Source organism: Homo sapiens, chromosome 1 (genome assembly GCF_000001405.40).
Source record: "Homo sapiens chromosome 1, GRCh38.p14 Primary Assembly".
Lineage (NCBI taxonomy): Eukaryota > Metazoa > Chordata > Mammalia > Primates > Hominidae > Homo > Homo sapiens.
The window spans coordinates 55,754,449-55,898,627 of record NC_000001.11 but is presented as its reverse complement, the minus strand read 5'-3'; the positions used below and the strand labels follow the sequence as shown (position 1 = coordinate 55,898,627).

General features: G+C 39.7%; 1 long non-coding RNA gene across 1 annotated transcript, besides 6 other annotated features; it reads left to right on the top strand.

The window, feature by feature from the left end:
• Positions 32,143–32,312: an enhancer, noted in NCBI's record as "experimental_8598 CRE fragment used in MPRA reporter constructs". NCBI's record gives its function as "activates a minimal promoter by MPRAs in K562 erythroleukemia cells, with activity observed for both the introgressed and non-introgressed 1:56332074 variant alleles {active_cell/tissue: K562}" and the evidence as "EXISTENCE:reporter gene assay evidence [ECO:0000049][PMID:34662402]".
• On the top strand, positions 43,701–114,967 carry LOC105378740 (uncharacterized). The gene is made up of 3 exons (XR_947380.3): positions 43,701–43,914; positions 107,324–107,461; positions 114,418–114,967. It is a non-coding gene; the product is annotated as an uncharacterized LOC105378740 (long non-coding RNA).
• Positions 83,212–83,381: an enhancer, noted in NCBI's record as "experimental_8565 CRE fragment used in MPRA reporter constructs". NCBI's record gives its function as "activates a minimal promoter by MPRAs in K562 erythroleukemia cells, with activity observed for the non-introgressed 1:56281005 variant allele {active_cell/tissue: K562}" and the evidence as "EXISTENCE:reporter gene assay evidence [ECO:0000049][PMID:34662402]".
• Positions 93,018–93,187: an enhancer, noted in NCBI's record as "experimental_8557 CRE fragment used in MPRA reporter constructs". NCBI's record gives its function as "activates a minimal promoter by MPRAs in K562 erythroleukemia cells, with activity observed for the non-introgressed 1:56271199 variant allele {active_cell/tissue: K562}" and the evidence as "EXISTENCE:reporter gene assay evidence [ECO:0000049][PMID:34662402]".
• Positions 109,481–109,650: an enhancer, noted in NCBI's record as "experimental_8540 CRE fragment used in MPRA reporter constructs". NCBI's record gives its function as "activates a minimal promoter by MPRAs in K562 erythroleukemia cells, with activity observed for the non-introgressed 1:56254736 variant allele {active_cell/tissue: K562}" and the evidence as "EXISTENCE:reporter gene assay evidence [ECO:0000049][PMID:34662402]".
• Positions 121,866–124,197: an enhancer, noted in NCBI's record as "VISTA enhancer hs1622". NCBI's record gives its function as "enhancer in: limb[5/6] | branchial arch[5/6] | facial mesenchyme[5/6]" and the evidence as "EXISTENCE:transgenic organism evidence [ECO:0001131][PMID:17130149]".
• Positions 137,925–138,450: an enhancer, noted in NCBI's record as "H3K4me1 hESC enhancer chr1:56225851-56226376 (GRCh37/hg19 assembly coordinates)". NCBI's record gives its function as "activates a minimal SCP1, AML or CMV promoter by ChIP-STARR-seq in primed H9 embryonic stem cells {active_cell/tissue: H9 hESC(primed)}" and the evidence as "EXISTENCE:reporter gene assay evidence [ECO:0000049][PMID:30033119]".

Below are 144,179 nucleotides of genomic sequence, written 5' to 3'. Positions count from 1 at the left end.
CCAATAACATAAGATGGCTTTATAAATCCCCAAATATTTGGAAATCAAATAATACAATTTAAAAATAGCCCATGAACAAAAAAAATCAAAAGTGAAATTAAGAAATACTTTGAACTGCATATAAACTTTTAAAAAGCATCAGTTTTATGAGATCCAGCTAAAGCCCTGTGACAGGTCTAAGATTTAACCCTGTTACGAAAGCTAGTAAGTGAGTCAGCTATGGTTTGTAGATACTGACAGAAGCCTCATGATTCTTGGGTAAGAGATCAAGGACAGAAACAGTAGTAAACAGAATATCAACATTTTTCTTGTTCCAGTTCCCTGACTACCAATCCTCATAATGTGATACAAGTAAGAATTTAGTGACACACTTACACATAGTGGGGTGAAGTACAAAAGAGAAGCCCTGGCCTAGAGAACTTGCATCTTTTATAATGATCAGCAAGCACATCTGTCCTTTGCTTCAGAAGCAGACATTATCCCTAACTTTTAAGGCTGTAAACAAAGCCACCCTTTGCTTTGGAGGAAGATGCTTCCTCTATCTTGTAAGACTATTAGATAAACATACTTGAAAAGACAGTTTCAAAAAAAAAAAAGCCATCAATGCCATTTGCAAGAAATACAGAGATGTTAGAGATCTTGGGAGAATTGTCCCCTAACGTGCTTAGAGTGAAACTTTTAATTTAAATACTACATCACCAAAAATCTAAAATTAATCATCTGAGTTTCCATCTTATGAAGCTAAAACAAAAAGCAAATAAATCCTGAGTAAGTAGAAAGAAAAAAAAGTAGAAATCAATAGAATGGAAAATAAAGAATAGATAAAATTAATAAAACCTAAAGCTGTTTGTTTTAGATGGTCAATAAAATTGATAAGCCTCTAGCTACAGTGATCAAGAAAAAAAGAAGGAAGACACAAATAGTCAATATTAGGCATGAAAAAGGGGACAACACTATAGATCCTACAGACATGAAAAAGGACAAAAAGGGAATATTAGAAACAATCTAATAAATTAAACAACTTTGATGAAATGGCCAAATTCCTTGAAAAACACAAATTACCAAAATGGACTAAGAATGAATAGAAAATCTGGATATCTTGAAATCTATTAAATAATATACATTTATAGTTAATAATCTATCCACAAAGAATCTTGATGCCCAAATGGCTTCTCTGATAAACTCTATCAAATATTCAAGGAAAAAAATAATACTGATCCCATATAAAATTTTTCAGAAAATAAAGAAGAATTAAACACTTCTCAGTTCATTGTATGGGGCTAATATTACCCTTATGGAGAAACCAGACAAAAATAATTCAATAAAAGAAACTACATTGTGCTAAGTGAAAGAAGTTAGACATCATGGGTGCAAGCTGTATGATTTCATTCAAATGAAATTCTAGAGAAGTCAAAACTAACATATAGTGACAGAAATCAAATGAATGGTTTCCTGGAGCGAGGACTGAGAGGGAGCATTGATGTGAAAAGTTCATAGAAAATTTGCAGGGGTGGGGGCGATAAAATTGCTCCAAATTTGGATTGTGATGGTGTTGTTCATAGAAGTGGATACATTTGTCAAAACTCACCAAATTGTTTCCCTGAAATAAGTTCATTTTGTTATAAATTTTACTTCAAGTAAAAATTGATTTTTAAAAATTTAGTTGAGTTTTTAAAAATTTAATAAGTCTAAATATAAACGAACATATGAGCAATCAAATGTTCACATACTTCTGATTGTAATGTCAGTTGGTCTATTTATTTAAGAGTATTACTTGGTCATATCGAGTTGAAGATGAACATGTTCTTTGACTCAGCAACGTGCACACATGAACAAGAAATCATGTACAAGAAAGTTTATTGCATTATTGTTTAAAAAGTAAAATAGGAAGCAACCTAAATGCCCATTAAAAAGGAAATGGAAAATAAATTATGGCGTATTCTTCTAATTAAATGGTATTCTGTAGTTAAAAATCGTTGCCTAAAGTTACATATTTTAACAGGACAAATTTTAAAAACAATGTTAAAGGATAAAAGCGATTGACCAAATATGTGCAGTACAATACCATTTATGTAAAATTTGAAAGCATACAAAAAAGGCTATACGTTTTTATGAATGTATCCTTATATAGTATTTGTATGAAAGCATGGGAATAATACAAAATTCAGAAATAAAGAGGGATAACAGGACTTCAACTGTATATTTTTATTTTTTCGTGAATAAGAAAATGCTGATGCAATAATGAAATGAAAATGAAAGAATTTTCTAGAATCCAGAAAATAAGATAATTAATACATAGGCATTTATGTGATTTTTTCGATTGACTCTATTTTTGAAATTGTAATAATAAAAAGTACAATGTTTAAAAAATAAAGTTATCTTTGAATTAATGAAAAAAAAACCTCGACAAATTTTGACCATCATTTTAATTTCATTCATTCTTTTTTTTATACCTTTGATCCACAAGTAATTTCAAGCATCTACTAGATGTCAGCTACCAAGCTGAGCATTCGTAATACAAAAATATATGTATACAATGTGTTTTTTGCCCTTTAGTATCTCACAGTCTAGCCAGGTAAGTAAATATACCACCGAAATAGATATGGAAACTACTATAATTGAGCAAAAGTGTCATACTGATATAGATAAGAGAGTAATGCATTTTACACAGTAACTTTGAGTGAGCAATTGCAAGATGATTGGAGTTTAGCAACAAAGAACAGTATGTTTAGAGAAATTGAGGCATAACATGGTATGGCATTTCATTTACTGAGGCTAAGGGAGGATGTGAGGTAAAATGGTGATAAGGAATAAGGCTTGAAAATGTTAGGAATTGATTGAATAATGGATTGGAGAGCTTGGACTTCATATTTTTGTCTGCTGACAGTTACAGGAGGTGTATAAAGCAAAAAAGGGGCATGATTAGGCTTGTGTATCAGAAACATAACTTTGACCATCTGCTATATGGAAGATGAAGTGGGACTGGATTGAGGAAGGGGAAGAAGGTGGACATGGATATGGAGTGACTCATTACAAATCAACTGAAATAATCCAGGGTGGGGTCATGAGGGCCTGAATTGAGGTACCTAGAATTTAAGTGGTGAAGAATATCTTTTTTAAAAATCAGAAGTTATGTGTGTGAACCCATGCTCTTCCAATCACTCAGCATTTATCCTTGAGCAAGTTGCTTCACTGTTCTAGGCTTTAGGAAGATCTGTAAAATGGAAACCACCAATGATAAGAGCTTTTCAGGGAAAGTCAAGCTTGTGCCATCTTAGAACTTTGTGACCTGCTCCAAATATCTGTTCCCTCCGCTGGAAATCTCTTTACCTGCATCTTCACATGGTTGACTCCTGCTTGTGTTTCAGATATGGAAGCATTCTACCTCTTCAGTAATGGGGCTTTCTCTCACCTCCCAATCAAACAGCTTCCTTGGTCACTGTTTTTACTACATCACTTGAAAATTTGTTTCTCAATAGAAATTTATTAATAACCAAAATTTACTTAACTACTCTTTGCCTTTTCATTCATCTATATGCCACTAGAAGGAAAGCTTTGTGAAAAAAAGAGACTTTACCTGCCTTATATCCAACCATACTGCCAGTGTCTAAAACCATGCTCATTAAGTACATTCATTAAATATTAGTTGAGTGTTGAATATAATAAACCCATTTTTAATAAATGCCATGAGAGTTGCCTAAAATCACACAACTAATAAATAGTAGAAAAAAATGAAAATCCTTGTCTTCTGATTTCCTGGTTCACTGATCTTTCCATGCATAACATCTGATCTCTTACCTCATAGGACCACTGGGGGGATCGAATGAGAAGATAAGTTTTCCAAAAATACAAGGCTCATGATTTAGAAGTTGCCCAAAAAGGAAACAATGACTCAGTGCCTCTAGAGGCTGAGACCAATTCACAAAAGACTCTATATGGGCTGTGTCCAACCTAAGAAGTTTGGAAAAGGTCATTCTTTGTTTCTGCTGCTATGTTAAGGCTAGCATTAGGTGTTGTTGTGAACTAGATAGAGATGTGTGATATAGGAGGCAGGTAGATGGGGCAAAGGAAGTAGATACGGGTCTGTCTTACTAAAGGCAAGCAAAGTTTTGAGGTAGGCAGGATTCCCAATTGCTCACATATGATATATTTTTCTCTTTTGGTTTTGACTAAAAGGTTGTATATCCTTTTGGATTTCTTCCTCTTAAAGGACTAAAGAGATAAAATCTATTTGTGTCTGACAAAGAGAAAAGATACAGTTGTCAATGGATGACTAATAATTAAATTTGTTTGATGAAATATATCTATGCAACTATCACTTACTCATCCATTATTTATGGAATTATAAGTGAATTAATTAATGATTAAACACTGCCAAACACTATGCTTGTTTGCTAGGCAGGATGATAAAGAGGTAAACAAAATAGATATGGACTTTAGGGAACTTGAAGGTAAATGAGAAGCTATATTAAACAAATGCAAGTGTGATGAGTTTCTGTCTTGTTGAGTTGACCCTAGAAGAATCCCTTCTTCTCAATAAAACTCAGGGCTAAACAATAAAAGATAACTATGAAAGTTTTTTTTCTTGTTATGTTTGCATTAAACATGTAGGAATATTATTATAGGAAAATATCTGGCTGTGGTAGTTGTGGTGACTCAAGTCCAGGTGTTAATGGACTCTGCTGTTGAGATGCAGTTGATTTTCAAAAGTGACTTTTCTCAATCCAGTAAACTAAGTCAGCAGGACCCTTAGTAATGGCGTCTAAGTGACAATACTCAGTAGAATTCTTTTCTGGATATTTCCAGAGGGCTGAGGCTTTGTGCAGGGTCTTTATTTGTAGCTGATTTTGCTGGTTTTTTTTTTTTTAGCATTTGGTTTCATGGAGGGTATGTTATCAAAGCATTTTTTGGGGGAGTGGGGGCTGGAGGGGCAACTCCATCACCCAAGCTGGAGTGCAGTGGCATGATGGCATGATCATGGCTCACTGCAGCCTTGAACTCCTGGGCTAAAGCCATTCTCCCACCTCAGCCTCTTGAGTAGCTGGGACTACAGGCCAACTATCAACACACCCAGTTAAATTTTGTATTTTTTTGTAGAGATGGGTTTCCATATCTATATATCTATATATCTGGTCTCAAACTCCTGAGTGCCAGTGATCCACATGCCTTGGTCTCCCAAAGTGCTTGGATTACAGGCATGAACTAATGAACCTGGCCAACAAAGTATTTTTAATGTCGACTTTTTGGAGCATTATCCAGTAGGTGGCGTTTAAGCATAATGTTCCCTATGTAGGCTCTTGCTGAGTCACATAGCCTACCTACTGACCACTGTGCTTAAGAAGAGATTGAGGGCATAGTCTCAATATTCTTCAAGAAAAAAATTTCCAACCAAGAATTTAATATCCAGCCAAACTAAGCCTCATAAATGAAAGAGAAATAAGATCCTTTTCAGACAAGCAAATGCTGAGAGATTTTGTTACCACAAGACCTGCCTTACAAGAGCTCCTGCAATATGGAAAAGAAAGACCATTGCCAACCAATACAAAAACACACTTAAGTACACAGATCAGTGACACTGTAAAGCAACCACACAAGCAAGTTTGCATAACAACTAACAACAAGATGACAGGATCAGATCCACACATATTAACACTAACCTTGAATGTAAATGGGCTAAATGCCCCAATTAAAGGCATATATGAAAATCTGGATAAAGAAGCAAGACCCAATGGTATGCTGTCTTCAAGAGCCTTTATTGAACCTATGGGTGTCATTACATGCAATGGGAATAAATGGAAATAAAGGAATGGAGAAAAATCTACCAATCAAAAGGAAATCAGAAAATGCAGGGGTTGCAATCAGACAAAACATACTTTAAACCAACAAAGATAAAAAAAAAGACAGAGAAGGGCATTACATGATGGTAAAGGGTTCAATTCAATAAGAAGGCCTAACTATCCTAAATATATACATCCAACACAGGAGCACCCAGACCCATAAAGCAAATTCTTAGAGACCTATGAAGAGACTTAGAATCCTACACAATGAGAGTGGGAGATTTCAACACCCCACTGAAAAGTATTAGAGAAATCATCAAGGCAGAAAATTAACAAAGATATTTAGGACCTGAACTCAACACTTGACCAAATGTACCTAATAGACATCTACAGAACTCTCTATCCCAAAACAACAGAATGCACTCTTCTCAACACCACATGGCACATACTCTAAAATCAACCACACAATGATACATGAAACAATCTTCAGCAAATTCAAAAAAAATCAAAACTATACCAACCACACTCTTGAATCCCAGAGCAATAAAAATAGAATTTAACTGAAGAAAATTGCTCAAAACCATGCAATTACATGAAAATTAAACAACCCACTCCTGAGTGACTCTTGGGGAAATAATGAAATTAAGGCAGAAATCAAGAAGTTATTTGAAACTAATGAGAACAAAGATACAACATACCAGAATCTTTGGGACACAGCTACAGCACTGCTAAAAGGAAAATTTATAGCACTAAATGTCCACATCAAAAAGTTAGAAAGATCTGAAATCAACAACATAAAATTACAACTACAAGAACAAGACAAGCAAGAGCAAGTCAACACCATAGCAAGCAGAAGACAAAAAATAACCAAAATTAGAGCTGAACTAAAGGAGATTGAGACATGAAATAAAACATACAAAAGATCAACAAAACCAGGAGCTTGTTCTTTAAAAAAAATTAATAAGATAGATAGACCACTAGCTAGACTAATAAAGAAGAAAAGATCCAAATAATCACAATTAGAAATGACAATGGGAACATTACCACTGACCCCACAGAAATACAATAACCACCGGAGTCTACTATGAACACCTCTGTGAACACAAACTAGAAAGTCTAAAAGAAATGGATAAATCCCTGAACACATACACCCTCCCAAGACTGAATCATGAAGAAATTGAGACCAATAATTGACTCTGAAATTGAATTAGTAATAAATAGCCTGCCCACATAAAGAAAGCTTAGGACCAGACAGATTCACAGCCAAATTCTACTGGATGTACAAAGAAGAGCTAGTACCATTCCTACTGAAACTATTCCAAAAATAGTTTTGGAGGAGGGACTGAGGAGGAGGGACTCCTCCCAAACTCATCCTATGAGGCCAGCATCATCCTGAGACCAAAACCTGGCAGAGACACAACAAAAAAAGAAAATTGCAGTCCAATATTCTTGATGAACATAGATGTGAAAATCCTCAACAAAATACTAGCAAACTGAATCCAGCACCACATCAAAAAGCTAATCCACAATAATCAAGTAGGCTTTATGCCTGGGATGCAAGGTTCATTCAAGACATGCAAATCAATAAATGTGATTCATCACATAAAAAAAACTAAAGACAAAAACCAAGCGATTATCTCAATAGATGCAGAAAAGGACTTTTGATAAAATACAACATTCATTTATGTTAAAAACCGTCAATAAACTTGGCAATGAAGGAACATACTTCAAAATAATATGAGCCATCTATGACAAACCCACAGCCAACATCATACTGAATGGCCAAAAGCTAGAAGCATTCCACTTGAAAATTAGCACATGACAAGGAAATCCTCTCTTACCATTCCTATTCACAGTATTGGAAGTCCTGGTCAGAGCACTAAGGCAAGAAATAAAAGACTTCCCAAATGGGAAAAGCACAATGAGATACCATTTTCACACCAGTTAGAATGGTATTATTAAAAAGTAAAATATAATAGATACTGTTGAGGTTGTGGAGAAAAGGGAACACTTATACACTGCTGATGGGAGTGTAAATCAGTTCAACCATTGTGGAAAGCAGTGTGATGATTCCTCAAAGAACTAAAAACAGCATGACAATTTAACCCAGCAATCCTGTTACTGGGTATACACCAAAGGAATATAAGTTGTTCTGCCATAAAGACACATACACACACATACATTCATTGCAGCCCTATTCACAATAGCAAAGACATGAAATCAACCTAAATGCCCATCAGTGGTAGACTAGATAAAGAAAATATGGTACATATATACCAAGGAATACTATGCAGCCATAAAATGAATGAGCTCATGTCCTTTGTAGGAACATAGATGGAGCTGGAAAACATTATCCTTAGCAAACTAACACAGGAACAGAAAACCAAATACTGCATGTTCTCACTTATTAGTATGAGTTACATAATGAGAACCAATGGGCACAAAGAGGGGAACAATAGGCTCTGGGCCCTACTTGAGGGAGGACTGTGAATGGAGGGAGAGGATCAGGAAAACTACCTATTGAGTACTCTGCTTAGTACCTGGGTGATGAAATAATCTGTACTCCAAACTGCATGACATGAGTTTATCTTTATAATAAATGTGCACATGTACCCCTGAACCTAAAACAAAAGTTTTTTTTAAAAAAGGAAATATTGGCCAGGCCTCGGTGGCTCACGCCTGTAATCCCAACACTTTGGGAGGCTGAGGCGGGTGGATCACTAGGTCAGGAGTTCAAGACCAGCCTGGCAAAGATGGTGAAACCCCATCTCTACTAAAAATACAAAAATTAGCCAGATGTGGTGGTGGGCACCTATAATCCCAGCTACTCAGGAGGCTGAGGCAGAGAATTGCTTGAACCCAGGAGCCAGAGGTTGCAGTGAGCCAAGATCGTGCCATTGCACTCCAGCCTGGGAGACAGAGCGAATCTCTGTCTCAAAAAAAAAAAAAAAAAAAAGAAAAAAAAAAGAAATATTATTATAAAGAAATTTTATTTTAATACAAAAGTTTGAATTTTGGAACCAATCCTAAATTTGAGATGTACTTAGCTTTTATATGTATGTGTATACATATATGTTTGTGTGTATCATTTTTTGTTGGGAAGATCCAGTCCCTGAATGTGGACTGCTTCCAATTTAATTAGGTATTCTACTGGGTTCCTGTTCCTTAGCTTATCTAATCAGATAAAAGTGAGGATAAAAGTGATAAGAATGAGATATGCACTAGGTCTGCACTCTTATGGGGCCAGTTGGGATGGAGTAATAGAGGTCAGGTAGTGGCACTAAACTGCCAGAAACCAGGAGTTTGAGGTTACCATAATAATTGCTGCATTATTTCAGCCAAAGGGGCTTAAGCCATACAGGATTGTGGACATGATTAACAGAAAACTACATTGTTAGTGGCAAAATAGATAGTCAGTCAATGAATGTTCTGCTTAATAGATATAAGGCAATGATAGCAAAAATAGAGGAGCAAGAGGTTGGAGGAGTTTGTCCTAGTCCTTTTCCTACTTCTCATACTTGGCTCAATTCCCAAGAGGAAGGGTCCTGCCACACCACAACACATATATACTGTGATAGTTTCCAGGCCTTCCTCAAAGACAACTCTAGCCATTTACTTAGTTGACTGGGGAAAAGGGGAACTCTAAGAAATAGAGAGAGTTCTTACAGATCCCCTTTGACAGTGATAGCATATAAGGGCCCTGGAAATGGAATCCTGGCCAAAGGTTGGTTAATAAACCATCCCACATGGTTTTTATTTCCTCAGTCCCTGAATGCATAAATGGAATTGGCATACTTGGCAGTTAGAGTAACCACCACATTGGGTCTGTGAAGAAGGAGCTATTATAATGGTGAATCCAAGGAGAAGCTTCTGACATATGTGCCTCTCACCCTGACTAAGATAGTAAGTCAAAAACAATATCACATCTCCATGGGGGTTAGAAGATTAGTGTTACTCCCAGGGATCTCAAGGACATAGGGGTAGTGGATCATACCATATTGAATTCACCAATACGGCCCCTGCCGAAACCAACGGATCCTAGAGAAGGACTATAGACTGCTGCAAGCTCAGTCAGAAAGTAACCCTAATGCTGCTGCTGTGTTAGATATGGTGTCTTTGATTAAGATTAACAAGGTCTCAGGAGCTTTGATTTGGCAAGTGTGTCTTTTTATATATATTCCAATCAGAAAAGGCAATTTTGAAACTTTGGCCTTCAAATGAAAGAGACAAAATATTCATGTGCAATGTTGCCCCAAGCCCGTGTTAATTTGTGCATTGTCTATTATAATACAGCCCAAAGAGATCTACACCTCCTGGACATCCCATGGAACATCATATTGGAGCATTACATTGGTAACATCATAGGGATCTAGCAAAATGATCAAGAAGTATCCAGCACACTTGAGGCCATGGGAAGACAAAGGTGCTCCAGACGGTTGGAAATAAAACCTACAAAAATTCAGAGATCTGTCAGTGTAATTAAGTTCTTAAGAGTTCAGTGATCAGGGGCATGCTGGGACATCTCTTCCAAAAGACAAAGTGCCGGGTCTTATATCTGCTACCATACAGTAGGAAGCAAAACACTTGGTGGGATTCTTCGGGTTCTAAGGGCACACCTAGGAATAATGCTCTGGACATATACCAGGTGACTTGAGAGGCTGCTGGCTCGATGATGGAATGTCAAGTAACCAATGGATGTGGGCTTTACCTTAGGGGGGCTCAAAGGTAAGTGGAGAAGACAGGTACTAAATGAAAGCAAGTGTGATGAGCACAGGTCTCATTAGGGTAATAATGCTGGGGAAATCCCCTCTCTTTAATGAGACAGTGTTACCCATAAAAGATAACTATGAAAGAGGGCGTATGTCTAGGATTGCCCCCGAGTCATTAGACATGAGCAGCCCTGGGAAAGGTTTGACCTTGGGGAAGGTGGCTCTCTGCAGCTGACATAATCCCTGAGGGAGCTGACAGTGCCCCCAGCAGCTGGGACAACAAATCCTTTTTTGAAGGGGAGATATAGACAGCACAACTCCATACTTATAACATCCAGTATGGTATAATCACTTAGAGCCAGGACATAACAGTTGAATAGACTTAAAGTGGAAAACTGACTCCAGGACTTTCTAAATGTGTTAGTTCGGGAAAGTTGTTTAAGCTCTCAGTTTTATCATTTGTAAGGTGAGAATAATAATAATAATACTTAGATTACAGAGCCATTGTTACATATGAAGGGGGTAATAATATACTAAGAACTTAGCACCGTGCTGCACCCAGCTATGATTGTTATCATTAATTATTTGTAAACCAAGATTGAGCAGTCAAAATAATGCATGTGTCAGCTATAATCATGATTAATTATGCCCAGATTATTTCTCCTTTTGTTTCCTTCTAATTTTCTTCTGAATGTTTTCAAAGTCCCCATGTGGCTTTCTTTTAATAAATGTTTGGCACTGAGGAGAAAGGTAAGATTGGTGGAGGATTAAAAAGGGAAAATTCTTTATTGTGTTTGCTCACTGTATCAGTAGCCCTAGCAACTCAGATACAGATCAGCTCTGTGAACACCCCACTTCTATTTAGATTTATGCTGCACAGTTTACAGACATGTATCAGAGTGAATGCCCTAGTTTTCTTCCTGTTGTAACACTCTTCTAAGACACCTAAATATTCTCATTGACAGCTTCCACTTGCTGGAGAATATGACCAAATCTAATTTTTTCATGAATATGGGTGTGTTTTCATTTCTCCTTCCATAAAGGAAAAATAGAACAAGAAAATGGAGGAAAGCTAGCATATGTTATTTCTTTGCTGCCATCTGAAACAGCCAAGCTGAGAGCCAATTTATTCAGCTTAATTCATTCCAGATTTCTCAAGGAATAAACAGTATTTCTGAGAGTTCTCAGATGTATGGCCAATAGAGATCCAATTGCCCCGGAGAGCTAATGTCGAACATGCAGGTACCCCTCAGTCAGAGCACAAGGCACAAGGGACCGGGGGTGAAGCTAAGATACTTTCTGGGAAGCCCCTGAATCTCCAGGGCTGTGTGATGTGACAACAGCTTTGCAGACCTAAAGCCTTGACTTAGGAGAGCCCATTAGGGTCCCTGGAAGCAATATTATGTTTCATTGCTCAAACTCAAACAAATCTGCAGAGAGAAAGGGTTTCTCAGAGAAACAAAAGGAACGTTATTCATGCCCTTTCTCTATGAGTCTCACATATCCTTCAAGACTCCTGAAAAGCCCTACATTTTCTATAAAGCCTTCCTAGATGATTCTAGACTGTGCTGATAAAGGATTCCTATAGGAGTTGTCCCAAATTCCATTTTTCAGATGAGGAAATAGAGACTTTGCTGTTCTATGAACACCCATTGTACTGAGATCCTGCAACACCTAATGCTAAAGTATACAGAAGAAAGAGTATGTCCTCTGAAGGTATATGATTATGGGTTCCAATTTTGCTTCATTTGACTTGCTGTGTGAATTTGGGCAAGCCAGCTCTCTGTGCCTGTTTCTTCATTTTAAAAAATACAGAAAATAATTTCTAGGTCTCAGCTAACATGCATGAATGACAACTCATTATATTTATTTTTTCTTGCTTCACCAATATGAGCTTGGTTTCCTCCAGTACATTATAAGCTCCTTCAAGGAGTACTGGGCACCATAGTGAGCAGGCTAGTCTGTGTGCTGTTTGTACTCAGATCCATTCCTCACCCTTCTCCTGCTTTGCTTTGTATCACTGAGGATGACACTGGAAGACTGCATTTCCCAGGCTCCTGGTCAAAGAACTCCAGCTAGGTTCACGTTAGAGATGAAACAGAGAAGGAAAATGTCCAGTGCATCTATCCTGGCCCCTTTCTGACTCAGGTGGTATCTCTTGCTCTGGCTGTGTCTCCTCTCTGGTCACTAAACATGCTTTAATGGTTGTATTTTCCTCCAGGTGACTCTAAACCCTGGGCTCTGGCAATCTAAGTTTCTCTTTTGCCTCTGCGACTTAGTGAGTGATAGTGGTTTCCTACTATTGCTAATCTCTGGGTATCTCACTGCCCCCATGATTGGCTTCTTTGTTCTTCTTTCACCAGTGTAACCAGTTTCCTCTGTGCTTAATATTGAGTGCTTCCTGGTTGAACCCTGACTCGTAAACTGAGTATGGAGAAGGTACTCAATAAATAAGTGCTATGATTTTTTAAAGGCATTAAGGGGTCCTGCTAAATATAGATTGCTGGAAATCAGTGAATCCAAAGTATATATAAAGACCCAACATCTTCATGTTATAGATAAGGAAACTGAAGCCCAGAAAGGGGAAATGGCTTCTCCAAGGTAACACAACTAGGAAAACATGCAGCATGCATGCTCATGTGAAAGGCATTTCTATGAAAGCCATGAAGCAGATAATGTAGATTGTATGTTACTTGAGGACATGGATTCCTCTTGTATATTGACAGCTCTTAGCGTGTAACATGATATGGAGTAGATGCTCTGTAAAATGTTTGCCAAATGGAACTCACGAGCTGGCCATTGCAAACTTTTTGCAGTAACAAATAGAGAAGCAATAAAGACACTACTATATATTATAATACCCAGCTTATGTTTAAAATATTAGCATTAAAATTTGACATATACATATTCTGCCAATACTGTAGAAGATGAATGTTATAGATAGTTCAGAAAATAATTTCTCACATAAACCACAGAGCTGCTTTGTGGGGGTTGTAGGCAAAATCCATACATATTAGACTCGTTTTATAGTTGAGAGGTCTAAAGTTTTGGAACTTCAAGTGACTTGCTCAAAGCAAGGTCCCAATCTGAACTCAAATGGATGTTCTAATTTCAAAATGAATACTGTTTCAACTACACTACCCTGTGCTCCCTATCTAACATCTGAAGTAGATACAACATCTGGAAGTCATAATTTATTTAGCTGTTATGGCAGCATTAACCAGTTAGAAACATCCTTCTCAAACTGGGATACTTACAGTCACAGGGAGTACACGGGTTGTACTGAGGCTACTTGCGGCCAAAAAATAAGCCTGCTGGATCTTCCTGAACATGGAATTTGCTTGAAGATTTTGGTGAATATGTAAGTACTTTAAATCAATAATTATTTCACATTAAAACTAACATGCTAATGTATATAAAATTCTCACTTTATTATAAAACATGTATATTTATTATACAAATATATAGAAAATCGAATAGCATGTATTTTTTAGAGACAGAGTCTTGCTATGTTGCCCAGGCTGGTCTAGAACTCTTGGCCTCAAGCAATCCTCCTGTCTCAGCCTCCCAAAGCATTAGGATTACAGGAGTTAGCCACCGTGCCTGGCCATAAAAGCATTTTTGAGTTCATTGTTACAGCTTCAGGGCATTCCTACATTTCTGGGTATGTGTCTTCATTCTTCACTCCAGAGGTGTTTCATTAAGAGTTTAAGAAATATTACTATATCTGAAAAAAGTATCTTTTAAAAAATAACTCAAAGTAACACATGTACATAATTAACAAATCAAATAGTATTCAGGAATTATAATGAAACCCAACAGTTCTCTTCTTCATCCCCTTCCTATCCACCCTTATCTCCACTCCTACTCCCAGAAACAGTGATTTACTGTGTGCTTTTGTATTTTCCAATCTTTAAGTAATATATGTATTATTACTTCTTTATGAATCAACTTTAAATAATATCCATAAACTTTTGCCTATGAGAATGAGGATTTACCTTACTTAGACATCCCTAAAAATTTGACTTACCCTATGTGAACTTGCTTTTTCGTACTTTTAATGGTGGTTTTAGATGAATAATATATTGGTATTGTTGTGATCAGACTTGCCAGTCTATTTTTTGTTCCCTGCTTAAAAATACTCTTCCTACTTCAAAGTCATAAAGATATTTTTCTATATTATTTTTAAAAATTGTATTGCTTTCTATTTTTAATTTAGACCCACTAATCCACCTGGAATTTATTTCTAAATATAATATAGAGTAAGAAACAACTTTATATTTTCACAGAGTGAAAGACTATATTGACAGCATATATAAACCAACAAAGGCTCACTTTCATAATATATAACTAATAGCCACATATCAATAAGAAAAATGCTGAAAATCCAATAGAAGCATGCAAGGGTATAAAAAATGACTTCACTGAAAAGAATGTTCTAATTACCGATCAATATATGAAAAAGTACTTAATCTCATTTGTATACAGAAATAGAAACTAAAACCATAGTGAGAAACCATTTTCTATTATTGAATGACAAAAATTAAGTCTGACAACATTAATTGTTGTCAAGGATGTAGAACAATGGAGACTTTCTTGAACTGCTAGTGGTAGTATAAATTGCTAAAACCACTTCAGAAAACCATTTGACATATCTACTAAAGTTGAACCCACACAGAACCTATAAGGCAGCAATTCTATTTTTTTGGTATATACTCAACAGAAATGTGTGCATATAAGCACTGAGAGATGTGTACAAGAATTTTATAACAGTATTATCCATAATAGGCCCAGAATAAAAACAACCCAAAAGCTCGCAAACAGGAGAATTGGTTAATACATTATTTCAGCATATGTTTATATATGTTTTAGAACATGTTTATAGCAAAGAAATAGATAAATCTCACAAACGTAATCTTGAGCACAGGAAGCCAAACAGACACATGAGCACACACACACAAATGCGGTTTTGACCTACGCAGTTTGAAAAACACACAACATAAACTATAACGTTGGAGGAAAGTACAGAGGTTATCACTACTGTGTGGGGAGGAAACCACTATAATAAGTGTATTAATTTGCTAGGGCTGTCACAACAAAGTACCGCTTTGGGTGACTTAAACAACAGAAATGTGTTTTCTCACAATTCTGGAGGCTAGAAGTTTGAGGTCAAGGTTGTTGACCTGGTTGGTTTCTTTTGAGGCCTCTCTCCTTGGCTGGTAAATACCTGTGTTCTCCCTCTATATTCACATGCTCTTCCCTCTGTACATGTATGTGTCCTAATTTCATCTTCTTCTAAGAATATTAGGCATACTGGAGGAAAGCCCACCCTAATGAGCTCATTTTAACTGAATTGCCTCTTAAAGACCTTATCTCCAGATATGGTCACATTCTGAAGTACTGTGGGTTATGACTTCCACATATGAATTTGCGGGGACACAACTCAACTCATAGCTGTGAGGAAGGGGTCCGATCCTATTTCTGAGGGCTGGCAATATTTTGACTTCAGACCTGGATGCTGATGATCACATCACATAGGATTTAACCTAATGATAATGTATGGCAGGGAACATTTGTGTCCTTTTTTAGATATGTTATACTTCATGATACGAGGGTAAAAAACAGAGATACAATTAACACTATTAACTAGTCAGCTTTGAAAAAGCAAAAATCCCAAAGTCTCAGTAGTTTATAATAGAAAACATTTATTTCTCACTCACATTACTTCTTGGTGGCTTTGAATCTGCTGGGCCTAGACTGAAGAAACAGCCTTTATCTGGGACACGCCATCCTTATGAAAATTAATGAAAACAAAAGACTTGGTAGAAACACATGATGCCCATTAAAGCAAAACTTAAGTGTGAAATACATTAATTTGTAAAAACATTAGTGGCCAGGTGCGGTGGCTCACGCCTGTAATCCCAGCACTTTGGGAGGCTGAGGTGGGCGGATCAGGAAGTCAGGAGATCGAGACCATCCTGGTTAACACCGTGAAACCCTATCTCTACTAAAAATACAAAAAAATTAGCCAGGCATGGTGGTGGTTGCCTGTAGTCCCAGCTACTTGGGAGGCTGAGGCAGGAGAATGGTGTGAACCCGGGAGGCGGAGCTTGCAGTGGGCCGAGATCGTGCCCCTGCACTCCAGCCTGGGCGACAGAGCAAGACTCCGTTTCGGGGAAGAAAAAAAAAAATTAGTGATCATTTTTAAGCACACATCAATGGGGATGGGTATAGACTCCTTCCCTGGGTGAGAGGCACTGCAGTTCACTGGCAACACTTTAAGATGTAAAATCATCTTATAGAGACCAGGGGTCAAATAACTTGAGACAATAAAACAATCTACTACAAAAACTCAATAGAAAATTATAGATGTGGAAAACACTATTTGAGATGCAGACGCCAAATTTCTGATAGATCAGAATATTTAAATACTTTAAATACGAAACTGCAGGAAAAAACAAATTGGAGAATGTGTTTTAGAAAGTTGAACTAGGAAAAATCTAAGTTTGACTTAAAATTCTGAAGCCATAGATATGACTATATAAAAATAAAACACTTTGAGTTAGAAAAATCACAATACACAAAGTTAAAAGACAAATATTTGAAACTCAAATCATGGGCAAAGGGACAATTTTTCTGAGATGATGTGCTCTACAAGTTAATAGGAAAAGTTCTAACAACTTGGCATATTTTACCAAAAGAACATGAGAATATACCCATGTGTCATCTTTATTCCTAAGACCTGGACCATCCAGATGGATAGTTTCAAAAACAGAAATAAAAAAGTCTCAACCTCATGAAAAGGCCCCCAGCTGCATTTAGAATAAGTGCAAATTGAAACAACGATGAGACACCTTTTTTTACCTATCAGATGGGCAGAGATCACAAACATGCCAATCTGATAAGCAATGAACACTGTGAGCCCACAACTAGTCTTATATGTTGTTGAGAGGAGTATAAATTATTGCCCCAATCTCTATGGAAGGCAGTTTAGTAGTATCTCTAAAAATGTATTAAAGTATGTATCTTTTGAGTAAGCGGTTCCATTTCTAAATATGTATCCCACAGGTAACACATATACCAAAAAAAAATGTAGAAAGATATTTATTATAGCATTGTTTGTAAAAATTACAAAAGAGGAATAAAAACCTAAGTAGAATTCTATAAAGCACTGGAAAAATAAATTATAGTGCATCCATGCAACAGAATAACACACAACCATTAAAAGAATGGGACACTTCTGTGTTTACTGAAATGGTAATTCTCCAGCATATATGAGGTGAAAAAAGGGAAATGTAGAAAAATTTTCATAGAAGGCCACCTTGTGCGGAAAAGAAAATGAACAGACTGTCTGAAAACTATTAACTGGCTGATTGTGTCTAGGGAGAAAAGTTCAGTGAATGGGAGACAAGCAATGGAAGGAGTCTTTTTCTCTATTGTACCCTTTTAGTTTTGTATCATGTGCCTGAATTACCTAATTCTGAACAACAAACCAACCAGCAATCTAACAAACATGAATGGACAGCCCAGAAAAACTTAGAGGAGTATAAAGAACTGAAAAGATACCAGGATTTGTAATCAAATGGATCAGAGTTCAAACCTGACCTAGCTCTACCTGTGGGACCATTGTTTCTCTAAGTTCTGTAAAATGTGAATCTGTAAAATAAGTGTCATAATGCCTAACTAGCAGCATTGTTGAAAGAATTAGAAATAAGGAGCAGGAAGTCCTGGCTCAGTGACTAGTAGCCATCATTATTGAATTCCTTGAGTCATTTAACAATTGGGGAAATTAACACCCACAGAGAAAACGAAATTTATTTCAAGTCACATAGGAAGTTTAACACAATGTTCTTCCTCCAGGGGCCAATTCAAACTTTAAATTACTCTCTAGACTCTGCTGAAAATGAAGGCAACTCTCTTCAGGGCAGGGCAGAACTGGATCTGTTGGGTGGTTCCAAGTTTCAGGTGCTATAGATGAGGGGCAATGTGGGTCTTCTGGCCTTATTTTCCTCATTATCATCCCAAAAAACTCAACCAGCATTTGGCTAGGGGTAGGGAGGGGGCTTCCGTTTGGTCTGGGGCCCCATGAGTGGGATGCCTGGTTAAATTTGAATTTTATATAAACAACAGGTAAGTGCGCAATACAAGTATATCCCTAGTGGAACAGTAGAGGTTAAACAGGGCATAACTGTACGAAAAAGAAGTATTTGTTGATTATCTGAAATTCAAGTGTAATTGGATATTTCATTGTACTTTTATTTGCTAAATCTGGCAATCCTATCCATGAGTGGAGATGCCCACATGAGAATTCTTGCATTCACTTAGTAAAATAATGTCAAGCTTTTCAGAGCTACCATGTAAGAGCCACCCTTCCACGGACACTCTGCAGCATAAACCTGGAGGCAGGACTTGGGGCGAAGATTGAGAAAGGAGAGAGGAAGGCACAACTGTGCATAATTAACCCATCACCTAAAACTGCTGTCTCAGTTCCTCTCAGCTTTCCTTTTTCTTCCCTGATGAGGTGCGTGCCTTTGAAGTGAAAAGTGAGAAGAGGGATGAGAAGACAGGTGTCTTTGGCCCGTCCTGTGATGGCTCCATTTCCTGTGGCGCATGAACCAATGATGCTCGCCTTTAAAAGTGAAGCCTGGCCGAGCAGCGCTGGAGCCGGGGAAAGGGGCCGCTTTTTGCTTTCTCTTGGGTCAGCGCGTTTTACTAGTCTGTAGGCTGGCAGATTTGTAATAGGATGGTGCTGGGGGAGAAAGAGAAATGGGAAAGAAGTAAGATGGTATTTGAATTCTTTTTATTTCAGCGGAACTCTCATTCTCTAGTCCTTCCTCCAGGACATGGAAAACTGTCTTGTTAACTTTTGTTAAAATTAGTAAGATTCTGACTCTGACTTCTTCGAAAAAAAAAGAGTTGGGGGTGTTATATTCTCACTTCTTTAGGAGAATTGGTTCTTTACCTCATCTCTACCATAATTCCAAGTATGCAGTTCTGACAAGCACTAGGAGACTGCACAGATCTGAGATATTTCCTTCTTCATTTTTATCTGTACTTCTCCTAGCCTGCTTTAAGGGAGGTGGAAGCTTGCTTGCGAGAGCTCCTTCCCAGTTCTCTAAACGGGGTCCATCTCTCAGCTCTCACTCAGTCTTTACTATGAGAACCTATGCTGTCTATCATGGCAGCTGCTGATGATCCCTGTGATCAGAAGACAAAAAGAGAAGCTTCCCCCGGCTTACAAGAGGCTCGAGGTAGGGCTGAGCTGTTCCTTCACATAGGAAAGCTGCTTCTGACTACATGCATCTGTGTAATATCTCTGCTGTCTTATACCAGGGTTTCTCAAAGCAAACTCAAGGTCAGGGCTTGGGCACTTCTTTGGAGCATTCTATTCTTCTGGGTCAGGGTTTTTCATATATGGAGCAAACGAGAGCTCAAGTTGAACTGTGATTAAACCATATTACTTTGGGGTTTTACTACTCAAATGTGCTGAAGTCTTGGCTAGATAAAATGCTAGGCTGATGCTAACATTCACTCCAGTCCATTTGTACTCAATAGTAGTTAATGGCCAAGTACCAGCTGAATGGAAGGGAACAGATGAGGTTCACCTGACGACTTTCATGGATGGGGAAGAGAAATGGTTCGGCACCTCTGACAGGCAGTCTGCTATTCCTTAATTTCACTATGTCTTACAAATGAAGATACTGAGAGTTGGACGTGAAATAACTATCCAAATACCATGCAAAGTTTCCAAATTCAGGTTTAGTTTGGATAATCTAAGTTTAGCATAAGCCATGCTGCCTGAATAGAGACCCTTGACCAGCAAGTCACTCAATCATTAAATAAGCATTTGGTGTTAGGCATGTTAATCTGATAACCACGGATACAGGCTGCTTCCACCAATATGAAACAAATGTTAAGAGCAAACTTTTTTCAACTTTCCCATCATTTACCCTAAATCTCTGATTATGAAAGTTCAGGCACCTTAATTCCATCCCATATAATTAAGGACCTAAAGTACATGGCCTCTGAGGTTGTAACTCTTTCCAGCAGTCACTACCTCAGCTGACTAACAAGGGTGTTCCTTGTAAGGTGCTGCAGTTCCTTAAGCCACCCCCTCGGTGAGAGGGCTAAGTGAGTTTATCTCGAGCTGTGACTCCAGACAAGCACTCAAGCCTAACTGAAACATTGAGTCCAGCAGTCCATGATCTGTAGTCTTGTCAGGAACGTTTCTCTAATCCGCATGAAAAATGGTAGTTTATGAATTTAAAATCTTAAGGCAAATGAGCATAAGTCAAAGATAAAGCCTTCCAATAGTCTTAATATCTAGTGTCAGAAACCTCTTAGATAGAGGTCGTTTCCCTTTTTGACTCTGCCTCTCCACTTTGCACAGACTCAAGTTTCTATAGCCTGTGGCCATGAGTTCCTCCAGTGATTTATTTCTGCCACTCAGAGTTAGGGCAACCAGCTGGTAAAACTATTTAAGAAGGACTGAATTGCTTGTCATGACATGAGGTGTTGTAAGACTTATAACAAGTTTATGGACCTCTGTGGAAATCTGAGTCATTTTTCTTATCACCCATATAAAGGTTTTAGGGCAAGCAGATGAATTGCACGGAGGTGGTTATTTGGCAAATAAGGGACATCTGGGCTATAGTAACAACAAGTAAACCTCTTTGTCTGGGGAGAGGGGAGACTCTTGAATTACTTTCCCAAATTCAGTTTGGTCCTTAGTTTTACAAGGACTTTGGAAAACATTTGGGTTAACTTATCTCTTATAATACAGGCACAATAACTGAATATTCAAAGCTCAAATATTGCTACTTGATGACAGCACCTAGAAAGTCGCCTGAAGTTCTTAATCATCTTAGATATTTTAAATGCCCAGAGCTGAGTATTTCCCAGGGTGCTTCCCACAAACAAGTCCCTATTCCAAGAGAAAAGATCCTATGAACTGTGTACACATTAGCTCTTGATCATATGAAAAGAACTTGATAAAAAGTTGGGGTTAAAATGCCCTTGAAGAAGTAAGCTGTCAATTGGGTTTGCAGAGGCTGGGTAGAATTTACCTGGGCACAGACTAGGTGGAAAGTAAGAATAAACATGTGTAGGAAGGAGGCTTGAAGTGTGGGGTGCAATTTGGCACCCATTTTTAAAGCTCAGTGCTAAAAGCTATCTTCACCTTCTGGTAGAAAAATGCTTTCATCTGTTTTTAGAACCTTGAGTCAACTTTATTTTCATTGTAGTTGGCTCCAGCCTCAGAGCTAGTCATGTTGCCCTGAATACATGGTAGACTCTAAATCCTGTGCTTCAGGTCAGGCTATTATCCCTGCTTGTAAAGCTTTTTCTGCCTCTTCTCTCTGGTACTCTGCTTACAATTTGGTGTCTAGTTGCAAAGTGGTTGCTTGGCTTTTCTGTGGTCACTGAAGTGTATGAATATGATAAGCATGAGATTTGAAGTCATCTCAGTGCAAATCTAAGTGCTACTCTTGGTTAATCTCAAATTATTTTTCATCTATAAAACAAGAAAACCACCACTTTGGAGGTCATATTAGTCAGGATTCTCTAGAGAAAGAGAACCAACAGGATGTGTATAGAGAGATTCATCACAAGAAACTGGTTCATACAACTATAGAGGCTAGGAAGTCCCAAGATCTGCAGTTGGCAAGCTGGACTCCCAGGAGAGCTGATGGTCTAGTTCCAGTCCAAGTCTGCAGGCCTGAGAACCAGGAGATGCAATGGAGTAGTGCTTGTCTCAAGGCCAGCAGGCTTAAGATCCTGTAAGAGCTGAAGTTTCAGTTGGAGTAGAGGGCAGAAAAAGGGCTGACGTCCCACTTTGAAGGAAGTCAGGCAAGAGTCAGCCTTTTATTTTCTATTCAGACCCTCAACTGATTAGATGAGGTCCATCACATTGGAGAGGGCAATCTGTATCTTTCGGTCTACCACCACGCCCGGCTAATTTTTCATATTTTTAGTAGAGACAGGGTTTTCACCGTGTTAGCCAGGATGGTCTCGATCTTCTGACCTTGTGGTCCGCCCACCTCAGCACTCCAAAGAGCTGGGAGTACAGGCATAAGCCACTGCGCCCAGCCTACCAACTGAAGATTTAATCTCATCTGGAAACACCCCAGGCTTTATTTTGAACACCCAAGTACCCAGAATGTTTGACAAAATACCTGGGCAGCTCATGGTCCAGTTAAGGTGACACACAACATTATCACAGGGGTTGTCTTAAGTGTCTATAAAGCACCTATTTGTGCAGTACAATCTTATATGGCAGTGTCTACTAACCAAGCTAATCTGTCTGTTATGGAAGGGAACCCTTTGCCTTTTGCTGCCACTACCTTGCATCAGTAAACGCCCAAAACTGTCTATTCATCTCAGTGGCTTTGAAGTTCTAACGCCAAATTAGTTTGAAAGTAGCAGAGAAGGGTAAATGGTAATTACTTAAGGGCAGCCCCCAGAGTTTTTGTTGTAAATGCTGATGCCTGCAGACAGCATATGGGTTAAAACGGCCTGGAACAGATCTATAGAAGACAATGCAAGCCAGGTGTGGTGGCACATGCCTGAAGTCCCAGATACTCAGGAGTCTGAGGCTAGAGGATCCCTTAAGCCCAGGAGTTTGAGGCTGCAGTGAGCTATGACTGTGTCACTGCACTGCAGCCTGGGTAACAGCAAGACCCCATCTCTATAAAAGAACTTGATAACTACTTGTGTTACACTAATAGAAGGTTAAGGAATCTAGTAACTGCCTCAAGTTACAAAGACCATACAAAATGGACAAACTTCCCATGTTCCAGAACCTACAAGCAGCTATTGCCTACCTCTGTTCCTGCATACCTGTCAAAGCTTCCCTACCAAGCTGAACTTGGGAAAGCAATTAAAGAGCCCCTTTCTATTCAGCGAGAGTGGTGGAGTGGCAGACCTATTGAGATGTCAGGTACACAATCTGGTTTTAGCAGTTTCTCCAGCAGTGGCAAAGTCAAGATAGTAACATGAGGACATACCCTCAACATCCTCATGTGGCTTTGGGCCTCTTCTTTGAAATAATTCTAAAAAAAACATTCAATCCTCATGCAACGCCTCAGCTGACACCTGATATGGTGAGGCCATTCAAATGGCAGGAAACCACTAAGTGTCTAAACCTGAGGTCCAGGCCAAATGAGTGCCTGCTCCCCCTTTTCTTCCTCCCATTGGCCTAGCAGCTTCAGAGGCACAGCCTCACCATGCTGCTGTGCCTGACTCTCAGGAGAACCATTTCTCTACAGGTGACTAAACACAATTTACCTGCGCTAAGTCAAAAAGACATTGCCAATAACCATGCACAGGGAAAGCATTTGGCAACTTCTCATTGTCAAATGCCATGTAATGGTCGTGTTCCCCCTTGAGAAGCCATAATTACGGCCAGAGCTACTGGACTGTGATTTTTCTCACTGTTAGAATTTATAGTCTCTTGGGATATAGAGGAAAATATTTTTTCAAACCAAAAAGGATATCCTGTTCTGAGTAGGAAGGTGGCTGCCCCAAAACAGAGGTATGAGGTGAGCAGGATTTTTGTTGTTAAACCCATAATCCATTTCTTTCCAAGAACAAGGATAATTTTGTACTGGAAGGCTTTGTAATGCAACACATCTTAGTGAAAGGTGTTAAATAAGCTACCTATGACACATTCTGACTCTTGTGGATACGTCGTACCCTATCCTGGATGGAAGAGCTGCCTAAAAATGTGTGTGGTAGGAGGCTTCTGGTTTGGGGCCTAATGTCTGAAGAGCTTGTCACTCCTATCCCTGCAACTAGAAAAAGCTGAACACATTAAAAATCAATACTTCCTTGGCTGGGCGCGGTGGCTCATGCCTGTAATCCCAGCACTTTGGTAGGCCAGGGCGGGAGGATCATGAGGTCAGGAGATAGAGACCATCCTGGCTAACATGGTGAAACACCATCTCTACTAAAAATACAAAAAAAAAAAAAATTAGCCGGGTGCAGTGGCGGGCGCCTGTAGTCCCAGCTACTCAGGAGGCTGAGGCAGGAAAATGGCGTGACCCTGGGAGGCAGAGCTTGCAGTAAGCCGAGATCACGCCACTGCACTCCAGCCTGGGCGACAGAGTGAGACTCCGTCTCAAAAAAAAAAAAATCAGTACTTCCTGGAGCCATCAGAATTGAGGTCATGGGACAAGTTGCTCTCTCCAGAATTGGAGAGACAGAAAAGCAGATACAGAGGATAACTTACCAAGTCAGAAACCTACTAGCAGAAGCCTTTGCAGGACCAAGCACTGAGGTAGGAAACCTGTACTGTAACTGAATTGCTGGAGGTTTAGTGTGGGCAAGTTTGAGAGTTAAACTCTTTCTTGGGAAGTAGGGGGCACACTCTTGTGAGTTTTACTTCTAGGAGCCCTACCAACTTCTCATAGTGAAGATAAGGGGGAAAATCCCCTCCTGCTTCTGGTAGAGGAGGGGAAAAGTAACCATTTTAAAACACACCAGAGCATTCTATTCTTCTTCCTCAAAGAAGTTATTTTGCTACAACCTAAACTACTGGTGTTTTATCAGAGCCTAACTGACTAGGGGGAAAGGAAAAGCTCAGCTGCATCATGCTCCAGCTATCTTGTCTCAAGTTGGAGGAAAGGAAGAAAAAAAAAACTGAGAAGCATTTGTGAAGATCACAACCCAGGCAAATAGGCTCACCAAAAGACTGAGACCTCACAAAGACTGAGGACTCTAGGATACCTCCTCTCCCCTAACACTTCACTACCAAGTTAGTTCTCCTGTGCAGGGGCAGGGAAATGCAATAGAAAAAACTGCACATCTCAGGCCTCATTCAAGAAATCTCTAAACTCCAGAGACAATGAGCAACAGAAACCAATACCCTAAAGGGGAAAGCCTAGCCTCTGACACAGCTACGGCAAGCAGCAAACGAGCCAAACACAAAACCTATTTACATCAATTCATTTTACCCAGTATATAATGTCCACCTTCCAATAATTTTTTCCAAAATGTGCTAAAAGACAAAAATACAGTTTGAGAAGGTAGAGCAAATATCAGAACTAGACTTTCATGGCAAATACATTGGAACTAAGACTAGAAACTTAAAACCATGCCTGTAGAGAAAGAGAAGAATAATTACATTGGAGTTCAGAAATCATGCAAGCAAGAGTGGAGTGAGATATTAGTTTGCGGGGGGTTCAGGGGAACCACCAACCTGGAGAACTCTTATCCACTGACTTTCTCCCTCAAAAGTGGAGAAACACTGAGCCAAACATTAAGGGAATTTGTTGCCAGTAAACCTACCTTGCAAGAAATGCTAAACTCTTCAGAAGGAAAATGATACAGGTCAAACTCAGATCTACATAAAGAACATTAGCAGAGGAATAAGTTAAGGTAAAACCTATTTTCTTAATGGATCTGGCTTGTTCAAAATAGCAACAATACACTTGATTACAATTTATGGATAAAGGAAATGAAAGACAAATGTTAAGGTTCAGGAGGGAGGAATTAGGAGTATATTGTGATAAGGTAATTGCACTAAGAAGTGAGATGGTCTTATGTGAAAGAGAGCTTATATTAGCTGTAAATGTACACTGCAGTCTCAAAAGCAACCAGCAAAGTGTAATTGATATACTAAGAGGAGAAAAAAGGCAATTATACAGAATGCTCAGTTAAAACCAGAGAAAGCAGAGTAGAAGACAAAAAAGACCAAGGGCAACTAAAAGGAATCAATCCAACTATATCAATCTTAAACATTGATGGTCTAAATACACCAATTGTCAATGTCAAACAAGACCCGACTCTATGTTGTCTACAAAAAACATGTTAAATAGACTTGTATATATACATTATCTTTAGTCTATCAGCTGTGCGTATATATATCAGATATATACCTGATGGTTTAGCTCTGTGTCCCCACCCAAATCTCGAATTGTAATCCTCACATGTCAAGGGAGAGATCTGTAATCTCCATGTGTGGAGGGAGGGAGGTGATTGGATCATGTGGGCAGTTTCTCCCATGCTGTTCTCATGATAGTGAGTTCTGATGATATCTGATGGTTTTATAAGTGTCTGGCATTTCTCCTGCTTGCATTTCTCTCTCTTGGCACCATGAGAAGAAGGTTCTTGCTTCCCCTTTGCTTTTTGCCATGATTGTAAGTTTCCTGAGGCCTCCCTCCCCAGCCATGTGGAACTGAGTCAATAAAGGCTCTTTTATAAATTACCCAGCCTTGGTTATTTCATTATAGCAGTGTGAAAACTGACTAATACAATACCATTTTAATCTGGTTATGTTCAGGTTTGTTCCCAGCTGTTTTACTTGTATGTTAAATGAACTGTTGTCAGGCCTATTTGAGTTTATGAATTAACTTAGCAAGTCTGACAGAACTGAGTTTGTAATGGACAGTTCTAGACTCATGGGCACTTGGAGCTCTCTGGTCAAGCTCTGTCTCAGCAACATGACAGCAACTTCTTGAATACAATTCTCCATCATGAATAGCAAGGGCCTTGCTCTGTATTAGTCAGGGTTCTCTAGAAGGACAGAACTAATAGGATAGATGTATATATGAGGGGGAGTCTTAAGAAGTATTGACTCACAAGATCACAAGGTGAAGTCCCGTAATAGGCCATCTGGAAGCTGAGGAGCAAGGAAGCCAGTCTGAGTCCTAGTACCTCAAAAGTAGGGAAGCCAACAGTACAAACCTCAGTCTGTGGCCAAAGGCTCGAGAGCCCCTGGTGAACCACTGGTGTAAGTCCAAGTGTCCATAATCTGAAGAACTTGGAGTCTGACGTTCAGGGGCAGGAAGCATCCAGCACGGGAGAAAGATGAAGGCCAGAAGACTCAGCAAGTCTGTTGATCACTTTCTTCTGCCTGCTTTATTCTAGCCGTGTGGGTAGCTGATTAGATGGTACCCACCCAGACTGAGGGTGGGTCTGTCTCTCCCAGTCCACTGACTCAGATGGTAATCTCCTTTGGCAACACCTTCACAGACACATATGGGAACAATACTTTGCATCCTTCAATCAAGTTGACAATATTTACCATCACAAGCTCCAAACCCATTTTTGTTCTTCTTCTAACAAACATGGCAAACCATGTCATTAAACTAGCCATCTATTTATTTTGTCTTCATCTGATCATGTTTGGTTACTACTTGTTCAGTTTGTTTACAAAATAGGATTATCTTAGAAATTTTGCAGGTATTTACTAAAAGACGCAGGCTCCGTTGTGGGAGGAGGGGAATGGGAAAGCTTGTTGGATAGTCAGGTAAAAGTCAAGCCTTTATCAGCTCTATCCATACAGGGTAAAATGATTTAAGGTTTGCATAAGAGGTCATACTGCACAGCAGCGAAGACTAGTTCTTAAGTTTTAATTTTGGATTGTATTTGGTGAAGATTCCTCTTAGAGGCTACCATTTGACTTGACTTCCTCTTGGACAAATACCACTAACAAGCCCAAATTAGGGAAAGGCACTCTAGGAAGATGCATAAGTGATGCTGGGAGTATTAAATAGTCCATTAAGTCTGGAAAGCTGGAGAGACTTAAGTGTCAAGAGAATAGACTCTTATAATTCAAATTCTTACCTCTTGGAGCCAGGAGAGGGAAGACTTGCACGAAGTGTGGTAGAAAGAGTCTTAAAGATCGAATTCCACTTGCACCTTGAGTTTTTGGCTCACCAATGAAAGGAATGGAAAATATTACCCACTGTTTTCATGCTCAAAAGGCAGATTAATCTGGGATACCAAATTCTTTAAACTCCCAAAATGGAAATGGAAGGCCTCTGATAGGATATGAGGCATTGTCTGACATGCAGTTCATGTAAAAATGAACAGACAAGCTGACTAATCAGTTGTTCACATGCAAATTGTCCCCCAAGGACTGACAGTGATTGCAATTGGTGTTCTTAATAGTTCTGGGAAGCAGAAAACCAGGGACCTTGCTCTTCAAACATTTATACCACAATAGAAATACCAGTCAAATATTCCAAGTCATAAAAGATAATGTAAAACAGATGCCTTTACCTTTAGAAGTTTAACTTGGTTTTGATCAATAATGAGCTTATCTTAAACTTAGTGGAAGAGACATGGAAATGTTCAGGCTTTCCTTCATTAATACCAAGACTTGATTTTTAAAATAAAGAGCTAAAGTATTGTCTAGTCATAACAGTAATTGTTTCTTAGCAACATAGGACTTTTAGAAATAACCAAGCAAGCTTACAACCTTGAAAATAGGCTTAGAGCAATGAGCATATACCTGTGGATCTCCCTTTACCTAAATGCAGTTTTGGACTCTGTCAAGGGGTCTACAAATCTAGATTTTGATAAATGAATCCTCTTGTCAGAACTTGAGTTCCCTGTGGTATTAGTTATTGGACAACACTTATATTTTCCTAATATACAAGTTCCCTAACTTGGTAACAAAAGCTTAGAGAAGAATAACTTCATAGCATGTAACATTTGTGTTCTTTGTGCCAAGCACTATTAGGTGCTTTATACGGTATCTTGTAAACCCATGATACTTGCTATTAAAATATACCCCCTTGACAGATGAGTAATTTGAACAGGATAAGCAAATAACCTATTCTCACATTGCTGCGACTTAGGCCCATGAAATCTGAGTCTGAAGCCACTTCTTGACTAACCTATATTCTACATGTCAGAGGCATATCAGCCTCTGGAAGCTCATGAGTTATGTAGTTATTCCTTATGTATCTCAACCACAGGGTGGTAGTGAGGAACCTGCTAGTGTTGTCTGTCAACTCTGACTCTGGTATTTCAATCCCCTCTGAAGTTGTGGACCATGAGATCAGCTCTCAATGGTGATGGACAGTATAATGCAACAACTCCTAAGACAGAGTGTCACCACCCACCCAGGTTGCTTTAAAAACTCATGAGGGCAGTTTTAGTTGTCACAACTATTGCAGGCTGTCACCACTGGCAACCAGTGGGCAGGGCTCCAAAGCTCCGGAATGTTAAGTCTCTGACAGCCCAACACAGTGAATAACTTATGTGCAGATTAAAAAATAATTAAATCTGATCTTGGAACTTTTATACTGGTTAATAGTTTCCAAGAATGCATCACCTCAGAATAAGGCTGACTTTTGATAAAGTTCTGAAAACAAAGTATACCTATTTTGTAAAGGCATATTAAAGACAATGCCACTAGGTATTTATGGCCACTTCAGTGCACCTGGCTTGGTCCGTGTCTGTAGTCATCACCTGGTGTCTCTCCACACAAGGACAAGCATCTGACTCCTTCATTATGTCTCTTATTTAGTTTTGCCTGAGATACAATAAAGTGCATATTTAATTTCATCTAATTTTTATCAAAGATTAATCCTTTCCTGAAAACATTTTGGATAGGACACACTTGGATAGAAGGATTAGCTTATCCTAAATGGGGAAAAACAGCCTGTCTAAAACCTCAATTTCTTCAAATATTGCTAAAGTACCCATAAACATCTATATAACAATGCACCAAGGATTTCTATGACAATGCAGTTAAAACATCTATACACTAGCTTGTCCACTAATTTATGTTAAGCTTGTATAGTATCAGCAATATTGTACAGTACCAGACATAAAATTTTAACACTAGCAGAAGTAAACCAAGACCGATGAGGGGCTAAACACTCACAAAAGGTAGAGATGATGATACCTGTAATACAATGTTGATTAAATGTGAGCACAAGGTTTGAGTTTACTGGTAGAATAACTGACTTCTATGAAACTCGTGTTTATCTGAGTAAACTTTTTTTCAAAGAAAGCTTGAGTCATGAGTTAAAGTGAAGAATGACTATTCCTACAGTAAAAGCACTGGCTTTTATTTAGAACGTGGTTTAATTCCATTCCATTTCCTACTGAACGGACACACAAACTCCATTAGAAAAAAAACAAAAAAAAAAAACCCAGGGTGTTATTCCACTAGATAAATGGCTTTCAAATGACTGAATCTCAACTCAAAGAACTTGAAACCTGACACTTACTGGACCTGTGCTCTGGCAAGTCACTTCATCTCTTCAGATCTCCCTCAATAAAATGGAACACTGCCCTCTGAAGGTGTCTGAAAGCCAAATGGGAACATATGAAAACTGATACACAGCCTAGCACAAAATAGCTTCTCATATAGTTCATTTACCTACTGAAATGTGATTTGAAACTTCAGCCTCTAGTGAATTCAGCCTTATCTCTCAAGGGCAGGATTTCTACATTTGAAGACTCCAGCCATGACAAAAGCCATGACTTTGATGAAAACATACTACCCAAATGGCTTTACCTCATTTGGGACTTTAACCTCCTCCTTCTGGGGTTATACTAGACATACGCTATTGTAGTTGACGTGTACTATCTCAAGTCTTCTCAGTTGACCTTTCCTTCATATTATAAAAGTACCCTGCAAGGGACCCCTTTTTCCAAGAAAAACTTGGAATACCTTCTATTTATTCAGTTCCTCCAGTTGTAACTGAGTCATTTTAATTTGTCAGGAAGAAGTGTTCTTGTGAAAAGTATGACTTTGGCATTAGACTTGGGTTGATGTTAGCTAGTCTGTTTACTTAGCTGTATTAATCTGAGAACTTGCTTAATCCCTGGACCTTGACATCATCTGTAAAACTGGAATAACTTAAAGATTGAAAGGGATGCATGTATATTCCCTATGTAGTACCTGGCTTAGGACGAGTACTAGCTAGGCATTAACCTTGCTGATAAGTGTAAGAATCTAGCAATAAATTAACAGTAGCTTTCAAACACTTGACTGCAACCAGTATTTATAAGTAACTTATAGCATGACTTGGAACACATACACCTATGTTTATAACTGAAACAAGCTTTGTGAAACAGCTTACACTTAGTATGAAGGACACTAAAATTCTATCATGCTGTTAAATGCTGAGCATGACCTACTTGATTTCATTCAGCTATCATGAACCATGGCTAGCAGACTGAAATACCGGGGTGGAAAACCCAGTGAAGCATTACTGCTAGCTAGTCTCCATATATGAAGCATCTTCTAGTGGTACTAAGGAGGACTTGGGCAGCTCTACCTTATCTCTCATCTTGGAATCGATGACTGTAATTCAGGAGTCAGAAAGCTTTTGGTGCAACAGGGCAAGATGGTATATATATATATATATATATATATATATATATATATATATATAAATAAAACGCTTTGGGGTCACAAAAGTCTTCTCTTCTCCTCTTATTTTACAACCTCTTAAAAATCATTCTTAGCTTGCTGGGCTGTACAAAAACAGTCTTCAGGTCAGTTTTGACTCATAGGTCTTAGTTTGCTGGCCCTTGATCTAATCAAACAAGCTTCCAACTCGAAGGTCAAAGGGATTCTCTGAAAAGTTCCTTAAGGCTATTGCAGTAGCTTCCACTTTCTCAAAGAATGTAGACAGCCTCTCCACAGATCAGTGTTCGGCCAATAATATTTTATAGTAACTTATTTTAAATGTTTCACTCTTAAGAGCAGAAATAAAGCTTTAACTCAATGGATATATAAAACTCATTTGCAATAAATCAATATTCCTTTTGAATATAACTCTTCAGGGATTCCTTCTACTCTAGTCACACTGGCAATTGGCAGGTAGGAGCAGGAGGCTTAGAAGGATGATCCCTGTCTCTGTCTATCAGTGACAACGTATTAGCTAGTGCACTAGTTTGAGTCCTCCAAGAATCAGATGCCAAGATGCAATCAGATAAAAAATCTACTGGGGGAATTTCTTTAATTGGAAAAAATGAGGGGAAACAGTAGGTAGGGAGAGCCTCTGACCATGATGCAGATCTGACATTTGTAGAATGAGAGGAAAGGAGGGTTTGGGAGAAGACAGACTACGGCACAGTTCTGAGATTGTGTGTCTCTGCAGGGAAATTCCTTCCTTATCCTCCTTGTAGAATAACTGTCTGAGTCTCTAAACTAACAATCTCTAAAGCAAGCTAAGGTGAAGAGTTCCACATTTATAAAAATGAAGCTTAGGTTAACTTGTCAGAAGACTCCGGTATCATCCTAGTTAAGATGTTCCTTAAAGTAATACTTTCTCTCCTGTACTCAGCATTCCTTCAGACTGTCCCCTTAGGCCTATGTTTTTTTCTTTTTGAGATGAAGTCTCGCTCTGTTGCCCAGGCTGGAATGCAGTGGTGCAATCTCGGCTCACTGCAACCTCCGCCTCTCGGATTCAAGCGATTCTCATGCCTTAGACTCCCAAGTAGCTGGGATTACAGGCACATGCCACTGCATCTGGCTAATTTTTTTTATTTTTAGTAGAGACAGGGTTTCATCATGTTGGTCAGGCTGGTCTCGAATTCCTGATCTCAGGTAATCTGATCACCTCAACCTCCCAAAGTGCTGGTATTACAGGCATGAGCCACCACACCTGGCCAGCCTATTTTTTTTATGAATGACTTCAGATATGCCCTGGCTTGCCTCTTCTAGGGCCATCATATTTTTCTAGCAGGTTAAAGTACAGTCTCAGTGGTCTCATCTGTAGCACCAAAATGACACTTCCTAAATCACATGAGTTTGTCAGCCATATTTATTGCACTGAATAGGAAGAATTTGTGTTCTTCCTGACAGGTTCTTGGCTACAAAAGCATTGAAAAGGAGATCTCATCTTCATTTACTCTCTTCAAGTAATCAAATTTCCCTTGGTTCTCATTTGGAACTATAAAAGATTTCTACATCTCTTCTAGTGATTAGCTTGGTAAGACTGATCCAAACTCAAGTACTGGAGGATAACTTTCTCACAAATAGTTCTAGAATACAGCTGTACTAGTTCATTTTTATACTGCTATGAAGAACTGCCTAAGGCTGGGTAGTTTATACAGAAGAGAGGCTTAATTGAGTCACCATTCTTCATGGCTGGGGAGGCCTCAGGAAACTTAAAATCACGGCAGAAGGGGAAGAGGCATGTCTCACCCACGAAGGCAGGTGAGAGAACATGTGAAGAAGGAACTGTCAAACACTTGTAGAACCATCAGACCTTGTGAGAACACATTCACTATAATGAGAATAGCATGAAGAAAACCACCCCCATGATCTAATCACCTCCCACCAGGGCCCTCCCCCAACACATGAGGATTTTGGGGATTACAATTTGAGGTGAGATTTGGGTAAGAAGAACCAAACCATATCATTCTGCCTCTGGGCCCTCCCAAATCTCACATCCTTTTTACATTTCAAAACAAGTCATGGCTTCCCAACAATCCCCCAGAGTCTTAACTCATTTCAGCATTAACCCAAAAGTCCAAGTCCAAAGTCTTATCTGAGACAAAGCAAGTCCCTTGCGCCTAAGAGTCTGTAAGATCAAAAGCAAGTTAGTCACTTCCAAGATACAGTGGGGGTACAGGTATTGGATAAATGCTCCTGTTCCAAATGGAAGAAATTGGCCATGTTGAATGCTTTACAGAACGTTTTTAATGTACTTTGCCAGATCCGTCAGAGAAATTAATGGCAGCTATATCTTCACAAAATGCATCCCTCTAAGGCTTGAAAGTCAAAATTACTCATTGATCCATGGGCTGCAGAATGCATGTTGTGTTGCCAAGCAAGAAAAAAATACCTGCTTGTACATCTCCATCAGAGCACTTGGGTGACCAGGCACATTGTCAGTGAGCATTAATATTTTGAAAGGAATCTTTTTCTGAGCAGTGGGTCTCAACAGAGAGCTTAAAATATTAAGCAAATCATGCTGTAAACAGATGTGCTGTCATCCAGGCTTTATTCTATTGACAGAGCACAGGCGGAGGAGATTTAGCATAATTCTTAAGGACACCAAGATTTTTTAAATGGTAAATAAGCATTGGCTTCAACTTAATCACTAGATGCATTCACCTCTAACAAGAGTCGGCCTGTTCTTTGAAGCTTTGAAGCCAGGAATTGACTTCTAGCTATGAAAGTCCTAGATGACATCTTGTTTTAATAGAAGGCTGTTTCTACATTGAAAATCTGTTTAGTGTAGCCACCTTCACCAATTACCTTAGCTACATCTTCTGGATAACTTGCTGCTTTACCTTGCACTTTTATATTATGAAGACAGCGTCTTTCCTAAAACTCCGTGGACTCAACCTTTGCTACTTTCTAACTTTTCTGCAGTTTCCTCACCTCTCAGCCTTCGTAGATTTGAATAGTGTAAGTGCTTTGCTTTGACTCTGGCTTAAGGGAATGTCATAGCTGGTTTGATCTTCAACCCAGAAGGCTGAAATGTTCTCCCTATCAGCAATACAGCTATCTTGTTTCTTACCATTCATGTCTTCACAGGAGTAAAACTTCTTCAGTAACTTTGCCTTTACAACTTCACTGTTTGGTGCAAAAGGCCTAACTTCTGGCCTATATCAGCTTTTAACATGCTTTCCTTACTAAATCTAATCATTTCTAGCTTTGGCTTTAAAGTGAAAAACATACCAGTCTTTCACTTGAACACTTAGAGGTCATTGTTAGGGCTATTAAGTCAGCCTAATTTCAATATCGTCTCAGGGATTAGGGAGGCAGGAGGAGAAATATGAGGGAATAATCAGTCACTGGAACAGTCAGAACAAACTTATCAATTAAGTTTTTCTTATATGGGCACAGTTCATGGTACCCAAAAACAGTTACAATTATTACAAAGAATGCTAATCACTGTAACACTTATAACAATGAAAGTTTGAAATTTTGTGAGTATTATCAAAATGTGACATAGATATGAAATGAGCACATGCTGTTGTAAAAATCGTGCCATTTACTTGCCTGAAATAGGATTGTCACAAACTTAATTGGTAACCCCAGTGTCTATAATGCAACAAAGTGAGGTACGCCTGCATGTGCTCATATCATTCTGAAGACAACGCATGCCTCCATGTACTTCTAAAACTTCTTTAGATGCCCAAGAATGATGCCCACAAAGAGTGATACTATTTTTTAATTCCAACAGCTATACCTACACTAATGAGAACCATGTTCTAAGGCACACATAACAGTGCAATTGCATAGTTGATACCTACGTACCACTTTGACCTACTTCAAGAAGTGAGTTGGTTCATTGCAAACCTGCCTGGTCATTCTTGAGTATCTTTTTCTAAAGTTATACATTTGGTACTTTCTATTTCCTATCTCTTAATACCTGTAGTTCTGAGCCTGATTCTGCTTTTTTCTTTTCCCCCTGCTGTTTCTTATGGTGTTGTCTGTCCTGACTTTTTGAGATTCAAGATATGCTTCTCCAGATCATACCTGCATTTGCTTCTATTGGGCCTATGAGACAAATATAAAGGCAGAACCACTTTATTTTTGTGGTAGAAAATGAACTTTATGAAGCTTATTAAAGAACTAGAGACTTAGCATAATATGCAAGTCACAAAGATTAGGATCTCTTACTGAATATAATTAAGCATAAAATATAATATGGAGAAAAACTAACTTCTGTGGTTCTGTGGTATCACTTAACTGAAGGTGATGCTATGCAACTTGTCACAGCTGCAAACATGTAGAATTGGTACATGAGCGGGAGAGATACTAACATCAGAGTTTCTTTCTGGGAAGGGAGTGAAGGGAATGAGTTAGCATATTTGTGTCTAAAGCTTCGTTTGATTCTAAAAGTCAACCCTTCATTGTAAACATCACTTCAAAAGTTTACAAAATCTTGCTCTTAGATTTCAGCAAACTTTTTCTAGAATATGTGTAGGTGTTTCTCTTATCAATTCTACCTGGATAGCCCTTCCAAACAGGCCTTTCAAATGACTTTTCATTTCAGAGAAACCTTCTTAGTTTCACTCTCTTCCTTCAGGAATGCCTATCTGCATGTTTTCCCGTATCTCTCCTCAAGCCTTTGCATCTTCGTGTACTATTTTCTACTGCTGAAATCCTCAAATCTACCACAAGAAAGGCTTACTATATTTATCTTCATACAGTGGCTCCACACAGAATCCCTAGGATTTTTATTGGACTAGATAAAAAAATCCTTTCTTATCCCCAGATACTTCTCATACCAGAAAATGTACCCCTTCTTTCAAAGGTCTTAAGATTTATCTATATTCTTGTCTTGCCATTGGGTTTCACTGGTGTACAAGTGAGCTGTTTGGATCATGTTTAGTCTTTGCCTATACAGCTTCATTTCTGTTCCCTAGCTCTTGTGTTTATCCTTCTTATTGTCTCAGGGCTCCGCTGATTTTTCCTGGAATTACTTTCAAGCTTGGTGGTGGTCTCTTCCCCCATGTCCCTAAAGAGAAGGGGTTTTGAACACTTCATCTTGTTATTACTGGGAAAATTCTTGCCACTAGTTGTGATCACATTCGTAGTTAATCACTCAGACCCTAGACAATAGTAAAAGTGTCTAAATACAGATTTCTAACTCTAACACGCTACCAGTCATGTGAAACAGTCATTTATATAATCCTTTCTATTGACTTCATTTCTCCACTTTTCACAGATCTTAGCAGTGTGGGGCTGCCAACAATGTTGGAAGGATATTTAACTGTCTCAACTTAGATTTGGGATGATAATTCTGATGTCCTTGAGTCCGTTGGGCTAATTTTTTTAACCAGAAGTAGAGATCTCTTTAAAGTTTTTCCTCAACTAAATTGACTTGGGAAGAATGAATAAACTTAACCACTTACATCTTTGCCTTAACTATAGAGAGATTCACTGGTAATGGAATATGACCTAGTCTTAACAATAAATTAAGCTTTCACATTTGGTATCCCAACCGTATTCTAATATCCCACAAACTAGCTTTAAAATGTTCTGTGTTCAGGACCTTGCTCTCAGGATTTTAAGTAACTACTGGGGTTGGAGGAGTCTGCAGTAACCCTAAATCTGTTGGCTATGCTAGATTGGCCTTCAGAGGCCAGATGAGGACCGCCACCTCCTGGGCAGAAGCCAGAACGATGCCCACAAAAAGTGATACTAGCTTTAATTCCAACAGCATCTAACTCTTACGAACCTGCAGGTTTTGGTCCCACTTTGAGGATCCCACCAAGGAAGCAGGGCTGCAACACAAACAGGATATATTTATCTTTCAGATGGAAGTAGTAAGAAATGGAGTACAGAAGTTGGACCAGACTGGCTAGCGTGTGGGACTGAGGAAGCAGGACAATCTGTAGGTTCTATGCCTCTGGCAGGATCCCAAAAACAAATTGCATTGTTTTATCTATGTAATGTGAAATCACTTAGAAACTGGCCTCTGACCAAAGGCTACTCAAAGCACTGTAACAGCCTTCAGCAGGGTTTCTCCCTCTTGAGGAGCTGGGCAGAAAATACAAAGTCTTCAGATTATCTATATTCATGATACCATCACATTTGACCTGAGTCATATTCTAAAGTTACACTAACGCATGAAGGAGACCATAAAATTCCAGATAACTCAAACTGAAATGTAACTGTTTGTTCTTACTTTACCAGGGATCTTGAGAGGGATGAAGGATACAAGTAGGGTAGGAGTTACTTGCTGTGACCGGAAGCCCTCGTTATAGGGCAAGTTTCCTATTTTAGGCTTTCCTGTTGGGGCAGAAAGGCTTGGCATAGAGGTGATGGCTACTAGAGGATTCATTGTTTTCCACTCTGGAGTCCAAGTCAAATAGAAAGTTTCCTTAGGGCCACTGTCTTATTTTCTTCCCCTTTTCACTTTAAGCAAACAAAACTTGTTCTCTGGCCAATTTTCATAAGGAATTGTTTTATTCCAATTACAGTCAACAGGATCCTAGGGATTTGTAGACAAGCTTGACCAGTGGATCAATCTCACAACATAGGAATGTTAGCTACAATTTGACTAAAAACCTATCTTTAGGAGGATATGGCTTTCTCCTAGGGATGTTTTTGCTTCCTAGTAATCTGGTCAGCTTTGTGCAGTAGTTCTGGGTATGTGGTAGTTCTTGGCATGGGGGAGCCTTGACTGTAGGAAATATTCCATATGGCTAGTCTCAAAAGCTTGTCCTCCTCCAGATACCAATCTCAGGTGCATGTGGCTTAGCCACTTTTGCTATCAGGGCGTTTTGGCATAAAAAGTTAAAGGAAGATCTTACAACTGATTCTGAATCACAGAAAAGCAGATACAACAAGGAGAGAAAGCCACTACCCAAAATCTCCTGCTAGCTTCCTTGCTGTGAGGCAACAGCGTCTGGCAGTATCAGTAAGTGAAAAACCAAAGTTGCCTGTCTTGGGAAAGCTATATTTCAGTGAATGTTGTGAAAAACTTAAGGGTAGATGATTGCACTGGCTGAAAAGCATGTGGCCTGGCATCTGTATTCCTGTCACTCTACAACAGTCTGGATTCAGATAGTGAGAAAGGGCCAGGTAGACCTGCAAACAACATACATACTGGCTTTGGGTACTTCTGAGTACTTTGGATCAGTGAGTGGCAACTTTCCACCCAGGTATGTATCCATTGTCTTCAGACAGTTAAGCTTACTGGCATGGGGGCTGCCATCCAAATGCTGTTCCTTGTGGGGCTGGGTTGAACTTGAGTCTTTGGCTGAGAAGACAAATGTGCCCGTATTCCATCCTGCTTCCTGTTCCCTGCTCACATCTGCATCTTCCAGGTTATCAAGGACTTTCTTATTACTACTTTCCTTACTCTCTAAGCCAAATCTCTGCTTACATTCATCTTTTTAGATGCTATTTATCTTGTTCTCCTTTTCTACTCAAAGCTGTTATAAGAAAGTGCTTTTATAGGGGGCAGCTGTAATGTAAAGCCTTCTCCTACATTTTAAAGCTTAAATTAGTCTCTAAAACAGATCTCCCAAAAAGACAATTTCTCAACAAAAATGTTAATGCTGAAGCCTCTTGAATTTCCTCCCACATCAGCTGCCATGTGTATAACTTACTGTTTTTTTAATGGATTTTAACCCAATCACTGCATACAAATGAGTGCCAGCCACAAACTTGACCTTGAGTCCAGGTACTATCTAGATGAAACCAGGAACAGGTTTTCCAGAGAATTACTGATACAGTAAGAAGACCTGTTCCTTTCATGCCTATGGATAAAAATCCACAAATCTCTACTGAAGAAAGACGTGTCACATTTCATCACAGGCCTGAGCTCTGTATTGATAGAGACAATCTAACTTGTTGGGCACAAACTCCGCATACTAAAAATTGTTCATTTATTTTGCAAAGGCTCAGACTGCCTGACATATGTAGCTGGTTCTCCTTTTCTTTTAGATCTCAAAATTGCTGCTACTTATGCCTAATCTCTGCTTTATTACTCAGGTTTTAACATTTCTCATAATGTTTCTTTACATAAGTTTTCTCTCTGAAGGGGGACCGCTTTTAACTTATGGCTAGAAAGCAGCCTGACATTATTTTTGTCTTCTCTGGAAATGAACTAGGATCTCTGTGGCTGCCTTGAGAGCCAGCCCATCTGTCTCTGACCCCAAGGAAGCCAATCAAAGTCTCCTTCCCCACTGGGACCCATGCAGCCCTCTTGTCTAGTTATTCTTTGGTTCTCAGGCATCTTAATCCTTATCAGTGAGAAATGTCATGTAAGTCTTGAGGTAGAGCCTATATAATACCTACAGGCTTTAATAACAAAGATGTTCTGGGTATTAGTTAGAATGTAGGACAAGTTAGTCAGCGCAGAACTCCAGGCTTCCCTTCTTTGCTTACTGTCACCCATCTTCAGCATTATCAGCTCTTGAAAACTTCTATTCTGGTGGGTGTGTACTAGTATAGCATCATGAGTTTGTTTAGGTTTTTCTCTGCATTTTATGGTTAAGACATATAAAGTCTACCTAGCCAGCATTAGGTGTTAAGAGAAAATAACATACTTAGCTCAAGTAGGAGAAATATAAAAATGCTTTAGTGACATATGGTATTTAAAGAATTTTTAAAGGAACACTTTGACCATATGAAAGGTGAGCCTTTTAACCATATAGTTTTCTCTAACTCTTAGACCTAGATTTACAAGATAATGCGTAAGCAAGACTTCAACACACCTTTCAAAGCATGGCTCTATGACAAACTTATTCTGCAAATGCCATGCTTAGCTATGTCACTTGAATACAGACGATTAATTATTGATTTAAGTAAGTCTTTAAGACTTAGGACACTGTCAATAGGTAAGAGTAGTCGCAAACCATTCCATAGACTACATCTGTAGTATGATGATAAAGAATACTTACAGCCTTGTTTGCCTCATCCTGTTACGTTCTAAGGACACTGCTGAAACTGCGGTCAAGTTCCTTCAGCAGTCAGCCCATTGCCAGAGTAATACTAGCACAGAGACTGAAGTTTCCTTAGCAAGATGCACAAGGCTCCTTCTTAAGCTCTAACACCTGGTCTCTTTCTGTGACCATTGTTCTTAAGTGGTCTGAAGTCCTGGTTGGTTTCTGTTTATTTTAGGGAGTGGAGGGCAGGTTTTCTCTTAGAAATTTTTGCCTTTGGCAGAGTTGCAGGGTCATTAGCATAGTGTTCATGTCTCTGGGATAAGAATGGCCTCAACCATGCAGTCTGAGGACTTCTAGTAGTCTTGTCAATAAACTAATCAATTTTATCAATAGTGGCAGACTGAATGGTGCCTCTTAAAGAGCTACCAACAGTTACTATGATGTAAATGCAATCCTCTTTTTCAGTTGTTTCTTGCAGGTTTGCCTGCAAGTTGATTTTTACAGGCTTACTGGCATGACTTTCTCTGCCTTGCTAGAAGAACAATTGATATTTTTAATCTTCAAAATTTAGGTATCTAATGGTTTGCCATGTGTTTATAAAAACTTTCAGTTCTTACTAAAATTTTGGATCACTTATGCCCATGGTGTGAGATTAACATATGAGTTACTGGATCCTAAGCATAGGCTGGTGGGTATACATAGGTGTATTTATCCCACTGGAAGCCCCATACATGTCTTGAATATAAGACAAAATGCTGCAATTGCATTTACTTTGAATCATAATCGTATGATGTTACAATCATAAAGATTCTCTCATGCAGATGCTGAATACAATTCATAAATGTCCTCTGACCCCTTAACTACATCTTATGTTGCCAATATACCCTGACTGTGCTCACTGAAAATGAGTAGCCATCCTAAGACAATGACGTTTCTTAGTGTACAACTATTCTCCATTTATGCACATCTGCTTCATCTCAGTCCATTCTCTACCCTTCTGCCTTGCTCTGTTCCAGTAGGCTATGTTCTATAAACTATACTTCACAAATGTATAGTCTGCTATCCCTGCCTATATACTTATCAAGTAAAAATGAATAACTTAGAACTGAAATTAGCAATATTTTTCAGGTTAGATAAAATGCTTAGCTTTCCTAGGTAGATAAAATGCTTAGCTTTCCTAGGTAGCTAAATATAGAATGGGAAGACCTGGTAGGCACCTCTATTAATAAGCAAAACTGGCACCATGGAGGAATGAACTTCTGTCCTGGGGCACCTTGAAGCAGAGGTCACAATTCATCCCTATCTTTCTAGTTGAACCAGCTTTGGGACTTCTTACTATGCTTTCTCCCTGAAAGGCCTTCATGTGGCCTTTTCCTTAAATAGCTGGCTGAGTAGGCAGAGAATAGGCAGTTGTAAACATCTGTCAGAGTTCATCCCAGGTGGGCATACAAATAGGACTCCAACGTCTGACTGAAATAGGCACACAAAGCCTGCATATGTGGCTGGAAGCACTTCATGTGGGTCCTGTCTGTCTTGCTGGGACACCTGTATCCCTCAGTTCAATACTTTTCTTGATCTAAGTCTTCAGGGTCCTGCTGGCTAATTTGTCTTCCCCAACCCCTGCCAGAAGGAAGACAATGGCTTTAACCTAAGAAGCATAATATTTGGCAGTCAGTCACTCAGATCATAGAATCAGTGGCTGGCAAAGGATGTTAATCCAAGTCCTATGTAAGAACTTTAGGCACACTTGCTCTAAGAATCACTAATGAGAAGCCTTATGCTTCCTAAGTTTCAATTCAAAAAAATCACATGGCACAAGTATATATTGGCTTATGTGTTTGATTGCTACCTGAAAGATTCTTAAAGCTTGCACATAAGTTAATGGTAAAAAAAACTAATGGCTACCACTGCCCCTATGAATAGCACAATCTTGAACTTGCCACCAGAGAAAAGCAAATATCCAGGACATTACTTGCTAGTTAAGTGAGTCTGTCACAGGAGAGGGCCGTGCCCTGCAAGTGAAGGCATGGAGGCCTGGAATTTGCATCTATAGTGAGTTTTCCTGCATATATGTATGCTATTGTCTAAGGGCTATGTTCACTGTTATACCTTCAAAGTGTTGTCTAAAGGCAACTGGTACATCTGAACCCTTTGCAGAACAGCATATTGGTTATTTATACCAATGATATCATATAACTGGCCCAGATGAACAAGAAGTAGCAAGTATATCATAGGTACTCCAGAGGGGGAGAGTCAAAATCCACAGACTCATGGGCTGTCACTTTAGAAAAATTTTAGGAGTCCAAGAGTTGTGGGGCATACCAGGACATACACCAGAGTAAAGGACACATCCTTTACTCTGGAAGCATGACAGCTAATATGTCTCTTCAGGTTCCGGAGGCAGCATATGCCACCTTTGGGAGTAATGTTCTGACTTATGTACCAGATGACACGAGAGGCTGCCAGCTTTATACCCAGAGTTGGAAAGGGCCCTGCTACTTGGGCCATACGACCTAGCATATCCCATGGTGGTAGAAGTGCCTATGATGAAGGTGTCATGCACAGCTTATGCTGTATTCTAATTCCCAATATAGATCTGTGTTATAGCAAGGGCATGCCTTCTGTGACAGAATTATATACCTTAGAAAAAAATAGCTTCCAGTGGGTATTGGAACAAAAGACCTGGGAGATATCACTGTAGTAAGTAGCTGTAAGCCACTCTATGGATGACCCTCTTCTACAGTTTATTAGGAGATAAAATACACAGAAAATAAGTATAGACTTCAACCGCTCTGTGGCAATTCTTCGAAATTCCTGGTCTGAGGCAAACTGACCTCCTTCATTTTTGAAATGCACCTTCTACTTAACTCATCTAGTCTCTGAATAATTTTTCTCATTACTTAACAAATAGCAATTTCCATACAGTTGACTTGCTTATTTCTTAAATCCTGACTTAGCCACACATTCTTGTTCATCAGCCAATAAAGTAGAAACTACTAACATCTCCCACAAGATTAAATACCTCTTGCAGTGTCTTTTCTAGCTCTTGGCAACCTAGGAGTCCTTGAGACTGAAAACTGTCATCATAAAACAGCTAAGGGTTCCAGGTAAATATCAATTGTTTTTTGCAACATTTGGAGCCTGAACTACATGGTCAACATGGCAAGACTAAGCTTTTATATCTCTGAAAAGCAGCTCCTCTGAGTACAACAGCATTTTCAGGAATGCAAGCACAGCCTGCAGTCAAGCATGCCTTCAGAACTCAGACTCCTAGCTCATGGGATTAGGGAGAAGATCAGCTCATCCTGGCAACTGGCTGTTGCTCCCCTCCTAGGATGGCATGGCCACGCTGAACCCTAGCCCTATACAGGGTGAGTCTCACATTTTACTCCTGAGGACTTCAATGTTGCTTGTCCTAGGCCTTTCCTAGATGACTTATTCTTTTACCAGCGTCTTAAGCTGGTAACTTCTGTCTTGTCTGTTTTACCACCTTAAGTTGCTTCTGCCCCATGTTCATGGAACCTACTCTGCTGTGAAAGTGAGTGAGCTTGCAGAAGAAGTTGGAAGGAATAAGTCACTCACAGCAAAATACTTTGCTAAATTGCTACAAAAGAAGGTAACCTCTGATATCCCTCTTCTCTTGCCCTCCTAACTGGGACATTAGTCTACTTCTGACACTATCAGAATATCCTGCTTGTGGGAGAAGGGGATATCTATCTTCCATCCCTGGGACTAGGCGCTCTGTCTATCCACCATTGTCAGAGAACCCTCTTGCCAATGGTGCCCCTTTTCCACTGCAGCCTCCCTTCCCTCTGCATCTGAGTTGAGTAAACCCTTTAATTACTTGAGCATTGGCTCTTTTGGTGTGTTTTTGACCCTTAAGGAAAAGAGCTGCAGACTTGGCAGTGGACCAAGTTGAGCCACAGCATAGACCTTCTGACTGCCCTTTGGGGAGGGCACTTTGTAAGATCCTTAGAGATTCGTTCTTTAGCCATCCTTTTTGAGGGCCCTAATCTTCGCTTCTGAGCTGCTTGTCTCTGACCTCTGGCTTGGAGAACAATGAGAATGATTAAGTTTTAAGCCTTGAAAATCTGCATTTTTCTGTTGTAAAAAGTATTCATGGCTTTTTCCCCAATAAGAAGGGCTCGGTGGAGGTGTTACCTCTACAACTCCAAGAATGCTACATGTACAGGGTTGTATGTATCCTGGATTCCACTCCTGTGTGAGTCTGAGTTGTATGAAGCCTGGCACCTAAATTGTATATCAGGTTTACTTAATACCAAGATCTAGTCAAGCATGTGCTACAATAACAAGCTGGTCAAGTAGTTTAGAAATCATTGGTAAATGTCATGCTGAAAGACTTCTGAGAGGTTGATTCTATGTTTCAGTCTCTTACGTACTCAAGAACTACTCCTTTAACATTTTTATGGGTAGAAATACGGGATCAAACTAGTAAGGAAGTTATGCATGAGAAGGATCTGGAAAAAGAGCTGCAACAAGCCTAACTATCCCCCAGACAGTCCTGCTTTACAAACTATTAAATGATGGTTCTAAGTATATTTAAGTTTTTTTAATTGAGAAGGAATATTAGAAACTTTAATATCATAGTGCTGATTATAGAATAAAAGAACATCAAATGTTTACTAGTGCCTTTCAAAATAGTCATAACTCTATAACAGATTAAATACTGAAATTAAAATCCTTCTATATACAGAAACCAAACTGTCTGGATCTTGCCGTATCTCTGGTCAATTCTCAGCATCTTTAAGTGATATTTTTTTATCCAGTATGTATTTAACCCAAACCTGTTTCCCAGTGATACTGCTCTCTTGGCCTTACTACTAACTATACTAATAGAAAGACTGAGTCAAAAGAAGCATGGAAGAACATACAGGGGATTGAAAAATGCTTTAATGATAGTTACCTCTACACTACAGGGTAGCTGATGGCATTATCTGTGCCTGGCACTGTTAGAGAAAAAAAAATTCAAGCACCACACTCAAATTAAGATAATTCAATGACGATTTTCCTACAAATGGGCAAAATTGCAAACAATATAACAACCCAGAGCTAGTAGCAACAAAAGCATCATCACCCAAAACTCAAAGAGGAGAAAGCATTGCATGCTAGAATCTAGAAGGCAGGAGTAGGCTACCTTGTGAGAAAGTGACCCTCTGTTAATAGACAGAGCTCACTAGAGGAAGCAAAAGGAAGGGTTGCCCTGAAATTCCCTTCTCTACTGTCTTACTGAGACTCCCATTTGGCCCAATCCAGACATCTCAGTAGTCCTGTAACATCTCTTATGCATGTTTGCCTCCTGAGAACAGAAAGCAGAATACAAAGGAGAAAGGAGAAAATATCCAACTAGGTACACACTACTTTCTGATATTACAAGTCTCACAAAGTTAAGTAAAATTTTCAAGCATATATTTTGATCCTCTTCAAGATAACCGTATGAATGGACTGCAAATAATGCTTTAAAAAGCTCATCTGCTTTTTCTGCAACCTGCTTTTCCAATTGTCTTACCTTTAATATACATTGTATCTGATGTTTTTTATATCCCATGGAAATTAGTTTCAAAGAATCCTATAACCCACCTGCCTGAATGTTTGACATGCTCAAATTTTGACACTTCTCATCCCCAAGTGTTGTATTCAGCAAAAGCGAAGACTTGACTTTGATACCATGAAGTTCTCTCCTATGCTTTTGTTCTCCACTGTTTTCATCATATACAAAGGATTTTCTTATCTCTTCCCTCTATGGCTCTACTTTCCATGATGTCTTCTACATTGTTTGCCAAAGCCTGCTTCACACCTGACATGCCTGCTTTATCTCATAAAGACTTAGCACAATACATATCATGGTACATGTTGGCATGTGGTGGGTTGGAGATGGCTTTAGTACTGTAGGATCAGCCTGAGTCGGCATGTTCCCCCAGTATAGCTCATGCCAGTTAGTTAAGCACATGTAATAGGAGTCACATGGGAATCCTGAACCTCTGAAATCTACATTGGTGACTGTCTTTGCGCAGGGCAAGGCAAGAGTGGAGGAACAAAAACCAATCAACCCTAAAGCTGTCTGGCAGCAATTCTTATAACAAATGAAAAGGTGATATCATTTACATATAAACCACTACTTGAATTTTGAGGTACCTGGTAAAACTAAGAATGCTTTCCTCCCCAAGTTATGTTGTAAAATTAGATCACATGTTGCAAACTAAGATTTTGGTTCCTTCACCCTTTCTCCCTCAATACAGGACATCAACTAACAGTGACCCAAGCCTTGTGTTTTCAGAGTGGAGGTGGCTATGTCTTATTCTAGAATTCTATGGACCATTGAAAGAAAAATAACTTGCTGTAGGTAAATATTGCTCAGAATCAGCTAAGAGCTCTCACTTAGTCCTGTAGTTCTGATACCTTGATCTGTTAAGGTTAATAACTGGGAAATACCCAAAATCCAATCTAGAATCACTTCCAACTTATATATAACCACAATAAGTCCTGACAGAAGTTGAGACTGGCTATGCAGAACTGGAAAACAGCACACTTCTGTCAGAGGGAAGCTTCTTTTGCCTATGGTAGTTCAGAAGGGCTACTTTTATCCAGTCTCCTGTTCCTTGGGGCCTATCTTGAAATGACTCTTTTCAACCAGGTTTAAAGCTAGTATTGCCACATGACTCTGATTTTACTTTCTGTGGGAGCCAATACAACATTGGTTGGGTTAAAGCATCTTTCGGGTCTTCACTGGGGTTGATAAAGTTCAGAGGTAGAATGCTCAGTCGGGACCTCCAAGAAAACACATGAAGAAATTTGAAAATTCTTTCACCAGCTCTGAAGTTTGGTTTATAAATCTGCACTAGACCCTAGACGGAGTTAGTACAAAATGTTTCTTAGGTTAACAGCTATGAATGGTAAAGGCGGAAGGTGTAGGATTAGGCAGGGAAAGCATGTGGATGTCTATGTAGGTTTGGCACCTACTGAAGGAGCTGCAGGCAGCCCAACAAGAAGCTCCAGCAGAAAGATTGCTCACAGAAGAATATTTGAGTGGAAATGGCCAGGCCCTGATTTCCAGGCCGTGCTCAGTTATTGGATAGGAGCTTCTGGGAGGAGCATGGCCTCAGTTGGAACACTGCAGCAGATCAGAGCTTGCAGCTAGGGGTCAGCTCTGTCTTGAGGGGAGCTCTGAGGAGTGTACCACCGTGGCTGCCACATGAGCAGCCAACAGCTGAATTATGGAGGACATGCCACGATCATTCTGATGCTGGTTTGTTAATAACTGAGTGTGTTAAATTGAGCAAAGCAACCAGATGACATGATTTCTTCGCACAGGTCTAGAATGACCAAAGAAACTTCTAAACTGAATGTGGAGTTTATCCCCAACAAAGCCAACCTGAGGGAGGAGGACCAGTTAGTCAAAAATTCTGTTCATGTTATCCTTCATTGGATTGAAAGAGCCAAGCTTTTATAAAGTCCTTGGCTTAGGCTATAGAAGCAGGCTGATTCTGAAAGAGTTTGACCTCAGGTGGAACAGTTCTCTGAAGCTGAGTTGGACCCTAAAAGGAGCTGACAGCTGAAGTCTGTCTTCTACCCTCTCTAGCTGGAAGAAAGTTTCCTCGAGGGAGGGGATCTGGACAGTGCATTTTTGTGTCTGGTACAGCCAGTTTCTTATCTGTAGGTAAGACCGAGTTACTCTGTTCTTTGGGGCTGCTTAGAGAAAGATATCCTAGGCATCCTACCAATGGCCCAGAATAATACAACCTACATCCATCCCGAGCCTGATGGCATCCAGGGAAAGTCAGTGCTAAGGCCTTATAGTAGTTAGGCTTCAACTACACAAGAAGGCAGCCATAACTTGGCAAAAGTGTACCCTGTAGTATTGTGACTGACTAGTATAAGCGGTTGTCTACCGTGAGTAGTGATGTTAAAAGGAGAATGCCCAAAGCTGGAATATTATACCCAAAGCTGGGTATTAGAAATCGTTAGAGTATCAGCCCTCAAGTTTGGGTGCGTGGGATATAGACTCTTGGCGTGTATATAAAGGATGACTGAATATGTGGGTGTGTTTAGCTACAGATAATGAAGCTGCTCAGAGTATAGTTATTGGGGGGATATACTGAGGCTTCAGCCTCCTCAGGACTAAATGCTTTACTCTCCATTGAAAATGCCATTAGGAGCCAGTCAATTCATATGGTCTAACAATAATTGAATGTGACCGTCTGGAATACTTAGAATCTTTCAGAAATGTCACCTGCATAGACCTTTCCCAGGCTGCCTTCTGCCTTCTCATGTCTCTCAATTGTATGCTTGACCTACTTTTCATTCTAGAGTATCACTCAGTTAAAAACTAAAGTGACACTTGGCTATGATAAACCTCTTATAAGTCATGGCCACTGAAAAGTTTGCCTTGCAATCAATAGTTCTGATTTCAGTAAAAAGTTTGAGGTTGAACCATGATCCTCGTATTAGAAGGATGTGTGTGTTTAGAATTGCAAGTGGTAACAACCAGAAAAGATAAAATTTGTCATTAAGTCTCCTAATCCTCTTTGACAATTTGTAGATCAGTGAACAGGTACTAGCCAAGCCCTATACAGTATTCAAATATTTTCTGCCCATTATAGGCTCTTTTCTACATGCCATATTTTTTCTAATTGCCAGGTCCTGTTGTATAAGAAGAAGATAACCAACTAATGGGGCCTACTATACTTCAGACTCCATTGTAGGCTCTGGTGATACTTGATGAATGCAAGAGAAATATTCTTGCTATCAAGAAACTTATTCCAATGTAGCATGAATGTAAGCAAATTCACTAGTCTATGTGAAAACGATCATACTATAAAAAGGGACCAAAATAAAGGGGTCAGGTGTGCCCAGGGTACAAGGATATAATTCTTAGGGTAGTCAGGGTTGAAATCACCAAAAGTGAGTCAGTAAAAATTTAGAGGTTAAGGAGTAAGCAGATAGCTAACAGGAGGAGGCAGCCATGAGCCAGATTCTGCTGGGAACTTCCTCAGGGGCATGTGGAGCAACTCTACCAAATTCCCAAAAGATGAGAGGCAAGAGGACTTAGACATCAGTTTGTCTCCTATTAGCTGAGATTTGTCTCCACCTGTTAACTTTCAATGTAGTATATAAACAAAATTTTCAGGAGTTTGGAATTGGTTTTTCTGACTCAAGCTTTCAAATTTCTTTACTAGACAAATAAATGCCTGTCATCCTTCCATTTGAGAAATTTAGCCACCTTGAGGCTGGTGCCTAAAGGGAACATGCTGGTTGATTATTCCTTTGACTATTTACTCCTCAGTTAGATAATCCTTCAGATCTGACTTCTAAGGCAGACTAGCAAACAGATGCTTTTCTACTTCAACTTAAGTGTAATAAGCATGCAGAAAAGGATGCAAATACTCAGTTGACTGAATTATCAAGTGCTGCTTCTCTTTTCTGCAGCGACTTTTGGAGGCCTCTGATCTTTTGAGACAGAGACAAGCCTCCTACTTCCCCACTTTGACTCTGTACCTTTCCCTTCAGCTCATCCAGTCTGTTTTGCTTTACCTGGCTAGAGCAGCTGTCAGTACCTAAATTATGGCTTTCCATCATATCTCTGAACTAGAGAGATCCCCACACTCTGCACAAAAGTACTAGAGGAACTTCTTCCCTGTTCTGACTTGGTGATCTATGTCCATGCCAAGAATTAAGGGTTTGTGGGGATCACATCATCCTGGGTATTAGCACACTTTGATAGCTGACTGTGTGCTTCCCCACCCCCCCCACACCCCGTTCCATCCCTCACTTTAAGTCCAGGTATTTCCTTAAGACAGAAGCTTCTAAGTCTCAAGTTTCCATTTTACTACTTAAGTTTTACTCCTTGAGTTTATTGTCATTATGGCATAAGGTTGTATTCACTTTCTGATACCAGCCAATTAAGCAAGAACCAATTTTTAAATAAGAATCTTTCTACCCGAAACAGACAGAAGCCCACTGGGGCAGCCAGGCTTCACACTTGACATGACAGTGCTTCATTTGAGTATGAAAATGTGAGAAGAGCCATAGTTTCTCTGGGCCTGCTAGAGTCCAGCCTGAGTGTTGAACCTGCCTCAGCCCCTGCCTAGGGTGGAGTGAGGTGGGTCACACCAAGTCAGGCTGAGGACAAGCTGAGGCAGTTGGTGCTGAAATATGATGGCAGTGGTCAGTCTCTTTTTGAGCAGGGTACTGGAGGACACGGAAGGCAGGAGGTCTAAGAATCTGGGAGGCATGTGAATTCCTACCATATAATCACCAAAAGGGTTTTACATCAAGCTAATAAAGGTATCATATCCTCATATATTCCTGAAGTAGTATAGAAATTCATCTGATACACACAGGTTCCTTTTGGTCATAAACCTTATAATTAGTGAGTACTAAATTCTCTCTAATATTATAGAATCGAAGCTAAAAGTAATTCTAAGGGTCACGGCAATTCCAGGCTTTTAGTGTAAAACCTGAGCAGGGCATATACCAATGTTTGAAGAAACCTAGATTTGTGGGCCAACTGAACAGACACCAATGCTTACCTGCACAAAAGGTGACTGAGTCAAGACTTGGTGAATATGTATATCTTCACTCAAATCCAGATAGAGCATGAGATCAGCTAGGTGATCTTGGAATCATTTCTTGCTGGGTCTGGTAGAGAAAAAGACAAGCCCTCAAATGTGCTTTTCATTCTATAGTCGTACCTGGCAGGAACCTGGAAGAGAAACCTGCCTCCTGGAGGCCATCTCTCCTGTCTTCATCTGCAACTGCCAGCATAGAAGATTGTACTCTAGGAATCACCAGCATGGGCACCAAAGGACAAACTCCTACATATTTAACTCTGCTACTCTTAGCTTACCAATGTGTGTCAGTCTAGGTCTTTCTGAAAAGACACCAAAATAGAATTGGACATATTAGAAAATGGCCCTTAAATGATAAGGTAGTAGAAGGTGGGAGAGCCTTCAGAATGGTCATGAAGGTTTATACCTATTAGGAAGAGTGGGAGAAGGCAGAAGCATTGAGTAGAAAGAACCTCTAACTGAGCTACAGCTCAATCTCACACAGGCCACTGTGGAGCCCTACAGCAGAATTCTGTATGGGGCAGGCCTAAGACTTAGACTGGGAGCAACCTGGGAAGAATATGGCCTTGACATGAACATGGAAGTAGATCCTGAAGGTATGGAAGCTAGAGGCCATCTACACACCTCCATGGGTGACACAATCAGTATTGAAATGGATATGGCCAGGCGCGGTGGCTCATGCCTCTAATCCCAGCACTTTGGGAGGCTGAAGTGGGCTGATCACCTGAGGTCAGGAGTTCAAGACAACCCTGGCCAACATGGTGAAACCCTGTCTTTGCTAAAAATATAAAAATTAGCTGGGCATGATGGTGGCTGCCTGTAATCCCAGCTACTCGGGAGGCTGAGGTGGGAGAATCGCTTGAACCCAGGAGGCTGAGGTTGCAGTGAGCCGAGACTGTGCCACTGCACTCCAGCCTGGGTGACAGAGCAAGACTCTGTCTCCCAAAAAAAAAAAAAAAAGAATAGATAATTGTTTGCTTGGTTTTAAACCAAGAAAAAAACAAATAGGTTTCATTTCAGGGACCAATGGTAGATGCCACTTAGAACAACATTGGGATCTCAATATATTATTCTATGAATCAAGACTGTTGGGTTGAATTATCAACGCACATTCTCAGAGAAATTCAGGATCAGTGCTTTCCAAATCCATGATTTGCTTTGCCTGTTCTGGAGACTTTCTTTCTCAAGCTGTGTCCCTCAAATTAATGAAGAGAATTAGACTTGCAAAGCAGTTTCAACTCTTATCTAAACACTGTTATTAGGCAATCACTTAGATTTTATGTTGACTCTTTCTTGCCATATCTTAGAACTGGCTATACAAATTTCATGTAGAAACGTAAATTTTAACATTTTAACTGTATAGCACAGTAGCAGAATATACAAAGAATATTAGTACTCATGCTTAGTTTTCACTGAATTTTATACTGGCCAAATCTGATAATTTGAATGTGATGTTCTTTATCTTTTTTTTTTTTTTTTTTGAGATAGAGTCTCACTCTGTCACCCAGGCTGGAGTGCAGTGGCGCAATCTTGGCTCACTGTGTTCTTTATCTTAATGTATGTTATACTTACACATAATGTATGTTATGTATTCAAAAAATCCAAATTCTCTTTACAATAGACATTGTGTATGCATCTATTTAACATGGTTAGGTAATATGGTATACCTGATAAGTTATCTTCATTTAGGCCCATTCTAATTATAACATCTGACTGAATGGCACTTAATACCTATAAGCACATCAGTGTGACTGCTGGAAATTCATAGTATTAAGGATAATATCCACACTGATAAGGCCATTTATAGGTAATACATTCAATGTGTTAGCAATTTTTGAAGAATTTATCAATTACATGAACTCAATTTTTCCACTTCTGAAAATTTAGATTTGGCAGAATATAGGGTTGTCACTATACATGACATTGGAGAAGGGCCAAACCTTTCTAGAGTTAGCAGATACGTTTTATATTCTGGTCTCCCTGCAGATTATAAGCATCTATATTGAAGAAATGAAGTTGTTTTGACTCATTTCTGAGCATTCCAAAATATCCAGGGTGGCTTTAAGTAAAAGGAAGACCTTGACTTAGGCTCAAGTTCCATAGTTTCTTGTCTTGTCCCTTTAGCAGCAAAGTTCTATTCTGGATAGAGGGACATGTACTAGCTCCATTCAAATCCAGGCTGTTGGATAGCTGGAATTTTGGCAAGCTGCAATACACCCTAAGTAATTTAGACGTATAGGGTCTTAAGAGATCATGGAACCTTAGTGGTAGCAGACCACAATTCTAATACAGTCATATTAGCCTACGGAATAAAAGATTATAGTGAAGAAGACCAAATAGAATATTCCAAAGCTCACCCTCTAATGGTTAAGACAGAAAATAAAATATTTATGCCCTGAAAAGAAATGACATTACTGTCAAAATTAAATTCCACTATTTCATCACATCTCCACTAAATCAGTCTGACCACTACAAAAGTCAGGATCCTGGAAAGATCCAGGAGAAATGAAGTGGACACTATAATCTTGAAGTATATGAGGTATCTGCTATACAGGTTTATACAGCCTCAGGGATACATTAGCATACACGTATAGTCCCAGGGCGATCTCCACTACTATATCTGCAGTCAAAATGTTGTCTGAAGGGACCTGGTATACCTGGACACCGCAGAATATCACATTAGTTATCTATATCAATGATATCATATAATTGGCCCAGATAAACAAGCAGTAAATCTGTCATAGGAACTCCAAAGTGTGAGAATTAAAACCTATGAAGACACATGGGTCTGTCACTTCACTGAAGTTTTTAGCAGTCCAGGAATTGTGGGACATACCAGGACATCCCCCCAGAGTAAAGGACATCCTTACATTGAAGAAAGAATGAAGGCTGACATGTCTCTTCAGGATCTGAAGGCAGCATATGCTACCCTTGAGAGTAACTTTCTGACCTACATATTGGATGACACAAGAGGCTGCCAGCTTTGAATGACAGAATTGGAAAGGGCCCTGCTGCTTGGACCGTACAACCTAGAAGATCCTATGGCATTAGAAGTGTCAGTGATGGCAGAAAAATATCATGTAGAGTTTATGGCATGTTCTAATAAAAATCCAACATAGATCTGTGTTACAGCAAGGGTATGCCTTCCATAGCAGAGAACTGTATACTATTAAAAAATAGCTCCTGGCATGCTATTGGACCCGCTAAAGATGAAGCATCTTATATTGAATGCTGAGGGACCCCTAGAACTGCCCATCCCACATGGGTTTCTATCAGACTCACCAAGTAATAAGTTCAGGTAGGCCCAGCAGTAATCCATCAAAAAATGGAACACACAGTTGAACACAAGGAAACCATAGTACACAATTATTTGGCTCAGACCACCATGTCATTCACAAACATTCTACTGATAGCACTTACTCCACTCACACCTATGGACATGTAGAGGATTTCTTATGACCAATTGACAGAAGTAAAAAAAAAGCTTGTCTCCATATGGGTCATCCCATATGGAGGTATAAGCAAAAAAGGACTGCTACTATACTATAGCTCAACTCATAACTTGAGAGAGAAATCATCCCAATGGGCAGAACATTGAGTAGCACATGTAGACATACTTAGTGGGGAAAAATACGTAATTTACAACATACACAGAATCATGGACAGTAGTGACTTGGCTAGCTGGTGAGGGACCTAAAACAACAAGTATTGGAAGATAAGTGTGAAGAAGGTCTGGGGAAGAGGCACATGGACATACTTACAAGAGTGGACACCACGAAGACTTTCCTATGACATGTTAATATCCACTATAGAATGCTTTCCACAGAGAATATTTACAATAAAGTATACAGAACGGCTCTTTCACTTGACATCACTGCTTTCCTAATAAGTCCATGAGTAGAATAGCTAGTGACAGAAATTAAGTCTATGCATGGGCCCCAAACCATCGGCTCCCATTCACCAAAGCTATTCTAACAACTGGTACCACAAAATACACAAATTACAAGCAACTAAAACATTCTGAACCTCTGAATATGGCACCACCTGTAGAGACCTGCTGGTCATTTGGTAGTTTGTTTTATATGAATAGACACATACTCCAGGTAAAGGTTTGCCTTTCCTGCCAGAAGGGTCTTGACTATTACCACCTATCTAAGGCCCATAGAATGTTGGTCCAGTGACAAAATAATGGAACAAGGGATTCACATTACAGCAAACTAGGCTGGCCATGAGCACATGACCATGGGGCTTACTGGTACTATTCCATATGGAACACCCAGAGCTCCAGGCTAGATGAAATGATAGAATAGCCTGTTGTTAAAAGTACAGCCAAGATGACAGCTTAAAGATGATCATCCTGGGAGGATTCTTAATCATATAGTAGGATATAACCTAAATTGATAACCATATAATGATTCTATATCACCAATAGCAAAAATACATGGAGGCTAGGAATGGAAAAGAGTGGCTCTACTTCTATCATTTCCTGTGACCAACTTTGGTAACCTGTCTCCAGTCTGAAACCCTGTGGTCTTGGTTCAGAGGCTCTTGTTACTAGAAGGCCAATCTTTCATTAGGGGACACAGTAAGAATCTCACTGTATATCAAGCAACGGCTGTCATCTAGTAACTTCAGTGCCCTTGTGCTTTGAGTCCAATTTGGGACATGCCTTCAATGCTCTGCCAAGCAGTTTACAACTCTGCCTTAGCCATAGCTCCTGCTCATGCAGAGCCTCAAGGCTAGTTGGAAATTCAGACCTTTTTGGGTCCTCCTGAGAATGCATACAACTCTTAGCGTGTGCATAGTTCTGAACATGTGTGTCACCTTCTAGATTCTCAGGAATATGTTGGAGCTTTCTTAAACTCTTTATGAGCATGTCATTTCCCAACTCCTTAAGTTTGGCCAGCTGCTTGATTACCCCAACTGTTATCACTACTACAGATGTTAAATGATATTTTTGATAAATGCCCTAGGGAAAAAGCTGTTTGCAAAGATTAAGCTAAGTCAGGTTCAATAAAGACAATTCCTATGATTGAAGATTTCCAGGAAATTGCCAGATAGATCAAATAATTATAGTCTAGAAACTGGTCTCTTTGGGAAGAAGCCAATCCCATTTTGCCCCTTCAGTGCTAGGCTATTTTTTCTGGCAACCATGATTATGAAGTTCTTGGTTTACTACACTACCCTGGATCTTGGGGAAAGGAAATGGAAACAGGACATGTCAAAGCATGAGTCTGCTGTTCTTACAAGATTCAGCTGTTCACGCCTATAATCTCAGCACTTTGGGAGGCCGAGGTGGGCGGATCACGAGGTCGGGAGATCGAGACCATCCTGGCTAACACGGTGAAACCCCATCTCTACTAAAAATACAAAAAACTAGGCGTGGTGGTGGGCGCCCGTAGTCCCACCTACTAAGGAGGCTGAGGCAGGAGAATGGCGTGAACCCGGGAGGCAGAGCTTGCAGTGAGCCGAGATCATGCCACTGCACTCTGGCCTTTGTGACAGAGCGAGACTCTGTCTCAAAAAAAAAAAAAAAAAGAAAAGAAAAACAGCTGAATTAATTTGACTTAATACTTCTCAGATTCTTGCTGGTTTTCTTAAACACTCCTCAAATTGTTGCAGATTTTGATTTCCAGAGTTCTTAGAGTTGATTTTGACTTTTTTTTTTTTTTTTTTTTTGACGGAGTCTCACTCTGTTGCCCAGGCCGGAGGGCAGTGGTGCAATCTCGGCTCACTGCAAGGTTCGACTCCCAGGTTCACGCCATTCTCCTGCCTCAACCTCCCGAGTAGCTGGGACTACAGGCGCCCGCTACCACGCCCGGCTAATTTTTTGTATTTTTAGTAGAGACGGGGTTTCATCGTGTTAGCCAGGATGGTCTCGATCTCCCTACCTTGTGATGCGCCCGCCTCAGCCTCCCAAAGTGCTGGGATTACAGGAGTGAGCCACCGCGCCCAGCCGATCTTGACAATTTTTTGCGAGTGTTATTACTTTTGATAAGGTCTGGATTTTTCATAGGTCCTTACTCTGCCGTTCTGGAAGTGTTATGCCAATGAAATAAATTTTTAAAGACTTAAGCAAATGGAGAGAGAGACCATGCTCATTCATCGAAAGACTCAACATTAAGTTCTCAGTTCTCCCCAAAGTGACCTATGAATTCTATGCAATCTCAGTCATACTCCTCTAGGCTCTTTAAGTAAAAATAAATATGCTTATTTAAAAATGCACATGGAAATCCAAAGGACCTAAAATATCCAAAACAATCTTAAAACTTGGACTCAACTGAGTTCAAGTCTTACTATAAATCTGTTGTGATCAGGATAGTGTGGCACTGACATAAGAATAAACAGGTCAAAGTTAAGACATTCGTCCGTACTTAATGGTAACTTTATATCTTTGTCAAAAGTCATCTTTTTAGTAAGTGGTGCTGGAAATCATCAGACATCCACTTAGAAAAAATAAACCTCAACCCCCACCCCATGTCACATCGTACAGAAAACTTAGTTCCAGATGGATTATACAACTAAACTTAAAATTACAATGCATCTAGAAAACCTAAGATCTTTACACTTGGAGATAGGAAGGATTGTTTTTTTAAAAAAGGATAACAGAATGAAATCCTATAAAAATACAACACATCAAAATCGGACATTCTCACCAAAAAAGATCATTAAGAAAATAGTCATGGTATAAATCAGGAGAAAATATTTACCAAACGTATGTCTGACAAAGAACTCATATCCAGAACACCAAAATAAATTCCCAAATTTAACAATAAAAAGACAGCTCAAACTCAGCAAAATATTTGAATGGAGACTTCTCAAAGACAGCCACAGAAATAGCCAGTGAAGTGATCTCCACATGGCAGAAGAGAAGGTTTCCGACTTACTCCCCCACCAACAGATGCACCAAATAAACATCCATTCACAGATCCAGGCCCTCTGAAAAAAAGTCAGAAATGAGTTGAAGCTGGCCGGGCACACTGACTCACGCCTGTAATCCCAGCACTTCAGGAGGCAGAAGCAGAGGGATCACTTGAGGTCAGGAGTTCAAGACCAGCCTGGACAACATGGTGAAACCCTGTCTCTACTAAAAATACAAAAATTAGCTAGGCATGGTGGCATGTTCCTGTAATCCCACCTACTCGGGAGGCTGAGGCAGGAGAATCGCTGGAGCCTGGGAGGTGAAGTTTATGGTGAGCCAAGACTGCACCACTGTACTCCACCCTGGGCAACAGAGCAAGGCTCCATCTTAAAAAAATAAATAAATAAAAATAAAAATAAAAAATTGCAGCTTCTATGTACCAGTCAGCTGAGAAAGTGAGAAAGTATTCACATCAAATGAGTAGAAAATAAAGCACACTCAGGTATGGACCCTGTGCCAGGGAGTATGCCATGCAATCACAAGAGTTCCCAACACCCAGCTTCTCCCTTAGGAGGGTTTGGAACACATTTATAATGCTCTAAGGCTCCCCACAGTTTGCATCTTCTCTCACCAACTCAGAGTAAAGAGTATACATGAGTCTCTCTAGATCATAGAAAGTGGCAGTCTTATGCAGGTATGCAAGCACTTCCAGTGGCTTCATCCCTCGGGATAAGGGTAGAGAAGGGGCTAAAACTCAAAGGTCTGTTTCTCTGGAAGAAACTTGCCAGCATGCTCTGCCAACTGCTACTGTTGGCAGCTTAGTCTGTATCAGGGAGTTAATAGATTCGATAAATAGTAGGTTTCTGGCAGCCTGAGCTGCCTCAGTACTTCTTGAGCTATCTCCGCAAGTTCACCCACGTGATAACTCGAGGTTTACTAACTCCTCCTTGAAGGAGCTTGTCCACACATCAAGAAACCCAGCTTTTACAGCTTACACCCAAAGGACTATATCTTAAACCTCTAAGCTCTGGAAGTAGAGAAGACTGGGAATGTGCAAGTCTCCCCAGATCACAAAATGAAGGGGTGGTTTTAAATGGGTGCACAAGCACTCCCATGAGCAGTACAGAGAAGGGGCTAAAAAAGCAGTTTCATGCTTCTCCCCAGAAGGGATTGACAGTGCACTCTTCCAGTGGTGACTTGACTGCCTGGCTTCTCATTAACCTGCATTAGGGCACTAAATGTGCAGACAAAAAATAGACCTGGTGTCCTGAACAGGAGCTCAGCATTTGCTGAGCCTTCTCTAGCTTGTCCCAGTGATAAATCCAGGTCTTCTCATCCTTTCTAGAAAAAGCATATATGTGCACTGAGTGCCACAACTTCCGTAACTTTCACTAAAGGAGGGACTGCTTTAACAACCTAGCTGTGGAAACCGTTGGGGCTCTGTATTTCCAAGTCTTCCTAAACTGCAGAAAACAAAGGTGGACATAAAGTGAGCCCACTTCCAGTGGCTATCTCAAGATCAAAGGGAAAAGTCTGAATGTGAGTACAGGCTTTTGCCACCGATTCTCTCCTCAACTTAGTGCAGAGACAGTAGGAGGTAAATATCTGGTCCCAGCTTCACCATGAGTATAGAAGGAACTAGAACATCTAATACCCCAATCTTTTCAGCTACATCTAGAGGGTCTGGCTTCAAATTTAACTGTCTCTTCTGACAGGACATGGCACATCCTGATCTCCTGGGGGCCACAGAAAAAGTTTGGACAAACACTAAGATTTGAGAGGCAATTTAAAACCTCTGGCAAGGTTAATTAGTGAGATTCTTCTCAATAAGTCCACTCTGACAATATTGGGATAAGCAGTTATCTAAAAGAGAACATACGGTAAATGCTTCATGACATTGGTCTGGGCAGTGACTTCTTGGATGTGACCCCAAAAGCACAGGCAGCAAAAGCGAAAATAGAATATGGGATTGCAAAAAACTAAAGCTTCTACACAGAAAAAGACAATGAAGGAAAAACCCACTGATCAGAAGAAACTACTTGCAAATAATAGGATAAGGGGCTAATATCCAAAACACTAATCTGAAACTATGCAATAACAAAAATAACCCTTTTTAAAAATGGGCAAATAATCTGAATAGACACTTCTCAAAAGACATACAACTTGTCATATGTGAAAACATGCTCGACATCCTTAATCCAGGAAATGCAAATTAAAACCAGGAGATCACCTTATACCTGTTAGAATGGCTGTCATCAAAAAGATAAAGTGGCTAGGGTGCAGAAAAAGGAACCCTCATACACTGGAAATGTAAACTAATATAGCCATTTTAGAAAACAGTATGGCAGTTCCTGAAACTAAAAATAGAATTACCATATGATCTAGCAGTCCTGACTTGGTATATATCCAAAGGAATTGATCAGTATGTCGAAGATCTGCACTCCCACATCCGCTGCCACATGATTCACAATAGCCAATGTATGGAAACAGCCAAAGTGCCTATCAATGGGTAAATGGCCAAATAGTTGTATATATACACTACAATACCACTCAGTCTTTAAAAAGAGAATTGCCATTGACAACAGCTGGATAAACATAGAGGACATTGTGCTAAGTGAAAAAGCCAGGCACAGAAAGACAAATACCACATGATCTCACTTATTTCAAATCTGAAGGTCAAACTCGTAGAAGTACAGAGTATAGAATAGTGGTTGAGAGGGGCTGAGCAGGGGTGGTAGATGGAGAGATGGAAGATGATGGTGGTCAAAGGGTACAAAGTTGTTAGGAAGAAGTTCTGGTGATCTATTGCACAGCATAATGACTACAGTTACTAATATATCATATTTCAAAACTCTCATCAAAAAGAAATGTGTATAGTGATATAATTAGCCTGACTATAGGCTATTATAGCCTGATATTATATATTTAGCCCATAAATACAATTGTCAACTAAAAACATTCTTAAAAAGCTAATGAGCACACAAATGCTCAACTATTAGCCATGATAGAAATACAGATAACTGAGTTCTAGGTTATAGGAATATACCCCTTTCAAAACTCACATGGCAAGTTTTATTTCATGATGTATCTTAACTGATACTATACAAATGTGGAATTCTTTAACTTACATGGTTCAGAGGTAAAATGTCTGATTCTAAAACTAGGCAATGCATTTCTAAAATGTTGCATTAAGTGAACAAATACTTGTTGTAGAATTTAGGTTATAGACACAGTATTTGCTGTATCATTCACCTTTTCTGTATATTTATCAATTTCATAAAATGTTGGAAAAATAAGTAAAATACAAATAGAGGCTAGATTCGTTTGTGCAGGTTTCGATCATAATCCTGAAAGACAAAACTCCAAATGCCATAATGCCAAATGTTAGAATCTTGAAGGATCAAAATCCCACAAGTTACTAAAATTCAATTACATTATTTTAAAATGTTACCATTAATTTTTACAGCTTGCTATGCTATGTATATCATCTTTGCATCATTTCCAATACTGAAGGTATAAATTGTATAATTCTAGAGTTCTAACATATATTTTTGCAAGTTTGACTCCATGAAAGTTATCACATTAGCTGTGTAATTAGTATGTGTAAACACTGAAACTTAATAAATGAAGAGATGTCCTCTTTGTACATCTATATTTGTGAAAGATAAAATTTCTCCACCTCAGCTCTAAGAGTGACTGCATATGAAGTTGTGACCCATTGTGGGTTTTCATTGATCTCATCAGAAAACTTGAGTTATCTGCCATGGTATTTCAGATAACCAAAATTATAAACTCAGATGCACACAATTGTAAGTGATATGCACTTACATATTTCACTTTATGACCTATTTCTTTATGAACATGGTTCCTCTGCTCATAACTGTTATACCCAGGCAACTGTCACTAGTACACCTGAGTGTTCATGCTTGCGAAAAATGTTAGGTTATTGCCTATTTTGTGTAAAGTGACCTATGAAGTATTGTTGTGGTTTTGTTTCTCAAATCCTCCTTTATAAATGTAAATCTCCTTAAATTTCTCATTTTTCTTCCAGAATTTGATATTTTGATCTGTCAAGATTATTTAGACTTTAGGGAGTTTGAGCTTTCAAGATTTCAACATTCAGGATTATGGTGTTTGGGACTCGTGTTTTTACGGGGGAGAGGGGCGGGGGGCAGGATGTGGATTATGATTGGTTCATTTGTACAACTGTTTGTATAGCCACAACTGGTATTTGGCTTGTTTTCTACCCATTTCCTGTTATCCCCTGGAGATCAAGTACAACTTTGATTTATGTGCCACTTCAGATCAGCCCCCACCTGCCCTATGACCCCTGATTTTTGCCCCAGGCTGCTACAGCCACAGTGACAACTTCACCTATCTGAGTGAATGCCTGCTTTCTATCACAGTTGGCTGTCTCTCCGTCCCCCAGGCAAAGATTGACAGTCTGCAAGACCTCCATCTCCCTTCCTGTCTGGGGGTGATGAGAAGCTCCACTGCCTAGATCTAACTAGATTGCAACCACAGAGGATTTGGCTTCCCTAGTGTCCTAACAGCAGAGCCAGATTATCCAAAAGCGTGGAAGCATGGAAGCGTGGAAGCGTGGAAGAGCTCACACCCCCACGAGTCCCACTTTGAAGAGTTGTAGGAAAGAAATAGAAGCATTTCATCCTTCATCAAATTTAGGGGGTCCATGTGCCTTTCTCTAGGACTCACCTGTGACTAAGCAATTGGCTACAGAGCTTTTTTGAAGTCATGGCCAGCTCAGTAATACCCCACATTTTATGTGCTTTTCCTCCTTTCTTCCCCACTTCTACCCTTCATTCTTGCTTCCTTGGGATTGCATCTCCAATGTGTGAGCTTATGTTCCCTAGAAAATGGAGCCGGAGGCAGATCAAACACTATTTTGCTTGTTCTGCAGCTATGTTTTTGTTTACTTCTCCAGTGCTCTCTAAACTATACAGAGTAGTTCCACACAACTGTACTAGAGAATCTAAATAACCAACAACAGGGAAATTGTTAAGTTATGGCAAAAGTATGATACAATCATCCAACAAAAATATTTAACATTCAGAACATATAAAATTTTGACAGCATTTTTATTAAATATATTTGCATATTGAAAAGAGAAATTAGCTGTAAAATCAACAATGAAGAGACAAAAATAAGAATATTCATAGAAGCATATATATGATAGCCAATAGCTTGGAAACAATCCAAAAATTTAAAAGTAGACTCTTTCTTAAATTTTGTGTCATAAAATTAGGTTTGCCAGATGAAATAGAGGATGTTTATCTTAATTTTAGGTAAATATCTTTTAATGTAATTATGTTGCAAATAGCATAGGACATTAACACCAAAAGTTACCTAAAATTCAGGACACCAGGTTAAATTTGAATTATTTGCTATATCCGTTAACCCCATGTAACAGAATACCATACAACAATCAAAATGAACTATAGCTACATGGAGCAATGTGAATAAATTAAGCAATATTGAGCAAAGATGTGATTCTCCTTGCACAAAACTTGAACTCAGGCAAAACTAAACAATAGCTTAGAAATCTTCAGAATAATGGTTACAAGGTGAAGGAAGGAGAGGGTAGTGATCTATGGGGAGTATGATTACCTCCTAGGTAATGTCCTCTGAGCTATTCGGGAGATGTGGTTACACAAAGATTTTCACTTTGCTTTAATTCACTGAGCTGTAACTTAATGGATTTTATACTTTTCTACATACATGATAACTTAGTACAGTGTCTCAAGGTTAATAGTAGTTACTTGGACTGAGTTTTCTTTGCATTTTTCTATATTTTTAAACCTCGAATCTCAGACTTGGATTACTACTTATAATCAAAACATTGAAGCAATATTGTACGTAATGATGCAACTTAATCTATCTTTGGGTGGACAAAAAACATTCTGCCACAAAGTTTGGCCATGGACTCTCTCAATTGGAAGAACTCTTCAAATATTTTAAGATGAGTTTGTTTTTAATCAGCATATCCTTTTGTTTTCCTCCTGCCTCTTCACCATTCCTCAATTTGGAGTATTCAAGGGAAAGAAAATACAATGTCCTCCTAGTGGGCTGCAAAAGTTTTTGAGACATCAGGAATGCCTTTGAACTCTTGTCAAAAACAAATTTAGAAATATAAACAACCTGTCTCAACATAGGTTCAGCGCCTAGAAACTAGGCAAAACCAAGACTGAATCCAGACCTGACTAGTCATATTGGGCAAGACATTATAGCCCTCCAAACTTGAATTCTCTCACTTCAAAATCACTGAAGCTTCAATGTAAGGAGTAACACGCTTAGCCTAGTGCCTGGCACAGAGCAGGCCTTTAAGTATTGACATGATAACCCCACAATTGCTTTGAAGGTCTCCAATGGAGGGCTCTTCCTTCAGCCACAAACTTCCCATGGACCTGGGTTTGCCTTTCTTCCTCCTACTGGCAGCAGGCCTGAGATTGATTTACTCGCAATTTCTTCCTTCCTTGATGTTTAGCTATAAAATACTCCGTGAAAATGGGAGGCTGATGAAATTATGTAAGTTAAGATGTTTTCTTCCCAAGCCCTCTGATTCATTCCCAGAACAATCATCTGAGAAGAATACCTTGCCAGATAGACCAGCATCTTTGTAAATCTTGAGCAATGACTGTGAAACCACCTAAACTACAGGATGCTTATGTTTTAGTAAAGCAAAATATCTGCTCTGCCCGCACCTAATTAAAAGGGCTGATTTCACTATAACACTGTGTCACTTGGCTGCCCTCCATGGTCTGTCTTTATGAATATGCTGGGGAGAAAGGGATGAGAGATGTGCTTCATTTCATTTCTCAAACTCCCAGGAAACAGTAAAATGAGAGAAACAGCAGTCTGAGATGTTGGAGATAATTGCTGCTTAATTCTGGATTTGGTTAGTTAATGAGCACTGTACAGAAGGCATATGACAAGACCTCTTTTACAGCACAAACTGTCACTGTATATATTGGGTATGTGTCGTCTCTGTGTATTTTTGCAAATTACATTTTTCAGTGTAAGCAGTAATCCTGCCAAACAATTACAGTGTTTACAGAATCTGATGTAATCCATCTGTTGAAAAGGCTCTTCTGTGTTTAGGCTGATAAAATATAAAACAGTTGGTGAAGACTTAACAAAATCCATAGATCTTTATTCTGCAGGAATATGTTATGTTTTTGTATGCCATACAATGGCAATTCATGGTGAAAAGCTTCCAGAATCCTGTTGGACTCTGAGAAGTTCTGTGAGATAGAGTGGCCAGCACTCATGAGGCCTAACTGCCGTCCTGAATACATTACCTTCTCACTAGCAACTGAATACCAAGGCATGGTTAGGTGCACTTGAAATACAAAGTAGAGTTGACCCTTCGACAATATGGTCTTTAACTGTACAGGTCCACTTACATGCAGACTTCTTTTCAGCCAAGCAAAAATCAAAAATATAATATTCTCAATATTTAGAATCTGCATATATGGAAGGCTGACTTTTTGTGTACATGGGTTCTGCAAAGCCAACTGCAGGACTTGAGTATGCATGGGTTTTGGTGTATGTGGGGGTCCTGGAACCAATCCCTTGCGTATACTGGGGAATGACTGTGTCCAAGGTACGTATTCTCAGCTGGGTGCAGCACCACATGCCTATAGTCTAAGGAACTCAGGAGGCTGAGGAGGAAGGATCCCTTGAGGCCAGGAATCCAAGGCCACAGTGTGCTATGATTCTGCTTATGAATAGCCACTGCATTCTAGCCTGGGGAACATAGCAAGACCTCATGTCTCGAAGATATAGACATAATACATATCCTCTGCCCTCTTCTGGCATTCTTTTCTTCTAAATTTGGCATAACGTTAACAGGAAAAGCAACTCAAAGCATCTTAGTTGAATGTCCCCTCTCCCATGAAAGGTGTTTTGTTTTGGTTTTTTTTGTCTTTTTTATTACTTGTAGGGTAAGATGAAAAAATAAACTAGATGTTTTACAAATGTTAACTTTTTTGAGACTGTGTCTTAGTTTGTGTTCCCCAAGATGCAGACCGTGAGAGAAAGAAAGACTTGATTTTTGTTTCAAGTGGTTTATTAAGGAGGTGCAGAGAACACTGGCAGGGGATTCAAGAAGTGATGGAGAATACAGCCAACTACTATATTTAGCTACCACTATGGGTAACTAGGGCTTAATCTCAGAAATAGCATAGTACACACCTTTTCAGGATTATCCAAACTGAGAGGCAAGGGAGCTGGGGTATTTGTGCACCAACTCTCATCCATCACTGGTAGACTGCTGCTGAGCAGTGGTCATCCTTCAGCGTTTCCAGCCTCCCGCATGTGGCATCAAGGCAGCTTCTGAACATAGACATGTAGGTGCTGGAAGTTGGAAGTGGAGTGAAACACAATAAAACAGTAAATTCTAAGAGATAAAAGTGGGCACCAACAATGCCTGCTTTATTCTATTTCCATCTTCTGTTTTTGAGGAACTATTAATACTACCCATACTGACTCAATATTTCTATTCACGAGGGTTATGTGGGCAACAAAAATACAAAGGGGGATGGGATAGAGAAGACATGTCTTGATGCCCTCTTGGCATAGCAAGCAGCCTGTTTTTCATAGGTGGTACAAGTATTTGCTATAACCCATAGGGAGGAAGAGGGAAGAATCTGAGGATGTGGTAAGAGGTACAAGTTACCCCCTTGAATCTGTGGCTATATTCTTCCTGCCTTTTTCACATGGTGATTACAAAGGTTCTTTGAGTTGAGTTGCTTCCTTAAGACTGTACGACAAATGAGTAATGCCAGGATTCAAAAAGTCCATCTGATAGAAAAATTTGTGGATAATTATTGCTCACGAGATACCATACCTTAGAACAGTAGAGATGTACATGGCAATTTTGCTCCTCAAGGGACATAATGATGACTAGAGATACCTTTTGGTTGTCACACTTGGAGAGACATTACTGACTCTAGGGAACAGAGGCCAGAGATGCTGCTAAAAGTCTTAAAGTGCATGAGACAGCCCCCTACAATGAAGAATTATCTGGTCCAAAATGTCAATGGTATGAGGTTGACTTAAGAAGCCCAAAGCCAGTTTCCTCATCTGTCACAAAAAGGAAGAGCTATAAATTACCTACTTTCTAGCAAGTGACTCTCATATCTTAACTGTGCTTAAAATGCAACACTAAAGATCTGAGAATCAGAGCCCTAAAGATTCTAATTTAAGTAATTCTGGAAAAGAGCCCCAAAATCTGTTTCTAAAAAGTACTCCTAGTTATTTGAGGTGGGCCATACTTTGAGAAACTTCATTGTAGGTTACCATCCAGGATGCTAAAAGTGTTTATCATTTTAGTACTTAATGTGCTTGAAGTACCTCTCAAGTGTAAGCTGCTATCATCACTACTTGTGCTGACTTAATGGAAAAGCCCAAGCAGAGAAGTCAGAATCGTCCAGAATAATCAGATCAGGAAGCTGATAGAGGCAAACATCAGACAGGGCTATGAAAACATCTGGTGACTATAATATTTAATGCCCTGCCCTGATGATGGCTTTGTGACTGGTAGATTGTAGGACTTGAGTTGCTGTACAAAATCTTAGTTAATGCTGTCTATAAAATGCTAGAAATGGAGTGCTTATAAGAGCAAGATTGTTTGATTTATTTCTGTATCTCTAAAACATATCATGTCTGCCACAGTCAAGATTTAACAAATATGCTGTTGGCTAGATCAAGTGATAGTACAGTGAGGAAGTAGAGATATTCTAGTCTTACAACTGCCTAGATTTCCCAGATTTGGAGGTTGGAATGGGGCTCCTTCACGCTTAGTGACTGACAGTCACCCCAAGGTAATCCAAACCCTTCAAGATATGGTGACAAGATTTGGTAGAGTCAACTGTTAGACCTCACCCAGATCTTCTTTCCTGGGCTGGCATGAGTAGGGGCTGCTAATGGCTCAGATGCATACTTCTCCAGAAAACTGCCCTCAGCTGATGAAAGCCACTTCGTCTTGCTGTGCTGGCCCCAGAGTGGCTCAAGACCAAGCACTGCCTGGTTTCAAGATACAAAAGCACAGATCCCTTGCCTCAGGGTTGGACATTACTATAGTACCATTCATGTTACTGTGCCATGACTATGGTACCATTCAGAGATCAAGGGGTCACGTTCAAGTAAACTTCAGCTGAAACCATATCTTTGCTTACCCCTTCCTCTGCCCTAATTTCCCCCCTTACCTCCTGATACGGTTTGGATGTTTATGTCCTCCAAACCTCATGTTGAAATATGATCCACAATGTTGGGGTGTTTTGATCATGAGAGTGGATCTCTCATAAATGGCTTGGTGCCCTTCCCATGATAATAAGTGAGTTCTCACTCAGTTCATGCAAGAGCTGATAGTTTGAGTCTGGCATCTCTGTTGCTCCCTCTCTTGCATGCATTATACCTGCTCCCCCTTTGCCTTCCACCATGAGGGAAACCTTCCTGGGCTTCGTCAGAAGCCAAGCAGATGCTGGTTCCATGCTTGTACAAGTTGCAGAACCATGAGCCAAATAAACCTCTTTATAAATTACTCAGTCTTAGTTATTCCTTTATAGCAATGCAAATGGACTAACACAGCTCCTTACGGATTTCTCTTGAAAGCATTCCCTTAAATCACTTGCACAAGAATGGCTGGATTTGGGAAACCTGGCATAAGGCACTGAATTCCAGGAGTGAAGGTCAGATCCACATGAGCACATGTGCATAGAGCCAACTGACTCTACCATACAACATACCACCCAGAAGCTTGCTGACCTGATAGAGTAGTGAAGCAACCTCTTACAGGTACAGCTGAAGTGCCAGCTCAAGATGATACCTACCATACTATCCTTCTGGATACAGAATATACCCTGAACCCACAGTCACTATATGGTACTAGGTTCTTACTAGTAAAGCACATGAGTCCGGGAATCAAGAGGTAGAAATAGAAATGTCCCTCTCACCAACATTCCCAGTGATTTATTTGGGGACTTGTGATTCTCTGTAACTTCAGGATTTATGGATCAGGAGATCCTAGTTCTCATGTGGAATGTTTCCACTAAAGAACAGAGTCCCACTAATCTTAACACTATGACTGATGCCTGGTCACTTTGGGATCCCTGTGCCTGTACAAGGAGTTATCATGCTGTAAGCTAACTACTATCAGTCCTGCTCATCATGACGAGATAGAAACTGTAGCCTCACGATAAAGGCAGATGAAAAAGTTCAGCACCCAGATAATTGACTGTGGCATCTTTTGGTATTTCCATGGTCATTGTCGCTCTACGTGGTCAAGCACAGGAATAATGGCCTGATAAGGGTATAGTAACCAGGGTCCAAGATTCTTCAGAGAGTTCACATCACATCAGTTACACCCATCTAGACTAGTGGAATTGCATAGCCAAGTGGAAGCAGAATATAGTTAGGTGGTAGAAGAGAAAAATATGTATATTACTGGCTTTTGGCTCAGTCATAGCAGTGGAGGGTCTCATTCATCCCACCAATATTGCCCTTCTAAGTTTCCCCAGAAATTGTCACCAACCAGAATCCTAGAGAAACTGTGCCAGAATTGAGTAAACTTCATGTGAGCCGTAGAGCTGAGTGGTGGGCTACAATACATGATAATGGTGTCTTACCCAGATTTTTTATTTATTTATTTATTTATTTTTTATTTTTATTTTTTTGAGAGGGAGTCTTGCTCTGTCACCAGGCTGGAGTGCAGTGGTGCGATCTCAGCTCACTGCAACCTCCACCTCCCGGGTTCAAGCGATTCTCCTGCCTCAGCCTCCCAAGTAGCTGAGACTACAGGCATGTGCCACCATGCCCAGCTAACTTTTTGTATTTTTAGTGGAGACGGGGTTTCACCATGTTGGCCAGGATGGTCTCAATCTCTTGACCTCATGATCCACCCACCTCGGTCTCCCAAAGAGCTAGAATTACAGGCGTGAGCCACCATGCCCAGCCCCCAGATCTTTTTTACTGGTACAAGCATCTTCTAGCTGCTTTGTTTGCTTAGAGCTCATAACAGCCTCCTTCTCTAGGGAATTTCTACATCTTCCTGAAGTCCCTAGGAGATTACACTTGCCCTCTTTAGGGCAGTCTACAGCCTATACCAATAAAAGATAACACAATCCCCTTGCCCCAAGGTGGGACAACTCTGTAATACCACTTATACTCCAGTGCCCTTCATAGAAAGAAGGCTGAGATTTAACTTCAATTGACATCACATCTTTGAAGTTCTGCTCTATTCTTCGGGTATTTCATCACTAAGTCGCTTTTACAAGAATAGTCTTTCTGGCTCTGCTTCAAAGGAACACGGCCTAAGGCAAGGTACTTCAATCAAAACAACAGTCTTCTGCCTTCCTTTGAGATGCAGAAGTTAATCCAACACTTAATTTGCCGGATGATAAAACTGAGATCCTGAGAGGTTAACTGAATTACTCATTTAGTAAGATGCAAATCTGATCTTGAACCTGGATAAGATTCAAAGCCTTTTCCCTTTCCACAGCAGTATTTCTGCCGATTGCCCAGGCTATCTCTTACAGTAGTAGGACTCACACTGCTTTGTTGCCCTATCTCACCACCCTCTTTATCTGGCCTGGCTGGAGAAGGGTAGGCCTGGTCAGGAAGACGAGAATAAGATAACCATCAATGGAATCTTAGATGGTCACAGTAAACTAGAAATGGCACTCTGGAGGTGTCCATTCAGCTCCAGCTGTGTGCACAGCTCTAACCTAGCATTTCTATTGGAGCTAGGCACATCAATCTGATGTCTGGATATTTCTAGTTATCCCTCAATTCCAAAGATGGTACAAATTACATTTCATCAAATATTGACCATTCTATCAAAGTTCATTTGGGCCCATCTCAAACTCCCAGTCCCTTTTCTAGCCATGACTGGTGCTAGTGAAAGTGAGGTATTTGCATCTCTCAAAGTACCATGTTTACTTGGATTTACTCTGTTCTAGTCTTAAATGGACTTTGAGAGATGGAGAGTACTCAATGGACAGAACAAGGAGATGGAGCCCAGCACTGATGGGAAAGGTTATGACTCATTTGCAGGGAATGAACAATCGTGCAGTAAGCATGCATGTTGATGTCCATCTCATTCCACAAATCCAATTGCCAGGCAGGCTTTGTGCAACATATGATATGTCTCAAAGCCGGAAGGGGCTGGACTTCATATGCGTGGGCTGATCTGGGTCTGGGAGACCGTTTGGTAATTTGAGACAGGAGAAGGTATTTAAAAAATCACTCTGGGCCAGGAGCAGTGGCTCACATCTGTAATCTCAGCATTTGGGGAAGCTGAGGTTGGCAGATATCTTGACCCAGGAGTTTGAGACCATTTTGGGCAGCATGATGAGACCCCATCTCTACTAAAAACACAAAAAATTAGCTGGATGTGGTGGTGTGTGCCTGTAGTCCCAGCTACTCGGGAGGCTGAAGTGGGAGGATCACCTGAGCCCAGGAAGTTGAGGCTGCTGTGAGCCATGATTGTGCCACTGCACTCCAGCCTGGGTTACAGGAGTGAGACCCTTCTCAAAAACAAAAATGCTGGTAGCCAATGTGGGGAAATAACTAGAAAGATTTATGGATGTTCTTTGCTGTCCAGTCACAGCAGACTTGTATCAAACAAACTTTATGAACCTTCCCAGATTCTCTTGATTCCACCCACTCCCTGGACTCACAGCAGCTTGTTCTGCTCAGCTTGACTAACAACCCTAGGATCCACCTGAGGCCAACAAGTCACTTGCTCTAAGAATGCCAGAGTTGCCACACCATAGCCAGGCTGACCAGCTGCATGCCTGGAGTTTCTGGCTCCACTTGATATTTCTAGTCTAGGGTAAATCATCACAACTGAGCGCATGGGATCTGGCTGCCTAAGTAGCTGAAAGAGGATCCAGATGACACAACTTCTGTATGGCAAATTTTGACCAAGAGGAAACAGGACATGGGAGGTCACTGGGGAGATAAAATCTGTTCCATCATAAATTATTGTCAGGTGCAGTTTTTTTCTCATGGCTTCTCCGGAGAAGTCCCACATGCCATGCAACACGTGCCAAGCAATATGCTGTGTCTCTTCAGTTTATCATAAAGCAGTTGCCAGCATGACCATGTATCACTTCACATTGCTTCAATACTTCCTTGCCTCACATCCCTTCTGCCTCATCCTTGCTGCCCTAGTTTTGCACTCTTTAATTAAATCGTCACCATTTTAACTCTTGTTGCAGGCTCTGCTCTCTAGGGAACACTGGCTCACTTAGTTTTAGGCATCTTCTGCCTGCTCTTGGTTTGGTGAATTTCCCACCTATCCTTCATTAACACTTTTTTTTTTTTTGAGCCTTTTCCATGACAATGACTGCCCCCTTTCCGGCAAACTGAGTCAATTCCCTTTTTTATATGATTTTATAAGAATTTGGAACCTCATATCTCCTAGCACTTAACATTTATTGGCTTTGGTATCTAACAAAGTATGACATGTCTCATGCTCTGACTTCCCCTATTCACTTAATCAGGCCAATCCTTACTATGAGAAGCTCAAATACATTGTTTGTTTTACAAGCATCATCCACAATGGTTCTCCTAGGTCTGTTGCTCAGATATTTATAAAATAAGTATGGGGCAAGAATGAAGGAATCTAGTCAGTTACTCTAGTTGGCTAACTGGGTTTCCAGGAACCATCTTAAAAGGAGCTGGAGTAGTTTCATGTAATTAGGGCAGCTGGCTCAGGAGCAAGGAGGATCAAACAGATTTTAACATAGGAATAATTGAGTGGTTCAGAGCACCAGCCAAGGGCAGCTCTTATATAGGCATTGAGTATGGTTACATGTGAATAAATGCTGCCCCTTTAAGATGACAAAACAATGCTTCCCAGACAACCTTCCTCTGACCTTAGAGTGCTGTCTTGGCTGTTTGAGGTTAAAGAAGGGCTCTTAATATTTACAGTCCCAGAGGAAGGTGATGTTTTAATGGGCCATAATGAAATGAAAGCTGCTCAAGGGCAGGGGTTATTTGATTATCTCAATTCCCAAGACCCACATGCTAGGTGCTCAGTGACTGTTTCTTGAGTTAATGACTATCAGAAGACTCCACGGACCAAATTTTAAAATGGTTTCCAACAGGCTTATTTGTATAACCAATTTCTAGTATAGTGTTTAATTAAATTGCCTAGGAACCATTATATGCACAGTCAAAGCTCATTCTTTTTACTAAGGGAATTTACAATACTCTGGAATAGATGGACCTCTAAAACTGACAGGGAAAAAGTTAATGTAAATATTCACAGTCCCTTTGCTTCAGTCATACTCTCTCCCTCTGTCACATATCCTTTCCAGGAGAATTCAGTCTTTATCAGCTTAGTTCCTGAACCCTCTGTTTTGCAGAATTTGGTTAATTAGCATGGGAGAGAACTGAGGCACTGCATGACCAGGGTAATAATTTATATTGGAGAGGGCAAGCATTTAGTGGCAGAAGAGAAACTAACATCCAGAGAGTAAGTTAGATGTGAGCCACTGAAGGTCCAGGTTTGAAAATATGGAAAGTCTGGAACAAGGGAAGAGACTGCCAAACATCTCTGCATGTGAGAGAAATGGGGGGAATCTCTAGAACATGTGGCAACATATAGAACCTCTACCTTTTGCATTTTTGAAGTACTTCTAAAAATGTGAAATAATTACTGACTTTTTTTCTTAAATGTGACATTCTTCTAAGGCTGAACCACTAGGCAACTCAACTTTACTTGGATTATAATTAATCTTAATTCTACCAGAGAATTCAGAATCATGACTAGTTTTAAGGTGGTTTTTAACCAGTACCCACTATCTCAGAGAAAGTAACCTATTATGAGATACTGATATGTACATTAGACTGATATGCACATCAGATATCAATTTCTTCTAAAATGAGAGCTAAGATTTTTTATCACTATTTTTAAAGTGACAATACAATGAACGGGTTCTTCTTGTGGACCTAATTCTTTTAACAAGGTTAGTATTTTTGAGTGTGAATATTTCAACATGATTATTAAAATACAGAATACCTACCCTATGCTCAGTGTGATTTGTGATGTCCTTAGCCAAAAGCAATATAATTGGCTAGAGCTGACTTAGCAGAAACATTTGCTTAATCCTGTTAACATTCTCACTAATGAACTGTCCAGTGATCTAAAAAGGGGTCCAAGATATCCAGTTGCCTCCCATCACAGGGCTGATTGTTAATATTTTTCAGTGACTTTGGTCCCATATAACAACATAAGAACTGAATGGGAGATTCTACATATTGTCTTATTGGTCAATGACTTCTCTGACAAGCAATTTAAAATGGACAAAAAATGTTTTAAAATCCAATTAGACAAGGAGTTTCTTTTTTATTTTCATTATGAATTTAGAAGTTTTGAAAAGTCTTTTGGAAGATTTCCTGTTAGCTAGCATTTCTACCAAAAAATAAGCAAGTAAGTGTGACAAAGCAGACATTTCAGTAATTATAATCTGTTGACTGGACTTTGGAATTAAGCATTTGCAGAGCCTGGGATAGTGCACAGCACAAAGATAGAGGTAGGAGAGTAGCAACATTCTAAAGCTAGTTTGGAGGAGCATAAGTGTTGGAGGGTAAGAATAAAGAACTTGGCACAGGGCATTCCCTCCACCACTGCCCAGAAGCCAAATCCCCTCACTCTTTATCCGCTGGCAGGTCACCCATCTGCCTCCCACTTGCTTTGTCTACTTACTTCCCACATCTTTAAGATCTCTGCTTAGTTGTCACTTACTCTGGAACCTTCCGTCTCGGATCAAACATGTCTATGATATACTTTTTTATGGTACTGATTGTAGTCTTTGTCTTACATTTATTTATCATGTATGACTCATCTGCCAGTCTCTAAGCTCCATGACAACAAGAGTTCTTCTTCCACTATGTCACAGTGCCACACGCAGTAAGGACTCAGCTTGCCGAATGAAATTTATTCTCTAAGCCTACATTCCCCTACTTTTTAAAAGGAAGATTTTTAAGAAACTACTCAGCACTAATGTGATGACTACTTAGTTTTCAAGAAAGACATTCATCTGCTTTAGGGCGTACCAGCTTTCTACTTCTAAAAGATGCTCTGTGCCATTCAGAATTTACAGAGCAACACTAAAACAGGCCTGTTGCCTTGATTTCTCAGAGGGCTTCAAACACCGATATTGCTGGGGGTCAGAGGCTTGTTGCTAAAACCCATTTGGGGCTGTTTTGGAAATGTGGGCTCACTGAAGCCATATTGGCTTTAAAATATCACTCTGTGCAGGATGTTGCATGGATGCTGATAGAAATAGATCTAATATTTTTTAAACCCCAAACATGCTCAAATGAACCTTAGACTAGAATCTCAAACGGCTGTTTTCTTAGTTTCTTCCAACCTTTTTTTTTTTCTCTCTTGGCACGTCAGTGACTAATAAATTGCAGCAAAGCTTGAGTTTATACTAGCTCATAGGTGATTACACTGGACAAGTAGTTTTCCCAAACCCTAGGGCCCCTTGGAAAATGAAATAACCCACATATGGAAGGAATCAGCCAACAGAGGGGCCTCTACCTACCTGCATTCTCTAGCTGCTGAAACTGTGTTTTGATAAGATAAGAGGAAACAGGGCAAGAAGGAACTTAGAGTCCTAGAAACTGAACTATAGCTCTTGTTGCTGTAAAGCCCTCATCAAACAGGTCAGTTATGCCTAAGTGACTGTGTTGCAGTATTGCTGAGTTTCATCCGAACTTAATGTTTAGTCTCTATCCCATCCCTATCTACCTTTATTACCTTTTAGCTGCTACCATGACACTATTCCAGCAACCATATATTTCGAAGTCCCATGAGAATCTGTTTCAGTGGTTTGGTCCTGATATTTTCATGACTGTATGCATTTTCATTGGACCAGATATTTTGATATTTGCCTTCCATAACAAGATCCCTGGAATCGCACACAGGGTAGGAGCGCAACCCTAAAAGCTGATGGGGCAGTCAACAGAAAGGAGTAAAGCCACCCCAGTGTAACAGGGCAGCTAGTAGTACAGGCCTGGACCAACTTTTTAGATCTTTGGACCTTTCAAAATGCTGAATGCCCAAACTTCTGTGGGAAATATTCTAATTTTTTAAGTGTCTTTAATTTAACGTATGAGTATGCCAAGAAACAAACACAAAACTCCATTTGTCTATGGGCCTCATTGGGCCACAGCTTGCCAGATTGTTTCAGTCTTTTCCTAAAATCTCAAGGTTTTATCCCTGTTCATGCATCTCCCCCTGCACAAATACCATGTTATCAAATCTTATGACAACTTTGTGAGATAGCTCATCATGTCCTCATTTTTAATTTGAGGACACCAAGGCTCAGCTGTTGCCAATTCATCCCTGGTTATAAATTTCAGACTAGATTTAGGGTTTGAAAAGAATTATTTCAGATCCCCATGTCCCTGCCATTTGTCCTGTTATGCCATTATCTGAAATAAATCATGCCCCCTCTACATTTAAGACACTACAATGACCGCCCCTCAAATCTATAAAAAGTGAAAAAAGTCTTAATGTGGAGTTATTTACCTACAAGAATTGGGAGTCTAGGGTGAACAACAGTGAGAAGTAGACTCAAAAAGAGTAAGAAACGGTCAAATTCCTAGTGGCCAAATGGACACAAGACTGAAGAATAAGAATGTTTAAATACTTGAGTTGGTGTTGTGATTGCTACTGTTAAAAACTTTAGCCGAATTAGGAGTTTAATTGAACAAAGAACAATTTGTGAGTTGGGCAGCCTTCTGAGCCAGAGTAGGCTCAGAGATCCCAGTACAGCCCTGTGGTGGAAGATTATTTATGGTTCAGAAAAAGGAAAGTGACTTACAGAAATGGCTGGATTGGTTATAGCTCAGCATTTGCCTTATTTGAACAAGGTTTGAACAGTTGGCCACCTTTTAGAATGGCCAAAACTTGGTGACTGGCACAAAAGTAGGCTACAGTCTATTTACAACTATTTAGGTTACAGTTCATGATGTGCAGAGAAACATTCAGGCTGAAATTAAAATATGCAAGGAGGAAGCTTTAGGCTAAACTTGATTTGACACTAAAATTTGAGACCCTTCTATTTTCCAGTCATTTAGGAAAAGTCTGATGCTAGATAGCTGGTGTCAGTGGTATTTAGAAGAGTGAAGCATGGGGTGGTTTTCAGTGTAGGAGTGATGCAATGTGAAGAAAACGTGTGAGAGCCAGGCATTGATGAAATGGTCTAATTCATTAGAATCAGGAACCCATAGCCATTGTAACCAGAAAAAATATAAACCTCTTCAAAACCCTCCCATTCAAGATCTCAAGTTTAGAAAGGCAGTGAGTTTCTCATCTTAAGCTAAAAAATGTTGACTCTCAAAGAGCAGGATGACTCGTTGTGTCTGCATTATACCTGGAAATAAAAGGTTTCCATAACCACTCCCCACTCATGACAAGCAAAACGAATTGCTTTGGTGTGTGTTCCCATTGCACTTTGTTTTATATGCATTATATTGTAACTATATAATCCTGATAGAAGAGAATGAATCATTATCCCCATGTCTCTAGTACCTATCATGATAGGATACAAATGCTCAGTAATAACTTAGATGTTTTTAAAATCCTACCAATCTCCAAATTAGTAGCCGTTTATATTGTGTCTGATTCAATCCATTGTGTTTATACTTAATATCCTTTTGTAACTCTGAGTTTAATTTGCCAGAAGGTACTAATTTTATTGCTTCCAAAGTGGTCACTTTTTCTGTTTATATGACACTTAATGTTTCAATTTTCTCTCAGACCCCTTTGCAGACAACCAGTCAGAATACACACTTGGTAACATAAACCCAAATTAATTTGCACAGTTTTGCTTGACTGGGCTTTTTTCTCAAAGTCACGCTCCATGAAAAATTCTAACCAGGTGAGCCTTAGCAAAGCAGCTGTTTCTCCCACAGTATATAAGGGAGGAATCCTCAAGGCATGAGCCTAAGAGGAGGCAGGTGATTGCCTGGCCTACTTGGGGTCTTCGTCTAATATTGACTTTTAATTATGAAGGCCAAATGTTTGTTTTCTTATGGGATCCATTTCTGCCCCATGGTATTGACACAGTTGCAAAATGAAACCTGTTTACGTTTTTAAATGGGGTAGATGAGTAAGTTTATATTACAGTAATACATTCTGAGTGTCAGCTCTTGGAAACTCAGATCCTATGTCTGTCTTGTATGAGTTTCTAACTAAATGTCCCACATGTCTTCATCAATCTACTTAGATTTTTATTATACTTTACAAGCTTACTAAAAATATATTAAAGATATGCCATCTATTTTTGAAAACTCTTTAGAAATATATATATATAATACCTTCTGTGTGTTTATTCATTTAATATTAGGTCTGGCACAAAGAAGGGGTCCTTAATTTGTCAAGTACTAAGCATTCAATGAAGAACAAAAAGGCCTGGCTCCTACCTGAAGAACTTTCATCTTATGGATCACAGACAAAAATAGGCCATTACAAGAAAGGGTGTTAAGTGCTTACAGTAACAACAGTCGTGAGGTATTTGGACCCAGAAATCCTACTTCTAGAAATCTATCCTAAGGAAATACTGTGTAAATCATGTCTGCATTTCAGATATGATTTGTTCACTCAGCGAACATTATTGGCAGACCAAATTCATGCCAATATGGTTCACCCAGTGCTTTGCTTCACTGTGAAAAAATTGTGGAAAGAGTAGAAAAACTGTATTTAGCCAATTTGCTATAATAAAAATAATAGAAAACACAATGTAAGTGTTAGCAATTCTGTGCCAGGCAAAGATTAAAGCACTTAATCTGAATTAACATTCTCTCAAACTGCATGAGGATTATTACTATGATCCATTTTATATGTAAGAAAACTGACACCAGCTGGGAGCGGTGGCTCATGCCTATAATCCCAGCATTTGGGAGGCCGAGGCGGGTGGATCACCTGAGGTCAGGAGTTCATGACCAGCCTGACTAACATGGTGAATCCCCATCTCCACTAAATACAAAAAAATTAACTGGGAGTGATGACGCATGCCTGTAATCAGAGCTACTTGGAAGGCTGAGACAAGAGAATCACTTGTACCTGGGAGGCGGAGGTTGCAGTGAGCTGAGATAGCGCCATTGCACTCCAGCCTGGGCAGCAAGAGTGAAACTCCATCTCAAAAAAAAAAAAGACTGACATTAAAAAGTTAAATGATTTGTCCAAGGTTACTTAAGAAGTCATCTGACAGGCAGTGTGGCTTGAGAGTCTGCCTTATGTTACAGCCATTAGAAATGTTTATGTACTTTATACTGATACAGAAAGGCTTATGATATTCAGAGTTGGATACATACTACTTATCTTAGCCTGAGTTCTCCTAGAAAGCACAGACTCAGATAAGGGCTTGCTAGCATGCAATTTATTTGGGAAAGTTATTTCAAGAAAGAGAGGAGTTGTGGAGATAGAAACAGTAAGACAGAAAAAGAGGAAAGCCAATGCAAGGATGCACCATCCATTTCATCACTGAACAGCCAGGGCTCAATCCCACTGGGCCTCTGAGGAGCTGTATAGAATGTGCCTCAGAATTATCCACTTAGTAGGTGGAACTGGGGGGCAAGGGAGGATATAACCACTGACTCCATTCCTCATTGGTGAAGAGTTACTCATGGGTATCACCCCTCTCTATGTCCAGGTCAGCCTAAGCATGAGCATTGAGTGAGTACCCATCGACCTAACTCTGAGGTGCCAGGGAAGACCTAGGGCAGAAAGCAGGAAACAGGAGGTGTTGAGAGTTAATGGGTGAAATGAAAGGAAAGCCAAGAAGACAGGAGGCAGAGCAAGAAACATCTAATACCGTCCGTCCTTTCTACCAGTCATGCCCATCACTATTTCTACTCCATTTCAGCCTTTGAGGTTACTCACTGCAATCACCACAAGACTTAGTACAGGTGGATTAATCAAGATCCAGTCTCCTCTATTACAGGTAGTCCCCAGGTTGTAACTGACAGTCAACACCTCCCTCCACTCTACCCATCCTTGTTTCCCTCCTGTTCAGCTTGTGCCTGGGGAGGCCTGGGGTTCTTACTTAGTAGAGCAATCCAGATTCTCTTTATCTAAAGACCTAGGGCTATTTCAGAAGGGAATCTGGGGGCTGTGGGCTTTATCATGGGGGCAGATGACTATGTTACAGGAAAAGACCTTTCTTCCCATGGTAGGCACTAAACCTGGAGCCTTATGGACCTCTGATCTGTGGTTTATTCTTTGGGGATACCACAGAAGCACAGCAGATGCTATGTCCCTTCCACAATTCTTGAACCTTGTAGTACACCTCAGCAGACTCCTAGCTGCTGGCTCTGCATCCCTGAGCCCTCATCACTTTATTCTTATAAGGCTTTGGTTGCTGAACTTAGCCTTTTTGCAGCTATCATAGGCATGGAATTTCCCAGAGATATGCTGTTGGACTCCCACCTGTGCCCCACACAATGGGGATAGGTAATAGTTGAAGGGGTGTTACTGCTACCAAATTGTGCTCTTCATAGTTAAAAGGGAAATTTACACACATTTTGCCACAATAAAAAATACCTTAAAATGAGATGATACACTGTTCATATGCAATTTTAATTCCTTTTTTGCTTAACATTTATAGGATGCCTTCCTTTATGTGGACATGTATATAATACTATCAATGGCTATTTCTAAGTATTATACAAGTGATTTGTTTCTTCCTAATACTTTTATATATCTTCCAAACATTCTCTAGAGTTTCTACAATGAGAATAATTAGCTTTCATAGTTTTGAAATTTTCCCAAGGAAAACATTGGGTATTAAGAAATGGCACCTGACCTTCAGAACCTAAATGATGTTTATAATGTTCCAATCAACTCGTCCTTTCCATATTGACTTTTTGGTTAAAACATTTTGGGAATCATTCAAGGGTAAGAAGGAAAAACAGATCTGTGTCCCTCAATTGTGGGAGATTTAGATTATGGCCCCTACAGGGTCTGCCCTCACCCAGCTTTCTGACTAGCTCAGCTCTAGAGAGGGCTGGCATTATTGGCATGATCTTGGACCCCCATCTCTGCAGCTTCCAGTGTTGCTATTAACAGGTGCTTGCAGACACTACTAGGAGCAGAGTCGATTGCTCCTAATCCCTTGGGTCCCTCAAGGGTGTGCCTTGTCAGTGCCTACCTGAGGCCCATACCACCGCCCCTTGCCTTCTGCCCTGGGGTTTTCATATCACAGTTCAGATGAACTAACTTCCTCAGTTGAACAACCTAGAAGTGTCCAGTGGAGCCATATCTGTCCAGTGTGAGGTGGTGAACAAATTCTTGAAGAGACAGTCTGGAGACATAGCAGCTTCATAGGGTTTCTCTAAAGGTGCCCAGCAAGACTAGGTAATTGGCTTGTTGCCAAGCTGTGGTAACCCAGAATGCATGGTTACAATGATCTCCTCTCCCCTTCCCCCATTCCTTTTTCCTTGTCTCTTCCCTTGCCTCCAACTCCTGTTTCCTTGGAATTTTATTCCCCAGCAAAGTGTTAGCACAGAATCTTTAACCTCAGGCTAGAGGTCTAAAGTTTCTAGAAGAACTGGGTAAAAATTCTATCCACACATTTTTTTAGGCCCTGTGTGTGACTTTAAGCAAATCACTTAAACCTCTGAGTTACATCTTATGTAAAATGAAGCCAACAGAGCTTAAAGATTGAAGTGGTTGTACGTAGAAAGAGTTGAGTGTTTGTTTAATGTAAAAAGTGCCCAGCGTATTTCCTGACAAACTATACTCAACAAAAATGTATCTTTCTCATTTTGCCCTTGGCTATCGTATAGTTTTTACTGTGAGCCTGCTTGTGTGGCTGGTAACCTATAACATAAGTGGAAATTTAGGAAGGTGAATCAAAGGGAAAATTGTCAGTACAGAAGAGAATAGGGTGTTGGTGACTTCATGTGGTTCAGTTTCATGTGACCTAGGGAAACAACCACATAACCCACTACAAACTGCACTTGACCACATGAATCCAGGCTCTGTTAGGCAGAAGTCAGTCTGTGGGGTTTTCTGGGAGGTTAGCTGTGTCAGCATTTTGCTCAGTGTTTTCTTTATAGGGCCAAGACAAGAACAGGATTTCCTTTCTCATCAGCTTGTTTCCCACATGTTGAAGTTACCTCTGTTAACCTTCCCAATTCCAAACAAGCTTGCCCAATAGGGCTGTTTATCTTTTAAAGGGCCAGTTTTGTATGTATTTACATCTTAATGAGGTTTCGTGTTATAATGGAGAGAGCATAGGTTGTGGAGTCAGACAGAATCTGGGTCTGAGTTGGCTTACTGTTTAGCTACATGACCTGGACAAGCCACTGAGTCTCTCAAGTGAGAATGAGAAAGGCTAATACCTATAACATAAAAGCTGTTGAGAGATTGGTGACCTAATAGGAGTTTCCATTTAACATAATGCCCAATGTTTAGGGGATACTAAATCTTTAGAAAATATTCTCTGTTCTTATTTTGGACTGTTAAATGGTTGACACATCTATTAGCAACCAGAGTTTTAGTTGAATTAATTCTAACATACAGTTGCCATTTTCTTCTACCCAAGCTGCAACTGTGCAAAGCAGCTTCTGTTTGCCCTTTCGGATCCACTCCCCAGCCTTCCTGTTTTGCTCTCTGCCCGAGAGACTGGCTTATATGAACTACATCAGTGTGTTCCCCTGCTCTTTGACATCTGGCTGAGTTCAGCCAATGGGGGACCAGACAGGAGAAAAGGGGGAGTGACGTTCCGTGTACTTAATCTAACTCCTTCTCTACAATCTCTCCTTGAAGCTTCCAGGAACCACTGCCATTCCCTCATTCTTCAGCTGGCCCAAGCCCCAAGTTGGACTATGCCTTATGGTTCCTTTACTGCTACATCTCTAATATAGCCAACTGGAAAAACTGTCAAACTCATCCTAATCAATGTGTGTCATCTATTGTGACATTGAGCAGTACATAGAATCTACACGTCATAGAAATATAATTTCACCTATTCTTGTGTTGAATACATTTACTGTTTGTGGGGATTGTATTCCTGTTTAACTGAGGTGTTATAAGAGGTTTGATAACTTCCATGAGAACACCTGGGTAGTCAGTGGTGGTGATGAGACCTGATTAGCTGCACTAAGTCAAAGTCTCTTCTGCAGACACTCCTTACCAGCAGTGGTAGCAATAGCATAGGTTAATCTGTACATCTGTCACCCTGATGTGAAAGCATCTAGACAGAGCTAGCCAACAGGGATCAGGACTGGGAGCAGTCTTGCAGTCAACCTGAGAGACAAGCCCCTGGATGATTGCTATGTAAGGCAGGGAGAAGTGGGCTATAGATCTAGGCAGACAGAGTCCAGTGCCTGGAAGTTCAGGAGCAGCATGGGGAAAAAGGGGGATAATGCTTTGATTCTAGAACAGTGACTATTTTGCTCACTGGCCTGATCTATTTGCTCAGTGGCCTGATCTATTTGCTCAGTGGCCTGATCTTCTCTGACCAATATCATTTTACAAACACACATACCCACAACAAATAAGGAGACTGCAGAAATGTTTATCATTGTGGCAACTGTCCCAGGTGCCCCTTATTTTTCCCCATCGTATTTATGATCCCATTTGATATTTATAATCTTGAACATAATACATGGAATATAGATGCATTTGGGTTGATACCTCTGAAGATTTTGGTCCCCTAACCTATGTGAATCTTCTGTGCTTGCATATGAGGCCTTCCCTTGTTTACTAAGAATTAGCACCCATCCCTTTGCCAAATAAAGTGCTGTAAGAATTGCAGAGATTTTGTGACCTAACTGCACCTCTTCTATCCTCCTGGTGACCAAGCTTAGATTATGCTGTAACTAAGCCTAGTCATATCTGGAAACATGGATAGGAAGCCTTCTCCTAGCCAATATGTTACCAGAAAAGGATAGAATACACGGAGAACTGACTTCTGACATGGTTGATCAAAGAGGGCAAATAAAGAAAAGTTTATTTGGGCACAATCTCCTACAATGGCAGGACTTAACAGCCTGCCAAGGATCTCAGGAAATGGTATGAATCTGCTATTATGATGGCTTCTAGAAGCATGGACGTTGTAGCTCATACTCAGCGAAGCTTAAATGCAAAAAAAAAAATGCTGTGCTTAAGTGGCAAAAGAAGGTATTAAAAAGCTTAGAAACAGACTTGCTGAAGGGTATATAATGTATGACTGGAAGACCCAACAGATGTGTCCCATAGGAAGATGCTGAGGGCAATTTTATGAAGGCAGTAGAAAATGTGCCAGTGAGTAGAACACTAGTATCACTAAAACATGCAATGGCGGCTGTCCTGTTAGCCAGATGGAATGAGCAATATACATTCACTGTTATCCCCAGGCCTAAGTTAACTTTTCTGCCTTATCTCATAAGTTTAAAGTTATCTGGACCATCTGGATACCCTGTAGAACATTACAATGATCTATTACATCAATGAACTTCTGTTGATTGATCCAGATGAGTAAGTTAGCCCGCATACTGGCAGCCTTGGTAAGACACATATACTCCAGAATATTAAAAGGTTTGCCATATCCATAAAATATTTAGAGGTCCAATGGTCAAAGGTATTCTCAAATTTCCCCTAAAGTAAAAAAAACAAATCACTGCCACTTATATCTCCTGCCACAAAGGAGGAAGCACAATGCCTGATGGGCCTCAGGTTCTGGAGGAAGCTGATCCCACACACAGGGAAGCTGCTCTGGCTTATGTCCCAGGTGATGCGAAAGCCTGACAGCCTTGACCAGACCCAGAGCAGGAAAAAAAAAACCAAAAACAAACAGATGCTTGTCCAGGCCATGACGCAATCAGCCCTGTTGCTTGGGCCATATGATCTGGCAAACCCTATGATAGAAGTTTCCACTGGGGAAAAATGTGTGTGGAATTTATGGTAAGTCCTAGGATGACAATCACAACACGGGCCCCTGAAATGGACAATGTACATTCACTGTTATCCCCAGGCCTATGTTAGCTTTTTTGAGCAATGCCATATCATCTCTAATGGATAACTGTACAACTTTTTATTTTACCAATTTAAAACTTCCTTTTTAAAAGGAATTCATGTAGTAAGGTATTTAACATAGTAGTTCCTCATAGATAGTTCTTTCTTCTTTATTACTTCTCCACATGCTTAGTAATCTTTTCTAAAATTTACTAGGAGTTGACATTAAGCTCACTGACCTATAACTTTCAAAACTCTACCTTATCCTTTTACAAAAGTTGCATATTTTCAACTCTTGCAACCTATTCTTTCTCTGATTAACAGAAGTATCCTTATGTCAAACCTACAAGTTCTGAAAAATTACTTTCAGATGTGCTCTTCTGAGCCTAGAAAAAGTAGAGATAACTTTATAGTTTATAATTTAGTTGATCTTTTCCCTAACTTTGTTTATGCCCTCATAACTATTTCATAGCTTGAAAAATGTTTTCTTTGATAGAAGTAGAAACAGAAGAGAGACTGGGTATTTTTGTACTATCACCAGTTAGTCCTTCAAACTGCTCTCAACTACCACCACCAAATTGAATGTTATAATACCCCCACACTCCCCATCATGAGCTGAATCCTGCCAGACCCACCAAGTCATAAGGTCAGATGGGCCCAGCAACACTCCATCAAAAGATTGAAATGGTACATTAAAGATCAAACATGGGCGGAACTGGAAGTCTCAAACAAGCTAATAAACAGGTAGCTCAGACCCACCACTTATGCAGCAGCATGTTTCCCTTAGCTTATGCCTATGGCCCTGGGTTTGGCCATGTACGAGGTGGGAGACAATAAAGTGGAGATATTGAGTCTGTGGCTGTATGTGTGATTCTGGTGCTTGGGAGAAATTCGTCAGATACTCAAGTCTTACTCTTGACACTATTCTAAAGTGCTCCACAATTAACATTCTTAAGTTAACTTTTGTCCATAACTTGTTAACTTTTGTTACAACTCTTAGCCACCTTGGCATCTGGTGACCCTAATATCAGCCAAGTCCTTACTGCCTTGAGGTTTCATTTTTCAACTATGATGCAATGCCTCCTGACTTAGGATATGACCTGTAACCACTGACCCTTGACAACTGGCCTTGGTTTCACCTCCTTGGTCACTCCCTTTGCCCCCTAGGTAATATTTGCAGTCCATTTACCTCTTTTTTGACTCTTATCTCTGACTTGTCTTCAATATCCTGAAATTATGATGAACTGCTTGGTTCTCACAGAGTAACTCTGCAATGACTCAGAGTCACAGCCTCTTCCAAAGACTGGAAAAAAATGCTTATTTTTTTTTATTGAAACCAACAGTTTCAATAAGCAAAGAGTAATCAAAGAATCTCTTGAAACTTTATAGAATCATACATTTAACTTTTCCTAATGTTTGTGTACATAAAAAAGCATAGACAGTGCTTCTTTATTTTTGCCATTCACTGAGCAGTATTTTATAAACATCAGATACACTCAATATTGAAATAAAACATAGCAGTCAGAGAGAGCTATCTATAAAGCAAAGGGCAGAATCCAGAAGCAGGTGCCTCTGCCATTGGAAGTAAGGGAGGATAGACAATTGACAGGGATGCCCCATGAATTATTTGTGGGCAGGAGTAGAGGTGATGCATAAAAACCAAATGAAAGTCTTTTTTTTCTCATACATAAAGATTATTGGAGAGATTTGATAGGCATAGGAACCATAGTTGCTGGTCTGGTCAGGGTCCTTAGGCTGATGTGTCAGCCCCAGCACTTTAATTCAATTCCTATTCTTACAACGGGTTTACTCTTTGAAGCTAATTCTTGATATGGCTCCTCTGACCAATGCTCATAGCTTCTCTTATCTATACTCTATACTGATTTCCCTCCTTTGGGGTATATAACCAGCAGTAAGATTGCTAGATCACATGATAGTTAAACTTTTAGTTTTTTGAGGAGCCTCTAAACTGCTTTCCATAGTGGTTGTACTAACTTACATTCCACTAATAGTATACAAGGATTCCCTTTTCTACACATCCTCACCAGCATTTGTTACTGCCTTTCTTTTGGATATAAGCCATTGTAACTGGGGTGAGATGACATCTCATTATGGTTTTCATTTAAATTTCTCTAATCAATGATGTTGAGCACCTTTTTCTATGCCTGTTTGACATTTGTCTTTTGAGAAATGTCTAATTCAAATCTTTTGCCCATCTTCTGATCAGATTAGCTTTTTTTCTAGAGTTTGAATTCCTTATATATCTTGGTTATTAATCTCTTGTCAGAGTAGTAGTTTGCAACTATATTTTCTCATTCTGTGGGTTGTCTCTTTACTTTGATTGTATCATTTGCTATGCAGAAGCTTTTTAACTTAATGTGATCCCATTTGTCCATGTTTGCTTGGTTGTCTGTGCTTTGTGGGATAGTGCTCAAGAAGTCTTTGCCCTGACCAGTGTCCTGGAGATTTTCCCCAGTGTTTTCATAGTCTGTAGGAGTTTCATAGTCTGAGGTCTTAGATTTAAGTATGTAACCCATTTTGATTTGATTTTTGTATATGGTGAGAGATAGGGGTCTAGTTCCATTATTTTGCATATGGATATCCAGTTTTCCCAGCACCATTTATCGAAGAGACTGTCTTTTCCCCAGGATATATTCTTGGCACCTTTATCAAAAATGAGTTTACCATAGGTGTGTAGAATTGTTTCTGGGCTCTCTATTCCGATCCATTGGTCTATGTGTCTGTTTTTATGCCACTACCATGCTGTTTTGTTTACTAAACTCTGTGGTATAATTTTGAAGTCAAGTAATGCGGTTCCTCCAGTTTTGTCCTTTTTGCTTATGATAGCTTTGGCTATTCTGGGCCTTTTGTGATTCCACATAAATCTTAGGAATTTTTTTTCTTTTTTCATGAAGAATGTCATTGGTATTTTGATAGGGATTGAATTGAATCTGTAGATTGCTTTGGGAAGTATGGACATTTTAACTATTGATTCTTGAAATCCATGCACAGAGTATTTTGCCATTTTTTGTGTCCTCTTTAAATTTTCATCAGTGTTTCGTAGTTTTCATTATAGAGATTTTTCACTTATTTGGTTAACATAATTTCCAGGTATTTAATCTTATAAGTAGCTATAATAAATGCAATTGCTTTTTAAATTTTTTTTACATTGTTCACTGTTGGCATATAAAAATGCTACTGATTTTTGTATGTGGGTTTTTACATCTTGCAACTTTACTAGATTTATCAGTCATAATAGTTTTCTTGTGAAGTCTTTAGGTTTTTCATCAGCAAACAAGGATAATTTGACTTCTTCCTTTCCAATTTCGATGTCCTTTATGTCTTTCTCTTGTCTGATTGCTCTAGCTAGGACTTCTAGGAATATGTTGAATAACAGTGGTGACGGTGGACATCCTTGTTGTGTTCCAGATTTTAGAGAAAAGGCTTTCAGTTCTTCCCATTCAGTAGGATACTAGCTGTGGGTCTGTCATATGACTTTTATTATGTTGAGGTAGGTTCCTTCTATACCCAGTTTCTTTGGGGTTTTTATTATGAAGGGCTGTTAAATCTTATCAAATGCTTTTTCAGCATCAACTGGAATGGTTGTATGGTTTTTATCATTCTTTCTGTTGATATATATTTTATTTATTTTTGCATATCTTGAACCATCTTACATCCCAGAGATAAATCTCACATGGTCATGATGAATGGTCTTTCTAATGTATTGTTGAAATTGTTTGCTAATATATATTCTTAGGATTTTTGCATCAATATTCAACAGTTATTAGCCTGTAGTTTTCTTCTGTTGATGTGTATTTCTCTGGTTTTGGCACCACTAGCCTCATAGAATGAGTTTGGAAGTATTCTCCCCTCCTCTATTTCTTGGAATATGTTTGAGTAGAATTGATATTAGTTATTCTTTAAATGTTTGGTAGAATTCAGCAATAAGCCATCAGGTCCTGGGCTTTTCTTTACTGGAAGATGTTTTATTGCAGCTTTGATCTCGTTACTTGTTATTAGTCTGTTCAGGTTTTGAATTTCTTCCTGGTTCAATCTTGGTAGGTCATACATATCTAGGAATTCATCAACTTCTTCAGATTTTCCAATTTATTGGCAGATAGTTGCTCATGGCAGCCACTAATGATCCTTTGAATTTCTGTAGTATGAGTTGTAATGTCTCCTTTTTCATTTCTGATTTTATTTATTTAGATCTTCTTTTTTTCTTAGTCTGGCCAAAGGTTTGTTTTTATTTAACTTTTCAGAAAACCAACTTTTTATTTCATTGATCTTTTGTATTTTTTTCACTTATTTCTGCTCTAGTCTTTGTTTCTTCTAATTTTGGGTTTGGTTTGCTCTCGCTTTTCTCGTTCAGGATGTAACATTTAAAGTTTTTCCTCTTTTAGATGTAGGGACTTATAGCTATAAACTTCCCTCTGATTACTGCTTTTGCTGTATCCCACAGGTTTTGGCATGTTGTTTCCATTATCACTTGTTTTAGGAAGGTTTTCAGTTTCTTTAACTTCTTCATTGACCCACTTTTCATGAGAAACATTGTTTAATTTCTATGTATTTGTATAGTTTCCCAAATTCCTCTTGTTTTCAGTTTTATTTCATTGTGGTCAGATAAGATGCTTGATATTATTTCAATTTTCTGAATGTTTTGAGACTTGTTTTGTGACCTAACATATGGTCTATCCTTGAGAATGATCTGTGTGCTGAGGAAATGAATGTGTACTTTGCAGCTCTTGGATGAAATGTTTTGTAAATATCAGATCCATTTGGTCTATAATGCAGATTAAGTCTCTGATTTTCTGTCTGGAATATCTGTCTAATGCTGAAAGTACGGTGTTGAAGTCTCCCAGCTATTACTCTATTAAGGTCTATCTTTCTAGCTCTAATATTTCCCTTATATATCTAGGTACTCCCATTATTTTGAGTGCATATATATTTAAAATTGTTACATCCTTTTGCTGAATTGACCCCTTTATCATTATATAGTGACCTTCTTTGTCTCCTATAGTATTTGTCTTGAAATCTATTTTGTCTGATGTAAGGATAGTGACTCCTGGTTTTATTTTTGTTTTTGTCGGCATGAGATATTTTCTATCTTTTTAATTTCAAGCTATGTGTGTCTTTATAGGTGAAGTGGGTTTCTTGTAGGCAACAGATCAATGAGTCTTCTTTTTTCATCCATTTAGCCAGTCTGTCTCTTGACTGGAGAGTTTAGTTCACTTACATTCAATGTCATTATTGATAAAGACTCCTGTCATTTTGTTATTTTCTGGTTGTTCTATGGTATTTCTTTCCTTCCTGTCTCCCTCTAGTGAAGATGATTTTCTCTGATATAATTTAGTTTCTTCCTTATTTTTTTTTGTGTATCTGTTGCATGTTTTTTGGTTTGAGGTCGCCACAAGGCTGGCATAAACATGCAAGCAAAAAGAGAACTAAAAATGCATCTTAAGTTTGCCCCTCACTTTTGAACTTTTTGTTTTTGTTTGTACTTATTGTACTGTTTCTTGAAGTTGTTGTCATTATTATTTTTGATCAATTCATTAGTCTTTCTACTTAGGATAAGAGTAGTTTATACACAGTTAGTGTTTATAATATAGTGTTTTTCTGTGTACTTACTATTACCAGTAAGTTTTATACCTTCAGGTGATTATTTATTGTTCATTAATGTCTTTTTCTTTCTGACTGAAGTACTCCCTTTAGCATTTCTTTTTTTTTTTTTTTTTTTTTTTGAGACGGAGTCTCGCTCTGTCGCCCAGGCTGGAGTGCAGTGGCGGGATCTCAGCTCACTGCAAGCTCCGCCTCCCGGGTTCACGCCATTCTCCTGCCTCAGCCTCCCAAGTAGCTGGGACTACAGGCACCCGCCAATACGCCCGGCTAATTTTTTGTATTTTTAGTAGAGATGGGGTTTCACCGTTTTTAGCTGGGATGGTCTCGATCTCCTGACCTCGTGATCCGCCCGCCTCGGCCTCCCAAAGTGCTGGGATTACAGGCATGAGCCACCACGCCCGGCCTCCCTTTAGCATTTCTTATAGGATGGGTCTGGTATAGGATGATGAAATACCTTGGGTTTTATTAGTCTGGGAAAGTCTTTATTTCTCCATGTTTGAAGAATATTTTTGCGGATGTACTACTCTAGGGTAAAAGGTTTTTCCTTCAGCACTTTAGCTGGTGATTAATGCTGGCAGGACTGTTCTTTCCTTCAAGGCAGCTGGTTCTCTTCTGGCCCAGGGTGTGTCTCTAGAAATGTTGTCTGGGGGGCTAAGGCCTAGAAAAGGGGCCTCTTGACTCTGGTGCCCTATCATCCTTCTATGGCTGAGCTGGTATCCAAAGTACAAGATAAAGTCCTTCCCATTCTTCCTTCTCAAGTGGAAGGAAGGGGGTCTCTTTTGGAGCTGTGAGCTGTACAGCCTGGGATTAGGGAAGGGGTGATGCTAGCACTCCCTCTACTGCCCCAGCTGGTGTCTCAGTAGGTAGTGTACCCCCGAGAACACTGTCTCTGGACCTAGTTCAGCTCTAGGACTTGCCTAGAGGTTGCAGTCATTATGGCCTAGACTGCCTTTCAAGATTACTTGAAGACCAAGACCACTTAGGACCTTGGTGGTAAGGTTTGTGGGAATTCAAGTTCAGACTGCTGGGATCGGGGATTCTCCTCTGGCTAGGGGTGGTTTAAATGCTTCCTTCATGGGTGTGGATCAGCTGAGTTTTGTCCAGGTTTCCTTTCTGCTCTAACAGAACATCACTGAGTTCATTGCCTCACAATTACTGTGTTCTCCCTCCCTCAGCAATTTATTTTGCTGTGTTCTCCCTCCCTCAGCACTGACAATCCACATAGGTGTTGCTGGGGCTAGGGGAGAGGTGGTGATGGTGATTTAGGACTGTTTCTCCAACTCTTCAGTGCCTCTTTCAGCAATATGAAATAAAACCAGGTACTCAGAGGGCTCAGCTGACCCTTGGTTCTTTATAAAGATGTCTTTTTCTGTGTAGAGAGCTGTTAACTTGGTGTCCTTGTGGGGCAGGGGATGTTTGGTGAAACTTTCTTTTTATTTATTTTTTTGTTTTGTTTTGTTTTGTTTTGAGATGGAGTCTCACTCAGTCACCCAGGCTGCAGTGCAGTGGTGTGCTCTCTGCTCACTGCAAGCTCTGCCTCCCAGGTTCATGCCATTCTCCTGCCTCAGACTCCTGAGTAGCTGGGACTACAGGCACCTGCCACCACGCTCGCCTAATTTTTTGTATTTTTAGTAGAGATGGGGTTTCATCGTGTTAGCCAGGATGGTCTCGATCTCCTAACCTCATGATCTGCCCACCTCGGCCTCCCAAAATGCTGGGATTACAGGTGTGAGCCACCGTGCCCGGCCAGAACTTTCTATTTCACCATCTTGCACTGCTTCCACCTGTGTTCTTTTTCCCTCTGAAAATAGCCACTCTATTTCCTAAGCCATGAACCTTAGTCATATTAGACTTTTCCTCTCCCTTCTGCTACATTCAAGTTTTACTAATTCTACCTCTTCCACCATTGCTCCCCAACCTTCATCCAGGCTGTCAAAATCTCATGCCTCAATTACTAAAGATGCTCCACCATGGCTTCCTGCCTATTTCACTCATCTGGAGTTAATCCTGATGAGCAACATGGAGACTTGGAGACTTGGAAGAATGTTTAGAGGACCTCCTGAGTGAGGCAATCAAGGCCCCACACCCCTGCTACCTTTTCTAAACTCATCTTCCATCAGGTGCCCCTGGGAACACTGCTTTCTCTATCCTGTTACAATTATCCACTTTTATGTGTGGTGATCCTTTCCTTTGGGGTGCCCTCAACCACCTCTACCCCATTTTTTCTACCTTGAGTCTCCTTTAAAGTATCATCTCTTCTGAGACTTTTCTTTATTTCCTTAATTGACACCAATGCTTTCCCCCACACCTCCCTATTCCGTTATAGCATTTATCACAGAATACTCTGATAACTGGTTTACATATTTTAAAAGGTAAGGGCCCAAACATATTTACTCCCTGTATCCCTATTGGATTAGTTGATGTCCAATTAATATAAGATATAGGATGTAGCCGGAACTTAATAAAAACTGAATCAATGAGTCTAACCTAAGCACTCTTGCCCTGGCTTCTATTCATTGGCTTAAATCCCTGAAACCATGTGAAAAGTATGTATATATTGTTTAGGATGTTGGGACTCTTTTATTTTTATTGAAACACCAATGTGATAGTCTATCTTTCATGTCCTTTGTAATCCCACGTTTCAGATAACAGATACCAAAAGAAACTCAGAGAACCAGATCCAGGACTCTTGGGATCCAGGGCAGATCAAGAGAATAAGAAAGGATAAGAATGTAGAGAAAACAAAGGATGTACGAAGAGAGCAGTTACTGTCTTGGAGATTCTACCTCCATCCAAAAGAGTCAGGGGAGGGTTGTGGGGGATGCTAATTGCTTCACTTTCAGCCTAATGTCAAGGAAGCTTCCATCGTACCATTGAAAGATGTGGGGAGACATAAGACTAATGCAGGGCTTGCTCTTGGGAAAGCTGAAGCTACCTGTGGTACAGGGACAGAGACTACTCTAAGGTCAATCTGCACCCCCCAGACTCTGTTGAGACTAGAGATATGGAAGAGTTTCCTGGGGCCAGAAGTAGGAGGGAGACTGATGCTCAAAGGTGGTATGAAACCTGCTGTATTAGTCTGTTCTCACGCTGCTAACAAAGACACACCCAAGGCTGGGTAATTCATAAAGGAAAGAGGTTTAATAGACTCACAGTTCCACATAGCTGGGAAGGCCTCACGATCACGGTGGAAGGCAAAGGAGAAGCAAAGGCTCATCTTACATGGTGGCAGGCAAGAGTTTGTGCAAGGCAACTCCCACTTACAAAACCATCAGATCTCATGAGGCTTATTCACTACCATGAGAACAGTATGGGAGAAACAACCCCCATGATTCAATTATCTCCACCTGGCCCTGCCTTGATGTGTGGGCATTATTACCATTCAAAGTGAGATTTGGGTGGGGACACAGCCAAACCATATCACCTGCCCAAGAGCTTCTGCCACAGGTCTAGAAAATTTGAGAGCAAGGATCTAAAATCTAGACCTTAAGAGGCTCCCAGAAGCCATGTAAAGAGAATGTTCCTGGCCCACATCACAAATACTGTAGACTCAGGTGGTGCCCAGCAAGAAGCTCCAAAGCTCCAAGGACAAGGAAAGGAGTCTACTCCAAACATCTTCCACAACTAGAACATAAGGCCAGCTCCAGTAAGAACTTTCCTATCACCTTACTTCCCTCCTTCCCTTTTTGAGCCTTCCAAACAAGCAGGCCCAAACTGAGAAAGAACACACTATAAATAAAGTTTGGAGTTAAGGTTAATATCTTGGATATTCTGACTTCTAAATGAAACCTATGCTTTAACATAAAGTGACTACAGGCATAATATTCAGGTGTGAAGGAATCTGTTAGGACTTACATCCTGGGAAATAGAATCTGTTAGGATTTACATCTATGTACAGGGGGAAAATGTCCCCAGTGATTTATACTGTAAAGGAATAGTGAGATAAAAACGAAGTTTTAATGTGGCTAAGACATAAGTTGCACTTATTCACTTCCTGAGGATCCATGGCTTCTTTAGATTTCCAAAGGGATCTGCGATGAGAGAAAAGGTTAAGAACCAACTTGTGTTCTTCACAGAGCAGGGGAATGAGCTGAAACATGTTTATGTGTAAAGACCTGAATAAATGTCTCCTGCTCCCAGCCTAGGTCTCTGAGACCAAAGCCTTAAAAGTTTTAAACATTAACTGGACATACAATTCTGCATCTAAGAAAATCAAATTTTTATGTACTTTCACCTTTCTCTCCCTATGAGCAATCTCAGGGCTGCAGACCAATTGGAAACACAGGGAAAAGGGGAGAAAAAAGATAGGGTCTGGTTTTCTCCTAGCAAAGCACACAAGGATCATGTGTCTCCATAATGAGACTCCAGTACTTGCTAAGCCATAGCCCCACTCACTGCCAACCACATACGTCTGCACATTTGATAGACTGCAGGCTTCGTTTGTACAGGAGTCCCTAATTAACCTTGACAGGGCCAGAAATCCCAAGGCTTTCAGGCTCAAGGAGGCAGGGGTTTCCTGAAGGGCTGGTCAACCCAGGGGAGTTGTGTCCTGTGCTTTAATGGCCTGGCTCATGGCTGGGGGTGGAAGCAGTTTGTAGATGAATTTCTCCTTGTAAGGATACAGAAGAGAAGTTTGAGGTCTCTGATAACCACCCTGCTTCTGGTGGTAGAAGCAGGAAGGATTATACTGAAGTGGAATGGGGTACAAACCTGGCTCCATAGATGACCATTTCACTCATTAATTGGAAGAGGAAAGATAATTGGTGGCAGAAAGTATCACAATGATCTTCTTCAAATAAATGAAGACTTTACATCATGGTTGTTTGCAGCTTCTCATGCTTATCTGTGGCACATTTGCCCCCAATCCTCACACCAACTCTAGCCTTTTCTCTTTTTGGTTGAGCATTACTTGCTTGTCTCCTAGTGAATCTTAGAAGTAGATAATTTATGGGTATAAAAATATGGATAAGACAATTATGGTTTCTGGCTTGTGGGTATGTGTGATATAATTATTTGCTGAATGTCTTTTCTTTCCTGTGGATAAATAAGCACTAAATAAAAGACATTGTGTTATAGATACCAAGACTGAAATATAATCCCTAACTTCTAGAAGCTGCAGCCTCTGGGGAGTTCAGACAAGTAAACAGATGAGTATAAGGCATGATGTGAATATATGGTGACATGGAAGCATGGGCAAAGTGCACCCAACCAGACAGGGTGATCAGGACAGCTTCTATAAGAAGGTGAGGTATGAATTAATGCCTAAAGGAGGGGTGAACATGAGCTAGGCCAATTGCAGGAAGAAAGGGTCACCAATGAAAAAGCACAAGCTAGGATACATCCCAGGAAAGAGCCAGATGTTCAGTGAGACTAGAGCAAATAATGAGTGAGAGGAGAGGCTGAAGATGTTGGGGCCCAGTCATCAGGAAGGGGCAGCCAGGTAATATGGGGCTTTGGTTGCATTCAAGCACACATTTCTATCTTCTTCTCTCTGCCTTCCCCTTTATCATAGGGATTGAAAGCCTAGGAACTACACTTCCCAAATTCCCTTGCCCCCAGAGTTTTGCATCAATTAGACGCACTCATGTGAGAGTTGGAAGGCAGAAACAAGGCAAAGGTCATATTCTCCAGCAGTTATAACAGATACAAGGGTTTCAGCAAATGAAAAAAAGGTTTTTGTGACAGACCTTGGGTTCCCATGATAGGAAGTTACAATTCCTTCTAGAGACTGTGGAGGAGTTGTGAAGCTAGTCAAGCTGAGCTAGAGACAGGAAGACAGAGTGAGGAGGCTACTACAGTTAAAATGAGGAGAAGGAGACCCTGAAATAAACAATGACTGTTGTAATGAGGCATAAAGGGCAAACGGAAGGGTCAAGGGTGCTAACAGCATGGAAATGTTTACAAAAACTGAAAAATGCTATTCATAGAATAAAATTAGTATTACATTAGCAAGAGCAGCATTTGATTATGCTTAGCTTGGAATTATCTCTTGCATCTAAGTCAAAAGGAGATTCTGGAGAAGTCTTTTGGAGGAAGTGAAATATATTTCCTTGGTTCTTGAGGAATGAGAATGCTGTAGATGATTCCCTTTGTCCTCCTTCCACCTTTAGCATCTATTATGCTTCTTCTTAACTAGACACTGCTGGATTCTTTCACATACTGTGAAAGCTTCCCCATAACCTATGTAAGTAGGCATTTTCAGCCACTTACAAGAGACATAATAGCTCTCCCAAGGTTACCTAGTTAGAAGACAAATCAAAACGGGATCTCTGGACTCCAAGCCAAATATGTACACTTTCCAGTTTTTCCATCCCATCACAAAAATATCATAAGATCTATGCAAGTTTATACCAAGTAGATCTGCTGGGGTGGATTGGAGGGAGGTGGAAGAGGGCGAAGAGGGTGGGGGCAGGGAAGTCTGTGTGCCTGTGGAGAAATTGTACTGATCTTGCAGAGCAATCTATTCCTCTCCCACAGCACCTTTGCCCTATCATATCTGAAGTTCCACACATAGGAATTTACTTCCTTAGGCTATCTACTTATATAAAGAGCTTAAACATCAATATTACAAAGGCCAGTGACATAACTTAACATGTAAAAATCATGAACAGAGTTTCCACTGGCCAAGCTTACCCAGAGCTGGAAGATAGACTGATGTCATCCCTACTGATCAATTTTTGGGATATAAGGCAGACAAAAGCTAGGTGGAAAGTGGATTTGGAAGAATGAATGGATGATACCTAGCAGTTCATTTAATCCTGCAGATTTCTCTGAAGAGTCCCTTCCTTAAACTCCTTAACTACCACTCTATATGTGCTAAAACAGGACAAATACATATATAAACATTTTTCATAAAACTTTTACTTCATGAAATGTCCTGAATCTGCTTTTATTTTTAAACTTTTAAAACTTTAATTGTGGTGAAATATATATAATGCAAAAGTGGTTAAAATGTTAAGTTTTTAAAGTTTCAACTGTTATAGATTAAAGGGTACACATGACAACTTGTTACATGAGTAAATTGTGTGACACTGAGGCTTGTGGTTCTAATGATCCCATCACCGAGGCAGTAAGCATAGTTCCCAACAGGTGGTTCTTCAGCACAAAACCCCGTTTGCCTTCCCCAACTAGTGGTCCCCAGTGTCTATTGTTCCCATCTTTATGTTCATGTGTATTCAATGTTTAGCTCCCACTTATAAGTGAGAACATGTAGTATTTCATTTTCTGTTCTTACATTTGGTCAACTTAGGATAATGGCCTCCAGCTCCATCCATATTGCTGCAGAAGACATGATTTCATTTTTTATGGCTGCATAGTATTCCAATGTGTATATGTACCACATTTTATTTATCCAATCCACTGTGATGGGCAACTAAGTTTGATTCCATGTCTTTGCTATTGTAAACAGTGCTGCAGTGAACATACGGGTGTGTGTGTCTTTTTGATAGAATGAATTATTTTCCTTTGGATATATGCCCAGTAGCAGGATTGCTGGGTCCAATGGTAGTTCTATTTTAAGTTCTTAAAAGAAATATCCAAATTGTTTTCCACAGTGGCTGAACTAGTTTTCATTCCTACCAACAGTTTATAAGCACTCCCTTTTCTCTGCAGCCTTGCCAGTGTTTTTTTAATCGCCATTCTGACTAGTGTGAGATAGTATCTCATTGTGGTTTTGATTTGCATTTCTCTGATTAGTTATGTTAAACACTTTTGTACACGTTTGTTGGATTCTATGTCTTCTACATCGATATACAAAAATCAACATTTATACACACAACGTTCTAGCTGAGAAACAATCAAGAACACAATCTCATTTACAATAGCCACAAAGAAAATGAAATACCTAGGCATTCATCTAACCAAGTTGGTGAAAGATCTCTACAAGGAGAACTACAAAACACTGCTGAAAAAAATCAGATGACGTAAATAAATGGAAAAATATTTCATGCTCACAGATTAGAAGAATTAATAGTTAAAATGGCCATGCTGTCCAAAGCAACTTACAGATTCAACAAAATCCCTATCAAAATATCAATGACGGTTTCCAGAGAATTAGAAAAACCAATCCTAAAATTCCCCTGGACTCAAAAACAGCTCAAATAGCCAAAGCAATCCTAAGCAGAAAGAACAAAGCCAGAGGCATCACATTGCCCAACTTCACACTATACTATAAAACTACAGTAATCAAAACAGCATGGTTCTTGTACAAAAGACACATAAACCAGTTGACCAGAATAGAGAACCTAGAAATAAACCCACATACTTACTGCCACCTGGTATTTGACAAAATCAAAAACAATGCAGGAAAGGACTCCCTATTTGGTAAATGGTTCTGGGAAAACTGGCTAGCCATATGACAAAGAATGAAACTGGACCCCTACCTCTCACTGTATACAAAAATCAACTTAAGATGGATCAGAGATTTAACACAAGACCTCAAACTATAAATCCTGGGAGAAAACCTAGGAAATGCCCTTCTCAACATAGGCTTTGGCAAAGAATTTATGACTATGTCCCCAAAAGCAATTGCAACAAAACAAAAATTGGCAAGTGGGACCTAATTAAAGACCTTCTGCACAGCAAAAAAAAAAAAAAAAAAAAAAAAATTCGTCCAGGCACAGTGGCTCACACCTTTAATCCCAGCACTTTGGGAGGCCAAGACAGGTAGATTACAATGACAGGAGTTTGAGACCAGCCTGACCAACATGGTGAAACCCTGTGTCTACTAAAAATACAAAAATTAGCTGGGCATGGTGGTACACACCTGTAATCCCAGCTACTCAGGAGGCTGAGGCAGGAGAATCACTTGAACCCAGGAGGCAGAGGTTACAGTAAGCCAAGAGCACGCCACTGCACTCCAGCCTGGGTGACAGAGCGAGACTCGATCTCAAAAAAAAAAAAAAAAAAAAAAAAAAAGAGAGAAAAGAAATTACCAACAGAGTAAACAGCCTACAAAATAGGAGAAAATATTCAAACTATGCATTTGACAAAGGTCTAATATCCAGAATCTACAAGGAACTTAAACAACAAACATCTAGTCAAAAATATGAGCAAAGGACATGAACAGATGCTTCTCAAAAGAAAATTTTAAGTATAGTGTTCAGTGACACTAAGTACATTTGCATTGTTCTACCATTGCCACCATTCATCCCTGGAACATTTTTCATATTGAAAGACTGAAACTCTGTACCTATTAAATTATAGCTGCCAGTTCCCTCTCCCTCCAGCCCATAGCATCCATTCTACTTTCTGAGTTTAACTACTCTACCTCATAAGTAAAATCATACAATTTTTTATCCTTTTCTGACTGTCTTATTTCACTTATCTCCAAAATACATTCAGATTGTAGCAAGTATCAATTTCCTACTTTCTTAAGGCTGAATAATATTATATACATACTTTTTTATTTGTTTACCTATCAACAAATACTTGGGTTGCTTCCACCTTTTGGCTATTGTGAATATGTTGCCATGACCATGGGTACACAAATATCTCTTCAAGACCATGCTTTTAATTCTTTTGGGCATATACCCATGAGTGGAATTGCTAGATCATATTACCTTTCTATTTTTTGAATATCCATACTGTTTCTCATAGTGGCTGTACCATTGACATTCCTACTAATAGTGCACATGGTTCCAGTTTTTCTAAACTCTTACCACTTGTTAACACTTAACACTTACTATTTGTCATTTTTTCATAGTAGTAATTCTAGAGGATATGAAATGGCATCTCATTGTGATTGATTTGCATTTCCCAGATTATAAGTGATGTTGAGCATCTTTTCATGTGCTTATTGGCCATTCATGAATCTTTAAGGAAATGTTTATTCAAGTCTTTGCCCATTTTTGAATAGGGTACTGAGATGTAAGAGCTCTTTATATATTCTACATATTAGCCCTTTATCAGATATGATTTTCAAATGTCTTCCCATGCCATGAGTTGCCTTTTTATTCTGACGATTAAGTCCTTTGGTGCTCGCAAGTTTTTAATTCTGATACAGTCCAATCTATCTTTATATTTGTTGCCTGTGTTTTTGGTGTTATATCCAATAAAACGTTACCTAATCCAGTGTTATGAAGCTTTTACCCTATGTTTTACAACTTTAGTTTCTGTGTTTAGGTCTTTGAGCCATTTTGGGTTAATTCTTACATATAGTGTAAGTATCCAAACTCAATTCTTCTGCATGCTGATATTCAATGTTCCTTCCTTCTTCTAGTTTTATTCCTTTGTGATTGGAAAAGATACCTTATATGTAAGAGATTTGTCTCAAACTTATTGAAGACTTATTTTGTGGCCTAACTTACTGTCTATTCTGGAGAATTAGAAAGTTCTATGTGTACCTGAGAAAAACGTACAACTTGCTTTTGGGTAGAATGTATATGTTGGTTAGGTCCAATTGGCCTACATGTTGTCCAAGTTTTCTATTATCTTACTGGTCTTCTGTATGATAGTTCTATTATCAAAAGTGAGATATTGACATCTCCTACTATAATTGTAAAGCTATTACTCCCTTCAATTCTGTCAATGTTTGCTTCATATATTTAAGAACTCTGATGTTTGGTACATTTGTTTAGAATTATTCTATCTTAATGAACTTCCCCTTTTATCATTGTTTAATGTTTTTGTCTTTTAGCAGTTTTTGACCATCGTACATTTTGTCTGGTATTAACATAGCCAATCTTGCTCTCTTCTGGTTACTACTTGCGTGTAATAACTTTCTATCTTCTAATTTTCAACCTATACTTGTATATCCTAAAGTGAATTTCATTTACACGGCATTTACTTGGATCCTGTTTGTCTCTTTAAAATTAATTCTGCCAATTTCTATCCTTTGGAGAATTTAATCTATTTACATTTAAAGTAATTACTTATAGAGAAGGACTTACTATTACCATTTTGGCATTTTTCCTGTATGTCTTATAGCTTTTTATAACCCTAATTTCTTCCTTTACTACCTGCCTTTGTGTTTACCTGAGTTTTGTAATTTTTTTTTTTTTTTGAGATAGGTTCTCCCTCTGTCACCCAGACTGAGGTACAGTGGCATGATCAGAGCTCACTGTAGCTTTGACCTCCTGGGCCCAAGCAACCCTCCCTACCTTAGACTCCTGAGTAGCTTGGACTACAGGTGTGACACCACACACAGCTCATGTTTTCTTACATTTTGTAGAGATGAAGTCTTACTATGTTGCCCAGGCTGGTCTTGGACTCCTAGACTCAAGCAATCCTCTTCCCTCAACTTCTCAAAGTGCTGGGAGTCCAGGCATGAGACACTGCTCCTGACCTTGATTTCTTTCTCACTTTCTTCTATATTCTATATACAGTTATTGTGGAGATTATGGTATATCTAACATCCTAAAGTTATAACAACATATTTTAAACTCAAACCAACTTAATTTTAATCACATACAAAAACTCTACTCCTTTACAACTCCTCATGCCTGTACTTTGTTATTGATATCACAAATTACATCTTTATATATTATATACCCATTAACATAAGATTAATAATCATTTATATTAGCATCTATTAAATTTGATAAAAGAATTGAAAATTGAGCTACAAACCCAAATTTTAATAATACAGGTTTTTGTTTCTCCATGTATTTACTTTTACTGAAGAACTTTGTATTTTCACATGGCTTTGAGGTACTGGCTAGTAGTGTCTTTTCATTTCAACTTAACCCTTTATCATTTCTTACAGGGCAGATCTAATGGTAATTGAATTCCTTTAGGTGCTTAGTGATATCTTACAGTGCCCTTAGAGTTGGTTCATTTTTCTTTTTTCTTTTTGCTCCTCAGACTTGATAATCTCAAATGACCTGTCTTCAAATCTACTAGTTCTCCTGCCTGTCTACTATTGAACAACTCCATGAATTTTTCAATTCAGTTACTGTGTTTTTAAGTTCCAGGGTTTTTTTTGGGGGGGGGGGTGTTTTTTTGGCCATTTTTTGTAACTTTAACTTTTTTGTTGCCATTCTGTTTGTTTATACATAGTTTTGTTTCCTTTAGTTGTCTGTCTCCTGTTAGCTCTTTGAGCATATTTAAGACAGTTATCTTAGTCTTTGTCAAGTAAGTTTAAACACTGTTTCTTTAGAGTCAGTTTCTAAAGATTTTTTTCTTGAAAGGTCTGTTTTCCTGTTTCTTTATATCCATTGTAGTCTTTTTTTGAAAATTGGGTATTTAGAACAAAAATAGCTATCTTTTCAACCTTTTTCACACTGGCTCTCTGTAGGGGAAGACCTTCACTGGTCAGCCAGCCTAGGGTGATGACTAAGTGTCTTCTCAGGTCTTTCCAGGGAATTTAACTTTCTTGGATCCGTGCGTGTGCTTTTCCTTCCTAATTCCCCATATCAATGGCTACTTTTAAATGTCTTCATTTCTGTAAGAGTCTCCTCTCTGCTTCTTCTCAAGGCCTTGAAAGTTCTACTGTATTTCTCTGCCCATAACCTCTGTCCCCCAAGAACCTACAGGTCTGCAGTCTCTGCACCAATCAGGTGCCGTGGCACTGACCACTGCTTTCACCCTCCAACCTCATATTCAAACTGTGCAAACTGTTCCCATGGGAGTTCCAAGTCAAGTAAGACAAATGGTTTCTTGGATAGTAGCCCCCACCCCCCTGCCCCCACCACCCCACCTGACAATCCAGAATGTTAAAAATAGTTTAATCTTCCTCTGTCCCAAGGGAGAAACTGGGAATTGGGTGGCTTCCTCCTTCTGACTGCTCTACCAGACCATGGAGGAACTAGGGCAAAAGTGAGCAAAATTTAACAATTTTCTACCATTTCAGTATGACTTTTTCTTGGTTGGGCATCCACTTTGTTTCTACAGATTCTCACCTGGTTTCTAGAGCTCACACAAAGCTGTTTCAGCCAACCTATTGTGCATTTGATGTTTTCAGGGGGAATGAGAGCCTAGAGCTTCATAGTCCACCATTTTGCTGGTGTCACTCATATAAGTAACATTTTGTCATAAACTTTTCAGCTATATGCAATTACACTAATTTCTATGAATACATTTTCTTATGATCATATTGTTATGGGATCTCTGGGGTGTCAATTTTCTGGCTGGAAACCTCTGACTTCTGTGGCCATGGCACTTTTGCCCGTGTTCTTGTCCTGCATCCAGAAAGAATGAGGTACACAGACAAGTGAAGGGTGAACAAGATGAAGATGAGCTTTATTGAGTGTTAATAGCTCGGAGGAGACCTGGAATGGGTAGCTCCTCTCTGTAGGAAGGTCATCCATTGAGTGTTCAGTTCTCAGCAGAGAAGAGGCCCTAGAGAGGGTAGCTCTTCTCTGCAACTGGTCTTCCTGATGTCTGCAGCTCTCAGCAGAACGGGTAGTTCCTCTCTGTAACTGGTTGTTCCCTCATCTCTAGCTATCAGCAGAGAGGGTAGGTCCTCTCTGTAGCTGATTGGCAGGTAGTCTCTCTGCCCTCTTCATCCTCTGGGCATCCTCTGCCCTGCTCTGGCTAAGCCCAGGGCTTTTATGGACCTCAAAGGGGAGGGAGTGTGTACCAATTGGCCCATGGCTGCCCATGAACAGGTTGGAAAAGGCACCACAAGTTCCCACTCTGGTCCGAGTTCCCACTCTGGTCCATGGAACTGGCAGCCAGGCCCCCAGCCTTCAGGCCCTCCCTGTCCTGAAGGTGGGGCCTTACTGGGGACCTACCCCCACTTCCACCCAGGAATCAATCTGCCTCCCACTGCCATTCATGACCCCAGGCCCCAACCCATTCCAAGATTGGAGCAGGTGTGGGAGAGGAGAGAAGCCAGGCAGCAGAAGCAGACATCCCTGAGCCAGCAAGGATGTAGGGAGGAAGGTTGTGTGGACCTTCCCAGGCCCTGGAGGATGTATGCTGCAAAGATGCCCAGGTCCTGCACCTGCTGTACCTGGGGCGCTCCCACCTCACAACTCAGAAGGAGTGGGTTTCCTGCTTCTCCCTGGCTCCTGCCAGCTCAGCGGAATGGGAGGCCCAGGTCTGCAGCCACAGGCCTGCCAACTGCAGCTGCACCCAGGAGGGGACATCCTGCCTGCTCCTGGACCCCTCCAGGAGCACAAGGAGGCTCACACCCACAGTTGCAGTTTGGGTGGCTGTAGCTCTGCCCAGGAGGGCGGGGCTCCTGCCGATTCCGTAGAGCAGGAAACCGGGGTCTGCAACCATGGTTTGAGCAGGCTCCTGCCCCAACTCAGAAGGGGCAGAGCTCCCACCAGCTCCACAGAGTGTGCATCCCCAGCCGCGCTTCCCTGCTGCAGCTGCACCTTCCTGCCGCAGCTGGCGTGATGGCAGCAGCCACTGCCATCAATATAATATACATCATTTGTATAACCCGTATTACAAACTGATCTGCTATTATGATTTAGTGTGGAAGAGAGTGCACTTTCTTTGAAGCTGAATAGATCTAGACCATACACTGTTTAAGGAAAAATACTAATAACAGAGCTAATTCTTTATCATACATATTTGTTTTTCAAATGCAAACACTAATTTTTAGTGAAAAAGAAAGTTACCACTTAAGATACACCTATTATGGTAGAATTTTTAAAGCTGTATTATTCAGTATTATTGATTTGTGTTCACTATTCACAAATTAGAATTTTACTTGTATTATATATTCCATTTAGCATAGAAAGTAGACATTCTGATTGGACTTAAAAGAATACTGATTCTTAAGAAATATTGGACCTAGAAGATGTCTGGGGTTCTTGACTATGAAGAAATACATTTAGTGTGTAGCAATTAGTTTTTGATGTGTGCTACAAGTAATTTATTGTTTATATCACCTTTATACAAGCTATTCAATCTGTAATCCCCTTTGTTATAGTATAATTATTAAGAAAAATCAGACTAGCATCCAAAAATAAGAGGTAGCCTACATTTTCACTGCAGCCTCTTGAGCAATGCCAAGTGTTCCATTCACAGCATACAGCAAATTAACAACATAAATGTGTTCTCCAGTTAGTCAGCTCATCTACATACTCTTTCCCATGATCCAACACACATATATACACACCCAACCTGCAGCTGTACCCTGATCTTTTTTTTTTTCCAAAAGTCTTCTAAAACCTGCCTGTGACATCTTTTCTTTGTCCAAATCCCATTTTCACCTTCCTACTTACCTGTAACTTCTTATTCAATTTTCCCTGGGCCCAAACCCATGTAGGATGGAGTTAACCCATGTTCTTCCTGTCTACCACAATATCTTCACATTAAACATGAAAACATGTGAAAGGGTCTTGTAAATTGGAAAATGCTACAAAATTAATTTAGTATGTGTTAGATTTCAGAGTATTAGAATATACAAAGTTATTTACTCCAAGCTTTAAAAAACATGAGGAATCACGCCTGTAATCCCAGCACTTTGGGAGGCCGAGGCGGGCGGATCATGAGGTCAGGAGATCGAGACCCTCCTGGCTAACACAGTGAAACCCCATCTCTACTAAAAATACAAAAAATTAGCCAGGCGTGGTGGCAGGCGCCTGTAGTCCCAGCTACTTGGGAGGCTGAGGCAGAAGAATGGCGTGAACCCGGGAGGCGGAGCTTGGAGTGAGCCAAGATCGCGCCACTGCACTCCAGCCTGGGCGACAGAGCGAGACTCCATCTCAAAAAAAAAAAAAAAAAAAAGAGGAAAAACATAACATCCAAAGCTCCAATAAGCATATTAAGAAAATGTGGCCCAGAAACATGTAAGACCTCTGATATTGCCAAGCTCTTGACCAGGAACCATGAGTTTACATCTCCATGCCTGTGAGATTTACCCAGTGCCTCTGGCTGGTGTACTCAAGGGAAGAAATGTAGGTCTCCAAATCTCCCTCAGGAATTTTGATTAGAGGTTTGGCTTACAGACCAAAAGAACAGCTTTCTTCCTGTCTCACTTTGTGTTTGAAACACCCGAAAAGGCAAATCTGCCCAAAAGGGGAATCTTATGTTTGGCGTAGAAGGAGGATCAGAGGAAAAAGAAGAGGAAAGTTGAATTCTTATAGTAGACATGGCATCTGTTTTTTTTGTTTTGTTTTGTTGTGTGTGTGTGTGTGTGTGTGTGTGTGTGTGTGTGTGTGTGTGTTACTGAGTCTCACTCTTTCCCCCAGGCTGGAGTGCAGTGGCACAATCTTATCTTACTGCACCTCCGCCTCCAAGATTCAAGTGATTCTCCTGCCTCTATCTCCCAAGTACCTGGGATTACAGGTGTGTGCCACCATGCCTGGCTAATTTTTGTATTTTTAATAGAGATAGGGTTTTGTCATGTTGGTCAGGCTGGTCTTGAACTCCTGACCTGTCTCGGCCTCCCAAAGTGCTGGAATTACAGGTGGGAGCCACTGTGCCTGGCCTATGTTTATTTTTCTAAACATATAACTCATGAAACCCTCACAGGTAGAGGTAATTATAATTATTCCTATTTTACTAAAGAGGCAACTGAGGTACCATAGAGCTAAATAATTTGCCCAAGGATATGTGGCCAGTGACTTGCAGGGCAGGAATTGAACTCAAGTCTGTCTCGTTCTAAAGAGCATGGTCTTAACTTTTGCCACTTGCCTGTAAGGGAGGATGAGTGCTTTACTCTTCTCATTCTTACCTTTTGTCTCTCTGAAATAGTCGCTAGTATCTTTAAATCCACTGAAGGCCTGAATAAAATTAAAAGTCAGAGGAAATGTGAACTCACTCTGCCTGAGCTGTGGCATCTCTCTACTTTCCTGCTCTCAGATATTGGTGCTTTTGATTCTCCTTAGAACACAGGACACAGACAAGGACTTACGCCATTGGCTCCCCAGTTCTCAGGCCTCTCAACTCAGGTGAATTACACCAGCTTCTCCAGCTTTCCAGCTTGCAGACAGCAGGTCATGGGATATCTTGACCTCCATAATCATGTGAGCCAATTTCTATAATATTTTTGTGTATGTATGTTATACTGGCTCTTTTCTTTCCCTGGTGAACTGTCTAATATAGGTTTTGTTACTGAAAGAATGGTTCTAGAGAAAGAAAATAAAAATACGTTTTCTAAACTGGTTCTGGGGTTTCTGAAATTGGCTTTCTAATCTGATTAGATTTAAAGACACTAATAACTCTATTTCCAGTAACAGAGAGCAGTGATATTCTATGGCATAAACTCTTCATAGAGACACACAAAATATCTGCATTCAATACTTCTAATCAACCACTTATATCAAGGAACTTGCTTAGAAACAAGGAGTTAAGTGACTCTGTACATACTTTCAAACATTTTTGGAAAACTAAAAAATGGCATTGGGTTGTTGCTGCACTGGACAAAGTGGAAAAAGGGTGAGCTCAGGGACTCAAATTCCCAGCTCAAGCACTACATAAATGACCTCAGAACTTTCAGGCATGCCTAGAGGAGAACCTTATCTCCTGTAGCTACAGGGCTAAATAACTAAAAATCAAACGCAGAACCTGATCCTGAAATTAGCTGAATCACAATGCAAGTTGAATTCCCAGCTTTGCATGCTATCTACTGTTAAAATTAGGGAATTGACTGGGAACAAATGGGATCTTATAAGTTGGAATGGGGACATGTGGGAAGATTCTGATGAAGCTGGGGAAATTTAGTTCCTAAATAAGTCCTTTTTCCCAGAAGAAGGGGCCTCCTGATTCCCAGCAGTAACAGCCTTTCTCCCTCAATCTGAAGAGATTAATCCTCCCTTGCTTGAGGAAATGGTAATGGCCCACCTTGAGGAAGTTACTATGTAAGACAATGCTGGCTCTGCTCAGGACCCACCAATACCCCTCTTTGCTTTTAGACCTCTAACTAGACTCAAGTCCCAGGAAATATCTAAAGGTAAAGTACAAAATATTACCCAGGAGGGGCTACACTACACTCAAAAAGAGCTACCTGAGTTTGCTAACTTATATAAACAGAAATCCAGAGCCATGTATGGGAATGGGTGTTAAAGGTATCAGATGATGGTAGAAAAAAACTTATGGATCAGACTGAATTTATTGATATAGACTCACTAAGCAGATTCTGCATTTAATGTTCTGGCTCAAAGAGTTAGGAAGAGCTCTAACAGTTTGGTTGATTGGCTGAAATATGAATAAAATGATGGCCTACCATGAAAAAATGTAAATGCCCAAACTCCCTTGGTTTAATGTAGAAAAAAGGAATTCAAAGGCTTAGGGAGATTGGAATGTTAGTGTGGATCTCATTTAAGACCTACCCACCCACTCTTGGAGGGTCCTGAAGACCTACCTTTCACTAATATGTTGAGAAATACATTAGTTAGGTGAGCTCCAGTGTCCTTGAAGAACTCCATAATTATTATTTGTAGGCTAGGCCTTTCAGTGGTGACTGCAGCCACTCAACTGGAAAACCTAAATGCAATGTGAATAATTGGATTCCACAGTGGCAGGGGCCAAGTGGCAACACTGAATCACCAAAAGCAAGTTGGGAATAATACCATAATGGACAGCAAAGTCAAAGCCACAATCAGAATAGTTGGACTCACGTAGACCTGTGGTATTGGCTAATCATAATCCTAGAAATGAAATAGACAGGAAGCCCAGTAAACTTTTACTTCATCTATATAAGCAGAAAAGTCCTAGATCAAGTAAACAAAGTCTAAATTGAATAATAAAAACAGTCATGATCCCTCAATTCCCAGGGTTGAGCCAGATTATAGATGTATACCCCTTGAATGAAGGAGAGGCAAGGGAGCCTCAAAGAGGGCCCTCAATACACTACCAAAAGTATATACTGTCAATCTTTCACCCTGCCTTTCCCAAAGGGACCTACCTTTTTTAAACCACTTTAACTATACATTGAACAAAAGGAAATCAGAACTTTCAAGAACTACTAGACACTGGCTCAGAAATGACATTGATTCCAGAAGCCCAAAACATCGTTGTGGCTCTCCAGTAAGAGTAGGGGTTATGGAGGTCAGGTGATCAATGGAATTTTAACTCAAGTCTGTGTTACAGTGGGTCTCGTAGATTCCCAAACCCACCCTGTGTTTATTTCCCCAGATTCAGAATGCTTAAATAAAATAGATATACTTAGCAGCTAGTAGAAAACCCACAGTGGTTTCCTGACCTGTAGGGTAAGGGCTATTACTGAGAGACAGGACTAGCTGAATTTCCTAGGCTGACTAAGAATTCCTAAGCCTAGCTATGGAAGGTGACCACACCCACCTTTAAACATGGGGCTTGTAACTCAATTCACACCTGACCAATCAGATAGTAAAGAGGGGCTCACTAAAATACCAATTAGGCTAAAGGCGGAAGGTAAAAGAAATAGTCAATCATCTAACAACTGAGAGCACAGTGGGGGGGACAATGATTGGGATATAAACCCCAGGCATTCGAGCCAGGAGTGGGCAACACCCTTTGGGTCCCCTCCCATTGGATGGGAGCTCTGTTTTCACTCTATTAAATCTTGCAATTACACATTCTTCTGGTCCATGTTTGTTACAGCTCAAGCTGAGCTTTCACTTGCCGTCCACCACGGCTGTTCACCGTCCACCATGGCTTTTTGCTGCAATCCCAGAACCACTGTTGACTTCCACCCCTCTGGATACGGCAGGGTGTCTGCTGTGCTTCTGATCTAGCGAGGTGCCCATTGCCACTCCCGGTTGGGCTAGAGGCTCACCATTGTTCCTGCATGGCTAAGGCCCCAAGGTTCATCCTAATTGAGCTAAACACTAGTTGCTGGTTTCCATGGTTCTCTTCCATGGCCCACGGCTTCTAATAGAGCTATAATGCTCACTGCATAGCCCAAGGTTCCATTCCTTGGAATCTGTGAGGCCAAGAACCCCAGGTCAGAGAACAAAAGGCTTGCTGCCATCTTGGGAGTGGCCCCCCACATCTTGGGAACTCTAAGAACAAAGACCCCCAGTAACATTTGGTGGCCTCATATGGGGATTCTCCAAAGCAGTGAATAATATCAGACCACTTTCACTTGCTATTCTGTCCTATTGTTCCTTAGAATTGGAGGAAAATACCAGGCACCTGGTCGGCTGGTTAGAAATGATTAGCATGGCCGCCGGACTCAGGTGTGAGGCTTCCTGGGAAAAGGCTTTCTAACAACCCCCAACCCTTCTGGGTTGGGAGCATTAGTCTGTCTGGAACCAGCTTCCAGTTTCACAATTTCCTGGGGGAAGCTGAGGGCTGACTAGAGGCAGAAAGCTGTCGTCCTGAACTCTCAGAATTGGCCAATTGGGATCATGGTGCAGCCAGAAGTCTCTACTCCCATGTGTGTACCCCTACTTCTTCTGACCCATACCTCCTGGGTCCCAACCATGACTTTCTTGAAAGTGTAGCCCCAAAATTCTCCTTACCTCTCATCTACTTCCTGTGATCCCTGCCTCCTAGGTACCAATGCTTCAGACTTTTACTTCCGCTCCCAAGTATTAGAGCAAGTTGTATCTCCAAAGGGATCTAGGGAAGCTCTATGCTGTGTCCTTAGGCATCTAGGCTATGAACCCAGGGAGTCTTGTCCCTGATGACCCTCCCAATTTAGGTATATAGCTCTCGACATGGGCAGTTATGTGGGACCCGTTCCCCACCACCCTTGCCAAGCCTCCAAGTTCTATTATGAGCCATGGCCCCACATTTGTAAATGGCTAGGAGGATTGTTCTCCCATGTGTAAGATGTTCTCCCCCAATTTCTACCCAGCTTACACCTCTGCAATACAATCTCCAAGCCTTGGCTCCTTGGCCAGGGCCTTAGAACTGATGACCCAGTACTTTAACAACTGGGACTATGTCTACGACAACATACTAGATCAGGATGAAAACGAATTGAGTAAATTAAAGGGAGGCCCATATTCCTATAGTGGCAAATGGGGACAATGAGCAAATGTCCTTCCACTGTGTTTCCAAAATCCATCTACAAAGACAGAGAGAAAAGAGAGAGGGAAAGAGGCAGAGAGACAGAGTCAAAGAGAGAAAGAAAAAGATGGAAGTAGTAAAGAAAAAAGCGTGCCCTATTCCTTTAAAAGCCAGGGTAAATTTAAAACCTATAATTGATAATTGAAGGTCTTCTCCATGACTCTATAACACTCCAGTACTACCTTGTTGGTGTAAACAAGGGCGTAGCCTGAAAACACTGAGACCACTGACAACCTGTAGCCTTCCTATCAAATATCCTTAACGCAGTAACCCGCATATGGACCAAATGCATTCAGTCGGTAGCGGCAACTGCTTTGCTAAAAGTAGAAAAATAACCTTTAGAGGAAACCTCATTGTGAGCACAGCTCACCAGTTCAGAACTATCCTAAGTCAAAAAGCAAAACGGGAGCTTACTAACTCAAAAATCTTAAAGTATGGGGCTGTTCTGTTAGAAAAAGGTGATTTAACACTAACCACTGAAAATTCCCTTAACCCGGCAGATTTCCTAACAGAGGATTTAAATCTTCACTACCATACAAAGGTCCAACCAGACTTAGGAAGAATTCCCTTCAGGACAGGACAATAGATGCTTCCTCCCGGGTGATTGAGGGAAAAAAAAAAAACACAATGGGTATTCAGTAACTGATAGGGAGACTCTAGTGGAAGCAGAGTTAGGAGAATTGCCTAAATAATTGGTCTGCTCAAACGTGCCAGCTGTTTGCATTCAGCCAAGCCTTAAAGTACTTACAGAATCAAAACTCCATCTCAATCCTGACTCAAAAGGTTACCTACACCCTCTCTGAAATGAATTTGTGTAAGAACTGTTGTTTACGGGAATGCATCTTGATGGGGCAGCTGGGTTGTTATGAAATACTCAGGAAACCAGCTCAGCTCTAGAACTCGCCTCTGAGTGCAAAGGCAATGTTGGGCACTCTGGTAAAGGACCACTGGAATCTAGCAGCCTGGACCCCTTTCTTTGTGGTCAAGAAAGGCGGGAAAACAGGTGCAGGACTGCTACATTGGTGAGTGTAACTAATCTGATAAGCAGAGGTCCATGGGTTGTTACACACCTTGGAAATGAATAAGCATTAGGACCATAGAGGATGCTCTAGGACTAATGCTCATCAGAAAATGACTAGGTGTGCTGCCATCCCTATGTTCTTTTTTCAGATGTGAAATGTTCCCTCTCATGGCAAAAATGCACCCAAGATGTATTCTGGAGAATTCGGCCCAGTCAGAGTGCATGTACCTTTTTCCCTCTCAGATTTAAAGCAAATTAAAATAGACCTAGGTAAATTCTCAGATAACCCTGATGGCTATATTGATGTTTTACAAGGGTTAGGACAATCCTTTGATCTGACATGGAGAGAGATGTTACTGCTAAATCAGACACTAACCCCAAATGAGAGAAGTGCCACCATAACTGCAGCCCAAGAGTTTTGCGATCTCTGGTATCTCAGTCAGGTCAATGAAAGAATGACAACAGGAAAGAGAATGATTCCCCACAGGTCAGCAGGCAGTTCCCAATGTAGACCCTCACTGGGACGCAGAATCAGAACATGGAGATTGGTGCCGCAGACATTTGCTAACTTGCATGCTAGAAGGACTAAGGAAAACTAGGAAGAATCCTATAAATTATTAAATGATGTCCACTATAACACAGGGAAAGGAAGAAAATCCTATCGCCTTTCTGTAGAGACTAAGGGAGGCATTGAGGAAGCATACCTCTCTGTCACCTGACTCCATTGAAGGCCAAGTAATCTTAAAAGAAAAGTTTATCACTCAGTCAGCTGCAGACATTAGAAAAAAACTTCAAAAGTCTGCCTTAGGCCCAGAGCAAAACTTAGAAACCCTATTGAACTTGGCAAACTCGGTTTTTTATAATAGAGATCAGGAAGAGCAGGTGGAACGGGACAAACAGGATTAAAAAAAAGGCCACCACTGTAGTCATGGCCCTCAGGCAAGCGGACTTTGGAGGTTCTGGAACAGGGAAAGGCTGGGCAAATTGAATGCCTAATAGGGCTTGCTTCCAGTACGGTCTACAAGGACACTTTTAAAAAGATTGTCCGAATAGAAATAAGCCTCCCCCTCTTCCATGCCCCTTATGTCAAGGGAATCACTGGAAGGTCCACTGCCCCAGGGGATGAAGGTCCTCTGACTCAGAAGCCACTAACCAGATGATCCAGCAGCAGGACTGAGGGTGACCAGGGCAAGCGCCAGCCCATGTCATCACCCTCACAGAGCCCTGGGTATACTTGACCATTGAGGGTCAGGAGGTTAACTGTCTTCTGGACACTGGCACAGCCTTCTCAGTCTTACTCTCCTATTCTGGACAACTGTCCTCCAGATCTGTCACTATTCGAGGGGTCCTAGGACAGGCAGTCACTAGATACTTCTCCCAGTCACTAAGTTGTGACTGGGGAACTTTACTCTTTTCAAATGCCTTTCTAATTATGCCTGAAAGCCCCACTCCTTTGTTAAGGAGAGACATTCTAGCAAAAGCAGAGGCCATTATACACCTGAACATAGGAAAAGGAACACCCGTTTGTTGTCCCCTGCTTAAGGAAGGAATTAATCCTGAAGTCTAGGTAACAGAAGGACAATATGGACAAGCAAAGAATGCCTATCCTGTTCAAGTTATACTAAAGAATTCCACCTCCTTTACCTACCAAAGGCAGTACACCCTTAGACCCGAGGCCCAACAAGGACTCCAAAAGATTAAGGACCTAAAAGCCCGAGGCCTAGTGAAACCATGCAATAGCCCCTGCAATACTCCAAGTTTAGGAGTACCGAAACCCAACGGACAGTGGAGGTTAGTGCAAGATCTCAGGATTATCAATGAGGCTGTTGTCACTCTATACCCAGCTGTACCTAACCCTTATACTCTGCTTTCCCAAATACCAGAGGAAGCAGAGTTGTTTATAGTCCTGAACCTTAAGGATGCCTTTTTCTGCATCCCTGTATCTTTAACCTCCTTGTTAAGTTTGTCTCTTCCAGAATCAAAGCTGTAAAACTACAAATCTTTCTTCAAATGGAGCCCCAGATGCAGCCCATGACTAAGATCTACCACAGACCCCTGGACCGACTTGCTAGCCCATGCTCTGTTGTTGATGACATCGAAGGCACTCCTCCTGAGGAAATCTCAACTGCACAACCCCTACTACACCCCAATTCAGCAGGAAGCAGTTAGAGCAATCATCAGCCAACCTCCCCAATAGCACTTGAGTTTTCATGTTGAGGGGGCTACTGAGAGACAGGACTAGCTGGATTTCCTAGGCCGACAAAGAATTCCTAAGCCTAGCTGGGAAGGTGACCACACCCATCTTTAAACACGGGGCTTGTAACTCAGTTCACACCCGACAAATCAGGTAGTAAAGAGCGGCTCACTAAAATACCAATTAAGCTAAAGGCAGGAGGTAAAAGAAACAGTCAATCATCTATCACCTGAGAACACAGAGGGAGAGACAATGATTGGGATATAAACCCCAGGCATTCGAGCCAGGGGTGGGCAACCCCCTTTGGGTCCCCTCCCATTGTATGGGAGCTCTATGTTCACTCTATTAAATCTTGCAATTACACTCTCTTCTGGTCCATGTTTCTTATGGCTTAAGCTGAGCTTTCACTCGCCATCCACCACTGCTGTTTGCCGCCGTCGCACACCCGCTGTTGACTTCCACCCCTCCGATGCGGCAGGGTGTCCGCTGTGCTTCTGATCTAGTGAGGTGCCCATTGCCATTCCTGATCAGGCTAGAGGCTCACCATTGTTCCTGCATGGCTAAGGGCCCAGGGTTCATTCTAATCGAGCTGAATACTAGTTGCTGGGTTCCATGGTTCTCTTCCGTGACCCACGGCTTCTAACAGAGCTATAACACTCACCGCATGGCCCAAGGTTCCATTCCTTGGAATCCATGAGGCCAAGAACCCCAGGTCAGAGAACAAAAGGCCTGCCCCCATCTTGGGAGCGGCCCACCACATCTGGGGAGCTCTAAGAACAAAGACCTGTCCGTAACTTGATGGACAAGGTCAAGTAGAAGCCATTGTAACTGCCTCTACCTAGGAAAATAGTGCATTAAAAGCAATGTGGCATCCCTGATGGTATTGCAGAGATTAGTGCCACCATCGACAACTTGAAAGATGCAGGGATAGTGATTCCCACCACATCCCCATTCCACTCTACTTAGCCTATACAGAAGATCTTGGAGAATAACAGTAGGTTACTGTAAGCTTAATCAAGTGGTAACTCCAATTGTAGCTGCTATACCAGATGTGATTTCATTGCTTCAGCCAATTAACACATCCCCTGGTACCTGGTATACGGTTATTTACCTGTCCTTTTTATCCATACCTGTTCATACCAGAAACAGTTTCCTTTCAGCTGGCAAGGCCAGAAATATACCTTCACTGTCCTACCTCAGGGGTATATCAACTCTTTTGCCCTGTGTTATAATTTGGTTTCCAGGGATCTTGACCACCTTTCCCTTCTACAGGGCATTCCATTTGTTCATTACATTGACATGCTGACCTAATGAGCAAGAATTAGCAACTATCCTAAACTTATTGGTAAAACATTTACATACCAGAAGGTGAGAAATAAATCCAACTACAATTCAGGGGCCTTCTACCTCAGGGAAAGCTTTAGAGTTGCAGTTGTATATCAAGATATCCCTTCTAAGGTGAAGAATAAGTTATTGTATCTGGCCCCTCTCACAAGCAAGAGAGAGGTACAATGTCTAATGGACCTGTCTGGATCTTGAAAACAATGTGTCTGTCATTTGGACATGTTACTCCAGCCCATTCACCACATTAATGGAAAAGCTGCCAGTTTGGAGTGAGGCCCAGAATTTTTTAAAAGGCTCTGCAATAGGTCCACGCAGCTGTGCAAGCTGTTCTGAGACTTGGGCCATGTGATCCAGCGGATCCTATGGTGCTTGAAATGCCAATGGAGAAAGATGCTGTTTGGAGCCGTTGGTGGGGCATTATTGGTGATTTGCAACATAAGCCTTTAGGATTTTGGAACAAAGCCCTGCCATCATCTACAGATAACTACTCTCCTTTTGATAGATGTCTTTTGGACTGCTACTGGGTCTTAATAGAAATAGAACACTTGACCATGAGTCACCAAGTTTCCATTGCAACTGAGCTTACCATTATACACTAGTTATCTGACTCATCAAGCCATAAAGTTAGGTGTGCACAGCACTGCTACATTAAGTGGAAGTTATATGTGTGTAATCAGGCTCAAGAAGGCCCTGAAGGTACAAGTAGGTTATATAAAGAAGTGGCCCAAATGCTTGTAGTCCCAACTCAGGCTATACTGCCTCTCTCTCCCAGCCTGCACCTATGGCCTCATGGGAGTTCCCGATGATCAATTGACAGAGGAACAGATTTGTGCCTCATTTGCAGATGGTTCTATATAAAATGTGGGAGCTGCCTGAAAGTGAACAGGGGCAGTACTACAGGCTCTCTCTGGAATATACATAAAGAACAGTAGTAAAGGGAAACCCTGCCAGTGGGCAGAAATTTGGGCACCGTACCTGGTTGTGGACTTTGCTCAGAAGAAATGGCCAGATATGGTATACCAATTAATGAGCTGTAGACAATAATTCAGAGTTGGAAGAAAACATGACTAGAAAACTGACAAACTTGGAAGCGGTGTGTCAATAGACCTCTCTGAATGGACAAAATGCAATATTTGTGTCCCATGTGAATTCTCAAAGTGACCTCAACAGAGAAGGATTTTAATAACGTGATTGGTGTTCACAGAATGGGTCATTTTATCAGTCTTTTTCCCCAACTACCTCTTTGCCCAATGGTCTCATTTTAAAAAAATGGTCATAGTGGCAGAGATAGAGGCTATGCGTGGGCTCGGCAATGTGGACTTCCACTCACCAAGGCTGACTTGCTGAATGCCGATCTGATAGCAGCTAAAGATGATACTGAGCCTCCAATTTGGCACCATTTCTTGAAGTGATCAGCCAGCCACCTAGTGTGGCAAGGTTGATTACATTGGATCTCTTCCATCATGAAATGGGCAGCATTTTGTTCTTACAGAGTAGACATTTACTCTGGATATGGATTTGCCTTCCCTGAACACAATGCTTCTGCCAAAATTATCTGTAGACTTACAAAATGCCTCATCCACCATAATGATACTCCACACAGAAGCTTATCAAGGAACTCACATCACAGAAAAGAAGTGAGGCAATTGGCCCATGCTCATCGAATTAACTGATCTTACCATGTTCCTCATTATCGTGAAGCAGCTGGCTTCACAGGATGGTGGGGCTAACTAGGTTGGAATACCTTGCAGAGTTGGGGTTCTCCAGAGACTGTATACTCTCTGAATCAGTGTCCAATATATGGTGCTATTTCTGATAGCCAGGAATCAAGGGGGTAGAAATAGAGTGGCACCTCTCATTTACTAGCAAAACTTTTGCTTCCTGTTCCAACTTTATGCTCTGCTGGCCTAGAGATCTTAGTTCCAGAGGGGGGAAAATGCTTCCACCAGGAGACCCAACCATAATTCCTTTGAACTGCAAGTTAAGATTGCCACCTGGCCACTTTGGACTCCTCCTGCCTCTGAGTCAACAGTAAAAGAAAGGAGTTATGTGGGCTGGGGTGATTGATATGGACTACCAAAAGGAAATTGAACTCTACTACTCCACAGCTGAGGTAAAGTAGAATGTCTGGGATACAGGAAACCCCCTAGGGTGTCTTTTAGTATTACCATGTTCTTTTGTTAACATCAATAGGAAACTATAACCCAATACAGACAGGAATTGTCAGGAAAAGTGACCCAGACCTTTCAAGAATGAAGGTTTGGGTCACCCTGAAAAGCAAATAACTGACCAGTTGAGATTGTTGCTGAAGGCAAAGAGAATGCAGAATGGGTGGTAGAAGAAGTTATAAATACCAGCTACAACCATGTGGCCAGTTATAGAAATGAGGACTGTAATTGTCACAAATGTTTTCTCATTTTGTTATATATACATTTGTGTATATATATATATATATAGATACATATTAAGCAAATATCTTTCTTTCATTCTGTTACGTAACATAAGACATTGACTTTATTAGTATTTAATATTGCTAATTTTACATCATAGTATCTAAGTATAGGATAACAGATTAAACATTATTCAGAATTTTTCCTTTTGGGGAGAAGGGATTAATTTTAGGTTGTACACAGGATTACATCATGTTAGAATTCTGACCTTATTATGTTTATTTGGAAACTATGGTTTGTATGGCATGGTAAAGAGATGTCTAAGTGCCAAGTTGACAAAGGGTAGACTTGTGATGTTAATTTTATGTGTCAACTTGACTGAGCTAAAGGGTGACCAGATAGCTAACAAAACATGTTTTCTAGGTATATCTGTGAAGGTGTCTCTAGAAGAGATCAGCAATCTAACTGATCAACTGAGTAAAGTAGAAAGGCCCTTCACCATGTTGATGGGCATCATCTAATCCATTGAAAGTCTGAACAGAAAAAGGCAGAGGGAGAGCAAATTGGCTCTCTGCTTAAGTTGAGATGTCCATTTTCTCCTGCCTTCAGACCTCAGACATCGGTATTCCCATTGACCTCCCAACTCACAGGCCTTTAGATTCAGGTTGAATTACATCACCAGCTTTCCTAGTTTTCCAGCTTACCAACAGCAGATCATGGGACAACCTAGTCTCCATAACCATGTAAGCCAATGCCTATTATCTCTTTAAATATCTCTGTGTATATTCCATTGGTTATTTTCCTCTGGAGACTCCTAATACAGCTATATACATTTAAACTTCAAATTCAACAGTCATGGTCATTTAGAACATGTAGTGTTTCCTTAATCTGCAAGAGATGGTGAGGAAGAAGAAATGACAACTTATGAAAATTATTCTACTGCAGGTATGATGGCTAAATTTTACATGCCAATTTGATTGGTCACCATGGGGTGCCCAGGTAATTTCATTAAACCTCGTGTCTGTGTTTCTGGAGAAGATTAGCATTTGAAGTAGCAGACTGGGTAAAGCAGATAGCCCTCCTCAATGTGAGTGTGCATCATTCCATCCATGTAGGACCTAAATAGAACAAAAAGCAGAGGAAGGGAAAATCCTCTGTGTGTGTATTATGTGTATGTATATATGTGTGTGTGTGTGTGTGTGTGTATATATACATATATATATACACACATATATATATATATACATATATATATATATATATACTCTTCTGTTTCTCCAGAGAACCTAACAGCAAGCATGTTTCTTACTCTAGATCAGGGGTATCCAATCTTTTGGCTTCCCTGGGCCACAGTGGGAGAATTATTGTCTTGGGTCATGTATAAAATACACTAATGATAGCTGATGAACTAAAAAAAAAATTGCAAAAAACTCAATGTTTTAAAGCTTACAAATTTGTGTTGAGATGTATTCAAAGCTGTCTTGGGCCACAGGTTGGACAACCTTGCTCCAGATGAAAGATTTCGAAGCAAGTAGAATACAAAACGGACAGCAAAGAAACTGAAAAATTGAACTTACTTGAAAAATGTTTAAATATCAAAACTTGTTATTCCCAGAAGATGCATTTGACAATTCTTGGTTATAAAACAGCTCATCTATCTTCAAGTCATCCAGCCCTTTGCTTTGATCCATGTTTTTCTGCATCAGAATTATAAGAACCAATAAAATGCAAGATAGTAATCTCCTCAAACACTGCCTATCCAGCCAATATGAAATTGATACTGTTCTTAAATGAAATCTGAGTTTTAAAAGTACAATATTAAGTTTTTATGAATTTTCGTGTGCAGTGTTTAGCTTGCTTTTATCCAATGTTTTAGAATGGTGTGTGTTTAGCATTATTTTAACTTGATTTTTACTATGCGTATAAAAATATTTTAAAAGTATCAAATATTCCATCTTACTTGTTTTTAAGTTTTATGAATATTCTTATGAAATACTCTTATTAATACCAGCATTTCATTACATTAAAATAAAATCCTTAGGTATGCATATTATATGTTTTGGGGTTTTGTGGTTTCTTGTGCTTTGGAATTGCAATCACTAAAACATATTATCTCTTCTATCCAGTAGTTCATGATTTAGCAGAGAGACAATCTATCTAAACTGCTGCTAGAGATCATTGAGCTTTAACAAAGTCTTGAAAGGTGTATGAGTTAGAGAGTGACATCCCAGGAGGAGGGGACAGCAGGGGTAAATACAGAGAGGCAGGAAATGGCAAGCATGAGCACTGGAATGAAACTAGGAGCAAGCAATGGCAGATTCTACAGGTGTGGACATACACAGAAGTGTGGTCAGGCTTCCAGCAGCTGCCAAATGCCTTGTTCTCACAACACTCACCCCTGACTACTTCTGCTACTAGTTTTTCCTCATGCTTTTATTGAGAACAACTTTATATTGCATATATGTATGTATGGATGGATGGGAACCATACACATATGTGGCTTGTTTGAGTCTTGCCTAGTAGCTGATCCTCAGGCTGTTTGATCATGATTTTTACATTGTACAGCAGCCCAGACATCAGGGAGATATATGCAATAGAAACTGCAAAGACAAACATGAATAAAAAGGCGCCTGGCTCACGGGCCAAACTTGATTTCATAATGGGTATTGAAACCAGGACCCAATCAAAAGGTCCACTCTCCAGGCCAGGTAACGAGATGCTGACATATCCTCTGTTGCAGTCCAAATAAACACAAGACCCTGCATTGCATCTTGATACCTATGCAATGTTCTCTGAACCACCGCTTTCCCTCATCTATGTGTGTGAGTACACAATACACACACATTCTACAAAGAATTCACGCTGATTGTCAACAGGCTTGTTTCGATATTGCTGCAGTCAGGTATACGAAAAAGTAAAGGGGAAATGGCGAAGGAAACTTAGATTCAGCACCAACTACATTCAAAGACCAATGCTGTGTGCTTTGCATATACTGTCTCAAGTCCCACTATTCCTACTCCTGTCAATTCCAATTTGTAGTGGAATAAACTAAAGTTTGAACCTTATTCCTGTCCCTAATAAACTGTAGGGCCTTGGGTGAGTGAACAGTGAAAACAGGAAGCAGCTTGCATTGAGATGAAAACGTAATACGCATGAAGAGTTGATACACACTTATTGCAGACCCAGGTTCATGGTAGACTCATGTTATATTTACTTAGGTCTATATCCAATGTCATATATTATAAACTTATGACTCCTCCTGCAAAACAAATCCCCAGAAAACCCTGTTTCTTAACCCACATTAAGAAACTTAAAAATAAAACAACCATCTCATTGCCAACCATCTCCCCTACCCAAAGAGAAGCCAAAACAAAATGCAGTCTTGTAGCCAGAAATAAGTCAGTGTTCTGCTTATAAGGCAGAAAGAAAAAATGGATTCAGGTAAGCAACTAGCAATTCCTGCCACAGTGGTTGAAAGGAATTTCAACATGACCAATGCTTGTAATTATTTTGTTTTTCTTTTTGTTTTATTTTTTTTTCAGGAGTAAAACATGGAGTATTAAAAATTGCTATGTCTGGTAGTGAACATATGAATGGCACAGAAAAGTATAGACAGTAATATATTTTTGAAAACTCTGGGACTAGTAATATATATTTTGAGAGTTTAAGAAATAGGAAAATAGGATAACTTTAGGAATGTATCTATATATGCTACTGGTTTCTTCTAGACTGGCCCCAACATAAACTTCTTCCTGCCCAGATCCTTCCTATCACTCCTCCTAAGAACCCAGATCCACTGTCTTCTCCTTGGTGGTCCTTAGTGAACCAGTCAAGTAAAGACAACTATGCCCTTCCATGTTCCAGTGTACCAGAACATATAGTTGAAGCAGCAATCACATTATACAATATTGTTTACTACCTACTAAACCCTAACCCCCATGAGGACAGTCATTGGGTCGTCTACCACTCTCTGCCCGTTGCCTAGCACAGCAACTGGTGCATAGTGAGTGCTCAACACATTGTTGAATTGTGTTAAACATCAGTTTTGTTTCCTAGACTGGATTTCTTGTATAACTTAACATGGTGCCTGGGACAGAAAAGATACTAGGGGAATGAACTAACAAATGCATGAATTCATGACAATGAAAAATACACAAGTGAGAAAGTAAACAAAACCAGTGCACACCCTTTTATGTTGATATTATCCCAATTTCACAGATAATGGCTGTCAGAAAAGTGAATAGTTTCTCCAACAAATTATCCAAGCTTATGATGGGATTGAGATTGAATTCCAAGGATGATTGGCTCTAAATGTTATATTCTTGTCTCTTGATAAGATTTTTATACCTGAGCTCTTAAGACACCAAAACATAGATAATTTCAAGTGTGTTTTGCTTTTTTTTCCCAAAACCATATCATAAACTTATATCTCTTGAATAATCTGCTATTTGCTCAACTTCTAGTATATGCTTTGGGCAGCCTTCCAGCTAGAAAATAAGCCAAAAATTGTTTTGTAGAACATAGCTTTTTGTTATATGAAGATGCAATTAACAGAATATTACCCTCTTCTGAAGGGATATGGCTGTAAAAGGGTTAAAATCCATGAGGCTCACCCCGTGCCCCTAAACAATTGCCCAAGCATGTCCTCCTCTCAAGGAATAACTGGTACAGCAATTACTAGGGTTCAAGGATATATCCTTACTCTCTCTAGAGCCCAGAGGCAATAGAGCTATTTTCTGTAACAGCACAGTTGATCCCTTTATACTCGTTCTGTGACCCAAGTAGACAGACCATTCACAATGTCAAATTCATAAGCCCCTCACAGTGACCTCTGAGAGTCAAGGTCAGCATATGCTTGCTCCCTGTGAATGCATATATTATGGTGGGTGCTCCAATATACAATGCCTCTCAAAGGTCCTGGTTTCAGAATATGTCTCTGCCATCCTCATAGCCCTTCAGCATCATTAGTGATCCCAAGATAGCCAAAATTTAATGAGTTGCAGGGAAGCATAGACTGTGAGACCATCTGGAATGAGTTTGGAGCCAGAACCCACCTGTGATGCATTAGGCCTCAACCCCAGACTGGCTCGGTGGAGAGAAGCTGCCGGGGCCTGCTAATCGAGGAACCTGGGGGAGTGTAACTGGAGAAGGGTGATTTTGGAGCAAAGAGCTTGCCAGGATCTGTTTGTCTCCTGAGTGTGCAGGCAGGCTGTCTATCTAAAGGGTTTAAATTTTCCACATTGTGAAGGGAGAAAATGGCTACCCATAGAGATGGTTTGTCCTTTTCCACACACCTTCTGTGAGAGAAAGAACTCCCTTTCAGATACACCACTGGGCAAAAGATGGTGGAGCCTGGCATATTGAACCTGAGGTTTGGGGGTCAAGCAAGCTAAGTTCTAGTTTTGGCTATTACTCAATTTGCTGGGTGATCTGTTTTCTCATCTGGTTTGTAATAGCTACTGTCTTAGTCCACTTGGGTGGGTATAACAAACTCTTAGACTGGGTGACTTAAACAACAGATATTATTTCTCATAGTTCTAGAGGTTGGGAAATCTAAGATCAAAGTGCTGGCAGATTTATTTCCTGGGGAGGGCCCTCATCCTGGCTTGCAGGCAGCTGCCTTCTCAATGTATCCTCATGTGGTAGACACGTGAGCTCTGGTCTCCTCCTCTTATAAGGACACTAATCCTATCGTGGTGATCTCACTCCTTCCTCTGGGGTTCCCTAGTAAGGTCCTAGTAGAGTCCATACCATACACATAAGAGTCAATAACCATGTTCGAAACAAAGTATCACATGCCTCACAAATAGAGTTGTCTGGTAACATGAAATTGGATTTTCTATACCATCATTAATGTCAACTACAAATAGAGATAGTTTTCTTTTCCCTTACTAGCATTTATACTTCTATTTCTTTTTCATGCTTTATTGCAATGACTAGGAGCTTCAGTAAAATATTGAGTAGAACTAATGAGAGTGACCTCTTTGCCTAGTTCCTGATCTTCTAGGAAAGACATTCAATATTTGTTCACCAAGTATGATATTAACTCTGTGTTTTTCATAGATACCTTTTACCAGATTGAGGAGTTTCCTTCCTATCATTAGTTTGCTAAAATTATTCTTTAAATTTTATTTATGATTTGATTTTTACTGGGAATAAAAGAATAGAGATTAAGTGACTGATACTTGGGAAATTATCAGCATAATTTTAATAAAGCAAATATGTTTGAAGACAATCTTCTTATTTGAGAGAAAAGTATAATATCTAGGTCTTTATAGTTCTGTAAAAAGTATTATATATCTTAATTTGCCTGAGAAAGTTCTAGTATATTTTGGTTGTCTTAGCATCCCATCTATTTTAGGACTTCCCCTGGACTTTTCATTTTTAAAAAAATGTTCTTAGTAGTTACATTAAAATGCCCTGAGATGGATCTGACAGAAAACCACTTTGTACATCAAGCTTCTGCCATGCTCTTGCCAAGTATGCATGGGAAAAGTTCTCACTTTAGCACATGATGAAATAGGAAAGAATCACAATAACTCATACAGTAATTTTTTCCTGACATTTTTCAGATGCAAGGTAAATCAAATGTTCTCCTTCAACAACAGTTTGCTGGGTACTCACTGATAAAATAAACTACACTCAGACATGATTGGATAGAGTTAGCTAACTCCTTTCGGTCCCAGGTAGTGGTGGCAGAAAATTCATTCCGCTTTCCCTATCAGCCATTTGAAGTTGTGCTGTGGCCCTTGCCTTGGGCTTTCAGATGCACAAATCTTCCAGGCTACTAGTCCGTGGGGTAAGCGGGAAGCTTGTGAAATTATGGATTAAGTGTAAATAAAGTATGTGCAAAGGAAAAAAACCAGCTGAGCAGTCCTGAGGTAGATTATATATCCAGCAGTGTAAACACACATGCTACAATGGTCTTGTCATATTTTGTGATAAACATTTCAGCAGCAATCAAGAATGAAAGTGCATGTTTAATGAAAAATTATGTATTAAATTCCCACTTCTCAAAAAAGTTGAACATGAAACATTTACAAAACATTTTGCAACATTTCTTGTCTTCCATAGGGGCCATAGTGATATTACTGAACTCATGAACATCAGGATACACAAATCTGCAGAAAGATCATAATAACTTATTTCACAACTTAATTGTTCTTTCAAGAGAATATTTAAAAACCTCTACCTGAAGTCCACATGCACAGCTGTAGAAAGTACTTCTCTATAACATTCTGTGAAGCATGACTTCTCATTCATCTTCAGGGACTGGCTCTATCAGATTCTTTTTTTAAGATAATTTTGTTCCTATTTAACTCAAGGTTTTCTTGTACTTGCATAAAGGTGAAATAATAACTATTAATATAGTGTCTCTATGAACAAAAGCAAAATTTTGCAAATAGTTACATAAGTGTGATGTTACAAATAGAAATAAATAATCTCAATGGGCAATTTTAAAATCAAATGTATAGAATCAAAGTAAAAATTTTAGTTCACTCTGACAAAAATGAAATATCTAATTCTTTTACAAAACTTTTACAAAAAGTTAAATATTGAAGACAAAAGTATTTTTGTGGTGGTCATAAGAATAATTTTGGTAGAATATTCCATTATAGCAAATAATATTTTTACTAAATTGAGAAATCTATGGTGATATGCAAATGTATTTGAAATTGATTTTGGTACACACATAATTTACACTTGTATTCTCATTGTCATATTCTACAATTGAAATAGAATCTGTAGTTATCAAAATGTATCAATATTTTCAGAGAAATTAGCAAAGACAATGTTGAATATGAAATGAACAAATTTTTTTCTGAGAAAGAATTCAGAAGCAAAACTTCATTCGACAGAACAGTTTGCAAACCAGGGGAGATGCTTCCTTCCCTGTAAAAATGAGGGCTTTACACAAAAGAGAACAAAGGCAGGATTTGGCTTTTATACATAGTTCCTGTCCAGGTTTCCTATCAGTTCTGTTTATGCAAAGTAAGGATTCAAACTTGCTCAGGTCTGATTGGTAGAAGCAGTGGAGTTCTGACTGGTTGGTTCAGGTGATGTGAACAGGAACAATCGGCCATGAAATTCCCAAAGTTAAGCAGCCGTGAGGGTTTTCTGGGACCTCAGAGTATGGGTGTGACCTCTATTCAGCAAATGGCCCCTTGGTTCCATTTTAAAATCAGGCCCAGTTAGCCACTCAGGATTCATCTTAAGGTATTGGCTCTTTCAGGTTCTCACAAATACAGAAATGAATAATAATTCATATCTATAGTAATTCATATCTATAATTTGTATATTTATAAAAACATGACTGAGCTCTTTGCTGTCCTATTATCAATTGGATTTTAGAAATGTTTGAGCCTGGGAAGAGCTATGTAAATCAACTTCAGAGTCATTTGTAAATTACCACTTTAAATTGTGATTGCATTTTTTCATTAATCATTCAAAGAAAAAGCATTAAAAAACCAGCTTTTGAAACCCTAAGTGAATTGCAATAATAGAAAACAAAGCTTAAAAACAGAAAGAGATTGAAATGTATCTCCATATAAGCAAGGGAGAAACCAAACAACTTAGATAATGAGAACTCAAACAGTCAGCAACATTTAACTTTGAAATTCTATAATTGCACTTTGATATATCTTGACTTGGGGAAAGGATCTTTTGCTGGAGCTACTATTTCTAATTGGATAGATGTGTATTCTGTACTGGAATACAACACTGAGAATACTTATACTTTTGAAACATCTAAATTTGGTGACGTAAGAGTCTATTGGATGAGTTATAAAAATATTTGTCAAAGCTTTTCTAAATGGGAAAAAAATGATTATATCCATGAAAATATTGGGGCTATACATATTTTAATACATAAAAATAAAAATTATAAATATTCCCATTTAACAGAATTTCCTGAGCTGACCACATACTGGTAGAGTTTTCTCAATTAAAAATATTTTGCTCTTAAACAAAAATCAAATTGAATTTATTAAGCAAAAAAAAAAAAAAAACAACTTGAAGAATGTGCAGGCAATTGAATGGAAAAAAATAAGACTATACTGAAAAAATGAATCCATCAGGGGGATACTGTGAATGAATTAAAATATATGGGTGCATATGATTTATATTACTTTCTAATGTTCACATAGCCAATATAAAGACATTTTCAGTTATCAGAGACATTACTCTTAAGAAATAATTTTATTTCCAAAAATAATTTGTGAATACAATAATTTCTAGATTGACAACAGATGCTAATCAATTTTTTTAAGTTTGTAAGTTTAATTATTTTAGCGTACTCAAATGTCCCACCTTGGTAGTAACTCATGTGTCACTCTACCTAAAATAAGAGGAAAATCTCTGGCCCATTCTGTGAACAATACAATCACCCAAAACTTAGTTATGTGGCCCCTGAAGGTTATATATTACACTACCTCTCTCAGAAAGGTATTGCTGATGGCAGGCAAATCTGCCCACTCTAAAATGCCAGAAATGATATCTTCCCACTCAATTCCTTTGATTCAATGGAGCCAGGACCCTGGTGTTTAAATTCCCATTCACAAGGGAGCTCACAAATCAAAGAAAATGGCACAGAGAGGACTCCTGCACTAACTAGACCTAGGGGTGGGGGTTTTGTTATCCACTCAATCAGTAATCAGTGTGCTCAGTCTTCTGGGGTGCAGAGATAGGAAAGTCACAACTCCTAGGCTCAATCTACTGGAGATGGTAAAAGCATATTCAACTAATTTTAACACTTGACAACATGAAGTAATGTTAACTAGGCAATCATATCAAATGCAGTGCAAGCCAGAGAAGGCAGCAACAAATTCTAGCTAGGGCATCAGCTGTGGTGACAGTGAGCTGAGGCTTGTGGGATTTCCATAATGGAGGCAGGTGTTTAGAGTTTGAGGGAACAGTAGATAAAAAAAGGCAGAGTGGGAGTGTGTCATACAGCTGGTGTCCAAAAGCAAGTGTTGGGCTGAGAAGTGTTTATTTTCTATGAACACATCTCAACAATGCACATGAGAACCAGCAATAACGGGTAGGCAAGGTGTTGTGTGAGAAATTGCACCCAGGATTTTAAAAGGGAGATCCAGAAGAGGGATATGAACATCTGATGTTCTCCTCATGCTGTTAGAAAGCCCATAAGAAAGATCTGGATGGGAGCTAATGAGGCTTGAGTGACACTGTGCTGCAGATATCCCATAAGCTGGCTTAAGACAGCACAGAAAATGGTGGTGTTTGACAACAGGAAGTTTTCATTCTTTTCGGGAAAAAATTCCTGTACCTTTTTGCCCTGTTCCTCCACCCGTAAAGATTGTGTTCTGACCAGTCATTGGGCTTCAACTGCGTACTCATTGCTATACAATAGTCTAACTTTCCAATACTGTGGCTCCTTCCGGGACAGAAAATGAGAGCTGATAAAGAAAGGCTCATATTCAAGGGAAGAACATAACTCTTTTTTCTCTTTAGTTACTTGGGCACATGATAAATATGTGACATGAGAAGAGCATAGTTCTCAGAACTTTGGCATTTTCATTGCTTTAACGGAGGTTTTTTTTTGTCATTTCACAAAATAGTGTTTGAAAAATAGATAAGCTTAATAATTGGGGGGTCTTAAATGCCCTTCTAAATATTTCAATGTTTTCATATTGCCTACAGCATTGTCTTAGTACATTTGGGCTGCTATAGCAGAATGCCATAGACTAGGTGGCTTTTAAACAAAAGAAACTTATTTCTTACAGTTCTAGAGGCTACGTCCACAATCAAAGTGCTGTCAGATTAATATCCGACAAAGCCTCTTGCTTCCTAGTTCATAGACAACCTTCTTCCTGCTGTCTCCATGTAAGGAAAGCAGCAAGGGATCTCTCTGGAATCTTTTTTTAAAGGGCACTAATCTCACTCATGAGGGCTTCACCCTCATAATCTAAGCACCTACCAAAGCTACCACCCACCTGTTAATACCATCACATTGAGTGTTAAAACTTCAGCATATGAACTTGGGTTTGGACACAAACATTTAGTCTATAGCAAGCATCAAATTCAAAAACTTGTAACAAGTGTCATCCCCCAACTTACACTTTAGGGGGATCACTTTGGTAGCAATCTGAATAACTGATGGGATAGGAGGCATTACAATGAGTATTTAATCAAGAGGCTGATTGAAAAGCTATTCTAATGATCAGCATTGTTTATTTCTATTAAGGCAGTGAAAAAGCAAACTCAAACTATTTTAAAAGTCAAATCAATAGAAGGCAGTGACTTCTGTGGAATATCATAAAGAGTAGAGTCGAATAGTGAAGAGATTTCTAATTGGCTTGTATGGGTGTATAGTGGTAACAACATGAATTGAGTATATAGAAGGAAAAAAAGATATCAGAGTTGAGGAGTGAGTGATAAATTTGCTTGCACCAAACTGAGCTTAGGCCTGGTGGGGACAGACCTCCAGATTGGAACTATTAAGCAGATATTTAGATACATGAATCTAAAGCTCAGGAGAGTAATCAGGACAGCTTGGCTTAGAACCACATGGGAAGGAGAAACACCCTCTCTAATTGTCCTATCACCTTTTAAAATTTTAAAGCTTTATGTCCAGAAATCTGGCAGGCACCCCAGATAATATTTGGTAACTGGATAGACATTCTCTTCAGATGCCCAGAAGTAAAAAAAAAAAATCTGGAAATGCCAATAAAAGCAGTTCCATGCCTTGTTCTTACAAACTTATTTTATTAGTTAGCTGCCCCTAATTTTTCAAAACTGTGTTAATGCATGTCTGTTCTTTTTCTTAATAAAGGCAATTATATTTTAATGCATTTGGTTGAAATACTGCCAAGAAGTTGCAGGCAACAATATGCAACTGTAACTGGAAATACGCAGCACCTACTTGGCCAAAAACAACCCTGCCAGAGACCACCCATTCACACAGCAAAAGAGCTCTGTATCATACATGCTCTGCCCCATCCATTGTTCCAGTGGTCCAGGGAGGGGACCCCCAAGTCTGCTGGAAACCTGGACCCTATTTAGGAAGGTAATGAAGAAAAAAAGAATATGTCATGTAGAGATTGTAATGCAGGGATGGAATTTAGGAAGTCCACACTCTGCTTTGTTCCTGGCCAGACTTAAAGACTGGCCAACTCCCTTAGCCCAGGGCTCTTTCCACGTCCCCTGCCACTGTAGGAGCAGCCCTGGCAAGGCTTGGCTTTTGCTATGCCAACATTTGAAGAATGAATTTGAGTAATATCAAGGTAGTTTTAGGTGCTTGATGTATTAGTTAAGGTTCTTTTGGTTGCAAATAAATAGAAACCAACTAGCACTGATTTGGGTTTAAAAGCTTTTGCAGGAAAGAATGCTGGAATATCACATGGAATCCAAAAGAAGTTAATAAAACAACAAAATGGGATAAGAATAGGGATTTCTCTAGGGGCACACAGTAGTTTATAGACCTTTTTGGAAGCATTTCAATGTATGTTAATTGACTCCCAATTTCCAGGCTCCAGGCCTTGGGTAAAATTCTCAAAGGAAAGAATGTCACCTATTTTAACCAGCTTACAGCCAAAGGGTGCTACAGAGATAACATGTCAATATGGCTCTCATGACCCTAATCTATGGATCAGGACCCTTTTCTGCAAAAGAAAAGTGGCTGGGAAGATACTCCAATGAATGTCTACCATACTAGAGTAGTGGCGTCAATTGGGGTGTTCAGTGTCAAGGTTTATCAGTGCTATCATTAGGTTATTCCATAACATCTCAGTGGTAACGAAACTTATTTTTCCCTCACATTACATGCTGACTTCAAATAGGCTGTGGCTTCGTTCCAGGTTATGGGTCAGCTGCAGGAATGTTTCCTGGGTCTTTTTTATTCTGGGATTCAGGCTGAAGACACAGACCCTATCTAGGACATGCCATTCTTGTGGCAGAGATAAATGAACAAATGTTGAAGCACAGAACAGCTCTCACAGTTTCTGCATGGACATAATTATGTTACTTTCTCTCACATTCTATTGGCTAAACCAAATCACATGTCCAAGCACCACATCTGTGTTGCTGGGAATAGTTCTCCCATAGGGAAGTACTGCAAATTTATAGTAACAGGTAGATCTGTATAATCCTTTACAAGGAAGTGGATATGTATAATCCTTTATAAGGAGGGGAGTGAATACCAGATTACTATGATAATATCTACTGAAAGTAATTGAAGTTGGTCTTCAGACTGAGGTACTGAAGTCAGCCGAGCTTCTGATGCCATTTAGAGCTGGTGCACAAGATATGGCCCTGATCACTAAAATAAGCATGAGCCACTTACCTGGGCTTATGCCTAGCTCTCATTCCTACTGTTCCCATCACTGCGTCTGGCTGTGCTTTAAGTTACTGATAGGCTAACCTACCTGGTAGCCCTGTTACCACCACTTTGTGTTTAGGCCAGTCTGACTCCTTTATATGGAACATATCTGGCAGCTAATAGAAGGAAATGTCAGGTCAAATTGTTTGATAATTTTGCTCAAGTCTTATAACAGCTAGACAGAAAATCAGTAAAGATATATATCAGTTACTTAGAGGGGATTGCTGAAAGCTCTGTAGTGATTAATTTTATGTCTTAACTCAGCTGGGCCATGGGGTGCCCAGACGTTTGGTCAAATATTGTTCTGGATGTGTCTTTGTGGGCAATTCTGAGTGAGATTAACTTTTGAATTGATAGACTGAGTAAAACAGATCGCCTTCCCCAATGTGGGTGGGCCTTGTCCAATCGAAGATCTGAGTGGAACCAAAAGGCTGAATAAGAGGAAGTTTTGCCCACTTAGCTGTTGTGCTGAAACATTATTCCTGCCCAGATAGGAACTTACCCCATTGGGTTTCCTAGGTCTCCAGCTTGCCAACTGCAGAATTTGGAACTTCTCAGCCTCCATAACCACAAAAGCCAATTTCTTATAATAAATAGGTATATATACATATCTATGTGTATATATCTGTGTATGTGTATATAAATGTGCACTTGTGTATATATGTATATATATGCTTGATATATATACTAATGGTTCTATTTTTCTGAAGAACCACAACTAATATAATATTGAACTACAATATTTCAATTGTCTATTTCTCCTTTCAATCCAATCAGTTTTAAAATGTATTTTGGAGTTCCTTATTGGCATTTTTATCACTATAAAATTACCTTTTTTGTCTTTAGCAATATTTCTTTTTTTTATTATACTTTAAGTTCTGGGGTACATGTGTAAAACACGCAGGTTTGTTACATAGGTATACACGTGCCATGGTGGTTTGCTGTACCCATCAACTCGTCACTTACATTAGGTATTTCTCCTAATGCTATCCCTCCCCTAGCCTCCTACCCACCGACAGGCCCCAGTGCGTGATGTTGCCCTCCTTGTGTCCATGTATTCTCATTGTTCAACTCCCACTTATGAGTGAGAACATGCAGTGTTTGGTTTCTGTTCTTGTGTTACTTGCTGAGAATGAGGGTTTCCAGCATCATCCATGTCCCTGCAAAGGACAGGAACTCATTCTTTTTTATGGCTGCATAGTATTCCATGGTGTATATGTACCACATTTTCTTTATCCAGTCTATCATTGATGGGCATTTGGGTTGGTTCCAAGTCTTTGCTATTGTGAACAGTGCCACAGTAAACATACGTGTGCATGTGTCTTTATAGTAGAATGATTTATAATCCTTTGAGTATATACCCAGTAATGGGATTGCTGGGTCAAATGGTATTTCTAGTTCTAGACCCTTGAGGAATTGCCACACTGTCTTCCACAATGGTTGAAATAATTTACATTCCCACCAACAGTGTAATTCCTATTTCTCCACATCCTCTCCAGCATCTGTTGTTTCCTGACTTTTTAATGATCACCATTCTAACTGGCATGAGATGGTATCTCATTGTGGGTTTGATATGTAACTGTAACTGGAAATATGCAGTTGACCAGTGATGATGAGCTTTTTTGAATATGTTTTGTTGGCTGCATAAATGTCTTCTTTTGAGAAGCGTCTTGTTCATATCCTTTGCCCACTTTTTGATGGGGTTGTTTTTCTCTTGTAAATCTGTTAAAGTTCTTTGCAGATTCTGGATATTAGCCCTTTGTCAGATGGATAGACTGCAAAATTTTTCTCCCATTCTGTAGGTCATCTGTTCACTCTGATATTTTCTTTTGCTGTGCAGAAGCTCTTTAGTTTAATCAGATCACATTTGTCTATTTTGGCTTTTGTTGCCATTGCTTTTTGTGTTTTAGTCATGAAGTCTTTGCCCATGCCGACGTCCTGAATGGTATTGCCTAGGTCTTCTACAGTTTTTATGGTTTTAGGTCTTACATTTAAGTCTTTAATCCATCTTGAGTTAATTTTTGTATAAGGTGTAAGGAAGGGATCCAGTTTCAGCTTTCTGCATATGGCTAGCCAGTTTTCCCAACACCATTTATTAAATAGGGAATCGTTTTACCATTGCTTGTTTTTGTCAGGTTTGTGAAAGATCAGATGGTTGTAGATGTGTGGCATTATTTCTGAGGCCTCTATTCTGTTCCATTGGTCTATGTATCTGTTTTGGTGACAGCACCATGCTGTTTTTGTTACTGTAGCCTTGTAGTACAGTTTGAAGTGAGGTACCATGATGCCTCCAGCTTTGTTCTTTTTGCTTAGGATTGTCTTGGCTCTTTTTTGTGAGGGCTCTTTTTTGGTCCTATATGAAATTTAAAGTATTTTTTTCCAATTCTGTGAAGAAAGTCAGTGGTAGCTTGATTGGGATAGCACTGAATCTATAAATTACTTTAGGCAGTATGGCCGTTTTGACGATATTGATTCTTCCTCTCCATGAGCATGGAATGTTTTTCCATTTGTTTGTGTCCTCTTTTATTTCCTTGAGCAGTGGTTTGTAGTGCTCCTTGAAGAGGTCCTTCACATCCCTTGTAAGTTGTATTCCTAGGTATTTTATTCTCTTTGTAGCAATTGTGAATGGGAGTTCACTCATGATTTGGCTCTCTGTTTGTCTATTATTGGTGTATAGCAATGCTTGTGATTTTTGCACATTGATTTTGTATCCTGAGACTTTGCTGAAGTTGCTTATCAGCTTAAGGAGATTTGAGGCTGGGACAATGGGATTTTCTAAATATGCAATCATGTCATCTGCAAACAGAGACAATTTGACTTCCTCTTTTCCTAATTGAATATCCTTTATTTCTTTCTCTTGCCTGATTGCCCTGGCCAGAACTTCCAATACTATGTTGAATAGAAGTGGTGAGAGAGGGCATCCTTGTCTTGTGCCAGTTTTCAAAGGGAATGCTTCCAGTTTTTGCCCATTCAGTATGATATTGGCTGTGGGTTTGTCATAAATAGCTCTTATTATTTTGAGATATGTTCCATCAATACCTAGTTTATTGAGAGTTTTTAGCATGAAGGGCTGTTCAATTTTGTCGAAGGCCTTTTCTGAATCTATTGAGATAATCATGTGGTTTTTGTCATTGGTTCTGTTTATGTGAGGGATTATGTTTATTGATTTGCATATGTTGAACCAGCCTTGCATAACAGGTATGAAGCCAACTTGGTAGTGGTGGATAAGCTTTTTGATGTGCTGCTGTATTCAGTTTGCCAGTGAGGATTTTTGCATCAATGTTCATCAGGGATATTGGCCTGAAATTTTCTTTTTTTGTTGTGTCTCTGCCAGGTATTGATATCAGGATGATGCTGGCCTCATAAAATGAGTTGGGGAGGATTCTCTCTTTTTCTATTGTTTGGAGTAGTTTCAGAAGGAATGATACCAGCTCCTCTTTGTACCTCTGGTAGAATTTGGCTGTGAATCCATCTGGTCCTGGCCTTTTTTTGATTGGTAGGCTATTAATTGCTGCCTCCATTTTGGAACTTGTTATTGGTCTGTTCAGGGATTCGATTTCTTCCTGGTTTAGTCTTTGGAGGATGTATGTGTCCAGGAATTTATCCATTTCTTCTAGATTTTCTAGTTTATTTGTATAGAATTGTTTATAGTGTTCTCTGTTGGTAGTTTGTATTTCTGTGGGATTGGTGATGATATTCCCCCTTATCATTTTTTATTGCTCTTATTTGATTTTTCTCTCTTTTCTTCTTTATTAGTCTGGCTAGTAGTCTAACTATTTTGTTGATCTTTTCAAAAAATCAGCTCCTGAATTCACTGATTTTTTTTGAAGGGTTTTTCATTTCTCTATCTCCTTCAGTTCTGTTGATTTGGGGTGGAGAGTTCTGTAGATGTCTGTTAGGTCTGCCTGGTCCAGAGCTGAGTTGAAGTCCTGAATATCCCTGTTAATTTTCTGTCTCATTGGTGTGTCTAATATTGACAGTAGGGTGTTAAAGTCTCCCACTATTATTGTGTGGGAGTCTAAGTCTCTTTGTAGATCTCTAAGAACTTGCTTTATTAATCTGGATGCTCCCGTATTGGGTGAATATATATTTAGGATAGTTAGCTCTTCTCGTTGAATTGATCCCTTTACCATTATGTAATGCCCTTTGACTCTTTTGATCTTTGTTGGTTTAAAGTCTGTTTTATCAGAGACTAGGATTGCAATCCCTGCTTTTTTGGCTCTCCATTTGCTTGGTAGATCTTCCTCCATCCCTTTATTTTGAGCCTATGTGTGTCTTTGCACATGAGATGTGTCTCCTGAAGACAGCACACTGATGGGTCTTGACTCTTTATCCAATTTGCCAGTCTGTCTCTTTTAATTGGAGCATTTAGCCCATTTACATTTAAGGTTAATATTGTTATGTGTGAATTTGATCCTGCCATTATGATGCTAGCTGGTTATTTTGCCCCTTAGTTGATGTGGTTTCTTCATAGCATCAATGGTCTTTACAGTTTGGTATGTTTTTGCAGTGGCTGGTACCAGTTGTTCCTTTCCATATTTAGTGCTTCCTTCAGAAGCTCTTGTAGGGCAGGCCTGGTGGTGACAAAATCTCTCAGCATTTCCTTGTCTGTAAAGGATTTTCTTTTTCCTTTACTTACGAAGCTTAGTTTGGTTGGATATGAAATTCTGGGTTGAAAATTCCCTAAGAATGTTGAATATTGGCCCCCACTCTCTTCTGGCTTGTAGGGTTTCTGTCTAGAGATCCACTGTTAGTCTGATGAGCTTCCCTTTGTGGGTAACCCAACCTTTCTCTCTGGCTGCCCGTAGCATTGTTTCCTTCATTTCAACCTTGGTGAATCTGACAATTATGTGTCTTGGGGTTGCTCTTCTTGAGGAGTATCTTTGTGGTGTTCTGTGTATTTCCTGAATTTGATGTTGGCCTGCCTTGCTAGGGTGGGGAAGTTCTCCTGGATAATATACTGAAGAGGGTTTTCCAACTTGACTCCATTCTCCCTGTCACTTTCACATACACCAATCAAACATAGATTTGGTCTTTTTACATATTCCCATACTTCTTGGAGGCTTTGTTCATTTATTTTCACTCTTTTTTCTCTAATCTTGTTTCGTCACTTTATTTCATTGAGTTGATCTTCAATCTCTGATATCCTTTCTTCCACTTGATCCATTCAGCTATTGATACTGTGTATGCTTCTGAAAGTTCTCATGCTGTGTTTTTCAGCTCCACCAGGTCATTTATGTTCTTCTCTAAACTGGTTATTCTAGTTAGAAATTCATCTAACCTTTTTTCAAGGTTCTTAGCTTCCTGGCATTGGGTTAGTACATGCTCCTTTAGCTCGGTGGAGTTTGTTATTACCCACCTTCTGAAGGCTACTTCTGTCAATTCATCAAACTCATTCTCCATCCAGTTTTGTTCTCTTGCTGGTGAAGAGTTGTGATCCTTTGGAAGAGAAGAGGTGTTCTGGTTTTTGGAATTTTCAGCCTTTTTGCACTGGTTTCTCCCCATCTCTGTGGATTTATCTACCTTTGGTCTTTGAAGTCGTTGACTTTCAGATGAGGTCTCTGAGTGGGTGTCCTTTTTGTTGATGTTGATACTATCCCTTTCTGTTTGTTAGTTTTCCTTCTAACAGTCAGGCCCCTCTGCTGGAGGTCTGCTGGAGTTTGCTGGAAGTCCACTCCAGAACCTGTTTGCTGGGGTGTCACTGGCAGAGGCTGCAGACCAGCAAAGATTGCTGCCTGTTCCTTCCTCTGGAAGCTTCATCCTGGAGGGCACCTGCCAGATGCTAGCCAGAGCTCTCCTGTGTGACATGTCTGTCAGCCTCTACTGGGAGGTATCTCTTAGTCAGGATACACAGGGATCAGGGACCTACTTGAGGAGGCAGTCTGTCCCTTATCAGAGCTCAAACGCTGTTCTGATACATCCACTGCTCTCTTCAGAGCTGCCAGGTAGGGGTGTTTAAATCTACTGAAGCTGCGCCCACAACCACCCCTTCCCCCAAGTGCTCTGTCCCAGGGAGGTGGGGGTTTTATCTGTAAGTCTCTGACTGGGGCTGCTGCCTTTTTTTCAGAGATGCCCTGCCCAGAGAGGAGGCTGTCTGGCCGCAGTGGCCTTGCTGAGCTGCAGTGGGCTCTGCCCAGTTCTAACTTCCCACGGCTTTGTTTACACCGTGAGGGTGAACCCACCTACTGAAGCCCCAGCAATGGTGGATGCCCCTCCCCCCACCAAGCTTGAGTGTTCCAGGTCGAGCTCAGACTGCTGTGCTGGTGGGAGAATTTCAAGCCAGTGGATCTTAACTTCCTGAGCTCTGTGGGGGTAGGTCCCGCCAAGCCAGACTACTTGGCTCCCTGGCTTCAGCCCCCTTTCCAGGGGAGTGAATGGTTCTGTCTCGCTGGCATTACAGGTGCCACTGGGGCATGAAAAATAACTTCTGCCACTAGCTGGGTGTCTGCCCAAACAGCCACCCCATTTTGTGCTGGAAACCCAGGGCCCTGGTGGTAGAGGCACCGGAAGGAATCTCCTAGTCAGTGGATTGCGAAGAACATGGGAATAGTGCAGTATCTGGGCCAGAGTGCACAGTACAGTCCCTAATGGCTTCGGTTGGCTAGGAGAGGGAGTTCCCTGACCCCTTCTTCTTCCTGGGTGAGGCGATGCCCCACCTGCTTCGGCTCACCCTCCTTGGGCTGCAGCCACTGTCCAACTAGTACCAATGAATGAACCGGATACCTCAGTTGGAAATGCAGAAATCATCTGCCTTCTGCGTTGATCTCACTGGGAGCTGCAGACCAGAGCTGTTCCTATTCAGTCATATTGCCAGCAACCCTAGTGATATTTCTTAAAGTATTTTCTCTGATAAAAAGCCACTCCAACTCTCTCATGGTTATTGTTTGTATGGTTTGTCTTTTTCCTTTTTGAAAAATTTCAATTTATTTATCTTTAAATCTAAGACTTAAAGATGGATCTTGCATTTTTATCCAGTCTGACAGTCGAGGCCTCTTGATTAAAGTATTTAGTTCACTCATATCTAATGCATTTATTGATATGGATGGGTTTATGTCTACCACTTTGCTATTTGTTTTATACATGTCTCATGATTTTTGTTCCCCTTTCTGTCCTTTATTTTCTTTTCTTGTGTTATACAAATATTTTCAGTACACTATTTTAATTACTTTGATGTTTTAACTATATTTTTGAAGTGTTTTTAGCGGTTGCTCTAGGGATTTTAATATTATCTGTAACATCACAACTCATCTCAAGTTAATACTGACTTTATTCCAGCAAAAGATAGCAACTTTAAGCCAGTATAGCTTCATTTCCTTCCCCCTTCTTTTCATTTCATTCCCCCAATATTGTCATCCGTATCACAACTATATGTGTTGTAAATTCAATTTTACTGAATTATAGCTATTGCTTATGCTTTTTTTGAATAAATTAATAGATGAAATTAATAGGTGAATTTCTTTTTTTAAAGAAATTAATAGATGAATAAAAGTGCATATTCTGGAATTTTTCATTCGTACTGTGGATCCAGGTAATCATACAGTATCATCTCCTTTCAACCTTAAGGATTTTAGTATTTCTTGTAGGTCAAGTATGCTGGCAATGAATTCCTTTAGCTTTTGTTTATTTGGGGAAATTTCTTCATTTCACTTTTAACTTTTGAAGAATAATTTTACTGGGTATAGAATTCTTGATTGACAATTTTTCTTTCAACATTTTGAATAAATCATCCACTTCTACCTGGACTCTCTTGTAACCATGAATTGTTTCATTGTATATGATGAGTTATTTTTTCTTTGTTTTCAATATTTCTATTTCCTTTGGCTTTTAACAATTTGACTATGTTGTGTCTAGATGGGGTTACCTTTGTGTTTATTCTACTTGAGGTTCATTAAAATTATTAGATCTGTGACTTAAAATTTTCATTAAATGTGTGGAGTTTAAAGCATTATATTTCAAAATAGATTCTTTTTCTTCTTCTGGGTCTCTGACACATGTATGCGAACACCTGGTATTGTCCCATAGGTACCTGAGACTATGCTCAATTTAACATTTCCCACTCTTATTTAGTCTGAATCATTTCTACTTATCTTCAAGTTTACTGATTCTTTTCTCTATCCTCCCAACTACACTGTTGAGGACATCCAGTGATTTTTTTTAAAATTACTTTCAATTATTTTACTTTACTAATCTAGAATTTTCATTTGATTCTTTCAAATATCTAATTTTCTACTTATTAGATTCTGTTTGTTGATTTACTGCTAGGCTATTTTTCTTTAATTCATTGAACATAGCTTGCTTTAAATACTTAAACATATCTATAAAGGCTACTTTGAAGTTTTTGTCTAGGAAATATAACATCTGGATTATTGCATCTCATCCCAGTTATTCTGTGTGAGTTGAGGAATACATTTAATGTGTCAGGCAATTCTCAAGCCTCCCTTGGCGTTCTTTTTCTTTTTGGTGGTGGGGGCTCTCTTTGGTCTTTCCATGCATGTGCCCTTTTCCATACAGCAGAAAAGTTTGGAAAAGCTTAACTTGGACTTTCCATGGCTTTTTTTCCACAATCTCTCCATAGAGCTTCTGACTGGTCTGTCAGTCAACCCAAATTGGAATGGCAGTCTTGGTCTTTCAGTGCTGTGGGTTGTCTCCATCCAGTCCCAACTAAGTCTGCCATTTTAGCTAGCAAAACGATAAGTTTTTGCTTCCTTCCCCAAATTGAATTCATTGCTTCTGGCAGTAAAGCTGCAAGGCTTGGTAGTCAATTCCAGGCCGAAAAACCTACTATTTCCCCCAGTAGTCTGGTGGTGGAAGAAAGAGGGGAGAAACCCCAGACAAGAGTACCACAGAGTTCTTATTTTTACCCAAAGCTCTAGCAGTTTTTCAAAAGTAAATGCTTCTCATTTTTTTTGTCTGCCTTTAGTCAGTTCCTAGTGCCCTGAAGTAATTTTTTTTTACAATTTTGTCTAGTCTTATTTTTTTTATGTAGAAGAAAATTACCAATTGCTTTGCTCACCATTACTGAAAGTAAAGTCCTTCTGTTTCCTTCTGCTTCAATGAAAGATAATACCTACCTCAGATTTCTTAGTGTGAAGTATCTAACTTCACATATTACAAGCATATATCAGTCATGCAGTATTCCACAATTTTGCTGACTTACTATACTGAGGATGTAGGCACAGCTTGCAGGTATATTTCAAAGTAAATATAAAAGAAACACTATTCTCAAATCTTTAAACTTGATTATAATTTAATAATAAAATTGAAACATAGTACACCTATATATTTTGCAAACCCATTAAGAAAAAAAATCAGCTTGTTTACTAGCTAAACATAGCTATGGCAGAAATATAAATGGAACAATGTAGAACAAAATACAATTACCAACTGTTCTGAATTATGTTTTTAATTATATTTTTAATGAATATACTATGATGTGTGTATTGGTCAAATTTTAAAATAAAGCATTTTTAATAACTTGGCAAAACTTATAGGTAAAGATTAGAAGGATTTATTGAAAAATGTAAAAGCAATTGACCTGTTCACAGTTGAAGGCTTTCTATTTTATGGCAAAATTTATTATCAACTCTAAAGTTATTATACACATTTTCTAAAGTTAGAACATAATTAATTAGAAATTATCTTTCTATGCTAACATTCTCAGTCAGTTTCAACTACAGGACCCAAAGTATTAGCATCATTATCAACCTGGTATCAGCTTCTTTGAATTGCAGAAAGGAGGTGCTTGTAATATGAGGGAACTTACAAAACTCGAATATAGAAACATTGAAAACACAGGCTGCTTCTATGAATCCATTCATTTTGAGACTTAAGACTTATGCTAGTTCCTTTCCTTTGGAATATCCGAGACAAAAATTAACACAAATTTCTATAAAATCACCCAAAAATAGGATTCTGAGAAGATGGTGGAGTAGGAAACAACAGCAGTCTGTCTCCCCATCTAGACAATGTTTGTGCTGCCAAATCGATCTGATATAACTATTTTGGAATTCTGAAGTCTATTGAAGACTTGAAAATTTCAGGGGAGGGCTTTGATGGTAAATTACCATTAATTTTGGTCCATTTTAGCTCTTAGGACAGTACCCATCCCACCCCCAGACCAGTGGTAGGCAGCTGTTCTTGAAGCAACCTGCATACAGCTTGTGAAAGCTGAAGTATAGGAAAGGACTCTGTCCTCCAAATATCAGGGATCTGTGCTCTGATTGCTGATTTCTGCTACTGATCACAGAGGTGCAGACAAAGGGGCCAGTGGCCATTGTTTTAAGTCCCCTCATATCACAAGCACCTCCCACTCTGGCTGAAGTGACTTCCAGGGGACTTAAAGGGCCAGAATTCTTTCCTCTTGCCCTTTTGTCCTTTTTTCCTTTCTGGGAGGCAGACATTAGAGACTAAGATATTCAAATGCAACTATATATATGAAGAAAATTAAAAAGTGACTTTGCATACCCAGGGAAAGGTTCAGGTTCAGGAAAACCTGTAAAAACCTTAAGTTTATACCTCTGGCTGATCCTTAGCACAGAGACAGCCTAGGACAATCAAAAAACAAAAATAATACAAACAATAACAAAACCAGCACAACCTAGAAAATGGAAAGAGTCTGATTTCCAGAGTTACTACAAATATTCAGTTTTCAACCAAAAAAAAATAATAATAACAAGGCATACAAAGAAATAAAGTATGGCCCTTTCAAAGAAAAAAATAAAAATCAACAGAACTCTCCCTGAAAAAATATCTGATAGCAGATCTACTAGACAAATACTTTAAAACAACTGTATTGAAAATACTTTGAAAACTAAAGGGAGATCTGAAGAAAATCAAGAAAATGATATATGAGCCAAATGGAAATATCAAAGAAAGAGAACCTAAAATGAAACAAAAAAAAATTCTGGGGCTAAAAGGTAGAATAATTGAAATGAAAATTTCACCAGGGGGACACAAAGGCAGATTTGAGTAGAAGACTAAAGAATCTGTGAAACTGAACATGGGATGATAGAAATTATGAAGTCTTAGAAAAAAGAGAAAAAAAAGAAAAAAGAGTAAAGAAAAGTGAATAGTTCAAGGGACCGATGGGATACCACCAAGCAGATCAACATATGCTTTGTCAGAGATACAAAGGAGAAGAAAGGAGCAGAGAGAATATTTGAAAATGTAATGGCTGAAAACTTCCCAAGTTTAATGAAATATATAAATATAAACATCCAAGAAGCTCAAAAAACTCCAAGGAGGATGAACTTAGGCCCATACAAAGACACATTAAAATCAAACTAAAGACAAAGAGAATTTTGAAAGCAGCAAGAGAAAAAGAATGACTCATTGCATATAAAGTATCCTCAATGAGATTATTGGCAGATATCAAAAACTTTGAATATATTCGTACACTTCCTTCCGGCCTCCAAAATATTAGAAGTACCTGTCAAGCACAAATCTTATATCTGGTATAACTGTTCTTCAAAAGAGAGGAAGAAATTAACACTTCCAGATAAACAAAAGCTGAGGGAGTTTATTACCACTAGACTTTTCCTGCAAGAAATGCTCAAGGGAGTCCTGCAGGTTGAAGTATGAGGACACTAGACAGTAACTTGAAGCCATATAAAGAAATAAACACCTCAGTAAAGGTAAATACGTGGGCAACTATAAAACCTAATATTATTGTAACAACAGCTTGTAACTTATTGTTTTCTACATGATTTAAATGTACTTCCTAAAAATGTGTACTTTTAGAAAAACAGTCTAAAAGCTAGTATTACTGTAACTTTGGTTCGTAACTCCATATTTTGCTTTCTACATAATTTAAGAGACTTGTGCACTTAAATAATTAGTTTATGGTTTGAGGCACACAATGTCTAAAGATATAATTTTGTGACAACCAAAGGGGTGGAAATTGAGCTACAGAGGAGCAGAGTCTCTGTGTGCTTTCAAGTTAAACTGGTATAAATTCAAATTAGAATGTTATAATTTGAGAATGTAAAGTGTAATTCTTGTGGAACCACAAAGAAAATAGCTATAGAATATACACAAGGGAAAATGAGAAGGTAATTTAAACATTTTACTACAAAAAATCAAAGTACAAAAGAAAACAGTATGGCAGGAAATGAGGAACAGCAAAAGCTTTAAGGCATATAGAAAACAAATAGTAACATGACATAAATCCTTCCTTATCGGTAATTAAATATAAAATGGATTAAACTCTTCAATCAAAATGTAGAGATAGACAGGTTTTTCTATCCTTTTTGCCAATCTCTTATATTTGGAGACTGAATTTTACCTAGTCTTGGGGTACAGAAATCCCTACACCAATCAATGAAAATAAAATTGATCATTGATCAGTAATATTCTTGGGATATATGGCAAAAGAAAGCAAAAACAACAAAATATTCTGGGGATATACTTTAAAAAACAAGACCAAACAGGATCCCATCAGGTGGGGAAAATACAGCTAAAG